The sequence below is a fragment of the Papio anubis genome, chromosome 2 (genome assembly GCF_008728515.1).
Source record: "Papio anubis isolate 15944 chromosome 2, Panubis1.0, whole genome shotgun sequence".
Taxonomy (NCBI): Eukaryota; Metazoa; Chordata; class Mammalia; order Primates; family Cercopithecidae; genus Papio; species Papio anubis.
In genome coordinates this window covers 90,801,061-90,923,618 of record NC_044977.1, presented here as the reverse complement: position 1 = coordinate 90,923,618, position 122,558 = coordinate 90,801,061, and the positions used below count along the sequence as shown (strand labels likewise).

At 49.0% G+C, this 122,558-nt stretch overlaps 5 protein-coding genes across 17 annotated transcripts in view; 2 read left to right on the top strand and 3 right to left on the bottom strand.

The window, feature by feature from the left end:
* Positions 1–1,042: 1,042 nt before the first annotated feature.
* Positions 1,043–41,462, bottom strand: LOC116273654 (ras-like GTP-binding protein O-RHO). 2 transcript variants are annotated; one of them, XM_031662826.1, is made up of 2 exons: positions 4,283–4,307; positions 1,043–1,357 (listed from the first exon to the last, which is right to left on the bottom strand). In XM_031662826.1, exon 2 carries the CDS (start codon positions 1,353–1,355, stop codon positions 1,128–1,130), a length of 228 nt encoding a protein of 75 aa, XP_031518686.1. In that variant the 5' UTR covers positions 1,356–1,357; positions 4,283–4,307; the 3' UTR covers positions 1,043–1,127. The 2 variants fall into 2 exon arrangements, with proteins under 2 accessions (XP_031518686.1, XP_031518685.1); XM_031662825.1 differs by lacking the exon at positions 4,283–4,307 and adding an exon at positions 41,086–41,462 and having other exon boundaries at positions 1,074–1,357.
* An 8-nt stretch (positions 41,463–41,470) lies between these two features.
* TCTA (T cell leukemia translocation altered) lies at positions 41,471–45,742 on the top strand. The gene is made up of 3 exons (XM_003894433.3): positions 41,471–41,914; positions 42,330–42,384; positions 44,084–45,742. Exons 1-3 carry the CDS (start codon positions 41,692–41,694, stop codon positions 44,124–44,126), a joined length of 321 nt encoding a protein of 106 aa, XP_003894482.1. The 5' UTR covers positions 41,471–41,691; the 3' UTR covers positions 44,127–45,742.
* Positions 45,688–51,806, bottom strand: AMT (aminomethyltransferase). 3 transcript variants are annotated; one of them, XR_643749.3, is made up of 11 exons: positions 51,636–51,806; positions 51,379–51,546; positions 50,461–50,541; positions 49,191–49,322; positions 48,684–48,762; positions 48,234–48,379; positions 47,944–48,124; positions 47,088–47,243; positions 46,814–46,988; positions 46,538–46,626; positions 45,688–46,012 (listed from the first exon to the last, which is right to left on the bottom strand). XR_643749.3 is itself a non-coding variant. In XM_009200774.2 (10 exons), the coding sequence occupies exons 1-10, from the start codon at positions 51,723–51,725 to the stop codon at positions 45,925–45,927; spliced, it is 1,296 nt and encodes a 431-aa protein (XP_009199038.1). In that variant the 5' UTR covers positions 51,726–51,806; the 3' UTR covers positions 45,688–45,924. The 3 variants fall into 3 exon arrangements, 2 of the variants coding, with proteins under 2 accessions (XP_009199038.1, XP_009199039.1); XM_009200774.2 differs by lacking the exon at positions 46,538–46,626; XM_009200775.2 differs by lacking the exon at positions 45,688–46,012 and having other exon boundaries at positions 46,043–46,626.
* A 436-nt stretch (positions 51,807–52,242) lies between these two features.
* NICN1 (nicolin 1) lies at positions 52,243–57,874 on the bottom strand. 3 transcript variants are annotated; one of them, XR_002520384.2, is made up of 7 exons: positions 57,652–57,874; positions 55,411–55,587; positions 55,037–55,150; positions 54,521–54,592; positions 54,103–54,207; positions 53,534–54,028; positions 52,243–52,838 (listed from the first exon to the last, which is right to left on the bottom strand). XR_002520384.2 is itself a non-coding variant. In XM_003894428.5 (6 exons), exons 1-6 carry the CDS (start codon positions 57,781–57,783, stop codon positions 53,987–53,989), a joined length of 642 nt encoding a protein of 213 aa, XP_003894477.2. In that variant the 5' UTR covers positions 57,784–57,874; the 3' UTR covers positions 53,468–53,986. The 3 variants fall into 3 exon arrangements, 1 of the variants encoding a protein (XP_003894477.2); XR_643750.4 differs by having other exon boundaries at positions 53,915–54,028; XM_003894428.5 differs by lacking the exon at positions 52,243–52,838 and having other exon boundaries at positions 53,468–54,028.
* Positions 57,875–103,671: 45,797 nt separating this feature from the next.
* The window catches only part of DAG1 (dystroglycan 1), a 500,879-nt gene continuing 481,992 nt past the window's right edge, over positions 103,672–122,558 (top strand). For 2 of the 8 annotated variants that reach the window (XM_003894419.4, XM_009200764.3), the window contains exon 1: positions 104,884–105,199. The gene's annotated coding sequence lies outside the window, so the exon portion shown is untranslated. Of the gene's footprint in view, positions 104,100–104,883; positions 105,826–110,783; positions 111,217–122,558 lie in introns of those variants that run through there. The other 6 variants (XM_009200765.4, XM_021934396.2, XM_021934395.2 and 3 more) reach the window with 5 other exon arrangements.

Below are 122,558 nucleotides of genomic sequence, written 5' to 3'. Positions count from 1 at the left end.
AACCCGGGAGGCGGAGCTTGCAGTGAGCTGAGATCCAGCCACTGCACTCCAGTCTGGGCGACAGAGCGAGACTCCGTCTCAAAAAAAAAAAAAAAAGTCCAACCATACAAAGAGGTTCATCTGAGCACTATCTATATGGCAATGAACTGAACTTCAAATATATGTAAACTTGAAAACAGCACATATGGCTGGGCAAGGTGGCTCATGCCTGTAATCCCAGCACTTTGGGAGGCTGAGGCGTGTGGATCACCTGAGGTCAGGAGTTTGAGACCAGCCTGGCCAACATGGAGAAATTGCATCTTTACAAAATACAAATATCAGCCAGGCATGGTGGCGTGCGCCTGTAATCCCAGCTACTCTACTCTGGAGCCTGAGGCAAAAGAAATTGCTTGAACCCGGGAGGTTGCAGCGAGCCGAGACTGCACCACTGCACTCCAGCCTGGGCAACAGAGCAAGACTCTGTCTCAAAAAACAAAACAACAAAACAAACAAAAAACCAACAACACATAAGCTAAGGATGCCATGTGAAATACATATGAATGTAAACAAAGTCTGCATGAGTAGCAGTTAAAAATGAAAAAACGGCCAGATCACCTGAGGTCAAGAGTTCATGACCAGCCTGGCCAATGTAGTGAAACCCCATTTCTACTAAAAATACAAAAATCAGCCAGGCGTGGTGGCGCATTCCCATAATCCCAGCTATTGGGGAGGCTGAGGCAGGAGAATCCTTTAAACCTGGAGGAAGGCTGAGCACACTGGCTCACTCCTATAATCCCAGCACTTTGGGAGGCTGAGGCGGGTGGATCACCTGAGGTCAGGAGTTTGAGACCAGCCTGGTGAAACCCATCTCTACCAAATACAAAAAATTAGCTGAGCATGGTGGCACATGCCTGTAATCCCTGCTACTTGGGAGGCTGAGGTAGGAGAATCACTTGAACTTGGGAGGCAGAGGTTGCAGTGAGCCAAGATCGAGCCACTGCACTCTAGCCTGGGCGACAGAATGAGACTCCATCTCAAAAAAAAAAAAAAAGGAAAAAAAGAACAAATTTGGACTAAGATGGCAGGATGAGAATGGATTATTCTTTTCAACATTTTTGTTATATAGTATACTGAAGAGGCAAAAAGCTCTAATTCTCTACATGCTTCATAAATATTCTAACGTGGAAAATGGCATCAGTTGTTATGAAAAGTATACTCACCTGTTTTCCATCCACCTCGATATCTGCCACATAGTTCTCAAACACTGTGGGCACATACACCTCTGGGAACTGGTCCTTGCTGAAGACTATGAGCAAGCATGTCTTTCCACAGGCTCCATCACCAACAATCACTAGTTTCTTCCGGATGGCAGCCATTGCTGAAACACAAAACACAGATGTTACCTGCAATGCACAAGAAGCCATAGGTAGCTTACAGGCTATGACACATGCTTTGGTAACCACAGGGCATAAGCCTGTATTAGCATACTCAAATTCAAACTTCTAGTACACTGACTCCACCTGGCACCAAAAGGTTATACATCAAAAACTCATAACTAACTTTATACTTAATGGTAAAACACTGAAAAAAAGTCTGCCTCCTAAGATCAGAAACAAGAAAATAATGTATGTTCTTGCTACTTCTTTTTAGATGCAATCTCACTCTGGCGCCCAACCTGGAGTGCACTGGCCCAATCTTGTCTCACTGTAACCTCCAGCCTCCCGGGTTCAAGTGATTCTCCTGCCTCAGCCTCCCAAGTAGCTGGGATTATAGGCATGCACCACCACATGCAGCTAATTTTTGAATTTTTGGTAGAGACGGGGTTTCACCTTGTTGGCCAGGCTAGTCCTGACCTCAGGCGATCCACCTGCCTCAGCCTCCCAAAGTGCTGGGATTACAGGCATGAGCCACCCCGCCTGCCTTGTTTTTGCCACTTCTATCCAGCACGATATTGGAGGTCCTAGCCAGGGCAATAAGATAAGAAAATGAAATAAAAGACATCCAAATTGGAAAGGAAGAAGTAAAACTATCTCAATTCATACATGAGATGATTTTGTAATGTGGGAAATCCTAAAGAAAACTTTTAGAATAAACAAGTTCAGTAAGGTTGCAGGATACAATATTAACACTGAAAAAATCAATTGAGCCAGGCACAGTGGCTCACGCCTGTAATCCCAGCACTTTGGGAGGCTGAGGTGGGCAGATCACCTGAGGTCGGGAGTTTGAGACCAGCATGACCAACATGGAGAAACCACTGTCTCAGCTAAAATACAAACAGCGAGGCGTGGTGGGGCATGCCATGTGCCAGCTACTTGGGAGCACAAGGCAGGAGATAGCTTGAACCTGGTGGCCCGAGGAGGGTTGTGGTGAGCGAGATCCAGCGCCATTGCACTCCAGCCTGGACAACAAGAGTGAAACTCCATCTCAAAAAAAAAAAAAAAAAAAATCGGCCAGGCCTTGGCTCAAGCCTGTAATCCCAGCACTTTGGGAGGCCGAGATGGGATCAGAGGTCAAGGTCGAGACCATCTGGCTGACACGGTGAAACCCGATCCTACTAAAAATATAAAACTAGCGGGGTGGGGCTGTAGTCCTGACTGCTGGGAGGCTGAGGCAGGAGAATGGCATGAACCTGGGTAGACTTACAGTGAGCTGAGATCGACCCTGCCTCCAACCTGAAGCGGCAGAAGCTGAGACTCGTCTCAAAAAAAAAATCGATGCAGACACAGTGGTTCATGTCTGTAATCCCTGGCAATGTAGTGAGGGTCTTGAGAAAGGAAGGACAGAAGCATAGGGAGGGAGGAGAAAGAAAGCTCTACAAAAGGGCAGTACATGATGGCTCACACCTGTAATCCCAGCACTCTGGGAGGCTGGGATTACAGGTAGAGTGCTTGAGAATCCAGGAGTTCAAGACCAGTCTGAGAAACATAGTGAAACCCTGTCTCTACCAAAAATACAAAAAGATTAGCCAGGAGCGGTGGTGCACGCTAATCACAGCTACTTGGGAGGCTCAGGTGGGATAATCGCCTGAGTCCAGGAGATGGAGGCTGCAGTGAGCTGAGATTGCATCACTACATTCCAGCCTGGGGAACCACAGTTGAGACACGGTCTCTAAAAAAAGAAAGAAAAGAAAAAAAAAATCAGCCAGGTATGGTAGCATGCACCTCTGGTCCCAGCTACCAAAGAGGCTGAGGTGGGAGGACTGCTTGAGCCCAGGAGGTGGAAGATGCTGTGAGCTACGATTGCACCACTGCACTCCAGCCTGGAGTGACAGAGTAAACCTTGTATCTCAAACTCTTATGACTCAACTACAAAAAAGTAGCTTAGGCTGGTGGTCTGGCTCAGGATCTCTTGCAAGGTCGAAGTCATAAAGAATTCTTTTTGGGCCGGGCACGGTAGCTTATGCCTGTAATCCCAGTACTTTGGGAGGCTGAGGTGAGCAGAACACTTGAAGTCAGGAGTTTGAGACCAGCCTGACCAACCCAGCAAAACCCTATTTCTACAAAAAATGCAAAACTTAGCAGGGTCTGGTGGCGGACACTTGTAATCCCAGTTACTTGAGAGACTGAGGCAGAAGAATTGCTTGAACCTGGGAGGCAGAGATTGCAGTGAGCCCAGATTGCACCACTGTACTCCAGTCTGTGCAACAGAGTGAAACTGTGTCTAAAAAACAAACAAACAAACAACAAAAAAAACCAAACTCTTTCCAGCATGAAGTACAGAATGCTATTTATCTATCCATCTTTTTTTTTTTTTTTTTTTTTTCCCCTGAGATGAGGTCTCACTCTGTCACCCAGGCTGGAATGCAGTGGTGTGATCTCAGCTCAATGCAACCTCTGCCTCAGAGGCTCAAGTGATCCTCCCACCTCAGATTCCCCAGGACCAGGACCACAGGCATGCGCCACCATGCTCAGCTAATTTTGTATTTTTGGCAGAGACGGGATTTCGCCATGTTGACCAGGCTGGTCTCCAGCTCCTGAGCTCAAGTGATCTACTCGCCTCGGCCTCTCACAGTGCTGAGGGATTGTAGGCATGAGCCACTGCCCATCTATCTATGCATCTATCCAATCTACGTATATATCTAACCTATCTGTGTATTTATCTATTACGTAGTTATTTTGAGAAAGGGTTTCATTTTGTCACCAAGGCTGGAAAGCAGTGGTGCAATATTGGCTCACTGCAGCCTCTGCCTCTCAGGCTCAACTCAAGTGATCCTCCCACCTCAACCTCCCAAGCAGTAGGGACTACCAGGCTCCTGCCACCACGGGTGACTGATTTTTATACCGATGGGGTTTCACTATATTACCCAGGCTGGTCTCAAACTCCTGGGCTCATGCAGTCCTCCCGATTCAGCCTCCCAAAGTGCTGGGATTACGAGCATAAGCCACTTCACCAGGCCTAAATACAGTATATAGAAAAAATTTAAAAATAAAGAACTTTTACAATTCAATAATAAAAAGACAATCTAATCCAATTCAAAGGATGTGAGTAGGTATGACCCTGCAATTCTATTCCTAGGTATATATCTAAGAGAAACAAAAACATATGTCCACATAACAACTTGTACTTCTACATGAATATTCATAGCAGGATTATTCATAACAGTCAAAAAATGTAAAGAACCCAAATATCCAACAACTGATGTATCAATACAATGGAATGGAACACTGTTCAGCGATAAAGGATAAAGTACTGACATATGCTATAATATGGATGAATCTTGAAAATGTTATATAAGTAGAAGAACCCAGTCATAAAAACCAACATGCATGATTCCATTTACATAAAATTGTCCAGAATAAACACATCCAGAAACAGAAAATAGACTGGTAGTTGCCTAGGGCAGGGACTTGGGGGTAGAGAGAAATGGAAAATGACTAATGGAATAGTGGAGTTTCTCAGGTAACGAGATTTTTCCAAAATTATTGTGGTGATGGCTGCACAACTCTATGAATATACTATAAACTACTTATTATAGTATACATAATTCACACATTTTATTTGAGACAGGGTCTCACTCTGTTGCCCAGGCTGGAGTGTAGTGGTGCGATCTCTGCTCACTGCAACCTTAGCCTCCCCAGGCTCAAGTGATCCTCCTATCTCAGTCTTCCTAGTAGTTGGGACTACAAGTGCATGCCGACACACCTGGCTAATTTTTTGTATTTTTAGTAGTGACCGGGTTTCACCACGTTGCCCCAGCCGCTCTCAAACTCTTGAGGTCAAGCGATCCTCCCGCCTCTGCCTCTCCCCCAGTGTGCTGGGATTACAGGCGTGAGCTACCGCACCCAGCCCACAGTATATATAATTCACACTTTAAATAGGTGAATTGTAAGGTATGTAGATTATATTTCAATAAAGCTGTTACCACCACTCTCGCCCCCAGTGGGGGGAAAAAAAAAGAAATCTACAGATTCCTTCCATCTGGCAGACAGTGATAGTCAACCACCCCAATTCCCACCCTTCCCTCTTAGACCATACTTCAATTTTTAGCTATGTACTTTGTTGTAGACTACACTTCCTAACTTCCCTTGGAGACATGGCCATGTACCATGAGATGTGAATCAGCAGTATGTTGTGGGACTTCCAGAAAGTCTTTCTTAGAAAAAGTGAAGTCACATGCTCTTCTTCATTCTCTTTCTCCTTGCCTACTGCTTACATCTGAAGTAAGGGCTGATTTCTAAGTAGCCATCCTGTTATGTGAGAATGAATGCCATACCACGGGGCTGGAGGAACCAAAAGGTAAAAAGGAGCCTGGATTTCAGGTGATCTTGGGAGCCATCATCTCAGCCCCAAGACAGCCTACCTTCCATGTTGCTTCCGTATGAATGAGAAATAACTGACTCTCTTGTTTAAGATGGTATTTTTCAAGTCTCTGTTACCTGTAGTCAAACTAATCCTAAATAATATATACTTGGCTGGGCATGGTGGTTCACGCCTGAAATCCCAGCACTCTGGGAGGCCGAGGTGAGCAGATCACAAGGTCAGGAGTTTGAGACCAGCCTGGCCAACATAATGAAACCCCATCACTACTAAAAATATAAAAATTAGCTGGGTGTGGTACACGTGCCTGTAGTCCCAGCTACTCAGGAGGGTGAGGCAGGAGAATCGCTTGAACCCTGGAGGTGGAGGCTGCAGTAAGCTGAGATCACCCCACTGCATTCCATCCTGGATGAGAGACTGTCTCAAAAAAAAAAACAAACAAACAGGCCGGGCGTGGTGGCTCACGCCTGTAATCCTGGCACTTCGAGAGGCTGAGGCAGGCGGATCACGAGGTCAGGAGATCAAGACCATCCTGGTTAACACAATGAAACCCCGTCTCCACTAAAGAATACAAAAAATTAGCCAGGTGTGGTGGTGAGCGCCTGTAGTCTCAGCTACTCGGGAGGCTAAGGCAGGAGAATGGCGTGAACCCAGGAGGTGGAGGTTGCAGTGAGCCGAGATCGCGCCACTGCACTCCAGCCTGGGCAACACAGTGAGACTCTGTCTCAAAAAAAAAAAAAAAAAGGCTGAGCGCAGTGGCTCACGCCTGTAATCCCAGCACTTTGGGAGGTTGAGAGTGAGGCCTGTGGATCACGATGTCAGGAGTTCGAGACCAGCCTGATCAACATGGTGAAACCCCATCTCTACTAAAAATACAAAAATTAGCTGGGCATGGTCGCACGCGCCTGTAATCTCAGCTACTCAGGAGGTTGAGGCAGAAGAATCACTTGAATCTGGGAGATGGAGGTTGCAGTGAGCTGAGATCGTGCCATTGCCCTCCAGCCTGGGCAATAAGAGTGAAAATCCGCCTCAAAAAAAAAAAAAAGAGAGAGAGAGAGAAAGTGAAGTTCCCCAGTTAAAGTCAAGTGTGGCAACTCATACCTGTAATCCCATCTACTCAGGAGGCTGAGGTGGAAAGACAGCTAGAGTCCAGAGTTTGAGACCAGCTTGGGCAACATAGCAAGACCCTATCTCATAAAAATAAAAAAACATTGGCCAGGCATGGTGACTCACGCCTGTAATCCCAGCACTTTGGGAGGCTGAAATGGGTGGATCATGAGGTCAGGAGATCAAGACTATCATGGCTAACACAGTGAAACCCCATCTCTATTAAAATACAAAAAATTAGCCAGGCATGGTGGCAGGTGCCTGTGGTCCCAGCTACTCGGGAAGCTGAGGCAGGAGAATGGCGTGAACCCGGGAGGCGGAGCTTGCAGTGAGCTGAGATCGCGCCACTGCACTCCAGCCTGGGTGACAGAGCAAGACTCCATTTGAAAAAAAGTAAATAAATAAAATAAAAATTAAAAAAATAGAGGCTGGGCACAGTGGCTCACACCTGTAATCCCAACACTTTGGGAGGCCGAGGTGGGCAAATCTCTTGAGCCTAGGAGTTGAAGACCATCCTACACACAGTGAAACCCCATCTCTATGCAAAATACAAAAAATTAGCTGGGTGTGGTGGTGCCCATCTGTGGTCACAGCTACTCAGGAGGCTAAGATGGGAGGATCACTTGAGTACAGGAGGCAGAGGTTGCAGTGAGCTGAGATCACACCACTACACTCCAGCCTGAGTGACACAGTAAGACCCTGTCTCACAAAATAAAAAAAATTTAATAAACTTTACATCTCTCATAAGGCCTAATCTGTATGGGTTTTTGCCCAAAGTCAAACCACCTGGACCCTATGGGATGCAAAGAAACGTCAACAGGAATTCCCCAGTTCAAGAAAAGGCTGCCTTGGCCAGGTGTGGTGGTTCATGCCTGCAATCCCAGCACTTTGAGAGGCCGAGGCAGGTGGATCACCTGAGGTCAGGAGTTTGAGACAAGCATGACCAACATGGTGTAACCCAGTCTCTACTAAAAATACAAAACTTAGGTGGGCGTGGTGGTAGGCACCTGTAATCCCAATTACTCGAGATGCTGAGGCAGGAGAATAGCTTGAACACAGGAGGTAAAGGTTGCAGTGAGGCCAGGCGCGGTGGCTCAAGCCTGTAATCCCAGCACTTTGGGAGGCTGAGACAGGCGGATCACGAGGTCAGGATATCGAGACCATCCTGGTGAACACGGTGAAACCCCGTCTCTACTAAAAAGTACAAAAAAACTAGCCAGGCGAGGTGGCGGGCGCCTGTAGTCCCAGCTACTCGGGAGGCTGAGGCAGGAGAATGGCGTGAACCCGGGAGGCGGAGCTTGCGGTGAGCCGAGATCGCGCCACTGCCCTCCAGCCTGGGCGACACAGTGAGACTCTGTCTCAAAAAAAAAAACAAAACAAAAAAACAAGCTATCATTGCTTTGTTTATAGTTCAACATGCCCACAAGATTTGTTCTAGTATTGACTTAAATCTTCTGTTATGGTTTGAAAAGTTTCCTTGGATAGATAGGGAATCACTGCCTGTCCTTGGGCCTTCTCCAGTCCCACCTTCCTCTCTGCACTTTCAGCCTGCACTCCATTCCTTCTGGGTGCTTTGGTGTTTCTGAGATTACCGCTCATGTCTTCTATTCTGTTTGTGCCTTCCCTTCCTAGAATGTCCAGACTCTGTCTCCACCTTTGCTTATAGGGAGGGAATTCACCTTTAAAGACCCCAGTCCGGCCAGGCACAGTGGCTCACGTCCATAATCCCAGCACTTTTGGAGGCCAAGGCGGGCGGATCACTTGAGGTCAGGAGTTCAAGACCAGCCTGGCAAACATGGCGAAACCCCGTCTCTACTGAAAATATAAAAATTAGCTGGGCATGGTGGCATGTGCCTGTAATCCCATTGACATGAGAATCACTTGAACCTGGGAGGCGGAGGTTGCAGTGAGCTGAGATCGCACCACTGCATTACAGCCTGGGCGGCAGAGTGAGACTGTGTCTCAGAAAAAAGAAAGAAAAGAAAAAGAAAAATATTTGATGAAGAACATTTGGCCCAGAAAAAGTATAAAATCATTTAGCCACGAATGGTGACAAAGACAAAAATTACAAGGGATTATCGGATAAAATGAAAGCCTAGGTGATTTCTGGGATGCTGGGAGTGCAGCAATACAAACACAGATGTTGAGAAGGAAAAAGTACAAGCACAGAAAATCAAACTTGCTGTTTTTTCCTTGAAAAATGAAGGAGAAACTTTGCAAAATTATCTTTCCTTTCCACTTTGCTATAATCCAGCGTCTTTACAGGTACATGGTTTGTCAGCTTAAGAAAGGAAATGACGCTTAGCTCTCCCAGATGTGTCACTTTCCAGGCTAGGTTTAGTCTCAGAAATAACTTATAGGAGTTTGGAGTAGAGGTTTATTTATCCAAAAGTCAGTTATATCTAATTAAGTCACCAGTAACAATATAGAAATAACAGTATTTCTTTTACAATTTTTAATTTTTTTGGAGACAGGGTCTCACTGTCACCCCGGCTGCTGGAGTGCGATGGTGTTATCACGGCTTTACCACAAACCCGACCTCCCAGGCTCAGGTAATCCTCCCACTTCAGTCTCCCAAGTAGCTGGGAGTACAGGCACACACACCACGCCCAGCTAATTTTTGTGGGTTTGTAAAGACAGGGTTTCACCATGTTGCCCAGGCTGGTCTTAAACTCCTGGGCTCAAGTGATGCCCCCACTTTCTAAAAATTTAATTATCTTGGCCGGGCGCAGTGGCTCACGCCTATAGTCCTAGTACTTTGGGAGGCTCAGATGGGCGGATCGCTTGAGGTCAGAAGTTCAAAACCAGCCTGGCCAACACGGTGAAACCATTCTCTACTAAGAATACAAAAATTAGCCTAGCATGGTGGCAGGCACCTGTAATCTCAGTTACTTGGGAGGCTGAGGCAGAAGAATTGTTTGAACCTGGGAGGAGGAGGTTGCAGTGAGCCAAGATCGTGCCACTGCACTCCAGTCTGGGTGACAGCAAGACTCTTGTCTCCGGGAAAAAAAAGTTTAATTATCTTTTATGCAGAGAGATGGTCTTGCTATATTGCCCTGGCTGGTCTCAAACTCCTAGCCTCAAGTGATTTTCCTGTGTTGGCTCCCTAAGTATTGGGACTACAGGCATGAGCCACTATGCCTGGCCCATTGCCTTTTTTTTTTTTTTTTTTTTAATTTAAGACAGAGTCTTACTCTGTCACCCAGGCTAGAGTGCAGCGGTGCAATCTTGACTCACTGCAATCTCCGCCTCCCAGGTTCAAGCAATTCTCCTGCCTCAGCCTCCCAAGTAGCAGGGATTACACGCGTTTGCCACCATGCCTGGCTAATTTTTGTATTTTTAGTAGAGATGGGGTTTTACCATGTTGACCAGGCTGGTCTCGAACTCCTGACCTCAGGTGATCCACTTGCCTTGGCCTCCCAAAATGCTAGAATTACAGGAGTGAGCCACCGCGCTCAGACCCCACTGCCTTTTTTTTATTTTATTTTTGAGATGGAGTCTTGTTTCACGCCCAGGGCTGGGAGTGCAGTGGCCGATCTCAGCTCACTGCAAGCTCCACCTCCCGGTTCACGCCTCATTCTCTTGCCTCAGCCTCCCGAGTAGCTGGGACTACAGGCTTCACACCTCAATCAATCAGGTTTTTGCATTTTTAGTAGAGACGGGGTTTCAATTGTTAGCCAGGATGGTCTCATTCTGACCTTTCGCGTGATCCGCCTGCCTCGGGCCTCCCCAAAGTGCTGGGATTACAGGCTTGAGCCACCGCGCCCGGCCCCACTGCCCATTTTTAAACTCAGTTGCTTTTTTACTTTCTTGATGGTGTCTGTTTTTTATTTTGTTGAAGTCAAATTTATCTATTTCTCCCTTTGGTTACTGATGGTTTGGTGGGATATCTAAGATACTACTGCCAAATTCAAGGTCATAAAAAAAAAAAAATGCTTCTTTCTATAGTTTTAAGTCTTACACTTTAGGCCTTTGATTCATTTTGAGTTAATTTTTATACAAGATATGAGGTAGGGGGTCCAACTTCATTCTTTTTCATTTGGAAATCCAGTCACCTCAGCATTATTTACTGAAAAGACTATTCCCCCCTGCCCCCCACTGGATGCTCCTGGCACACTTGAGAAATCAACTGATTATCAACTGAGGGTTTACTTTTAGATTAATTCTATTCCATCGGTCTATATTGTCTACCCTTATACTAGTACCACACAGTCTTGATTACTGTTGCTTTGCAGTAAATTTTTAAATCTGCAGGTGTGAGTCCTCCAGCTTTCTTTTTTTCCAAGATTATTTTGGCTTTTCTGGGTCCTCCGAATTTCCATATGTATTTCAGGAACAGTTTGTCAATTTCTGCTAAAAAGCCAGCTGGAATTTTGATAGGAATTACACTGAATCTATACATCAATTTGGGGAGTATTGCCATCTTTACAATGTTAAGTCTTCTGACATGTACATGGACGTCTTTCCATTTATTTAGGTCATCTTTCATGCTTTTACTTCCTCTTTCCTCCCTTCTGTTTTCTCCTTATACTTAGAACCATAGGCCGGGCGCGGTGGCTCAAGCCTGTAATCCCAGCACTTTGGGAGGCCGAGACGGGCGGATCACGAGGTCAGGAGATCGAGACCATCCTGGCTAACACGGTGAAACCCCGTCTCTACTAAAATACAAAAAAAATTAGCCGGGCGAGGTGGCGGGCGCCTGTACTCCCAGCTACTCGGGAGGCTGAGGCAGGAGAATGGCGTGAACCCGGGAGGCGGGGCTTGCAGTGAGCTGAGATCCGGCCACTGCAATCCAGCCTGGGCAACAGAGCCAGACTCCGTCTCAAAAAAAAAAAAAAAAAAAGAACCATAGACATCAAACTAAAGGTAGGGAAGCCTTGTCTTCCACCACCACTTTGTAGAAGAGAAAAAATGTAAGAAACAGCTAACAAATAATGCAGTTATAAACTTTATATTAACAGACATTCCTCGCAATAGTCCTCCTATAAGGTAAGTTCTAATACTCTCATTTACAGATGAAGAAACTGAGTACGGGAAGGCTAATTTGTTCAATGTCAGTCACACTGCTAGCCAGTGAGAGGCAGAACTGGACACTGAAGTAAATTAAGCAATCTGTTTCACAGTCTGCATTTCTAAACATTCCACTGTCTTACCCTCCTTCCTTCCCCGCGTCAAGATAAGTGATTCTGGCCGGGCGCGGTGGCTCAAGCCTGTAATCCCAGCACTTTGGGAGGCCAGAGACAGGCGGGATCCTGCCGAGGTCAGGAGATCAGAGACCATCCTGGCCGAACAATTGAAACCCCGTCTCTACTAAAAAATACAAAAAAAACTAGCCGGGCGAGGTGGCGGGCGCCTGTAGTCCCAGCTACTCCGGAGGCTGAGGCAGGAGAATGGCGGGAACCCAGGAGGCGGAGATTGAAGTAAGCGAAGACCCGGCCAAACCACCCCGGGGGGGGGGAAAGGGAAGACCCCGTCCCAAAAAAAAAAAAAAAAAAAGATAAGTGATTCTACAGCTTTAGCATATTATTCTGCTTTGCCTACTCAGGCAAACCTTGGTGACACTGTGAAAGACTTGATTAATTAATATGTAACTTAGAGCAATTAACTAGTTTGTATATTTTTCCTTAACTTCACAAACTCGGTCTCTGATGTACTTCATTAAATCTTAACGTTAAGAAATTTTTCACCTATTTTTGTCTATATCCCGTGTGACCATATGGGCTTTTAAAAACTGTTATATGACCAGGTGTGGCAGCTCACGCCTATAATCCCAGCACTTTGGGAGGCTGAGGCAAGTGGATCACCCGAGGTCAGGAATTCGAGACCAGTCTGGTCAACATGGCGAAACCAAGTCTCTGTTAAAAATACAAAAAAAAATTAGCCAGGTGTGGTGGCGGGTGCTTGTAATTCCAGCTACTCAGGAGGATGAGGCAGGATAATTGCTTGGACCTGGGAGGCAGAGGTTGCAGTGAGCTGAGATCATGCCATTGCACTCCAGCCTAGGTAACAGAGTGAGACTCCGTCTCAAAAAAAAAAAAAAAAAAAAAAAAAAGGGCCAGGCGCGGAGGCTCACGCCTGTAATCCCAGCACTTTGGGAGGCTGAGGCAGGCGGATCATGAGGTCAGGAGACAGAGACCGTCTTGGCTAACACGATGAAACCCCGTCTCTACTAAAAATACAAATAAAATTAGTGGGGCGTGGTGGCGGGCACTTGTCGTCCCAGCTACTCCAGAGGCTTAGGAGAATGGCGTGAACCTGGGAGCAGAGGTTGCAGTGAGCCAAGATCGCGCCACTGCACTCCAGCCTGGGGAACAGAGCGAGACTCCGTCTCAAAAGAAAAAAAAAAAACAAAACCCATTATATTTGTTTTTCTACCCTTTTATGTTTTTCCACAATTTCTTTTAGATGTGTGTATCTTTTTTCTGTACACACCAGAGGAAGAAATAACAATGTCATAGATGTTTGAGTCACTCTGAAGTCATTAACTCTTGGTTCTAGCATGTCTTACAACTGTTTATTCTTACTGTTTTATGTCTGTTGACTCATTACAGATGATGTCAAGGAAGGGCATGGCTTTCTTTTTTTTTTTTTTCTGGAGACAAAGTCTCACTCTGTTGCCCAGGCTGGAGTGCAGTGCCATCATCACGACTCACTGCAGCTTCAAACTCCTGGGCTCAGGTGATCCTCCCACCTCAGCCTCCCGAGTAGCTGGGACTACAGGTGTGTGCCACCATTCCCGGCTAAATTTTTTGTATATTTTTTTGTGTTTGTGTGAAGACGGGGTTTTGCCATGTTGCCCAGGCTGGTCTCGAACTCCTGGGCTCAGCGATGAACTCCTGGGCTGAAATGATACACCCGCCTCTGCCTTCCAAAGTAGTGGGATTATAATAGGTGGAGCCACCACACCCAGCCAGCTGTGGCATTCTGAGTTTTAGGGAGCTCTGCTATAGAAAGAATGTAAGTGAAGGTCAGTCCTTTTCACATTTCACAAGTCAATGTGATTTCCTGGGGTAACTGCAGCTCATCTGCACTGCTGCCTGCCTTGCTTATCTGGGTGCCAAGTGTGGGAGTGGTGTGTCCATCATATGTTCTTTAGATGCTACAGTGGCTACTGACTATGCTTCAGTAGGTAAATTACAACCATGCATTAATGAGCAATTCTCTGCATTTCACATAGCACTCTTTGGTAATTTTCTCACGTTTGTGTGACCATGATGCTTACTCACATTTGTGTGGACAACTTCCTGAAGGCCTTCTGGAGCTGTTCAATGGGCCAGCCTACTAATGACTAAGTTAATATCTTACATTTTGAAATCTGGAGCTGTTCAATGGCCAGCCTACTAATATCTCACACTTTGAAATCATTGTTCATTAGCTTTTAATTAACAAAATAATCCTATCTAAGCTACATATCTAACCATGTGGTATAGCCATACAGTGAAGTACTACTCAGCAATAAGGAATGAAGTACACTACTGTACTGAAACATGCTACAACATGGATGAACCCTGAAAATACTATGCTCAGTAAAAAAAAAAAACCAGTCACAAAGAACCACATATTTCATACCATATTTGTATGAAATATCCAGAATAGGTAAATCTACAGAGACAGAAAGTAGCTGCTGGGCGTGGTGGCTCATGTCTGTAATCCCAGCACTTCGGGAGGCCGAGGCAGGTGGAATACCTGAGGTCAGGAGTTCAAGACCAACCTGGCCAACATGGTGAAGCCCCATCTTGACAAAAATACAAAAAAAAAAAAAAAAAAAAAATCAGCCAGGCCTGGTGGCGTCCACCTGTAATCCCAGCTACTCGAGAGGCTGAGGCAAAAGAATCGTTTGACCCCGAGAGGAAGAGATTGAGAAGCAGTGAGTGGAGATTGTGCCATTGCACTCCAGCCTGAGTGACAGAGCGAGACTGTCTCCAAAAAAAGAGCGTAGTGGTTGCTTAAGGATGAGGGTAATGGGGACTCTCCAGGCAGAACCCAAGAAAAATGTATGAGCTTAGTTTGGGGTTCAGCAGCACTTGCTGAGAGGAAGCTGCTATGCTTCTCAGATGCCCTAGGCCCATCTTGGAATGACTTACTCCAGAATAGGTTCTGAGTGGCATATTTGGAGCCACATGTCCTTAATAGACTTCTTCCTCTGCTGAAAAGTCATGACACTTCTTACTTCTTACAGCAGTGAACAGCTTCAGGAACTCTGTTCTGTCCAGAATTCCAACAGCTAACAACTTATAATAAATAAAAGTTACAGAAGCCGGGCACGGTGGCTCACACCTGTAATCCCAGCACTTTGGGAGGCCGAGGCCTGGGAGGAACCATGAGGAGTCAGGAAATCAGAGACCATTCCTAACCGGGTGAAACTCCATCTCACACACACACACACACACACACACACACACACACACACACAATTAGCGGAAGGCGTGGTGGGGTACCTGTAATCCCAGCTTTTTCGGGGAGGCTAAAGGCAGAATGGCATGAACCTGGGAGGCAGGGAGGCAGGTGAGCCAAAGGTCAGCACCACTGCACTCCAACCTGGGCAGTAGGTAGGACTCTGTCTCCAAAAAATAAATAAATAAATAAATAAAGTTACAGGAAAAACAGTAAGACTTGATTAGTAGGCCCAAGTCCACACGCACTGGTTAGAAGACAGAAGCAAATCAGTTCCACAAAGGCTTCCCCTCCTTCATTGGGTAGGTCCATCCATCCTATAGTACCACCAGACTGTGAGGAAGCAAACAGCTTTGTGATACATACCAAGTTTTTTTTTAGATGGAGTCACTCTGTCCCCAGGGCTAGAGTGCGGTGTACCAGAACTCAGCTCACTGCAGCCTCCACCTCCCGGGTTCCAGCTGATTCTCATGCTCTCAGCCTCCCCAAGTGGCTGGGACTACAGGCACCTGGCTTTTTGCGTGCCCAGTTAATTTTTTGTGATTTTATTAGAGACGGGGGGAACTCCTTGGCCCGGAGGCTGGTCTTAAGCTCCCTGGCCGTGTAGTGAAATCCACCTGCCTTGGCCTCTCAAAGTGCTGGGATTACAGGTATGAGCCATGCCTGGCACATATCAGAGATTCAGTGCAGGATGCTAGTCAGTTTGAACCCAGTCAACATGTAAAAGGAAATACAGATGTAACAAAGATGGACTGGAAAACACATGGCCCAATCCTCTGTCTAGGATTACAAGGAGAATTACAAATTTTGACAGTGTGACACTAGGAAACTGAAAAAATCTATTTCAGAAAGAGACAAAAGGAGTCATGGATGAAGATTAAAAGGGGCCAGGTGTGCTGGCTCACAAAACCTGTAATCCCAGCACATTCTGGGAAGCGAAAGAGCAGGCAGATTACCTGAGGTCCAGGATTTTGAGACCAGCCTGGCCAACACAGTGAAACCCCATCTCTACTAAAAATACAAAGGTGGAGAAGCAGGCATGGTGGCTCAGCCTGTAATCCAACACTTGGGAGGCTGGCGTGAGAGGATCATGAGGTCAGGAGATCAAGACCATTCTAGCTAACACAGTGAAACCCGTCTACAAAATACAAAAGCCCAGCCAGGCATGGCCAGCCGCACCTGTAGTCTCAGCTACTGGGGAGGCTGAGAGACAGGAGAATAGCTTGAACCCGGGAAGCAGAGTGAGCCAAGATGCAGCGCCACTGCACTCAGTCTGGGTGACAGAAGCTGACTCTGTCTCAAAAAAAGAAAGAAATACAAAAGTAGCCAGAGCAGTAGTACACACTTGCAGTTCCAGCTACTAGTGGCAAGGAGGCTGAGGTGGGAAGATCAGTTAGACCCAGGAGACAGAGATTTGCAGTGAGCCAAGATAGGTGCGCTGCACTCCAGCTTGAGTGACAGAGTGAGAGTTAAATCCAAAAACAAAAAAGTAAAATCACATATATACTTAGGGAGCAGAGTCACTGCTTCCAGAGTGAACACAACAGACGAGTCTGGATTGCATTCAATCCTGTACCACTGGTAGCGTCATAAAAGCCACTGCCAACATAGTGACCATCAGTCACTTTGCGGCATTTTTTTTAAGGTGAAAAAGTGCTTGTTGCCCAGAATGGAGTGCAATGGCGGTCATCGCAGCCTCTGCCTTCCGGGTTCAAGCGATTCTCCTGCCTCAGCCTCCCAAGTAAGCAGGATTACAGCATGCACCACCATTGGGTAATTTTCTGGCCCTTTTTAAGAGTAGAAGTGAGGTTTCTCCATGTTGGTCAGGCTGGTCTTGGGCTTCCCAACCTCAGGTGATCTACCGCTTCAGCTCGAAAGTGCTGGGGATTGCAGAGCGTGAGCCACCAGCAGGCGGCCTAATTTGTCCTTTTTTTGAGGACGAGTTTTGATCTTGTCCCCAGGCTGGGAGTGTAATGAAGTCACGATCTCAGCTCCTGCAATCCTGCACTCCCAGAGTTCAAACAATTCTGCCTCAGCCCCAAGTAGCTGGGATTGCAGGCACCCACCACTCACGCCCAGCTAATTTTTGTATTTGCTTAGTAGAGGCGGGGTTTTGCCTTCTTGGCCCAGGTTGGTCTCGAACTCCTGACCTCAGGTAATTACACCAGCCTCAGTCCCTGCAAAGCACTGGGATTACAAGCGTGAGCCACACTTTGCATGGCCAATTAATTTATTTTTTTAAAAACAAAAACAAAATAATGCTGGTCAGGCTGATGACTCCGCCTGTAATCCTTGGTATATTTCAGGCTAGGGCACAGTGGCCACCAGGCAATACAGTGAGACCTCATTTCTACAAAAGGCAAAAAGAATTAGCCAGGCGTGTTGCTGAGTATCCTGTAATCCCAGCTACTCCAGGCCCTAGAGACGAGGAAAACTGAGAGGTAGGAGGATGGCAGGCTAGTAAGTCAAGTCTACAGTAAGCCATGATCGCCTACCACTGCACTCCAGCCTGGGTGCCAAGTGAGACCCATATGTCAAAGCAAGAATAACAAAATGTTGTTTAAATTTTAAAAATATTCTTCCTTTTATAAATAAGCAAAAATTTTTAAAGTATTGAATAAAGGCAAGGTCCTGCCATGGCTACCCAGACTGGTCTCAAACTCCTGAGGCTCAAGCCATCCGCCTGCCTCAGCCTTCCAAACTGCTGGATTACAGGCATTGAACCCCTCCACTGCACTAGGCCTAAAATTTTCATTTCAAATTGAGTTCCTTGGTCACACTGACCATATTCAACTCAATGGCCACATGTGGCTGGGGCTATAGTGCTGAATAGTGCAGATATAGAGCATATCCACCATCACAAAGAGACAGTGCTGTTCTAGAGCATATCTCCCACAGCTGCTGGATCTGTCAGAAACATATCCACAATTTAGTGTACAGATTTTTTCCTAGAAATGGTCACCACAGAGCATCAGATATTTTTACAGAGGCCGGACTGTGATGACTCACGTCTGTAATCCTAGCACTTTGGGAGGCCAGAGTGGGGGCAGATCAGCTGAGGTCAGGGTTCAAGACTCCAACCTGAGTCCAACCCCATTGACCCACAACATGGGTCAGAGCCCGTCTCTACTAAAGATACAAAAAATTGCGAGACATGGTGAGTGTGCCTGTAATCCCAGCTACAGGAGGCTGAGGCAGGAGAATGCGCTGGAACCTGGGAGGTGGAGAACACTGGTGAGCCAAGATCATGCAATTGCACTCCAGCCTGGGCAGCAAACCAAGACTCTGTTTCAAAAAAAAAATCAAGGTATTTTAAGATAAATTCTAAGTGCTCCCATCCATCTTTTACATGCTTCCTTCTTAGTCTCTACCACCTACTACTACAGTGTAACAGTGACCTTTTTCCTTCACCAGGCCCAGTGGCCTTGTATCAACTTTATTTTCAGACAGGGGTCTGTCTCTCTGTCCCTTGAGACTGGAGTATGGTAGATTGTGATCACAGCTCACTGCAGCCTCAACCTCCCAAGGCTCAATCCAGTCCTCCCACCTCCGTGCCCTGAGTGGCTGAGACCACAGAAGCGCACCACACTATATTTGGCTAATTGCTGTAAGGATGGGGTTCCATCATATGGGCCAGGCTGGTCTCAAGTGAATCCTACTGCCTTGGCCTCCCAAAGTGCAGGATTATGGGGGTGGAGTACCGCATTTGGCCTTTTTTTTTTTTAAGAGACAGGCTCGAGGCCTCAAGGAACAGTTAAGGACCACAGGTCCCTTGTCTCAATTCTTTGTGTGTGTGTGTATGTGTGTGTGTGTGTGTGTCTTGTGGCGTGTGTGTGAGGAGAGAGGGAATCTCCCACTGTAAGCCAGGCTAGACTGCAGTGGCACAATCACTGCAGCCTCTGCCTCCCAGGTTCAAACCCAGTTCTCCCTGCCCCTCCCAGCCTCCTGAGTAGCTGGGATTACAGGCGTGCACCACCTAAAGCGCTTCTGTATTTTTAGTAGGGGCGGGGTTTCACCATGTTGGTCAGGCTGGTCTTAAAACTCCTGGCTCCGCCCAATCCGTCCATCTCGGCCTCTGGAGTGCTGGGATTACAGGCGTGAAGACCACTCGTCCACACCCCTTGTCCTCAGCTCTTATTACCCCAATCGAGTCTGTACAGAGCCACTTTTTTGTTTTGTTTTTTGAGACAGAGTCTCTCTGCATGCCCGGGCTGGAGTGCAGTGGCGTGATCTCAGCTTACCACACAGCCTCTGCCTCTTAGGGTTCCAGTAGTTCTCACCATCAGCCTCACCAAAAATTAACTAAAAGATTACAGGTGCCCACCACCATGACTAATTTTTTGTAATTTTTTTGAAGTAGAGATGAGGTTTGACCATATTGGCCAGGAGGCTGGTCTCTAACTCCTGACCTCAAGTGATCTACATACCTCGGCCTCCCAAAGATGCTGGGATTTCAGGTGTGAGCCACTCGTCAGCCCCAAACCACTGTCTTCTATGGGTCCTCCTTGTTCTAGGTGCTAGAGATGTGGCTTTTCAGGGGAGAGCAGTACAAGTGTAATTAAGTGCTCTAACAAAAGCTTATCTTCTCTCTGGTGGGAAATGAGGAGAAAGAGTGAATTCTGCCAGAGGGCTTCCAATAGAAGTGATATCGACATGGACAGAAGAATAGGGACAAGTCCCTGGAAAGAGTGGTAATGATAGTTCAGGAGTCTAAGGTTAAGAAACAGCTTGAGCAAATAGCCTCAATGACCTGTAATACAGAATTTGGAAAGAGGAGATTTTTGAAAATAAGGCTGGAAAGATGCGTGGGGTGATGGTTAGACTGGGAGGGATATGTTATGCAGAGCAATTTGCATTCTATTCTATATAAGGAAAGGAAAGCCACTAGACCAGCATGTGATCCAAGGTCTATGATTAACAGAGAAACAAAGAGACTGGCGGTAGCGGGTTATTCACATTATGAAATCCCCAGCCTTTAGGAGACTGAGGGAGGTGGAATCACCTGAGGTCAGGAGTTCAAGCCCAACCTAGCCAATATGGGTGAAATCCATCTCTACTAAAAATACAAAAATTAGCCCAGGCCACAGTGGTAGGAGCCTATAATTTCAGCTACTCAGGAGGCTGAGGCAGGAGGTCTGAACAAGCGGAGGTTGCATGACAAGATCAAGCCACTGCACTCCAACCTGGACAAGGCTGAGACTCTGTCTCCAAACAAAAAAAGAAAAGAGAAGAAAAAGAAACAGGCGAGGAAATGTGGTGGCTCAAGCCTGTAATCCCAGCACTGTGGGAGGCGGGGCCAGAGGCGGATCCACAAGATCAGGAGGTCAGAGACCATCCTGCTAACAGTGTAAACTCCGTCTCTACTAAAAAATACAAAAAACTAGCCGGTGAAGTGGGCGCCTGTAGTCCCAGCTACTTGGGAGGCTGAGGCAGGAAGAATGGCGTGAACCGGCAAAAAGGTGGAGCTGCAGTAGGCTGAGATCAAGCCACTGCAGCACCAGCCCTGGGCTACAGGGAGGCCAGACTCAGTCTCAAAAAAAAAAAAAAAAAAAAAAAAAAGAGAAAGAAAGAAACAGAGTCTTGGCAGGGCACAAAAAGTGACCGAGTGGTTAACTGGATAGGTATGAGAAAACTATGGTGAGGGTCTGAGGGTGCCCAGAAGAACGAACCCTAATGGAAGGGGAGGTGGAATGGGCACAATCTAAGGAGGTGTTTTCTAAACCTTACAAACGTTTCCCCACAGTCAGCTGAAAAATATCACCACCCAGGTAAGCCGTTATTACAGGTAAAAACAGCATAGGCTTCAAGTGTGTGGAATGGAGAGGGGCAATGATCTAGCCAGAGCATGCCAGCAACACAAAGGAAGTGGTGGTCATGAAGGAGCCAGAGATAACTGAAATGCTCAAAAAGGTATGATGATAATGAACACCAAGAAAAAGGAAGAATACATTACAAGGAAGAGTCCAAACTACATGCTTGCAAAAAGAACACAGATCTATGAGGAGGTCTCCAACAAAAGGAGAAAACCTTTTCATATGGCCACAGGGAAGAGTAGATGGCAGTGAACTGAGGAAATGTGGGCACTGAGATATGTGGTAGAAAATGTTCTTTCGGCCGGGCGCGGTGGCTCAAGCCTGTAATCCCAGCACTTTGGGAGGCCGAGACGGGCGGATCACGAGGTCACAAGATCAAGACCATCCTAGCTAACATGGTGAAACCCCGTCTCTACTAAAAAAATACAAAAAACTAGCCGGGCGAGGTGGCGGGCGCCTGTAGTCCCAGCTACTCCAGAGGCTGAGGCAGGAGAATGGCGTGAACCCGGGAGGCGGAGCTTGCAGTGAGCTGAGATCTGGCCACTGCACTCCAGCCTGGGCGACAGAGCAAGACTCCGTCTCAAAAAAAAAAAAAAAAGAAAAGAAAACGTTCTTTCAAGAAGTCAGCCCGGGGTTGGGCCCAGTGGCTCACACCTGTAATCCCAGCACTTTGGAAGCCGAGGTGGGCGGATCACGAGGTCAGGAGTTCGAGACCAGCCTGGCCAATATAGTGAAACCCTACCTCTACCAAAAATACAAAAATTAGCCAGGCATGATGGTGCACGTCTGTAATCCCATCTACTCGGGAGGCTGAGGCAGGAGAATCGCTTGAACCCAGGAGGCAGAGGTTTCAGTGAGCCGAGATTGTACCACTGCACTCCAGACTGGGCAACAAGAGCAAAACTCCATCACGAAAAGAAAAAAAAAAAGAAAAGTCAGCACTCAGGGAGGCTGAGGTGGGAGTATTGCTTAAGCAGGAGTTCAAGATCAGCCTGGGCAACATAATGAGACCACATCTTTATTTAAAAAAAAAAATTTTTTAAGTAGTCAGCTGGGGCTTGGTGGCTCATGCCTATAATCCCAGCACTTTGGGAGGCTGAGGTGAGAGGATCACTTGAGCCCAGGAGTTCAAGACTACCATGGTCAACATAGTGAGAGCTCCTCTCTACAAAAAAATAAAAATATTACCCAGGCGTGGTGGCATACACCTGTGGTCCCACCTACTCAGCAGGCTGAGGTGGCAGGATCGCTTGGGCCCAGGAGGGCAAAGTGGCAGTGAGTAGCAATCAAGACACTGCACTCCAGCCTGGATGACAGAGCAAAATCCTGTCTCACAGAAAAAAAAAAAAAACAACTCAGAAAATAAATGTTACAACATGGATGAACCTTTAAAACATTACATAAGTGAAAGAAGCCAGTCACAAAAGACAATATATTATATGATTCCATTACACGAAATATCCAGAACCGGCAAATCTATAGAGACATAAAGTAGACTAGTGGTTGCCTAAGGCTGGGAGTGGTGATAGGGAGATTGAAGATGACAGTTGAAGAGTACAGGGTTTCTTTTGGGGTGACAATAATGTTCCAACATTGACTGTAGTGATACATGTGTTCTACATGTATCTGTGAATATCTAAAGTCCACTAAACTGTTCATTTTAAATGAATGGTGTGATATATGAATTACATCTCGGTACAACTGTTACCAAAAGAGTTGGCTTTTGTTTTTTTAAAAAAATAAGTGTTGACAGTATGGCAGAGACTGCCTGCTTATCTGCCTCAATAGCTTTCCCCTTCATAGTCACATGGCTGCCAGTTATAAAGACTACATTTCCCAGCATTCACTGCAGCTAGGTGAGGTATTAAGATCTGACCAAGGCCAGGCACGATGGCTCACACCTGTAATCTCAGCACTTTGGGAGGCCGAGGCAGGCGGATCACAAGGTCAGGAGATCGAGACCATCCTGGCTAACACAGTGAAACCCTGTCTCTACTAAAAATACAAAAAATTAGCCGGGCGTGGTGGCGGGCACCTGTAGTCCCAGCTACTCGGGAGGCTGAGGCAGGAGAATGGCATGAACCCAGGGGACGGAGCATGCAGTGAGCAGACGTGGCATCACTGCACTCCAGCCTGGGCTACAGACCGAGACTCCGTCTCAATAAAAAAGAAAAAAATAATAAATAAATCTGACAGACTATATGCAGAAAATGATGCAGGAGAGAAGAGAACTGCTAGAGCAACATTACGAGATTAGAGGGGAAGGAGATTTTGCTCGCAAGTGGAAGGGCTGACCCTAGATAGAACAATGGACTCCCAAGGGACTGATCCACAGACATAGAGGAAGAGGCACGAGAATCGCTTGAACCCAGAAGGCGGAGGTTGCAGTGAGTCTCCACAACAGCCAAATGTAACTAAGTCAGTAGATATAGTGATAGACTTTTATTACTACTTCCATTTTCTCAATTAAGAAAGAAGCAAGAGCATAACAGCTGATAGAGGTAAGGAAAGGGAACAAGAGATTTGAGCCAAACGAGATGGTGCTATATTATCCTAAAAGCAGGAGAATAAATGGACTAAGGAATCTTAGTGGGACTGCTAGGCAGTGCTAAAAGCAGCCACCTTTGAGGTCAAGGGTCCATGAGTTCAAAGAGAGACAAGTCAGTGAATTTTTTCTTTCACTACATTCAGTCATAAGCACAGAATAGGTAAAAAGTAGGATTCAGGCTAGGCGTGGTGGCTCACACCTGTAGTCCCAGCACTTGAGGAGGCCGAGGTGGGCAGATCACTTGAGGTCAGGGGTTCGAGACCACCCCGGCCAGCATGGTGAAACCTCGTCTCTACCTGGCTCTAAATTAGCCAGGTGTGGTGGTATGCTCCTGTGGTCCCGTCTACTCGGGAGGCTGAGACACGAGAATCGCTTGAACCCAGAAGGCGTAGGTTGCAGTGAGTCTCCAGATCGTACCACTGCACTCCACCCTGGGTAACACAGCAAGACTTTGTCTTGGAAAAAAAAAAAAATAAGACTTAAACCAGGGCTGAGATTTTGCCAGGTAAGATAAAATGAGAGACAGAACAGAGAGTGGAGAATACATAAAAGGGGGTAATTACAGTGATAAACTAAAGGTGAGGATTAGTGAAAAGGTAGGCAGTAGGATCAATAGATTTTAAGCCCCAGTGGGGGCTTAAAGAATTTTACTGGCTGGGCCCGGCACGGTGGCTCACACCTGTAATCCCAGCACTTTGGGAGGCCGAGGCAGGCAGATCACGAGGTCAGGAGACCAGACCATCCTGGCTAACCACGGTGGAAACTCCGTCTCTACTAAAATACAAAAGATGCTTGAGGCGTGGTGGCGGGCACCTGTAGTCCCAGCTACTTGCTTGGGAGGCTAGAGGCAGGAGAATGGCAGGCAGGAGGTGCAAGGAGCTACAGTGAGGCTAAGTCGATACCACCTCCAGCCCTGGATGACAGAGCAGAAGTCTCAAAAAAAAAAAAAAAAAAAAAAAAAAAATGTGTTAACAAATGATGCTCTGAGAGACAAGATTATTATTAAATGAAAAGAGTTGGCCGGTAGCGGTGAAACAAGCCTGAAATCCTTTGGGAAGCCGGCGGAGTGGATCACTGAGGTCCAGGAGATTGAGAGACTATCCTGGCTAACATGGTAGAAACCAAATCTCTACTAAAATACAAACAGCCAGGCGTGAAGTGGCGCCCTGCCATTAGCCTACTTGGGAGGCTGAGGCGGGAGAATGGCGTGAACCGAAGGAGGCGGAGCTTGCAGTGAGCGAGATCAGCATGCACTGCACTCCAGCCTGGGAGACACAGTGAGACTCGTCTCAAAAAAAAAAAAGAAAGAGTAGGGAATTTAAGAGTATATCATATGCTATCAGACCATAAGATGCTTAATGGCTTGGGATGCATGGCAGCCTAAAACAGGGCCTGACAGAGGTGCACAATATTCACTGAGGAACAATAAACACTGGCATATGTAGAGACTGTCTCTAGAATAATACACAGGACTTTTTTTTTTTTTTTTCTTCCAGAAAGGGTCTCGCTTTGTCACTGAGGCTGGAGTGCTGGAGCACAGTGGAGTGATCATGACTCATTGCGGCCTAGAACTCCTGGGCTCACCTCAGCTGCCCCAAGTGCTGGGATTTTATGCGCTGGTCCACAAGAAACACAACAGGTACCTTTAGGGGCCATATATCCTTTTGCACTGTTTGAATTTACCATATAAAACTACTATGTTTTCGAACAAGATACATTCTAAAATGTATGAACTTTGAAAGATTTATATAGTAGATTACATCAAGGGGGTAAGAAATAAAGCAACATATACGCAAAAATCCATCTTGGAATCTGATCTCCAGAAACTACAGAAGCATACTGCCTCACTCTCCCCCAACATTTTCCCTAGTCTAACCAAAACTAGCCAACCCCACCTTCTGTTTCTATAAGGAGATAAAACAAGATTATCTGTGTTCAGGCCAAGGGTTGATTCCCACTACTCATAGTATTTCCCCTCTACCTCATTTTAAAGGCCAAGAGTTACACCCTCACTACCAGAGGCCTCCATGGCTCCCTGGCTACTCTACCACAAATTCTTTTTTTTTTTTTTTGAGACGGAGTCTCGCTCTGTGGCCCAGGCTGGAGTGCAGTGGCCGGATCTCAGCTCACTGCAAGCTCCGCCTCCCGGGTTTACGCCATTCTCCTGCCTCAGCCTCCTGAGTAGCTGGGACTACAGGCGCCCGCCACCTCGCCCGGCTAGTTTTTTGTATTTTTTAGTAGAGACGGGGTTTCACCGGGTTAGCCAGGATGGTCTCGATCTCCTGACCTTGTGATCCGCCCGTCTCGGCCTCCCAAAGTGCTGGGATTACAGGCGTGAGCCACCGCGCCCGGCCCTCTACCACAAATTCTTCTTCATCCCTGAACTCCTACAGCACTTTGTCTATTCAGTGCCGTTTCATGCCTATGTGAGCTTGAATCACTTAATACTTTGCTCTGGTATAGAGAAGGCTGTATCAGGACTTGGTGCCATGCATCTGTAATCCTAGCTACTCACGAGGCTGAGGTAGCTGGATCCCCTGAGCCGAGAAGTTCAAGGCTGCAGTGAGCTATGATCATGCCACTGCACTCCAACCTGGGTGACAAGAGTAAGACTGTCGCCAAAAAGGTGAGGTGGGGGGATGGTATGTGAAATAGTTAATTTCCTACCTTTTTGAAAGGAAACTTTAAAAAACCCAAATTACTAATACTAATATTAGACTAACTAGAGCCTTCAAATTTACTTCCTCTAAGTTACTACCCTTCTTTTCTGAATTGGCCTTAGGAAGTTACTTCTTTCCAAACAAGACCTACAAGTAACAATGCATAGTATGTAAAACTCCTGACCAGGTGCGGTGGCTCACACCTGCAATCCCAGCACTTTCAGAAGCAGGAGGACTGCTTGAAGCCAAGGGTTGGAGAACAGTCTGGGCAACATAGTGAGACCTCATCTCTTAAAAAAATATGAAAACGGACAGGCAAGGTAGCTTATGTCTATAATCCCAGCACTTTGGGAGGCTAAGGCGGATGGATCACTGGAGCCTAAGAGTTTGAGACCAGCCTGGGCAACATGGCAAAACCTTGTCTGTATAACATACACAAAACTTAGCCAACCGAGCGTGGTGGCTTGCGCCTGTAGTCCCAGCTACTGGGGACGCTGAGGTTGAATAATCACCTGAGCCCAGGAAGTCAAGGCTGCAGTGAGCTGTGATTGTGCCACTGCACTCCAACCTGGGTGTCAGAGTGAGATCCTGTCTCAAAAACCAAATGAATAGCCGGGTGCAGTAGTGTATACCCGTAGTCCCAATCACTTAGGAGGCTGAAGGGGGAGAATCATTTGAGCCTAAGAGCTGGAGGCTGCTGTGAGCTATGATGGTGCCACTGCACTCCAGGCTGAGTGACAGAGCAAGACCCTGACACTAAAAAAAAAAAAATAATAATAATAATAATTTCTTACAAACCAAATTAGCTGAGTAATTTGGTAACTTGCTTATGCACTACACATTTTACAATACTTATTTTCTTACACTCATAGCAAATCTCCCTCTCTGCACAATTTTCAGCTTACTTTTGGCATATAATAAACCACAAAAGATGTTTTGAGGTGGTGCTAGGTTACAATGAAGACATTATAAACACATTATCAGTCAAACAATCACTATAAGCAAATACAAAACAATTCTCCAGCCAAGAAACAGAAGTAGAAATAATTCAACTGAATAACTATGCTCCTTCTACCAGATCAAGATCTTTACAATATTTTGGAAGGATAATGAATCTCCATGGAGATAAAATAATCATGGCCTTAAAAATTGGCCGGGCGTGGTGGCTCACGCCTGTAATCCCAGCACTTTGGGAGGCCGAGATGGGCGGATCACGAGGTCAGGAGATCGAGACCATCCTGGCTAACATGGTGAAACCCCGTCTCTACTAAAAATACAAAAAATTAGCCGGGCGAGGTGGCGGGCGCCTGTAGTCCCAGCTACTCGGGAGGCTGAGGCAGGAGAATGGCGTGAACCCAGGAGGCGGAGCTTGCAGTGAGCCGAGATGGTGCCACTGCACTCCAGCCTGGTGACAGAGCGAGACTCCGTCTCAAAAAAAAAAAAAAAAAATTACTAATTCGGCTGAGCACGGTGCCTCACACCTGTAATCCCAGCACTCTGGGAGGCTGAGGAGGGCAGATCACCTGAGCTCAGGAGTTCGAGATGAGCCTGACCAACATGGAGTAACCCCGCGTCTACTGAAAATAGAAAATTAGCTGGGCATGGTGGCAAAAGAAAAATAAAAAAATTTAAAAATAAAACCCCAAAACTGTTTCAGTACAATTGGTAGAAACCTGCCCTGTCTATCAACCCCAACTTTACCCACACCCAAGACTGTGCGTAGCACACAAGAAACACCATTAAACTTTTGGGAAATAGAGCCGGGCGCCGTGGTTCATGTCTGTAATCTTAGCACTTTGGGAGGCCGAGGCGGGTGGATTGCCTGAGGTCAGGAGTTCAAGACCATCCTGGCCAACATGGCGAAAACCCATCTCTACTAAAAATACAAAAAAAAATTAGCCAGGCGTGGTGGCACATGCCTGTAATCCCAGCTACTGGGGAGGCACATGCAGGAGAATGGCTTGGGCCTGGGAGGCAAAGGTTGCAGTGAGTGGAGATCAGGCCACTGCACTCCAGCCTGGGTGACAAGAATGAAACTCCGTCTTAAAAAAAAAAAAAAAAAATGGAGAAATAAAGTTGAAAACATAAAGCTGTTTACTTTGTTTACTGACTGCATGCGAAATTCCTGATGAAAGGGCCAAACTACCATCCATCCATCTGTCCATAATGAACTTGAGCCTGGTATAGGTTGAGTACTACTTATCCAAAACGCTTGGGCCCAGAAGTGTTTCAGATTTCAGAATTTCTTCAGATTTTGGACTATCTGCATTATACATACTGGTTCAGTATCCCAAATCCAAAAATTCAAAGTCTGAAATGCACCACTAGACATTTCCTTTGAATTCATGCCAGTGCCCAAAAAGGATCTTGAAGCATTTCAGATGCTCAACCTGTACTGCCATTATTTGGCCATCCTGATCAAGTGGCTGCCAAGCGTTGGTGTTAGTTCAAGAGCTTTCCTCTCTGTAGCAGTCAAGGCACTCAGAGATCAAGAGTAGCAGGCCTAAGACACATGGTGGTAAGCAACGAAGAAAACCTTCAATTTACTGCCAAGTGAAAATCACTTCAAACTCAAGTTCTTTGGGGAAAGACGGGCAAGGAACAATCCCTGAGGTAACACACCTTCAAGTTTCCTAAATAAGAGCATGAAATCATTTATCTCAAAATGTAAATATTGTAAGGTTAACCTTCAATGGATGCACAGAATCAGGATTTGACCTTGTTTGGCCTAATTCCGAACTTACATGGCCTCCAAGACAATACTTATCTAGTAAAACTAACAGAGAAAAATGAACCATTAGGTACCTCCCAGTGAGCTAAGAATTTACATATGCTTATTGTAAACCTTATTGCTGGATTTTACTTTTACCAAGTATATATATTTCTTAAAATAAAAAACTAGGCTGGGTGCAGCGGTTTACGCCTATAATCCCACCACTTTGGGAGGCCTGAGCTTAGGAGTTGGAGACCAGACTGGACAACATGGCAAAACGTCATCTCTATAAAAAATAAATTAACCAGGTATGGTGGTGCTTGCCCGTAGTCCCAGATGCTCGCGAGGCTGAGGCAGAAGCATTACTTGGGCACAAGAGTTAGAGGCTGCAGTAAGCCATGACAGCATCACTGCACTCCAGCCTGGGAAACAGATCAAGACTCTGTCTCAAAAACAAACCAAAACTTCTCATATTCCAGGAAGCCAAGCAAATAAAATGAATGAACAAAAAAATCCGTATAAAAAACTTCAGGCCAGGCACAGTGGCTCATGCCTGTAATTCCAGCACTTTGGGAAGCCAAGGCAGGCAGATTACGAGGTCAGGCCTTCGAGACCAGCCTGGCCAACATGGCGAAACCCCAAATCTACTAAAAACACAAAAAATTAGCTGGGTGTGGTGGCGGGTGCCTGTAGTCCCAGCTACTCGGGAAGCTGAGGCAGGAGAATCACTTGAACCCAAGAGGCAGAGGTTGCAGTGAGCTGAGATCGTACTACTGCACTGCAGCCTGGACAACAGAGTGAGATTCCATCTCAAAAAAACAACAACAACAACAACAAATGCCAGCGCACTAGCTCATGCCTATAATCCCAACACTTTGGGAGACAGAGGCAGACAGACCACAAGATCAGATCAAGACCATCCTGGCTCACACAGTGAAACCCCGTCTCTACTAAAAATACAAAAAATTAGCTGGGTGTGGTGACGCTTGCCTGTAGTCCCAGCTACTTGGGAGGCTGAGGCAGGAGAATCACTTGAACCCGGGAGGCGGAGACTGCAGTGAGCCAAGATTGCGCCATTGCACTCCAGCCTAGACAACAGAATAAGACTCTGTCTCAAAATAAATAAATAAATAACAATTTAAAGCCTTGAGGAAATGCTCTTTAACTCAACTGCATGGCAATTACATGGGTATATATATTTATCAAAATTTATCAAACTGGTGGTTTGTGGTGGCTCGTGCCTACAATCCCAGGGCTTTGTGGGGCTGAGACGAGAGGATCACTTAAGGCCAGGAGTTCAAGACCAGCCTGAGCAATTTAGTGAGACCCCTCTCTCTACAAAAAAATAATTAAAAACTAAAAATGTAGCCAGGCGTGGTGGTGCATACCTGCAACCCTAGCTACTCAAGAGGCTGAAGTGGAGAATTCTTGGGCCTAGGAGGTTGAGGATGCAGTAAGCTATGATTCCGACACTGTACTTCAGCTGGGTGACAGAACAAGACCCTGTGTCTAAAAAAAATATATCAAACTATCATTTAAAGTATATGCATTTTATTGTATGCAAATTATACCTCCATGAAGGTGATTAAAACAAACCTCAGGTGATTCCAACTTGGGGAACTGGATTCCAAGTCTGGAAACAGCCGAGTCTAGGAAACATGTTCTTAAGCACCAGGAACCAAGTAGTAAGCCCTGTTTTATTCCAAGAGATCTTAGGGCGCTACTCCCGCTACCCTTCCCTTGCCCTGCCAAAAAAAGGTACTACAAACTGTAACCTGAATAGTGACAGTTGAAGATAGCTGGACTCAGTGGCTCACGCCCATACTTCCAGCACTTTGGGAGTCTGAGGTGGGAGGATTGTTTGAGCCCAGGAGTCTGAGACCAACCTGGGCAAGACATTGAGATTCCATCTCTACGAAAGGTAAAAATATTAGCTGGGCGCAGTTGCACACACACCTGTAGTCCCAGCTACTCAGGAGGCTGAGGTGGAAGGATACCCTGACACCAAAAGCTGGAGGCCACCATGAGCTAAGATTATGCCACTGCACTCCAGCCTGGATGACAAAACAATACCTTATCCAAAAAAAAAAAAAAAAAAAAAAGGCCAGGCGCTGTGGCTCACACCCATAATCCCAGTACTTCGGGAAGCCGAGGCAAGTGGATCACGAGGTCATGAGTTCGAGACCAGCCTGGCCAACATAGTGAAACTCCGTCTCTAGTGAAAAAACAAACATAAAAACACACCAAAAAATTTAGCTGGGCATGGTAGCGCACGCCTGTAGTCCCAGCTACTTGGGAGGCTGAGGCAGGAGAATCGCTTGCACCGGGTAGGCAGAGGTTGCAGTGAGCCAAGATTGTGCCACTACACTCCAGCTTGGACAACAGAGCAAGCCTCCGTCTCAAAAAAAAAAAAAAAAAAAAAAGGGCCGGGCACGGTGGCTCACGGCTGTAATACTAGCAACTATGGGAGGCCAAGGTAGGCGGACTGCCTGAACACAGGAGATGGAGACCAGCCTGGGCAACATGGTAAAACCCCGTCTCTGCTAAAATACAAAACAAAAATTAGCTGGGCGTGGCAGCATGCACCTGTAGTCTCAGTTTACCTGGGAGGCTAAGACAGCAGAATCGCATGAACCTGGGAGGCGGAGGTTGCAGGCGCCGAGATCATGCCACTGTACTCCGGCCTGGGCGACAGAGCCAGACTCGGTCTCCAAAAAAAAAGTAATAAAAAAAGTAGGCCAGGCGCGGTGGCTCACACCTGTAATTCCACCACTTTGGGAGGTGGAGGCAGGCAGATCACCTGAGGTCAGGAGATTGAAACCATCCTGGCTAACATCGTGAAAACCAGTCTGTGCTAAAAATACAAAAAATTGCAGGGCGCGGTGGCTCAAGCCTGTAATCCCAGCACTTTGGGAGGCCGAGATGGGTGGATCACGAGGTCAGGAGATCGAGACCATCCTGGCTAACACGGTGAAACCCCGTCTCTACTGAAAAATACAAAAAAAAACTAGCCGGGCGAGGTGGCGGGCGCCTGTAGTCCCAGCTACTCCGGAGGCTGAGGCAGGAGAATGGCGTGGACCCGGGAGGCGGAGCTTGCAGTGAGCTGAGATCCGGCCACTGCACAGAGCGAGACTCCGTCTCAAAAAAAATAAAAATAAATAAATAAAAATAAAAATAAAAAGACAAAAAATTAGCCGGGCATGGTGGCACATGCGTGTAATCCCAGCTACTCAGGAGGTTGAGGCAGGAGAATCGCTTGAACCTGGGGGGCAGAGGTTGCAGTGAGTCGAGATAGCTTCACTGCAGTTCAGCCTGGGCAACGAAGCGAGACTCCTTCTCAAAAAAAAGAACACCAGAGGCGGAGCTTGCAGTAAGCCAAGAAGGTGCCACTGCACTCCAGCCTGGGTGACAGAGTGAGACTCCGTCTCAAAAAAAAAAATTAGCTGGGCATGGTGACAGGTGCCTGTAACCCCAACTACTCAGGAGGCTGAGGCAGGAGAATCGCTTGAACCTGAGAGGTGGAGACTGCAGTAAGCTGGGATCGTGCCATTGCACTCCAGCCTGTGCAACAAGAGCAAAACTTCATCTCAAAAAATTAATAAATATAATAAGTTAGCTGAAGGGCTGCTGTCTGGCACTTGAGGTAAGTGCTTCTCTCTCACTGAAATCTCATAGTGCTCGCTTCCCATTCCCTTTCTACAGAAGAAAAAAACTGAATCAAAAAGGAATCATATTACTGTCAAGGGTCTCAAGCCATCAAGTGTCAGAGCTAGTAATTAACTGTCAGCTTCTCTCCAGAATCCATGCTCTTAAATAAGATACTCTACTGCCTTCCTTTTCTTTGTGTTTGCGTTTGAGACAGAGCTGCCCAGGCTGGAGTGCTGTGATCTTGGCGCACTGCAACCTCCACCTCCCAAGTTTGAGCAATTCTCCTCCTTCAGCCTCCTGAGTAGCTGGGATTACAGTAACCCACTAACACACCTGGCTAATTTTTGTAGTTTTAGTAGAGATGGGGTTTCACCATGTTGGTCAGACTGGTTTTGAACTCCTGACCTCAGGTGATCCACCCACCTTGGCCTCCCAAAGTGCTGGAATAAAGGCGTGAGCCACTGTATGCAGCTTGCCTTCCTTTTCTGAACTTAATATCTTCAAAAGATAAACAGCTTCATTATGAATAACTGGAGAAGTTAAACAAGATATTTCATCCAGAAAAGAAATTTTCCACACACACACAAAACACCTCTGAACTGGCCGGGCGCGGTGGCTCAAGCCTGTAATCTCAGCACTTTGGGAGGCCGAGACGGGCGGATCACGAGGTCACAAGATCAAGACTATCCTAGCTAACATGGTGAAACCCCGTCTCTACTAAAAAAATACAAAAAACTAGCCGGGCGAGGTGGCGGGCGCCTGTAGTCCCAGCTACTCTGGAGGCTGAGGCAGGAGAATGGCGTGAACCCGGGAGGCGGAGCTTGCAGTGAGCTGAGATCTGGCCACTGCACTCCAGCTCGGGCGACAGAGCAAGACTCCGTCTCAAAAAAAAAAAAAAAAAAAAAAACACCTCTGAACAAAATTGCTGTATCACATAATAAAATTATCTTGTAGAAAAAAGGATTAACAAAGTGTTACAACATCAATATCTATCCTAAATTTACTTCTTTAACCTCTCAAAGCCTATATCCCAAACAACAAACGGAGTTACAAAAAAATATCCTGGTAATAGAGCATGTGATCTCTAAGTCCAGAGAGTCACAACTCATCTGCAACATACAGAGTAGGATACAATGGTCACAAGAATACAGTAAAATAAAAATGTATACATAACAAAAGTTAGAATGTTCAACCATATACCTAAATTCAAAATAAGCAACTTTTTAAAATTATGGAACTGAATTCTTGTGATTTAGAGCAGCTATAAGCTTCAGAAGTTAAAAATCTTGGCCAGGGTAGCTCACGCCCATAATTCCAGCAGGAAGCTGAGGTGGGTGGATTGCCTGAGGTCAGGAATTTGAGACCAGCCTGGCCGACATGGTATAATTCTTGTCTCTACTAAAATACAAAATACAAAAATTAGCCGGGGGTGGTGGGCAGGTGGTGGTTGGCACCTGTAATCGAGCTACTGGGGAGGCTGAGGCACGAGAATTGCTTGACTCACACCTGTAATCCTAGCACTTTGGGAGGCTGAGACAGGAGGACCACTTGAGCCCAGGAGTACAAGATCAGTCTGGGCAACATAGCAAGACCCCATCTCTAATACAAAAAAAGAAGAAAAAAATAAAGCAAAAAAGAATTTTTTTTTTTTTAGACGGAGTCTCGCTCTGTCGCCCAGGCTGGGGTGCAATGGCCTGATCTCAGCTCACTGCAAGCTCCACTTCCCGGGTTTACGCCATTCTCCTGCCTCAGCCTCCCAAGTAGCTGGGACTACAGACGCCCGCCACCTCGCCTGGCTAGTTTTTTGTATTTTTTAGTAGAAACAGGGTTTCACCGTATTAGCCAGCCAGGATGGTCTTGATCCCCTGACCTCGTGATCCACCCGTCTCGGCCTCCCAAAGTGCTGGGATTACAGGCTTGAGCCACCGCGCCCGGCCAGCAAAAAAAATTTTAACACAAATCCTTGGTGGCTCACGCCTGTAATCCCAACACCTTGGGAGGCCGAGGCGGGAGGATCACGGGGTCACAAGGTCAATAAGTCGAGGCCATCCTGGCCAACATGGTGAAACCTCGTCTCTACTAAAAACACAAAAATTAGCTGGGTGTGGTGGTGGCGCGTGCCTGTAGTCCTAGCTACTCTGGAGGCTGAGGCAAGAGAATTGGTTGAACCAGGTGGGCAGAGGTTGCAGTGAGCCGAGATCGCGCCAAGGCTGTACTTCAACCTGGCGACAGAGAGACTCCATCTTAAAAAAAAAAAAAAGAACCTAGTTTCAGCTTTATGATTTTTCTTATCTAGCAAATATTTTGCTGGGTACAGTGGCTCATGCCTGTAATCCCAGCACTTTGGGAGGGTGAGGCAGGAGGACTGCTTGAGCCCAGCAGTTTGAGGCCAGCCTGGGCAACATAGTGAGACCCTGTCTCTAAAAATAAATAAATAAATATAGGCCTGGTATGATGGCTCACACCTGTAATCCCAACACTTTGTGAGGCCAAGACGGGTGGATCACTTGAGGCCAGGAGTTTGAGACTTTGGGCGGCCAAGGCAGGCAGATCACTTGAGGCTGGGAGTTCAAGACTGGCCTGAGTGACACAGCGAAACCCAGTCTCTGCAAAAAAAACATAAAAATTAGCCAGGTGTGGTGACTCGCACCTATAATCCAAGCTTTGGGAGGCTGAGGTAAAAGCATCACCTGAACCAGGAGGTTGAGGTTGCAATGAGCCAAGATCATGCCACTGCACTGCAGCCTGGATGACAGAGTGAGACTGTCTCAAAAAAAGAAAAAAAAAAAAACTTAGGCCGGGCGCAGTAGTTCACACCTGTAATCCCAGCACTTTGGGAGGCCGAGGCGTGTGGATCATGAGGTCAGGAGTTCAAGACCAGCCTGGCCAACGTGGTGAAACCTGGTCTCTTCTCAAAATACAAAAATTAGCCAGGAGTGGTAGCAGGTGCCTGTGAATCCCAGCTACTCAGGAAGCTGAGGCAGAAGAACTGCTTCAACCCAGGAGGTGGAGGTTGCAGTGAGTCCAGATCGTGCCACTGTATTCCAGCCTGGGAGACAGCGCAAGACTCTATACTAAAAGGGAAAAAAAAATAAAATTTTTTTACAGTATACACCTGTACCCCACCATCTAGACTACAGTGAACTTTTTTTTTTTTTTGAGACGGAGTCTTGCTCTGTCACCCAGGCTGGAGTGCAGTGGCCGGATCTCAGCTCACTGCAAGCTCCGCCTCCCGGGTTCACGCCATTCTCCTGCCTCAGCCTCCCGAGTAGCTGGGACTACAGACGCCCGCCACCACGCCCGGCTAATTTTTTTTTTGTATTTTCAGTAGAGACGGGGTTTCACCGTGTTAGCCAGGATGGTCTCGATCTCCTGACCTCGTGATCCGCCCGTCTCGGCCTCCCAAAGTGCTGGGATTACAGGCTTGAGCCACCGCGCCCGGCCTACAGTGAACATTTTAACGACTTGCTTCATCAAATTCCATCTCCTTTTTAACACAAGCATTACAAAGAGAGAAATTACAGGCTGAAAGGCAAGTGTCAGAAAATCAATGGTTTGGCTAAGCATGGTGGCTCACACCTATACTCCCAGCACTTGGGAGGCTAAGGCATGTGCATCACCTGAGGTCGGAGTTCGAGACCAGCCTGGCCAACATGGTGAAACACCATCTACTAAAAATACAAAAATTAGTCGGGCGTGGTCACACACACCTGTAGTCCCAGCTACTCTAGAGGTGAGGCACGAGAATCGCTTGAACCTGGGAAACAGAGGTTGAAGTGAACTGAGATGACTCACTGCACTCCAGCCTGGGTGACACAGTGAGACCCTGTCTGGGGTGGGGTAGGGTGGGGTGGGATGCGGAGGGGAGGGATGACTTCAAATAAAACAGGCTGAAGTCATTAAGTCAAGGAAATTAATATTAGGAAATCTTTTCCTTTTTTTTTTTTTTGAGACAGAGTCTTGCACCATCTCCCGGGCTGGAGTGCAATGGCGCGATCTCAGCTCACAGCAACCTCCGCCTCCCAGGTTAAGGTGATTCTCCTGTCTCAGCCTCCTGAATAGCTGGGATTATAGGCGCCTACTGCCACGCCCAGGTAATTTTTTGTATTTTTAGTAGAAATGGGGTTTCACCATGTTGGCCAGGCTGGCCTCAAACTCCTGACCTCAAGTGATCCACTTGCCTCAGCCTCCCAAAGTGCTGGGATTACAGGCGTGAGCCACCGCTCCCGGCCAGGAAATCCTTTCTCATATTTGTACAATTACCATATTAGTTTACTATTTGGTCAGAATGGAATTAGATCTACTCCTGCTCACGGTGATTCTAGTTGTTTTTTTGTTTCTGTTTTTTTTAATATGAGATCATGTCATCCCCTTTCTAAAGAATATCTAAATGACTTCTAATCTCAGAACAAATCCAAAGAATTTCCCATGTCCTTAAGGCCCTATATGATCTGGCCCCTGCCCACCTCTCGAACCTCTTTTTACCTCCAACTTTTCCTTTCACTCCACTTCGAACTTACTTCATTGGCTGTGTATGTTTTCCTCTTTCTCTTCACTTAAATTTAAGATACTATCATAAATATGCTTAAATGTGGCCAAGCGCAGTAGTGGCTCTCACCTGTAATCTCAACAATTTCAGAGGGGGGCAGATCACCTGAGGTCAAGAGTTCCAGGCCGGGCGCGGTGGCTCACGCCTGTAATCCCAGCACTTTGGGAGGCCGAGGCAGGAGGATCACGAGGTCAGATCAAGACCATCCTGGTCAACACAGTGAAACCCCATCTCTACTAAAAATACAAAAAATTAGCCAGGCGTGGTGGGGGGCGCCTGTAGTCCCAGCTACTCAGGAGGCTGAGGCAGGAGAATGGCGTGAACCTGGGAGGCGGAGCTTGCAGTGAGCTGAGATTGCGCCACTGCACTCCAGCCTGGGTGACAGAGCGAGACTCCATATCAGAAAAAAAAAAAAAAGAGGTCGAGACCAGCCTGGCCAACATGGTGAAACCCCGTCTCTACTAAAAATACAAAAATTAGCCAAGTATAGAGGTGCATGCCGATAATCCCAACTACTCCAGAGACTGAGGCGTGAGAATCACTTCAACTGGGAAGCGGTGGTTGCAGTGAGCCAAGATCACGCTACTGCACTCCAGCCTGGACAATACAGTGAGACTCCATCTCGAAAGAGAAAAAAAATATATATATACACACATATATATATATGTACACACACACACACTTATATATTTACTCATCCTCTTAAAAAATGAAATCAAGCTCAGTTTGGCATAAACTGCATACTGATTGCAATTCAGCAAGTGTATTTGATGTTTTTCAGTATTATTAGCTACAAAAATGTATTTGGCGGAAGTACCAATAAACTGAGACCAACACCCAGAATGAGCAGCTTCAGTGCCTGATTTTCAGTCACATGACTACCGTAATTATGAACATACCGAGGCCTTCACTTAATACTATAGCTCCACAGATTAAAGATGAAGGATTTTATAGTAATTACCAACTTCAAAATGTCTTGGAAATTTTAATCCCACAAATACTTAACAATGACATGTCCCCAAAGAGCCCCAAGTATAGCAAGACATGTAACATTAACAAGTCCAAAATTTAGTTATATTAATGTGTAGTTACAAGCAAACAGTTACACTGGACAGGTAAATAAAGGAATAAACGAAATGGTAGAGTCGGACAAAATACTTAGGATCCTTTTAAAACTACAAATATGGGTGGGCGTGTGGGCTCACGCCTGTAATCCCAGCACTTTGGGAGGCCGAAGTGGGTGATCACCTGAGGTCACGAGTTCAAGACCAGCCTGGCCAACATGGTGAAACCCCGTCTCTACTAAAAATACAAAAATTAGCCAGGAACGGTGGCTGGTGCCCATAGTCCCAGCTACTCCAGGGGCTGAGGCAGGAGAATCGCTTGAACCCAGGAGGCAGACGATGCAGTGAGCTAAGATCGCGCCACTGCACTCCAGCCTAGGCAACAGAGTGACACTCCATTTCAAAAATAAAAATAAAAGTATATGGCCAATTTTAAAATCCAGTGACTATGTACTATTTATCATAATCACTAGTAACCATAATGCAATTAAACCCAAGGTGCTGTCTACAGCACGCTCAAATTAGCTCTCTTAGAAGCTGAACTATCAGTCTTTCAGAGTTAACATAAATCTCTCAGCGCTCTAAGACAATTAAGAAGACGCAAACTAGCACCTTCTCCCGTCACTGCAGGGTTCCACCCCATGGACAAGAAACACTTGAAGAGCTACCTCTTTTTAACTCTCCTAATAACTTACACCCCCATATGACCAGAATAAACTTTTAAAAAGGAGTTAACTGACAAATGGGAAGAAATCAAGACTACAAAAATACTCCACCACCACTACCACATACATGTGCACAGGGAATTGTTTACTTGACACATGCAGTACCCCAAATTAATAGTCAAAAGTGCCCACAGTTACCTAAAAATATGTTAGCCTGACCTAAATATCTTGGTTTTGAAGCAGTAAAAGTGTAGGCCTTGCTCTAGAAGTTGGACCCTTAAAAAAAAAAAAAATCCGAACACTTAAAGCCATGATTAGGTCAGCCAGGGACCCTTGTACATTCATCTAGCTCCCTCAATTGAAGGCAGGACCATCCAGTTAACAAGGGGAGAGTGCTATGTAAGCTAATGAACTGAATTTTTTTTGGCAAATGAATTTTTCGGATTCTCCCAAACTATTCACCATCAACAAGGTTTAAAAGAAGAAACAATGGAATAAGCTGGAAGTCCTGAATTTTAGCTGACTCTAGAGGTCAAATGTTTGGGAGTAAATGGAGAATACCTTAACAGAGCAGACAGTTCTGGTCTGCTCCTGACTAGATAGATAATCCCGGGAAATTTACTTAAGTCTCTGGGACTCAGTTTGCTCATCTGCAAATGGGGTTAGACAACCACACCTGAAAGATTCCTCTTAGATCTAAAATTCAAGAACTATACATTATTCCTACTCTCTTCTTCCCTGCAACGCAGATTTTTACAACAGAGAGAATAAATCTAGCATTAGACTTTAACTCAAACCAAGGTGCACCTTATATATTTAATGTCCCCAAGAGCCATCAGTGCTCCACAAAATTAGATGGAACCAATTAAGACAAGTTATCCAGAGATCCTTCAATAAGTCATCCTTTACAATTAAAAACTAGTCTTTTTTCAGTCCAATGTCACTTGTGCCAAAAGCTCAAAACAGTATCTCCGCCTATTTAGCCACATCTCAAGGTGACAATCATCCACATGGTACATACACACTACACATCCGGGTGATACTAAGTGGCTGAAAAATTCTCATCACACACACATTTTAAATTATGGAAGTTTTTCAGTTTTTCTGTTTTTCTCCTTCAGGAAGGCAGAGTGAAATATAATCTACTTACACACCTGCAAGAAACGTTTATTTTAAAAGACTTTCTTCAAGACAAAAAGAACCAAACAAGTCAACAGAGGTAAAAATTTAAAATCAAAACTATTAAAAAACACAAGTGGAACCAACTTTGAGGTAAAAAAGATTCCAGTTTTCCACCGTAAACTACTAAACAAGGTTTGTGAACAAATCAACTTGGACGCAAATAGCGCTATTCAATGAAGACGATCTGTAACTGTAGATCCAATCAGTAACTAAGGTACAGATGCTTAGGTGATTCCTAATCAATACAGCGACTTAGACTAACCAATATTGCATCTGTTTTCATGCAACATCGCTTAAATCATTTACAGTTTTGTGGTTTTGTTTTTTTTTTTCAACTGGAAAATACCCCTTTTCCACTCAATACAGACCCCAAAGCTTTCAGACGAGTTAGGGCGCGTTCGGGGTGGTATGGCCGTAGATCATACCTCTAAGCTTTCAATACAATCTTTTACTTACTTACACAGTCTCCAACAAATCTGCATTAAAAGAAAACCTACCCAAAGTGTAACTGGACTTTAATCAATATAAAACAGTGATTCACGTTTCTCGGTAAACGTAAAAAGCAAAATGGAGTTGTAAAGAGTTTCTTTCCCATTTCAACTCCCACAGCCACGCGCGCTTTCAGCAGCCGGCCACACTGCGCGGTCGGGGGCCCGGCCCAAAGCCCCCGCCCTGCCCGGCGCTGCCGGGAGAGGAAGCGCCGAGGACCGAGGGCAGGCAGGCGGGCAGCTTGGGCTCCACCAGGCCCGGCCGGGCGGGGGAAGGGGCACTGGAGACTACGGGGCGCGCTTCCGGGGACTGCGCGGGCGGGGTCGCCGCTTTGGGGCGCGGGGCCTGAGCCGGGAGTCAGGTCAAAGGTCAGGGGCGGCTCGGCCAGGGGCGGCTCGGCCACGAGCAGCCGGTGGGGCGCGGCCGCTGCGGGGCGGCGGCCTGCCGGCCGGAAGACTGCCGGGCGGGCGGGAGGGCCTGGGGCCCCGCGGCGCCTGGAGGGAACCCTTCCGCTCACCTCAGGCAACGAATCCGAGTCCAGCCTCTTCGCGCCGGGGACGCCGGTCCGCGAGTCGCAAGCTCGGAGACGAAGACGGGTAGCTGAAGACCAGACCGCGGACTAACGAGAGAACCGACGGAGGACCACGGGCGGCGGGAGGGGAGCGCGAGAGAGCGAGGGCGGGCGGCGGCGGGAGGGCGGAGAACGACGTGCGCGCCCCCGAGTGCCCAGCGGGCTCGAGCCGACCCAGGTCGCGGCCCCGCCACGCGCGCGCACTCACAGCTCATCCACTATTGCTCAGGAGCGCGGCCACGCCCTAAAAGCAAAACCCTTAACCAATCATTGCAGCCGCGTGGGGCATCACGGGAACTCCGGGGCTATAAAAGACCTGGTTGCTATTTTGTACTCCCGGAGTCACTCATCCCTTAAGCAAGCAGGGTGGGGCTAGGTGCGCGTGCGCGGTTTTAATACTCCTCCCCAAACTGCCAACACTTCACTCAAGCGAAGTAGGCCCCGCCCTGCCTAGATTTACGCGTGCGCACTAACGGGCCTGGCCCCGGAAGATCACACGCGTGCGTGGTAAGGACTACGGTGACAGTACCCCGGGTGGGGCGAGGGCCAGTCATGGCGGAGCCCTGGTCTGGGCAGGCCTTGCAGGCTCTACCGGCCACGGTACTGGATGCGCTGGGCGCGCTGGGCAGCGAATTCTTGAGGGAGTGGGAGGCGCAGGACATGCGCGTGACCCTTTTCAAGCTGTTGCTGCTGTGGTTGGTGTTAAGTCTCCTGGGCATCCAGCTGGCCTGGGGGTTCTACGGGAATACAGTGACCGGGTTGTATCACCGTCCAGGTGAGGCTTCCTACGAACTTCCGTGGGCTGGCCGCCCCCGCCCCCACCCTCTCCCGACTGTATCACTGGGTTCCCCAACTATCCTGCAAGAGGCTCATCAGAACTTAACATTGGTTCACGGCCTTACCACCCTGAACGCATCTGACCACGAAGCTAAGCCGGGTACTTGGATGAGAGAAGTTAACGTTGTAGCCTGACTCATGCCACCATACCATTTTACGCCATAATCTCCACCAGTCCACCCATCACATTGTATCTGTTCTTCAGAACTCTCACCTGGCAATACGATTAGTCCCTTAGGACCCTTACTAGATTTCACCAAACAATACCAGTGGTCTCTAACCTGACCTGGGCTGATGCCTGCTCAGATCCCCACCCCAGCCTGCTGCAGCTCTGGATGTGTTTTTGCCTCCAGGTCTGGGTGGTCAGAATGGATCCACGCCTGATGGCTCCACGCATTTCCCTTCGTGGTGAGTAAATCTGTCCATACCGCAACCCCATGCTTGGCATTCCAAGGACACTCCTGTGCTGGTGACAGAGAAGGGAGTTCTCAGACGATAAGCCCACCAGCTTAATAGCCTTTGCAGCAAGCTTCAAGTCTGCACGTAGAGTTCAGGCTTTGAGTTAGGATGACATCAAGGTCTGGGCAGTCCATCAGCATGTTGTTCAGCAGCCTGTAGGACAGGTGGTGGTATTGTCATAATTTCAGAGAGATGAAATGACATGTTTGTTGGATTCCACTCCGCACAATCCCCTCAGTTGGAAAGGCAGTAATCTCTGTCCTTAGCACATTGACCTCATCAGGGTCAGCCTCCTCTTCTGCAAAACATGCACTCACTAATTAGGGCATTCATTCAGATAATCTCTGGGCCCCTATCACATGATAGGGACCACACGAGGCCCAGAGAACAAAGAAAACCTGGGCCCTGCTCATGGGGAGCCAGGGATTTATTAGGGGTGCATGGGGCAGGGGTGGTCAGGGAAGGCATCTCCCAAGAAAGACACCTAAGCCGAGATCAAAGGCCACAGGGTGACAAAATGTACCTGGCAAAGGGAATGGATAGAGCAAGGCTAAGAGGGAAGGATAAGGGTGACATATTAGAATAGGTAAGACTGCGATGCTGGAGCTTGAACGTGAGAGCTTGTTGGACCCTGGGAGCCATTGAAAGACTAACTCAGCAAGGCTGTGATCTGATCTAATTTGCCTTTATAAATGCCTACTTCATGGCAAGTAGATAAAGGGGTCCAAGAGTTAGGGCTAGAGGTTAGAAAGGCTGCCACTGCCCAGATTTCTGTCTTGGAGAAGAGGCCAGGCCCCCTGGCTCATGCCTGTAATCCCAGCACTTTGGGAGGCCGAGATGGGCGGATCACTTGAGGTCAGGAGTTTGAGACCAGCCTGGTCAACATAGCAAAACCCCATATTTACTAAAAATAGAAAAAAGTAGCTGGCATTGTGGTGTACACCTGTAATCCCAGCTACTCGGGAGGCTGAGGCATGAGAGTCACTTGAACCCAGGAGGCAGAGGTTGCAGTGAGCCCAGATCACGCCACTGCACTCCAGCCTGGGCATCAGAGTGAGACTCTATCTCAAAAAAAATAATAGGCCGGGCACGGTGGCTCACGCCTGTTCCTAGAACTTTGGGAGACAGAGGAAGGTAAATCGCCTGAAGCCAGGAGTTTGAGACCAGCCTGGCCAACATGGCAAAACCCCATCTCTACTAAAAATACAAAAATTAGCTGGGTGTGGTGACGTGCGCCTGTAATCCCAGCTACTTGGGAGGCTGAGGCAGGAGAATTGCTTGAACCCAGGAGGTAGAGGCTGCAGTGAGCTGAGATCTTACCATTGCACTCCAGCCTGGGCAACAAGATTGAAACCCCTTCTGAAAAAAAGAAAAATAGTAACAATAATAATAAATAAAAAGAATAATTAAAAAAAGAGAAGGATGGCAATGCCATACTAACATGGAGAACCAGGAAGAAGAATGGGTCTGCAGGGAGAAGGTGCTGGGCCCAGGGTGGGCTGTGGGAGATCAGCAGAGAGGTCTAGATTGTTATGTGACCTTACTGAGCCTAGCTCAAACCTCAAGAAGGAGCTTGGGAGAGCCAATTTCATCAACTGTTCTGCCCATGGAATAACCCCTCTCTCTTCTCTCTCTCCATCACTTTCAGGGAAATGGCAGCAAACGAACCTCTCAAAACCCACAGAGAATAAGGGAAGGCAGCAGAGGGTCTCCAAGGGCATCACTGGGTCTGCTGGCTTCTACACTGGGTTCTGCTACTCCCCAGACCTCAGGGACAACTGCCGGGGGTTCAGGGTTGGTAGCAGGGTACCCAGTGCCTGCAGGGCTGGGCCTGTTCTGCCTCTTGGCCCTACGCCCTCATCCAGGCACTGGGCAAGGGAAGAGTTTGCCTGTACCCTTATCTGGGTGCCTTAAGGAGAGAGATTGTGTTCCTCCTCTCTCAGGGGTGATAACTCAGGAAGCCTCTGGGTTGGGAAGGCCATCAGTTCTTTTGTCTTAGGTTTCTTTTCCTGTCCCTCTTCCCATCCCCGAGATATGATCCCATAAAAATATTTCCTGAGTTGGCCAGATGCGATGGCTCACGCCTGTAATCCCAACACTTTGGGAGGCTGAGGCAGGCGGATCACGAGGTCAGGAGTTCGAGACCAGCCTGACCAACACGGTGAAAACCCCATCTCTACTAAAAATACAAAAATTGGCCGGGTGTAGTGGCGCACACCTGTAATCCCAGCTACTCAGGGGGCTAAGGCAGGAGATTCGCTTGAACCTGGGAGGCAGAGGTTGCAGTGAGCTATGATTGCGCCGTTGTACTCCAACCTGGGTAACAGAGCGAGACTCCATTTCAAAAAAAAAATTTTTTCCTGAGAGGAAGCCTGAGGTTGACCAGCTCTGGGATTTGTAAGGCAGATCTGTTTTCTCCTAAGCCCTGAGTTTTCTGAATCCCTGGTTTTGCTTTATTGGCAAGGAGTCAGGGAGTCCTGACCTGAGCCAGACCTTAAGCTCTATGGTTATTTAGCTGGCCATTCAGGTATAAGGCAGGGTGGTGTCCCTGCTGGCACCATCCAGATCGAGGCACCAAACACCCACATCCCTGGCCCAATCAGATTTCTCCTGTGAGCCAGGCAAAGGAAATTGTCATCTGCCAACTGTCCTACTCATATTCCTCTCAGTCCTTCTTGGGGGTAAGCTGAGTACCTGAAGGAGCACAGCTGAACCGCTGGGGTAGCCTCCTACCCCCCACTGCTTAAGTGCCTATGGGAATGCGGGTCTGTACCTTGTCCCCTCATAGGATGGTAACAAGCATTTAGTGCACAGTGGCCCCGTCATAGCCTGTAGCCTCATCATTACCCATCTGGACCTGGTACAAATGCATGTCACAGCCTCAGCTCCTCCCCACTAGCATCTTCTCTGCCTTCAAGAACCAGGCAGCCCTGCCATGTCACAATAGGCCAGAGGAGTTTCCAAAGGCGTGGGTGGCAAATGCCCCTATAGAAACACCAGTACCTGAAAGCACTGTAGCCCTGGACCTGCCTCCTTCCCTCATGGCCATACTTCTGCTTCCATCCGCTGGGCCACCAGCCACTTTAGTGACCCCTGCCTACTTCCTCCCTGTTGGATGTCACACTTCCATCTGGTTGCCTTTGCCTAAGCCATCTTTGTGGTAGAGGGGCACTGGAATTGCAGCTGTACTGAGGATGATGGTCTTCACAGCCCCAGGCCCACCCACTGATACTACTGCACAGAGTCAGGATCTCACATTTCACCCCAGGCTCAACTGAGGATGTGGCTTATTAAACACGGAAGTGCATCGGTTGTTGTGGTTATTCAGACAGAACAAGGGTATGCATGCATAGGGGCAGTGAGAGAGGGAACATCCTGGAAGCTGCTGCCCCTTGGGACCCAGATGCAACAACTTGCAGGGAGGGGAGAGGTGATGCCAGCTCCCTGGAGGAGCAGGGATGGGGTGCCCAACAGGCAATATCTCCATTCTTATAGACTGGCCCCTTTCAAGGAGAACCTATTCCAAGCTTGTCTTGGAGGCCAGGAAGGCAGGCACTGGGTTGGCATTTCAGGAACCCTGTGAACAAAGAACAATGAAGCTAGAGACTGGCAAGTAAGAAGGAAGTTTAATTTTTTTTTCAGGATTCAGTGGAGTCCATTAATGCATACCAGGGGCAAAGGTCAGCCCAGGGTAAGGCAAGTCTGGGAAGAAGCCCACCCTGCCCTACAACAGCCCTGGAGCTCAGAATAGGTGGTGAGCCTGCCATGGTTTGCTACTGGGCAGCACACTAGACCAACTTGGGAATGTGGAAGAGTAAGTCTCTGTTCCCTCAGCCATTCCCAAGTTTACACACAGGCATAGCAGCCCTACTATGAGTCAGCAATCATTCCTGACTTGCAGTAGGGACAATTTGCATTTATGGAATGCAAACTGGAGGGGGTGGCCTAAGTCTACACCGCCCATGTTATTACCCTTTGCAATGTGAAAAACCGTTGTGAGGTAGGTTGGGCAGGTTTTATCCTCCCCACAAAGGTGAGCCTTTGCTCCACAGCCAGCACCTGGCAGAGTGGGAGAGATGGCAGAACCAAAGTTTCTCATTACCCTCCAGCAGGCAAGAGTGGGTCAGTGGGATCATGGACTCAAGACTGTGTGAGCTGGTCCGTCACTCAGAAGCAGGGTCCTGAAGGAAGCTGGAGTGGCATGAGTTAGGTGGGGGGAATAGGTGGTATGACCCCTCAACCAGATAATTGGAATCAGCCTCCACCTTAGCTGCCCACCCCCAGTGAGTTCTGCCTCAGCTGATTGACTAACCCCTTGTAGGATGCCCTCCAAGGCAAGACTCCTGGAGGGGACAGCCCCACCCTGAGCCATCCTCACTTGAGGGTATAGTAGTTTGTGGACACAAAGGGCATCTTGCTGACCACAGCCATCTGCTGCTTCCGCCGCACCTCTACCAGCAGCATTGTCCCTGGACGACTGTACTCGCAGGGCACATAACCCATTGCCACATTCTTCTTCAGAGAGGGCGAGGGGCAGCCACTAGTCACAGTACCTGTCAAGCAAGCATAAGCCATGCATTAGCACCACCTTGCAGTGCCCCCACCCTCCTGGGGAAGAGACAAGGGCTTCCCAGCTTCCCTGGTCCACCTACCAATCTTGGTACCCTCCATGTTCAGGATGGGACTGTGTGCCCGCATCGGGGCCCCCTCACACATCAACCCCACACGCCTCCGCTGCACCTTGCCCTTCAGCTGGGGAACAATGACCTTGGCTCCAGGGAAATCCATAGCAGCTCGGCGGCGCTTCCCTGGAGAATGACACATGAGACATAAGCCACAGCCCATAGAAGCCCTGGCCACAGGAGGTCCTTATGGAAGTCCTCAGGTAACACCCATCTAGCATCAAGGCCCCTTTGCTTGGGCTACTCCAGGTTCTATTCCTCCCCTCACTGCCATCAGCCAAAAAACCACCTCCTACCCCCTAGAGGCCATGCTGCCCACCTGCTGAGCATCTTCAGTTTCTCTTTTCTTTTTTTTTTTTTTTTTTTTTTTGAGATGGAGTCACTCTGTCGCCCAGGCCTAGAGTGCAGTGGCACGATCTCGGCTCACTGCGAACTCTGCCTCCCGGGTTCAAGCAGTTCACCTGCCTCAGTCTCCCAAGTAGCTGGGATTACAGGCATCCGCCGCCATGCCTGGCTAATTTTCATATTTTTAGTAGAGACGGGGTTTCACCATGGTGGCCAAGCTGTTCTTGAATTCCTGTCCTCATGATCCACCCGCCTCGGCCTCCCAAAGTGCTGGGATTACAGGTGTGAGCCACCACACCCAGCAGCATCTTCAGTTTCTAATAGGCAAAGCCACAGTGGCACCTTCAGGAAACGGAGGCTCAGGAAGGCTGAGTCACTTGCTCCAGGCTACATAACCTTTGGAGGAGTCATGGGCTGGTTAGTCTTAATAAGGGTCACCCCAACCTCCAGGACCCCATCCTTGAGTGCTGGCCCAGCTCACCCAGTGTCCAGCTGAGGCTGCCCTCCACAGGTGTAGTGTGTTCATCAATGTCATTCCCGTACAGGCAGAGGCCTGCCTCCAGGCGCAGACTATCCCTGGCTGCCAGCCCTGCCAGCTTCACCTCTGGGTTTTTCAGAAGAGCTGTTGCCAGGTGAACTGCCTCCGCTGCCGGCACCGAGATCTGTATGAAACACCAGAGGGCAGATGGGAAGCTCCCTGTGCCACACACCTTCCACCCCTCATGTGCATCTTGTGCCCTGTACTGCCCCTTACACCACTTCTTGACACACCTCCACACCGTCTTCTCCTGTGTAGCCACAGCGGGTCACGCGGCAGCCAGACACGCCAAACACCTCCATCACAGCACTAGTCATGAAGGGCAGTTTCTTCAGGTCATCTGCCACGCTGGCCTGTAGTACTTGGGCTGCAGTGGGGCCTGAGCCCAGGAAGCCAGTGACCAAGAATTCAGGTCCCAGCACCCCTCAAAGCTGGACTAAAGCCTTATTCAGGGACCAGAACAAGCCCTGAGCAAGTCTTACTCTGCAAGTGGGAGAAGATGCCCTTGTCCCTAGCCCATGGAGCCTTGTAGTAGGTAGGAGGAGGGCAAGATACCAAACTTAAAATTATGGCACACAAATACCACACCTTCCACACCTTCTTCTTGGTATAGTCTCTGTGCTAAGCAGTCAATGAAGCCAGTAAGGCAAAGATTGGCTCCAACCCCAGCCCAGCCCTCTCACCTTGCAGAGCTAGCAGGGCATTATCCAACACCTCCAGGCCCACATCTCTGCCCTGGTTCTGAAGCTCCCTGACCTTGTCCTAAAAGACAGAAACACCACAAGAGCATCTGGGGCCACTTACTGAGCACCTACCATGGGCTGGACACTGCAGAGCTGGACAGTAGTAAGACAGTGAGGAGGAGGAGGAGGGAGGAAAAAAAAAAAGGTAGTAGGCTGGTTCCCATCTTACAAGGTCACATAGCTACTAAGTGATAAGAGATGACCCAACCCCAGGTCTGCCACCTCACACCCTCACCAGAGGGGCCAAGCCCCCCTCCCCATGCCTAATCCCCCACCACCAAACCCTGGCATGCTCCAGAGTGGGCCCGCTCTTGAGTCTTATAGCTGTTCCTTCACTCAAAGAGCCACTGTCCGGGTCCCTTGTCTGAGCCAACCCTATCCTGGACAACAAGGATGCTGCTCTATGAACAAGGAAGACAAGGTGCCTAGAACACAGAGGGGGTGTACCTGCATGAGGGCCAAATCTTTCTCCCAGCAGCCAGCGTTGGACACCACATACAGGTGCCCCTCAGAAGTATTGGTTACAATCAAGTCATCTAAGATGCCTCCAGCCTCGTTGGTAAACAGCGACAATGTCCCCTAGGACAAAAGTGGAGGGCAAGGCCAAGGGTGAGCCAGACACACCCCTGAACCCACTTAGCTACCAAAAGGTTATGAACCCTAATGTGAAGGACTCAGGGTGTGAAGGTGCAAGTCTGGGCCCAAGTCCAAGGTCTTTGGTCCTCATGCACCAAGTAAGTTTTCATCCCCTCCCTACCTTGGGGTGCTTCCCTGATCTGGTGAGACCTCTGCACCCCTCCCCACTCTGTACTGAGAGCCCCATCTGATGCTTCATCTCTGACACCTAGGACCTGCTGCTTCACCTATCCAAACCTGGGATGACTCAACCCATGTTTTGCCAACCCACAGGACAAAAGCTTCAAAGGTCATCTTGATGATCCTAGGCTCTTCTAAGCACTCCATAGCAATGCCCCCAAAAAACTTCCTTAGCCTCCTCACTGATGGACAAAAAGCCTGAGGTTGAGGGGGTCACATGAATCACCTGGGGATCTTGTTAAAATGAAGGTTCCGATTCAGCAGGTCTGGGGCAGTGCCTGAGAGTATATTCCTAACAAGCTCGAAGGATGCTGGTTTACAGACCACACTTTGTTGTGTTTGTTTTGTTTTGTTTTGTTTTTAGACTGAGTCTTGCTCCATTGCCCAGGCCAGAGTGCAGTGGTGTGATCTCAGCTCACTGCAACCTCAGCCTCCCGAGTAGCTGGGACTACAGGTGCGCACCACCACACCCAGCTAATTTTTGTGTTTTTAGTAGAAATGAGGTTTTGCCATGTTGGTCAGGCTGGTCTCAAACGCCTGACCTCAGGTGATCCACCCACCTTGGCCTCCCAAAGTGCTGGGATTACAGGTGTTTGAGTCACGGCACCTGGCCAGGGACCACACTTTGAATAGAGAGGGGTTAAACAGAAGGGATGGCCAGAGAGCAGCATATTAACCTTGGTTTCTGGCCTCCTAGCCTGATGTAGTAAGGCTGGGATATTCCCCTCTCTACAAATGTCTGGGTCTCTGGAAATGACTCAGGGATTCCGTCCCCCAAGACTGCAAGCCCTGAGAGGCTGTGTTTGACTCATCTCTGTGCTCCTAAGCCTGAGGTAGGGACTAAGCCCATTTGCTGGCTCATGACTAAGAAAACTCATAGAGCAGAAATAAAAGGGCCCACCTGGTTTGGTCTTAGCTCTGCAATGTCTCCAACCACTAGACTCTCCATCAGCTTCACCCGGTCACTACCAAATATCTTGGTCTGGGGAAGAGATTGAAAGCCTCAGGCCATTGCAACAGCTACAACCCAAAAGGCCACTAATCTAGGATGCATCCTCCCTGCCATCCACAGTGCAGTCCAGCCCACCCAAAGTGACTAACCAGTTTTTTGGTTCTACACGTGGTAAAGGACCACTTTCTGATTTCCTGACCTCCCCCAGTCACTCTGTGCTGGGGGACTGCCAGGGATGGACAGGACCTAGCACCTTTCTGAAATAACCCCTTTTCCTTTTTTTTTTTTTTTTTGAGACAGAGTCTCACTCTGTTGCCCAGGCTGGAGTGCAGTGGCGCGATCTCAGCTCACTGCAAGCTCCGCCTCCTGGGTTCACGCCATTCTCCTGCCTCAGCCTCTGAGTAGCTGGGACTACAGGCGCGCACCACCACGCCCGGCTAATTTTTTGTAGTTTTAGTAGAGACGGGGTTTCACCGTGTTAGCCAGGATGGTGTCGATCTCCTGACCTTGTGATCCGCCCGCCTCGGCCTCCCAAAGTGCTACGATTACAGGCGTGAGCCACCGGAAATAACCCCTTTTCAAACCAACACCCAGCCCAATACGTGAGAGTGGGTGTCAGCCCTGGAAAACCTGGGACATTAAGGCACACCACTTAGTAGGGGCAGACTAGAAGGATGAGATGATGATGAGACCCTCTGAGCTTATTTCCTTGGGGCCACTGACCTATCCATGACACCCCCATGACCTCTAGCTCTTCTGGGAGGGCTGTCCTTGGAATCCAGTTCACAGCAAACAAAGCCAAGGAGTGCACCACTGTAAACAGGGAGGAAGGCCTGATCAGGCGGCCAGCGTGCTCCCCTGGCTCACCTGCAGCATATGAGACACGTCAAAGAGCGAGCAGTGCTGGCGTGTGTGCAGGTGCGAGTCAGTGTGACTGTCCCGGTACTGCACTGGCAGACTCCAACCCGCAAACGCCACCATTTTCCCGCCGTGGGCCAGGTGGAAGTCATAGAGCGGTGTCCTGCGGAGCACGTCCTGCGGGCGGCTGGGCTTAGTGCCACCACGGCCCTAGCCCCCAGCCGCTTCCCTCCCCCACCCTCCAAGATCAACACCCTCTATCCCACCTGTGCGCAACTGAGTGGACGACACAAGGCCGGGGGCAATGCCTGCAAGCGAAAGCCCAGATGGGCCACCACACTTACAACCCTCTGCATCGTCGCCTGCAACGAGCACAGATGGCGCACAGAGGACACCACACTGCCAGGCACGCCGGGAGATGTAGTCCAGGCCTCTGCTCGGACAGGTCTCTCTCCGGAGCAAAGGATCTGAAGGGGGCGTGGGCAGCCCCAAGGGCAGGCTGGGATTTACAGCAGAGAATGCAGGAACTCCCAACCACAGGGAAACAGCCTCCGGCTCTTTCGGCTGGCTTTTCAGGGCAGCTTGGGCAATCCAGAGCTGATTGGGCTGCCCAGAAGAGAGCTAGGGGCTAGACTGCCCCCTGCAGAACTGCCCTGTCTCCAAAAAGTCAAAGTTCCAGAAAGGGCGGAAAGGTCTGAATCATACCTTTAGGACCTCAAGGGAGTAAGGTCAAGTAGGGGTGGGGAAGGTGAAGAGGTCACAGCAGGGTGGAGCCAGCCTGGCAGGTAGGCAGCACCACAGTAGTCTGGCCTCATGTGGATCTCTAGGTCCACAGCTCTCCCACCAGGCAGACACAGGCAGCCAGCAGAGTCATGCATTCCACAAGTATGTATTGATCTTACTGCATACCAGGCCCTCGGATGGGGACACAGCCACAAATGAAGCATGGTCCCTGCTACCACAAGGTCCTCTTCACTCACACACACATTGAGGACTACTGCTCCATCATGCTTTCCAAAGCAGCTGAGTGGGGCTATGTAAGTGACCTTGCAGGTAAAGTCGCCACCTGCAAGAACTCATAGGTGAGAGCAGAGGGTGGCCACCAAAAGGTCACTGAATTCCCAGAAAACTGTTGAGCCGCACACATGTCCAACTTTCCAGGTCCAAGACATACTGCAGTACTGCTTCATAATAGCCACCAGGTGCAAAGCCAGGAAGAACCAGAGGGAAACAGGTTTTTCTCACATGAAGGAAGAGCAGCCTGCATCACTTAATGGTTGGCCTGAGTTAATGGAGGACCTAGGCCTCTTAAAAGGCAACAATGCAAACCCTTACTTGGACCCACTCCCTACCATGGCTGATCTCTCATCATGCTGAGCATCTCTCTTGGAAAGGGGCAGGCCAGGCGTGGTGGCACATGCCTGTAATCCCAGCTACTCGGGAGGCTGAGGCAGAAGAATCGCTTGAACCTGGGAAGTGGAGGTTGCAGTGAGCCGAGATTGCACCATTGCACTCCAGCCTGGGCAACAAGAGCAGAACTCCATCTCAAAAAAAAAAAAAAAAAAGGAGTGGGATAACTGGGAGAAAGGATAGGGATGTGCTTTGGACTATGTCAGATGGCAGAAGGGTCCCAGTTCTTTTTTTTTTTTTTTAAGATGGAGTTTCACTCTTGTTGCCCAGGCTGGAATGGAATGGCATGATCTCAGCCCCACAACCTTCACTTCCCAGATTAAAGAGATTCTCCTGCCTCAGCCTCCCGAGTAGCTGGGATTACAGGCACCCACCACCACACCCAGCTAATTTTTTGTATTTTTAGTAGAGATGGGGTTTCTCCATGTTGTTCAGGCTGGTCTCGAACTCCCGACCTCAGGTGATCCACCTGCCTCAGCCTCCCAAAGTGCTGGGATTACAGGTGTGAGCCACTGCACCCGGGCTAGAAGGGTTCCAGTTCTTATTCTCAGGCCCTGGCTTTGCTAGAGACACCTGCCCAGGCCCTATGGGCACACCCACTTGAACATATATTCAGGAGCCAGCTCAGAAACTGAGAGACTCAGGCTGCCCAAATCTTCAGGTTTCCTTCCTAGGCAGGTAGCAGAAGAGTTTAGACAATAAATTTATTTCTGTGGCATAATACAACTGGAAAGAAAACCACTAGGGGACTCACAGGAAGAAATAAGGTTTCTGTTTCTTCCTCAAGTGTCCCAAGTGCCATGGCAGCAATGGCCTTCCAGGTTCATACATGGAGCAGGTTCTAGTAGGTCAGCCCAGCCCAACTGCACTGAGGTGAGGGAGCAGGCAGAAGACAGGAATGTGCATGTTGGCAGGATGGGCAGAGGGCACTCAGGGATTCTCAGTAAGTACAACTGACTGGAGTGTTTTTGGGTAGAAGGAAGAATTGAGTTGCAGCCAGGCGAAGACAGAGCACCCCCCCTGCCAGGAGCTCATGCTGAAGTAACACAGTGAGCCCCCGAGAATCTTGAATCTGTGAACGTGGCCCAGACAGAATAGGCATGCAGGCAACATTCGGAATACACAGGAAACCCACTTCAGCCTCTGGTGGCCCAAACCAAGTCTGGGTGGGCACGGAAAGGCCAACATCTTGGGTAGGAGCCACCATTCAAGTGTAGGAGAGCAAGTTCAGGTCATAACAGCCATCCACCTGAAATACAAAAGACCATGAGGTCTGATCTGCTCAGGGCAAAGCAAGCCAAGCAGAGGGAAGCGATTACTTACATCAAAACGGCCGATCCTCGTGGAGGTGTGACTGGCCCGGATCATCTCTGTCAGTGCCCACATCTGCTGCACCTCGGAGGATACCCTGCTGGGGTCTGGGAGACCCTGCTCCAGAAGGAGGGGTCAGTGGCCATGGGTCTCTCCCCAGCAGTGCCCTTAGGGCTCTAGAGAGGCCAACCTGGGCTAGGAGCCCTCCAGCTGAGACCAACAACATTCTCAGATGGCTCATGAAATGTGAGGTTAGGGCCTGATGTAGCCCCACAACAGAGATGCCTCAAATCCCAAAGAATACCCAAGAGGAAGGTAACACCCAAGGGCCTTGGGCCTAGCCCCAGAATTTTACAGGAAGGGGTCCACCTGGCCTGTGCTGGACACTAGAGCCATTCATACGTGGTTCTTACCTAGGGTGAGGGCTTACCTCACAGAGGAGTGCAGGTTGCTCACAGGGCACTGGGTGGGAGAGCCACTTGGGGAAGGTCATGGAGGGGCTCTGCAAAGCAAAGATGTACTGCCCTGAGTGAGACAAAGTGGACAGCTCTGGGACCAGATTCCAAGGTCCTAGGAGCAGAGAGAAAGGCCCCTGAGCCTCAGACACTGGGAAAACCCTGTTTAGGGAGCCCACAGAGACCTAAAGGGGCAGTCAGACTACCTAAGTTCTCCTGCTGTGCAGACAGAGTCCTCAGAAACACAAGCTCAAAAGTGTCTCCCAAAACCTAAAGGCTCCAGCTCTGAAAGAAGCAGGTGGTCCCAAAGGTGAGGGGATATGGGGACATGGCCTCATCTCTCATTGTAAGCTTCCAGCATTCACACCCAGCTAACCTCCATGAAGGCCCCATTCACAATCTTTACCCATTACCCACCCCACCACCCAGCTTTCCCAGTCATAGGTGCTTTCTGGGGAAAGGGCCAGCCAGCAGCTCAGCTAGTCACTTACCTTTGGTCCCTGCTGATAGATCTGCAGCTCCTCCACTGTGAAAGACAGCCACAGTGGTGATGGCTGCCGCAGAATCAGGCGTAGCTCCAATACTCTGGCCATGTCACACAGCATCTGACACACACACATAAGGAAGGACCCAGCGAGGACCCAGCTCACTGCCCAGAAGCCTCCCAACCAGCAATGAGCCAGAATGCTGCCCACCCCGCAGGCCTTTGGGAAGGAAGGAACAATAGTCCCTCCAAGGCACTTCCCTGAAAGCCACAGTCCAGGCCAGACTGGCTCCCTCTTCCCTCTTGGTATATTGACCCAATCCCCCCACTTCTGGTAAGTCCTCATCTGGGCTGCCCTGGCCATCCTGAGGCCCAGCTGACCTGATGCTTGAACAGCGATACATACTCCTGGGCTCCCTCCTCACTGTGTGGGTCGGGCATTAGACAGTAGTCCCGCAGGCAGGTCACCCACTTGGCAGGTGTGTGTGCAGAGGTGTGCTGACGGACACGGATGCTCAAAAAAGCTGTGTAGTAATTCTTAAATGTGATCTCCTGCAACTAGAGCACATACAACCCATTACAGCAAGTCAGACCCAGGCCCAGGGCCCGAAAAGCTCAAAGGTCAAAGACGCTACCTCTTCCTTCCCTTTTTTTTTTTTTTTTTTTTTTTTTTTTGAGAGGAAGTCTCGCTGTCGCCCAGGCTGGAGTGCAGTAGCATGATCTCAGCTCACTGCAACCTCCATCTCCCAGGTTCAAGCCATTCTCCTGCTTCAGCCTCCCAAGTAGCCGAGACTACAGGCATGTGCCACCACACCCGGCTAATCTTGTTGTGTTTTTAGTAGAGACAGAATTTCACCATGTTGGCCAGGGTGCTCTCAAATTCCTGACCTCAGGTGATCCACCTGCCTCTTCCCCTTTGAATGTACTCGTCTACCAAACTAACAATTTCAACAAGTATCACTGGCGCCCAAAGACAATTCTGCCTTCCTAAAGGTGCTCAAAGTCTAAATGAGTAGGTCATGGAAACAAATCATGACTGCAGATCTTGCCGCATGTCCAAGATGCTCCTAGAGAGCAGAGCTCTAACCCTGGAAGAGGCAGAAAATATACATATGAGGCCGGAAGGAGGAAGAGTTCACCAAGTGGACTAAGAAATGTAGAAAATGTGGACTGCGCACTGTGGCTAGTACTTTGGGAGGCTGGGGTGGGCGGATCATTTGAGTTCAGGAGTTCGAGACCAGCCTGACCAACATAGTGAAACCCAATCTCTACTAAAAATACAAAAAATTAGCTGAGCATGGTGGCGTATGCCTGTAGTCCCAGCTACGAGGGAGGCTGAGGCAGGAGAATTACTTGAACCCAAGAGGTGGAGGTTGCAGTGAGTCAAGATCAAGCCACTGTACTCCAGCCTGGGCGATAAAACGACACTCCCTCTTAGAAAAAAGAAGAAGAAGAAGAAATGTAGATAATGTAAAAGTATCATGTACAAAGAATTACCAAAGGGTGAGAGAAGCTGGTGTAGCACTGGAACAGCCAGTGATTCAGCTTGGCTACTGCAGTAGATCTTGTCATTGGATACTCATCAGAATTACCCAAGAAAATGTGTTACCAAATAAATTGTCCAGGCTCCACCTTAGTCTACTAAGTCAGGATTTCCAAGGTTGGGCTCTTTAATTAAGTTTCCCAGTTGACGGTAAGGAACAGCTTGGGGAAGAACCACACACCACAGCACAAATCTCCTGAGGCAGAGAGATGGGGCTGGGCGCGGTGGCTCACGCCTGTAATCCCAACAGTTTGGGAAGCGCAGGCGGGTGGATCACCTAACATCAGGAGTTCGAGACCAGCCTGTCCCACATGGTGAAACTCTGTTTCCACTAAAAATACAAAAATTTAGCTGGGCGTGGTGGTGGGTGCCTGTAATCCCAACTACTTGGGAGGCTGAAGCAGGAGAATTGCTTTAACCCAGGAGGCAGAGGTTACAGTGAGGCAAGATCGCGCCACTGCACTCCAGCCTGGACAACAAGAGTGAAACTCCGTCTCAAAAAAAGAAAAAAAAAAGAGACAGAAACAGGTGGGGCACAGACACAGAGGGCTCTCAATGCCAGGCCATTGGAGATAGGTTTTGCCCTCTTTATTGAGTCATGCAGTGTCCAGTCACTCTATCAACTGATGTGGAAGTGCAACTGGAGATTGGCAACTCGAGTCATTGGGGGGATGGTGGTGAAGTAAGGGACCTCTGGCAGGGACTATAAGAATGGGGAGGAGGCAGGTTTTGGGGTAAATCATTGCTTAGCGATCTCCAACTGTGGCCAGGGACAAAATGACCCCTAACTTCTATTTTGGTTCACTATTTGGTATTTCCAGCAAAACCTAGCTCCCTCTCGCCACCTGCATGCCAGCGCTGTCCTGGATGTGGGCAAGAGACATAGCAGAGAACAAGACAGGAAGCTCAATTCTAGGTAAAATGTGTTAACTGAAGGACTAAATAAATGAATGATTAATTTGCAAGGGCAAGGAAGACGGCAGAAGCTTTCCTGTAAAAGATTAAATGCCTAGGAAACGACCGAGATTCCAGGTCGGCCCCGCCCAGGAGCCTCGGTCGCGCCCACCAGGCTTGCTCACCTCGAAGGGAGCGACGCTGGGGAAGGTGACATCGATGACCAGCACGCCAGGCCGGCCTTGGGAGGTCCGCACGTCGCCCACCTGGAGGGCTACGGTGCCTTTCACATGGCAAGGCACCAAAATGCGGGACATGATGACAGCCGCCACAACTAAGCGCAACCACCGCTCCAGGCCCCCGACCACCAGCCCTTCCCGGCATCCTCAGCTGAGCCGCTATAACTACAACTCCCGGGAGGCCCCGCGTACGGCCAGCCCAGCCAATCACCGAAGCTCAGGATGGGCCAGGAGTCGGAAGTGCCTGCGGAAGTTTTTTACTTTTTTTCTTTTTTAACAGGGAATCTCGCTCTGTCGCCCCAGCTGGAGTGCAGTGGCGCGATCTGGACTCACTGCAACCTCCGTCCCAGGGGTTCAAGCGATTGTACTGCCTCAGCCTCCCTAGGAGCTGGGATTACAGGTGCCCGCCACCATGCCCGGCTAATTTTTTTTTTTAATTTTTAGTAGAGACAGGGTTTCACCATATTGTCCAGGCTGGTCTCGAACGTCTGCCCTCAAGTGATTCCCCCCCTCCCCCGCCTTGGCCTCCGAAAGTACCGGAATTACAGGCGTGGGTTACCGCACCCCTCCACGGAAGTTCTTCTTCAGCCAATCACTGCGTGAGGCTTAGAGCCTACTCGCGGGCCGCGCCCAGCAACTGCCCAGCCTTTCTGTATGCAAGCCTTTCCGCTCCCTTTGGGTTCCTTTCAGTGCTTAGGGCGGTAGTCTGTTAAAGCCGTATAAACACATAAACACAAATCAGCAGTGATTTGTGTTTCAAAATACTCAAAAATACGTATTAGCCATTGGAAAAAAAAAAAAAAAGGATTTGAACACGCGCTATGCAAAAGTAGATAAATAGCCCAAAAAAACCATGAAAAGATTCTTAATATTTATAAAGGAAATACAAATTAGAACCTCCACACAGTCATTAGGCTAAAAGTAAAGACTGACAAAGATGTGAAGTGCTTGGAATCTTCATCTTTTGCTGATTTCCAACCTGGGGTTTTCTGTTTGTTTTAGAAACAGAGCCTCATTCGGTTACCCGGGCTGGCGTGCAGTGCCGCGATCACGGTTCACAGCAGCCTCGACTTCGCAGTGATCCCACCTCAGCCTCCAGAAAAGCTGGGACTATACGCACACGCCACTGCGTCCTGCTAGTTTTGTCTATTTTATTTTTTATTTTTTTTATTTTTGTTTTTTTTTGAGACAGAGTCTCGCTCTGTGGCGCCCAGGCTGGAGTGCAGTGGCATGATCTCGGCTCACTGCAAGCTCCGCCTCCTAGGTTCAAGCGATACTCCTGCCTCAGCCTCCCAAGTAGCTAGGATTACAGGCGTCCGCCACCTCACCCGGCTATTTTTATTTTTTTTTTTTATTGGTTTATTTTTTTTGAGACAGAGTCTCGCTCTATCACCCAGGCTGGAGTGCAGTGGTGTAACTTGGCTCACTGCAACCTCTGCCTCCCGGGTTCAAGCAATTCTCCTGCCTCAGCCTCCCGAGTAGCTGAGATTACAGGCATGCGCCACCACACCTGGTTAAATTTTTTGTATTTTTAGTAGAGACAGAGTTTCACCATATTGGTCAGACTGGTCTCGAACTCCTGACCTCGCGATCCATCCGCCTCGGCCTCCCAAACTGCTGGGATTACAGACGTGAGCCACTGAGCCAGGTTAATTTTTTGTACTTTTAGTAGAGACAGTGTTTCACCATATTGGTCATGCTGGTCTTCAACCCCTGACCTCAGGTAATCTGCCCGCCTTGGCCTCCCAAAGTGCTGGGATTACAGGCGTGAGACACCGAGCCCAGCGTTTTTATTTTTTTAATTTTTGAGACAGAGTTTTGTTCTTTTTGCCCAGGTTGGAGTGCAGTGGCATGATCTCAACTCACTGCAACCTCCGCCTCCCGAGTCCCAGGGTTCAAGGGATTCTCCTGCCTCATCCTCCTAAGTACCTGGGGCTACAGGTGCACGCTGCCACACTCTGCTAATTTTTTGTATTTTAAGTAGAGATGGGGTTTCAGCCTGTTGCCCAGGCTGGTCTCGAACTCCTGAGCTCAGGCAATCTGCCCACCTCGGCCTCCCGAAGTACTAGGATTACAGGCCTGAGCCACCGCGCCCAGCCTAGTTTTGTTTATTTTTCCCTATGTTGCCCAAGCTGGTCTCAAACTCTTGGGTTCTAATAATCCTCCTGCCTCCCACACCCGGCCTCCAACCACTTTGAAAAACAGGGTCTTTCTTAATTTATACCTACAATATGATCTAGCCATTGCATTCATAAGTATTTACCCAAGATAAATGGAAGCATAACAAAACCAAAGTCCTTTATTCATGATAACCAAAATTTGAAAACAATCCAAATGTCCAACAGATGAACAGATAAACCCATTGTGCTATATCAATACAATGGAATACTACTCATCAATATGAAGAAATGCATAGGCCAGGCAGAGTGGCTCAGGCCTGTAATCCCATCACCCTGGGAGGATCACTTGAGTTTAAGAGTTTGAGGCCAGGCGAGGTGGCTCATGCCTGTAATCCCAGCACTTTGGGAAGCCAAGGCGGGCGGATCACGAGGTCAGGAGATTGAGATCATCCTGGCAAACAAGGTGAAACCCCGTCTCTACTAAAAATACAAAAAAAAAATTAGCCGGGCGTGGTGGCGGGCGCCTGTAGTCCCAGCTTCTTGGGAGGCTGAGGCAGGAGAATGGTGTGAACCCGGGAGGTGGCAGAGCTCGCAGTGAGCAGAGATCGCACCACTGCACTCCAGCCTGGATGACAGAGCGAGACTCTGTCTCAAAAAAAAAAAAAAAAGAGTTTGAGACCAGCCTGGATAACAAAGTGAGACTTCTTCTCTAAAAAAACAAACTGAATACTTATGATTTGCTCATTTTATTGTATCTAAATTATACCTCAGTAAACATGATCTTAAAAGTGAGAAGGAGCCAAGCGTGGTGGCACATACCTGTAATCCTAGCACTTTGGGAGGCCAAGGCAGGCAGATCATGAGGTCAGGAGATTGAGAACAGTCTGGCTAACACGGTGAAACTCCATCTCTACTAAAAATACAAATATTAGCCAGGCGTGGTGGCACGCGCCTGTAGTCCCAGCTACTTGCAAGGCTGAGGCAGGAGAATCGCTCGAACCCAGGAAGCAGAGGTTGCAGTGAGCTGAGATCATGCCACTACACTCCAGACTCCAGCTTGGGCAACAGAACAAGACTCTGTCTCAAAAAAAAAAAAAAAAAAAGCGAGAAGGGGATGGGGGAGGGAGTGGTTATGGAGGGAAAAAAGGGAAAGGTAAAGCAAAAAAATAAATATTGACCGGGCACGGTGGCTCATGCCTGTAATCCTAGCACTTTAGGAGGCCGAGGCAGGTGGATAGCTTGAGCTCAGGAGTTCAAGATCAGCCTGGGCAACATGGTGAAACTATATCTCTACAAAAAATACAAAAACTAACCAGGTAGGGGGGTGTGTGCCTGTAGTCCCAGCTACTTGGGAGGCTGAGGTGGGAGGATCACTTGAGCCTGGAAGGTCGAGGCTGCAGTGAGCCTTGAAATTGCATCACTGCACTCCAGCCTGGGTGACAAAGTGAGACCCTGTCTCAAAAACAAAACAAAAACCACTTACACAATTTAACCATCATATTTATTGTCACCATTCTTCCAGATACTTGTGGAAAAAATGTCCCAGAGATTTTCAGTTAAGCCTGTTTTATAGATGACAAAGCTTAGACCAAAGAGGTCCAGTGATTTTCCCAAACCAGGAAAGCAGTGCAGAGTAAAGTTGGAACCCTGGCCTCCCTTTGGCTCCCATCTCACAGGTCAGAACCCCCAAGGTAATGATCAGCTTCAGTTAACCTGTGTCTACCCTATATTGAGGGGCCCCAGAGACAGATGCTGCACAGCCCATGGGGCTCTCGTGGTATGAGGTCAAACAAGCCCAGGCACATGATTCCAGGCCAGCCCAGGGAATGGCCTAGATGAGCTGTGCCTTCCCACTCCAGGCCTGGTGACCTTAAGTAACAGAAAACATTCCCTGCCTCCTCCTTCGCTGTTGTCAGGGGAAGACAATTTCTAATGTTGGACTCCTGGACTGACCATTGCCATCTCCATTTTGACCCAGGCTAATGATTCACTGAGTAGCTCCCTCCATGTTCCTGAGATTTTTCCCCTATAGGAAGCCTGCCCGTTCTGAAGCAGAGGGCTTCCTAAACCCCATAGATTACCATATGGACCCCCTGGGCATCAGGAGGATACAGACAAGCTCTGGCTTTAGGTCCCATCGCTGTGAGCACAGCCACCAGCAGACACAGAACTGTATGGCCCCTCATTACAGATAAGTTTCACTTCTTAGCTTGCTGGTAAACAGCCACTTTCACTCCAGCTCCTTCAATACATTGCCCAACTGTGGCAGGCAGGTTTTTCAATGTGAAATCCTCGTTGAATCTCTGTTTTACAGCCATGTCCAATAGCTCTCAATAAGGCCAGGCACAGAGCCTCACACCTATAATCACAACACGTAGGAAGGCCAAGGTGAAAGGATTGCTTGAGCACAGGAGTTCAAGACCACCCTGGGCAATATAGTGAGAGATACATCTCTATAAAACAAAACAGATGATGGGCATGGTGGTTCACGCCCATAATCCCAGCAATTTGGGAGGCTGAGGAGGGCAGATCACCAGGTCAAGAGATCCAGACCATCCTGGCCAACATGGTGAAACCCCGTCTCTACTAAAAATACAAAAATTAGCTGAGGGTGTGGTGGCGCGTGCCTGTAGTCCCAGTTACTAGGGAGGCTGAGGCAGGAGAATAGCTTGAACCCAGGAGGTAGAGGTTTCAGTGAGCCTAAATCATGCCACTGTGCTCCAGCCTAGGCCACAGGGCAAAACTCCATCTGTCTCAAAAAAAAAAAAAAAAAAAAAAAAAGATAAAGGTCTTACTTTGTTGCCAACTGGTCTCAAACTCCTGAGTTTAAGCAATCCCCCTACCTCTGCCTCCCTAATTGCTGAGGTTTGAGCCCAGAGCCACCATGCCCATATTGTTTGGTGTTAGGAACTTCCACTTAAAACCAAGATGGAGGCCGGGGTGGTGGCTCATACCTGTAATCCCAGTACTTTGGGAGGCTGACGTGGGCGGATCACAAGGTCAGGAGTTCGAGATCAGCCTGGTCAACATAGTGAAACCCTGTCACTACTGAAAATACAAAAATTAGCCGGGCATGGTGGCACACACCTGTAGTCCCAGCTACTTGAGAGGCTAAAGCAGGAGAATCACTTGAACCCGGGAGGTGGAGGTAGCAGTGAGCAACAATCACACCTCTGCACTCCAACCTGGCAATCGAGCAAGACGCCGTCTCAAAAATGTAGCCGGGCACGGTGGCTCACGCCTGTAATCCCAGCACTTTGGGAGGCAAAGGCGAGTGGATCACGAGGTCAGGAGATGGAGACCATCCTGGCTAACACTGTGAAACCCTGCCTCTACTAAAAATACAGAAAATTGGATGAGCATGGTGGCACGCACCTGCAGTCCCAGCTACTTGGGAGGCTGAGGCAGGAGAATTGCTTGAACCCAGGAGGTGGAGGTTACAGTGATCCAAGATCGTGCCACTGCACTCCAGCCTGGGTGACAGAGTGAGACTCCGTCTCAAAGAAAAAAAGAAAAAAGAAAAAAGAACCAGATAGGCAAGCATGGTGGGTCATGCCTATAATCCTAGCACTTTAGGAGGCTGATGCTGGAGGATCACTTGAGCCTGAAAGTTATGGCTGTATCACACCACCTCAATCCAACCTAGGTGACAGAGTGAGAATCTGTCTCAAAAAAAAAAAAAAAAAAAGGAAAAAGAAAAAAGGCTGAGCACAGTGGTTTATGCCTGTAATCCCAGCACTTTGGGAGGCTGAGGCAAGATGATCACCTGAGCCCAGGAGTTTGAGGTCAGCCATGGCAAAACTCCATCTCTATGAAAAATACAAAAAGTAGCTAAGCATGGTGGCCCATGCCAGTAGTCCCAGCTAGTCAGGAGGCTGACACTGGAGAATCACCGAGGCCAGGAGTTTGAGGCTGCAGTGAGCCAAGATCACAAAAAATAAAAATATAAAAAGGACAATAGGCCGGGCAAGGGGGCTCACACCTGTAATCCCAGAGGATCCTCCCTTCTTTGGGAGGCCAAGGCGGGTGGATCATGAGATCAAGAGATCGAGATCATCCTGGCCAACATGGTGAAATCCCGTATCTACTAAAAATACAAAAAAAGTAGCCAGGCATAGTGGCACACGCCTGTAGTCCCAGCTACTTGCCCGGGAAGCTGAGGCAGGAGAATCTCTTGAACCCGGGGGCTGAGGAGAAGGTTACCGGTGACGAGATCACTTAACAGCCCTGCACTCCAGCCTGGTAACAGAAATGAGAATTCTGTCTCAAAACAAAACAAAACAAAAACAACAAAACAAAAAAAAACAGGACAATAGCACAGTAGGAACTCTGTCTCAAAAAGAGTTTAGTGCGTGGTGGCTCCGCATCCTGTAATCCCAGCACTGGGAGGCTGGCCAGGATGCAGGGTCAAGGGAGATGGGGTCCACAGTGAAACCTGCGTCTCTACTGAATACAAAAAAAAAAATTAGCAGGAAGGCTGGCGGTTGACGCCTGTAGTCCCAGCTACTCGGGGAGGCTGAGGCAGGAGAATGGGTGGGGAACCAGGAGGCAGTGAGCTGAGATCAAGCCACTGCACTCCCAGCCTGAAGTGACAAACAAGACTCCGATAAAAAAAAAAAAAAAAAAAAAAAAAAAAAAGTTAAATTAAAAATTGGGCCAGAAGCGTGGTGGCTCATGCCTATGAAATCAGCACTGGGAGGCCGGGGTGGATCAGCAGAGGTCAAGGAGAGATTGAGACCATCCTGGCTAACATGATGAAACCAAATCTCTGCCTGTCTAAAAAAAAATTAGCCGGGCGTGGTGGCGGGCACCTGTAGTCCCAGCTACTCGGGAGGCTGAGGCAGGAGAATGGCGTGAACCCAGAAGGTGGAGCTTGCAGTGAGCCGAGATCACGCCACTGCACTCCAGCCTGGGCAACAGAGCAAGATTCCATCTCAAAAAAAAAAAAAAAAAATTGGGCTGGCACAGGCCGGGCATGGTGGCTCAAGCCTGTAATCCCAGCACTTTGGGAGGCTGAGGCAGGCAGACCATCTGAGGTCAGGAGCTTGAGACCAGCCTGGTCAACATAGTGAAACTACATCTATCCTAAAAATACAAAAATTAGCCGGGTGTGGTGGCACATGCCTGTAATACCAGCTACTCGGCAGGCTGAGGCAGGAGAATTGCTTGAACCTGGGAGGCAGAGGTTGCAATGAGCTGAGATCGAGCCAGTGCACTCCAGCCTGGGCGAGGAAGAGAAATTAGGTCTCAAAAAAAAAAAAAAAAGCCAGGCGCGATGGCTCACACTTGTAATCCCAGCACTTTGGGAGGCCGAGGTGGGTGGATCACGAGGTAAGGAGATCGAGACCATCCTGGCTAACAAGATGAAACCCTGTCTCTACTAAAATACAAAAATTAGCTGGGTGTGGTGGCGGGTGCCTGTAGTCCCAACTACTCAGGAGGCTGAGGCAGGATAATGGCATGAACCCGGGAGGCGGAGTTTGCAGTGAGCTGAGATTGCGCCACTGCACTCCAGCCTGAGCGACAGAGTGAGACTCTTTCTCAAAAAAAAAAAAAAAAAAGGGCCAAGTGAGGTGGCTCACGCCTGTAATCCCAGCACTTTGGGAGGCCAAGGCAGGCGGATTATTTGAGGTCAGGAGTTCAAGATCAGCCTGGCCTACATGGCAAAACACCATCTCTACTAGAAATACAAAAAAAAAAAAAAAATTAGTCCAGTGTGGTGGCACGTGCCTGTAATCCTAGGTACTTGGGAGGCTGAGGCAGGAGAAATTGCTTGAACCTGTAAGGTGGAGGTTGCAGTAAGCTGAGATCATGCTATTGCACTCCAGCCTGGGCAACAAGAGTGAAACTCCATCTTGAAAAAAGTAATAATAGGCCAGGCGCGGTGGCTCAAGCCTGTAATCCCAGCACTTTGGGAGGCCCAGACGGGTGGATCACGAGGTCAGGAGATCGAGACCATCCTGGCTAACACGGTGAAACCTCGTCTCTGCTAAAAAATACAAAAAACTAGCCGGGCGATGTGGTGGGCGCCTGTAGTCCCAGCTACTCGGGAGGCTGAGGCAGGAGAATGGCGTGAACCCGGGAGGCGGATCTTGCAGTGAGCTGAGATCCGGCCACTGCACTCCAGCCTGGGCGACAGAGCGAGACTCCATCTCAAAAAAAAAAAAAAAAAGTAATAATAATACAAAAATTAGCTGGGCGTGGTGGCACACACCTGTAGTCCCAGCTACTTGGGAGGCTGAGGCAGGAGAATCTCTTGAACCTGGGAGGCAGAGGTTGCAGTGAGCTGAGATCACGCCACTGCACTCCAAAGAGAGAAACAAAGTGGCAATTTGGAAAGGCAAAATGGTTAGAGATCAGAGAGGCAAAAATGGTTAGAGATTAGAGAGGACAGAACTCCACAGAGAGATGACAAGCGATTTCCAGGGCAGTTCCTTTGTAACAGGACGAACCGCAGACAAAACTCCTCAGACACCGGATTAAAGAAGGAAGAGGTTTTTTATTCAGCCAGGAGCGTCGGCAGAGGATTAAAGAAGGAAGAGGTTTTTTATTCAGCCGGAAGCGTTGGCAAACTCGCATCTTAAGAGCCGAGCTCCCCGAGAAATAAATTCTTGGCCTTTTTAAAGACTTACAACTATGGCCGGGCGCGGTGGCTCAAGCCTGTAATCCCAGCACTTTGGGAGGCCGAGACGGGCGGATCACGAGGTCAGGAGATCGAGACCATCCTGGCTAACACGGTGAAACCCTCTCTCTACTAAAAAATACAAAAAACTAGCCGGGCGAAGTGGCGGGCGCCTGTAGCCCCAGCTACTCGGGAGTCTGAGGCAGGAGAATGACGTAAACCCGGGAGGCGGAGCTTGCAGTGAGCTGAGATCCAGCCACTGCACTCCAGCCTGGGCCACAGAGCGAGACTCCGTCTCAAAAAAAAAAAAAAAAAAAAACAGACTTACAACTTTGAGGGGTCCACATGAAAGGGTCGTGATAAATCGAGCAAGCGTGGGAAGCATGACTACATGCATCAGCTAACAGAACAAAAAGTTTTACAATGCTTTTTTCATACAGTGTCTGGAATTTACAGATAACACAAGTAGTTTAGGTCAGTGGTTGATGTTATTATTATTACTTTTTTTTAACTCCTAGGGCTGGGTGGTGGTGCCAAGGTTATCTGGCTATTTATCTTACTTTTGTTTCTTTCTAACTTTGTGCTTTCTCTCCTCCTGTCTTGTGAACTAGGCAAGGTCGGGGGAGGAGGGCAGCAGGAGTAGTAGTGTTCGCCTTCCTTACCTTGAGGCTTCAGCTGAGTGATATTCAGCACAAGTTTATGAGGAAACTACCCAACCCCAGGGAAAGAATTACCCAAAAAGAGTAAGATAACTAGGCCAGGTGTGGTGGCTTATGCCTGTAATCCCAGCACTTTGGGAGGCCAAGGCTGGCAGATCACGAAGTCAAGAGATCAAGACCCCATCTCCACTAAAAATACAAAAAATTAGCCGGATGTCGTGGCAGGCACCTGTAATCCCAGCTACTTGGGAGGCTGAGGCAGGAGAATCGCTTGAACCTGGGAGGCGGAGGTTGCAGTGAGCCGAGATCGTGCCATTGCACTCTAGCCTGGGCAAAAAGAGAGAAATTCCATCTCAAGAAAAAACAAACAAACGAAAAAACAAGAATAGGATAACTATCACCAAATCTTACAAGTATGTGAGGAAATACCCAAGCCAGTGAAATAATTACCGAAAAAGAGTAAAATAACAATCACCAACTCTTAGTCTGAGCCAGAAATTGTGTTTCCACCAGCCATAGCTAAAGCCCTCCTAATTCATGGGGCATTGTGTAGCATGTTTAAACAGGTATTGCTGGGCTGGGTGTGGTGGCTCATGCCTGTAATCCCAGCACTTTGGAAGGCTAATGGGGCAGATCATGAGAGCAGGAGTTCAAGACCAGCCTGGCTAATATGATGAAACCTCGTCTCTACTAAAAATATAAAAAATTGGCCGGGCGCGGTGGCTCAAGCCTGTAATCCCAGCACTTTGGGAGGCCGAGGCGGGTGGATCACGAGGTCAGGAGATCGAGACCATCCTGGCTAACATGGTGAAACCCTGTCTCTACTAAAAATACAAAAAACTAGCTGGGCGCGGTGGCGGGCGCCTGTAGTCCCAGCTACTCGGAGGCTGAGGCGGGAGAATGGCGTGAACCCGGGAGGCGGAGCTTGCAGTGAGCAGAGATCGCGCCACTGCACTCCAGCCTGGGTGACAGAGTGAGACTCCGTCTCAAAAAAATAAAATAAAATAAATAAAAATAAAAAAAACAAAAAATTAGCCGGATGTGGTGATGCACGCCTGCAGTCCCAACTACTCAGGAGGCTGAGGCAGGAGAATCACTTCAACCCGGTAGGCAGAGGTTGCAGTGAGCCAAGATTGCACCACTGCACTCCATCCCAGGCAACAGAGTGAGACTCCACCTAAAAAAAAAAAAAAAAAAAAGTCGGGTGCGGTGGCTCATGCCTGTAACCCGGCACTTTGGGATGCCGACGTGTGCAGATCACCTGAGGTTGGGAGTTCGAGACCAGCCTGTCCAACACGGAGAAACCCCATCTCTACTAAAAATACAAAATTAGCTGGGCATGGTGGTGCATGCCTGTAATTCCAGCTACTTGGGAGGCTGAGGCAGGAGAATCGCTTGAACCTGGGAGGCAGAGGTTGTGGTGAGCCAAGATCACGCCATTGCAGTCCAGCCTAGGCAACAAGAGCAAAACTCCTTCTCAAAAAAAAGTTATTGGTGGCCAGCACTTTGGGAGGCCGATGCAGGTGGATTACTTGAGGCTAGGCATTTGAAACCAGCCTGATCAACATAAGGAAACCCCATGTCTACTAAAAATACAAAAATTAGCCGGGTGTATTGTTGACGCACACCTGTAAACCCAGCTACCTGGAAAGCTGAGACATAAGAACTGCTTGAACATGGGAGGCAGAGGTTGCAGTGACCCAAGAACACGACAGGGCACTCCAGCCTGGGCGACAGATGGATACTCTGTCTCAAAAAAAAAAAAAAAAAAAAAAAGGGTATTGCTATACATTATGGATGAAATTTTGTGTGAGGCTAAAATCTACTCTGATCTTACCTAACAAAGATTAAAATTAAAATCAAGCCTCAAAATAATCAAATGTTGGTCGAGTGCAGTGGCTCACGCCTGTAATCCCAGGACTTTGGGAGGCCGAGGCAGGCGGATCACGAGGTCAGGAGATCGAGACCATCCTGGCTAACATGGTGAAACCCCGTCTCTACTAAAAATACAAAAAATTAGCCAGGCGTGGTGGCAGGCGCCTGTAGTCCCAGCTACTCGGGAGGCTGAGACAGGAGAATGGCGTGAACCTGGGAGGCGGAGTTTGCAGTGAGCCGAGATCGCGCCACTGCACTCCAGCCTGGACGACAGAGAGAAAACCCAACTTCAAAAAAAAAAAAAAAAAAAAAAAATCAAAATCAAATGTTTAAATGTATTAAAGAACAATCCTCAAAAATATCTATAGGAATACAATACTATCCAGCATTTGAAAAGGTAAAATTTACAATGTTTGGCATTCATTTCAAAATTACCAGTCAGCCAAATGAGATTGGACATACCTGATCACAGCTGTGAATAGCCACTGCTCTCCAGCCTGGGCAACATAGCCAGACCCTGACTCTCCAAAAACAAATTGTTTATATACATATAACTACCACTGCCCTTTTTTTTTTCTTGGACGGAGTTTTGCTCTTGTTGCCCAGGCTGGAGTGCAATGGCACGATCTTAGCTCACTGCAACCTCTGCCTCCTGAGGTCAAGCAATTCTCCTGCCTCGGCCTCCCGAGTAGCTGGGATTACAGGCATGCGCCACCACGCCCAGCTAATTTTGTATTTTTAGTAGAGACAGGGATTCTCCATGTTGGTCAGGATGGTCTCAAACACCCGACCTCAGGTGATCCACCTGCCTCGGCCTCCCAAAGTGCTGGGATTACAGGTGTGAGCCACTGTGCCCGGCCTACCCTGTCCTTTTTATAGTTTTATTTTTTATTTTTAGAGATGGAGTCTCGCTGTGTCGCCCAGGCTGGAGTGCAGTTGCACAATCTCAGCTCACTGCAACCTCCTCCTCCCAGGTTTGAGAGATTCTGCTGCCTTAGTCTCCTGAGTAGCTGGGATTACAGGTGTACGCCACCACACCTGACTAATTTTTGCATTTTTAGTAGAGACAGGGTTTCGCCATGTTGGCCAGGCTGGTCTCAAACTCCTGACCTCAAGTGATCCGTTCACCTCAGCCTCCCAAAGTGCTGGGATTACAGGTGTGAGCCACTGCACCTGGCCTTTTATTTTTATTTATGTATTTCTTTTCTTTTTTTTTTTTTTTTTTGAGACGGAGTCTCACTCTGTCGCCCAGGCTGGAGTGCAGTGGCCAGATCTCGGCTCACTGCAAGCTCCGCCTCCCAGGTTCACGCCATTCTCCTGCCTCAGCCTCCCGAGTAGCTGGGACTACAGGCGCCCACCACCTCGCCCGGCTAGTTTTTTGTGTTTTTTTAGTAGAGACGGGGTTTCACTGTGTTAGCCAGGATGGTCTCGATCTCCTGACCTCGTGATCCGCCCGTCTCGGCCTCCCAAAGTGCTGGGATTACAGGCTTGAGCCACCGCGCCTGGCCTATTTTCTTTGTTTCAGTTGGAGTTTCACTCTTGTTGCTCAGGCTGGAGTACAGTGGCGTGATCTTGGCTCACTACAACCTCTGCCTTCCAGGTTCAAGCAATTCTCCTGCCTCAGCCTCACAAGTAACTGGCATTGCAGGCGCGTACCACCACGCCTGGCTAATTTTTGTATTTGTAGTAGAGACAGGGTTTCATCATGTTGGCAAGACTGGTCTCAAACTCCTGACCCAAAGTGATCCACCCACCTCGGCCTCCCAACGTGCTGGGATTACAGGCGTGGGCCACTGTGCTCGGCCTTATTTATGTATTTATTTATTTTTGAGATGGAGTCTTACTCTGTCACCCAGGCTGGAGTGCAGTGGCACAATCTCGGCTCACTGCAACCTCCGCCTCCCAGGTTCAAGCTATTCTCCTGCCTCAACCTCCTGAGTACCTGGTATTACAGGCACCTGCACTACACCCAGCTAATTTTTGTATTTTTAGTAGAGATGGGGCTGCACCATCTTGGCCAGGCTGGTCTTGAACTCCTGACCTCATGATCCACCCTGCTTGGCTTCCCAAAGTGTTAGGATTACAGGCATGAGTCACAAGGCCCGGCCTACTTATTTATTTATATTTATATGTTTTTTGAGATGGAGTTTCGCTGTTTTTACTCAGGCTGGAGTGCAATGGCGCATTCTCGGCTCACTGCAACCTCTGCCTCCCGGGTTCAAGCGATTCTCATGCCTCAGCCTCCCAAGTAGCTGGGATTACAGACATGTACCACCATGCCCTGCTAATTTTGTATTTTTAAGTGGAGACAGGGTTACTCCATGTTGGTCAGGCTGGTCTCGGACTCCTGACCTCAGGTGATCTGCCTGCCTCGGCCTCCCAAAGGGCTGGGATTACAGGCGTGAGCCACTGCACCTGGCATGGGCCTATTTATTATTTCATTTTATTTTATTTTTGAGATGGAATCTAGCTCTGTTGCCCAGGCTGGAGTGCAGTGGCACGATCTCGGCTCACTGCAAGCTCCGCCTCCCGGGTTCGTGCCATTCTCCTGCCTCAGCCTCCCGAGTAGCTGGGACTACAGGTGCCCACCACTATGCCTGGCTAATTTTTTGTATTTTTAGTAGAGGAGGGTTTTCACTGTGTTAGCCAGGATGGTCTCGATCTCCTGACCTCGTGATCTGCCCGCCTTGGCTTCCCAAAGTGCTGGGATTACAGGCATGAGAAACTGTGCCCAGCCACTTGAGCCTATTTTTTTTTTTTTATTTTGAGACAGAGTCTTGCTCTGTCCTTAGGCTAGAGTGCAGTGGCATGATCTCAGCCCACTGCAACCTCTGTCTCCTGGGTTCAAGCGTTTCTTCTGCCTCAACCTCCCAAGTAGCTGGGACTACAGGCACACGCCACCACAGCCAGCTAATTTTTGACGGGGTATCACCATGTTGGCCAGGATGGTCTTGATCTCCTGACCTCATGATCCACCTGTCTAGGCCTCCCAAAGTGCTGGGAGTAGAGGCGTGAGCCACCATGCCCAGCCAATTTTTTTTTTTTTTTTTTTTTTTTGAGACAGAGTTTGCTCTGTTGCCCAGGCTGGAGTGCAGTGGCAAGATTTCGGCTCCCTGCAATCTCTGCCTCCTGGGTTCAAGCAATTCACCTGCCTTAGTCTCCCGAGTAGCTGGCACTACAGGAGCGTGCCATCACGCCCAGCTTTTGTTTTGTTTTGTTTTGTTTTTGAGACAGAGTTTCGCTCTTGTTGTCCAGGCTGGAGTTCAATGGTACGGTCTTGGCTCACCGCAACCTCCGCCTCCCAGATTCAAGTGATTCTTCTGCCTCAGCTTCCCGGGTAGCTGGGATTACAGGCATGCGCTACCACACCCAGCTAATTTGGTAATTTTAGTAGAGATGGGGTTTCACCGTGTTGGTCAGGCTGGTCTCTAACTCCCGACCTCAGGTGATCTGCTCATGTCCGTCTCCCAAAGTGCTGAGATTACAGATGTGAGCCACTGTGCCCGGCTCTTTCTTTTCTTTTATTTTTTTCTTTTTGACAGTCCTACTCTGTCACCCAGGCTGGAGTGTAGTGGCACAATCTCGGCTCACTACAACCTCTGGGGAGGCCCGATTTCTACAAAAAGTATAAAAAATTGGCCGGGCAAGGTGGCTCATGCCTGTAATCCCAGCACTTTGAGAGACCGAGGCAGGCGGATAACCTGAGGTCAGGAGTGGGAGACCAGCCTGACCAACATGTAGAAATCCTGTCTCTACTAAAAAAAAACAAATACAAAATTAGCCAGGTGTGGTGGCAGGCCCCTGTAATCCCAGCTACTCAGGAGGCTGAGGCAGGAGAATCACCTGAACCCAGGAGGCGGAGGTTGCAGTGAGCCAAGATCACACCATTGCCCTCCAGCCTGGGCAACAAGAGCAAAGCTCTGTCTCAAAAAAAAAAAAAAAAAAAAATTACCTGAGTGTGGTGGTCCATGTCTATACTCCCAGCTACTCAGAATAAGGTTGGAGGATCACTTGAACCTGGGAGTTGGAGGGTGCAGAGAGCTGTATTCATGTCACTGCACTCCATCCTGGGTGACCTATCTTGAAAAAATATGCATGTGTGTCTGTGTGTGTCTGTCCAGATATATAAGGACACATATATAATGTCTTTGTTTGCCTCTTGTAACCTGATTTGAATCTATTTTCACTTACAATAATATAGCCACTCCAGCTCTCTTTTGGTTATTATTTGCATGGAATATAGTTTTCCGCCCTTTTCTTATATAAAGCTAAAAAGAGGAAGCTGAGGCAAAATCAATATAAGTAGAGAGTTTAGTTGGGCCAAGCTTGAGGATTGCTATCCAAGAACACAGATTAATATTCTGCCCAAGAGCATATTACTATGTTGTCCTTAATATTATACACTGGGCCAGGCGCAGTGGCTCACACCTGTAATCCCAGCACATTGGGAGGCCGAGGCGAGCAGATCACGAGGTCAGGAGTTCGAGACCAGCCTGGCCAACATGGTGAAACCCCTGTCTCTACTAAAAAAAATACAAAAAATTAGCCAGGCCTAGTGGTGGGCACCTATAATTTCAGCTACTTGGAAAGCTGAGGCAGGAGAATCGCTTGAACCCAAGAGGCAGAGGTTGCAGTGAGCCAAGATCTCGCCACTGCACTCCATCCCGGGTGACACAGTGAGACTCTGTCTCAAAAAAAAAACCCAAATAATAATGATAATAACTACACACTGATGGCCAGGTGCAGTGGCTCATGCCTGTAATCCCAGCACTTTGGAAGGCTGAGGTGGGTGGGTCACCTGAGGTCAGGAGTTCGAGAGCAGCCTGGTCAACATGATGAAATCCCGTCTCTACTAAAAATAGAAAAATTAGCCGGGTGTGATGGTGGGCACCTGTAATCCCAGCTACTTGGAAGGCTTAGTTAGGATAATCGCTTGAACCCAGGAGGTGGAGGTTGCAGTGAGTTGAGATCATGCCACTGCACTCCAGCCTGGGCAATAGAGTCTCAAAAAAATATATCTATATATCTATATATCTATATATATATCTATATACACATGCTGATTAGCAGCAAGTACAGGTGGATTTTTTTTGTTTTTTGAGACAGAGTCTCGCCCTGTCACCAAGGCTGGAGTGCAATGGCGTGATCTTGGCTCACTGCAACCTCCACCTCCCGGATTCAAGTGATTCTCCTGCCTCAGCCTCTCGAGTATCTGGGATTACAGGCGCCTGCCACCACGCCTGGCTAATTTTTGTATTTTCAGTAGAGATGGGGTTTCACCTTGTTGGCCAAGCTAGTGTCGAACTCCAGACCTCAGGTAATCCGCCCACCTCAGCCTCCCAAAGTGCTGGGATCACAGGCGTGAGCCACCACACGTGGCCGAGATGGAGTCTTGCTGTGTCACCAGGCTGGAGTGCAGTGGTGTGATCTTGGCTCACTGCAACCTCCACCTCCTGGGTTCAAGTGATTCTCATGCCTCAGCCTGCTGAGTAGCTGGGATTACAGGCACGCACCACTACACCCAGCTAATTTTGTATTTTTAGTAGAGATGGGGTTTCACCATGTTGGCCAGGATGGTCTCGATCCCCTTCAGCCTCCCAAAGTGCGGGGATTACAGGTGTGAGACACGGTGCCCGGCTCTTTTTTGTTGTTGTTGTTTTGTTTCGTTTTGTTTTGTTTTTGAGACTGAGTCTCACTCTGTCGCCCAGGCTGGAGTGTGGTGGCACAATCTCATCTCACTGCAAACTCCGCCTCCCGGGTTTAAGCAATTCTCTGCCTCAGCCTCCCGAGTAGCTGGGATTACAGGTGCCTGCCATCATACCTGGCTAATTTTTGTATTTTTAGTAGATATTGGGTTTCACCATCTTGGCAAGGCTGGTCTTGAATTCCTGACCTCGTCATCCACCCGCCTCAGCCTCCCAAAGTGCTGGGATTACAGGCGTTAGCCACTGAGCCCAGCCCAGCCTTTTTTTTTTTTTTTTTTTTTTTTTTTTTTTGAGATGAAGTTTCATTCTTGTTGCCCAGGCTGGAGTGCAATGGTGAGATCTCAGCTCACCGTGTCCTCTGCCTCCCAGCTTCAAGCGATTCTTCTGCCTCAGCCTCTGGAATAGCTGGGATTATAGGCATGTGCCACCACACCCAGCTAATTTTGTATTTTTAGTAGAGATGGGGTTTCTCCATTTTGGTTAGACTGGTCTCGAACTCCCGACCTCAGGTGATCAGCCTGCCTCGGCCTCCTAAAGTGCTGGGATTATAGGCATGAGCCACCATGCTAGCTGTACAGGTGGATTTTTAAAGGAAAGAAGAAGCAATTCCTGAATTGTTACCAATAACTTATATTAAAATAACATAAGCCATTGATTGCTTATACATTGTTTCTCTTTTCTTTTCTTTTTTAATTGAGTCAGGGTGTCACTATGTTCCCCACACTGGTCTCCTGGACTCAAGCAATCCTCCTGTCTCAGTCTCCCAAAGTGCTGGGATTACAAGTATGAGCCACCCTGCCCAGACCCCATTGTTTCTTTGTATCACAAATTCCAGGAACATGAAGATAATGGGTGAGGTAGTCAAGAACAAAATGACTTTTTTTTCAAGACAAGGTGTTGCTTCTGTCACCTAGGCTAGAGTGCAGTGGTGTAATCATAGCTCACTGCAGCCTCAAACTCCTGGGCTCAAGCACTCCTCTTGGGACTAGCACTAGGACTACAGGCTCAGGCTACAGCAAAAATATTTTTCTTTACTTTTTTTTGTAAAGACAGGATCTCACTATGTTGTTCAGGCTGGTCTCAAACTCCTGGCCTCAAGTGATCCTCCTGCCTCTGCCTCCCAAAGCTCTGGAATTACAGGCATGAGTCACTGTGCCCAACCCAAAATAACCTTAAGCAACTGCTGCCAAGCATGGGCTTGAGGGAGGGAGCATGACTGAAGTTTCATACTGGAAGTCTCTCTGTGCCTGCACACCACACATAACCCAGATTGCTCTGAACTATTTTTTTCTTACAATTTCTTTTTTCTTTTTTCTTTTTTTTTTGAGATGGAGTCTCACTCTGTTCCCCAGGCTGGAGTGCAGTGGCGCGATCTCGGCTCACTGCAACCTCCACCTCCTGGGTTCAAGCAATTCTCCTGCCTCAGCCTCCAAGTAGCTGGGATCACAGGCACCCACTACCATGCCCGGCTAATTTTTTGTATTTTTAGTAGAGTTAGGGTTTCACTATGTTGTCCAGGCTGGTCTCAAACTCCTGACCTCAAGTGATCTGCCCGCCTCGGCCTCCCAAAGTGCTGGGATTACAGACGTGAGCCACTGGGCCCAGCCATTTCTTACAATTTCTTTGTGTTCATTTGTTCATTTATTTATTTATTTATTGTCTTTTTTTTTTTTTTTTTTTGGTGGAGAACGAGGTCTCGCTATATTGCCCAGGCAGGTCTCGAACTCCTGGGCTCAAGCTAGTCTCCTGCCTCTGCTTCCCTAAGAGCTGCGATTACAGGTGTGAGCCACCGCGCCTGGCCATTTATTTATTTATTCATTCATTCATTCATTCATTGAGACAAGGTCTGGCTCTGTTGCCCAGGCTGGAGTGCAGTGGCCTATCTTAGCCATCCTCCCACCTCAGCCTCCCAAATAGCTGGGACTACAAGCATAGGCCAGCCCACCTGGCTAATTTTTGTATTTTTTGTAGAGACTGGGTTTCATGGTGTTGCCAAGGCTGGTCTTGAAATCCTGAGCTCAAGCAATCTGCCCACCTCAACTTTCCAAAGTGTCCTTATATTTAAAGTAAGTCTCTTGGGGGCAGCATATAGCTGGATCTTGTCTCTTTTAATCCAGTCTTCCAATCTTGTCAAAAATAAAATCACAACAAACTTGGTTTAAGGATTTTTTTTTTTTTTTTTGAGAAGGAATTTTGCTCTTGTTGCCCAGATTGGAGTGGAATGGCACGATCTCGGCTCACTGCAACCTCTGCCTCCCAGGCTCAAGCAATTCTCTTGCTGCAGCCTCCCAGGTAGCTGGGATTACAGGCACCTGCCACCACGCCTGGCTAATTTTTGTATTTTTAGTAGAATCAGGGTTTCACCATCTTGGCCACGCTGGTCTCAAACTCCTGACCTCAGGTGACCCACCTGCCTTGACCTCCCAAAGTGCTTGGATTACAGGTGTGAGTCACTGTGCCCAGCAAGGATCTCTTTTTTTGTTTTTCTTTTCTTTTTTTTTTTTTTTTGTTGAGATATAATCTCTGTTGCTCAGGCTGGAATGCAGTGGAGTGGCTCACTGAAGCCTCGAACTCCTGGGCTCAGGTGACTCTCCCATCTCAGCTTTCTGAGTAGCTGAGACTACAGGTGCACACCACTGCACCCAGCTAGTTTAAAGATCTTAACTGGCTTTTATTTATGATTCCACAATCAGGCAACACTTCATTCTATAAAATAGAATGAGGCTAGGTGTGGTGGCTCACGCCTGTAATCTCAACACTTTGGGAGGCCAAGACAGGTGGATCTCTTGAGGCCAGGAGTTCAAGACCAGCCTGGCCAACATGGTGAAACCCCAACTCTACTAAAAAATGCAAAAATTGGCTGGGTGTGGTGGCTCACGCCTGTAATCCCAACACTTTGGGAGGCCGAGGCGGGCGGATCACAAGGTCAGGAGATCAAGACCATCCTGGCTAACACGGTGAAACCTCGTCTCTACTAAAAATACAAAAAATTAGGCCGGGCGTGGTGGCTCAAGCTTGTAATCCCAGCACTTTGGGAGGCCGAGGCGGGCGGATCACAAGGTCAGGAGATCGAGACCATCCTGACTAACACGGTGAAACCCCGTCTCTACTAAAAAATACAAAAAATTAGCCAGGCGAGGTGGCAGGCGCCTGTAGTCCCAGCTACTTGGGAGGCTGAGGCAGGAGAATGGCATGAACCCGGGAGGCGGAGCTTGCAGTGAGCTGAGATCCGGCCACTGCATTCCAGCCTGGGTGACAGAGCGAGACTCTACCTCAAAAAAAAACAAAAACAAAAACAAAAAATTAGCCGGGCATGGTGGCAGGCACCTGTAAGCTGGGCGTGAACCAGGGAGGCAGAGCTTGCAGTGAGCTGAGATCGCGCCACTGCACTCCAGCCTGGGCAACAGCATGAGGCTCTGTCTCAAAAAAATAAAAATAAAATAAAATAGACTGAGTGTTCTGATGAACTGAGCAGAACAGTTTGGCTGTGTAGGCAGAAAAGGGTTGAGGAAAGCAGAAACAGTGAACAAAAGTGGATTGGTTCTTTCAAAAGTATGTTCTTTGTAGAGGTTAAAGTAGAGGGAATTTCTGTATCGCATTGTCTAAAATTGACTTGTTTGGAGATTTGGCTATTATCTCTCTCTCTCTCCTGATTTCTTTTCTTTTTCTTTTTTTTTTTTTTAATTTGAGACGGAGTCTCATTCTGTTGCTCACGCTGAAGTGCAGTGGCCGGATCTCAGCTCACTGCAAGCTCCGCCTCCCGGGTTCACACCATTCTCCTGCCTCAGCCTCCTGAGTAGCTGGGACTACAGGCGCCCGCCACCTCGCCCAGCTAGTTTTTTGTATTTTTTTTTTAGTAGAGACGGGGTTTCACCGTGTTAGCCAGGATGGTCTCGATCTCCTGACCTCGTGATCCGCCCACCTCGGCCTCCCAAAGTGCTGGGATTATAGGCTTGAGCCACCGCGCCCGGCCTTCTTTTTCTTTCTTTCTTTTTTTTGAGATAGAGTTTTGCTCTTGTTGCCCAGGCTGGAGTGCAATGGCATGATCTCACTCACTGCAACCTCTGCCTCTTGGGTTCAAGTGATTCTCCTGCCTCAGCCTCCCAAGTAGCTGGGATTACAGGTATGTGCCACCAGGCAGGGCTAATTTTGTATTTTTAGTAGAGACAGGGTTTCTTCATGTTGGTAAGGCTGGTCTTGAACTTCTGACCTCTAGTGATCCTCCTGCCTCAGCCTCACAAAGTGCTGGGATTACAGGCGTGAGCCACCGTACCTGGCCTCTCTAAATAATTTAGTTTCAGCTTCGTGGAATGGCACTTCAGCACAAGTAACTCAATTTTGGTTTGGTCTTTTGGGCCTAGTACAGGAGTTCTACCCAAACCAATTGCCTGCTATGAATATGATTTAATACTCAGGTAACGCACCTGGCCTATTGTTTATAGGCAAATAGTAGCCGGGTACTGTGGCTCACACCTGTAATCCCAAAACTTTGGGAGGCCAAGGCAAGCAGGTCACTTGAGATCAGGAGTTAGAGAATAGCCTGGGCAACATGGCAAAACCCCATCTCCACAAAAAATGCAAACAAACAAACAAACAAACAAAAAAATTAACTGGGTGTGGTTGCACACACCTGTAGTCCCAGCTACTCAGGAGGTGGAGGCAGGAGAATCGCTTGAGCCCAGAAGGTCAAGGCTATAGTGACATGTGATCTCAGCATTGCACTCAAGCCTGGGTGACAGAGTGAGACCCTGTCTCAATAAAAAGCAAACAAGGCCGGGCACGGTGGCTCAAGCCTGCTATCCCAGCACTTTGGGAGGCTGAGACGGGCAAATCACGAGGTCAGGAGATCGAGACCATCCTGGCTAACAAGGTGAAACCCCGTCTCTACTAAAAAAAATACAAAAAGAGGCCGGGCGCGGTGGCTCAAGCCTGTAATCCTAGCACTTTGGGAGGCCGAGACGGGCGGATCACAAGGTCAGGAGATCGAGACCATCCTGGCTAACACGGTGAAACCCCGTCTCTACTAAAAAGTACAAAAAACTAGCCGGGCGAGGTGGCGGGCGCCTGTAGTCCCAGCTACTTCGGAGGCTGAGGCAGGAGAATGGCGTAAACCCGGGAGGCGGAGCTTGCAGTGAGCTGAGATCCGGCCACTGCACTCCAGCCTGGGCGACAGAGCGAGACTCCGTCTCAAAAAAAAAAAAAAAAAAAAAAGCAAACAAACAAAACAAAAAGAAATAGTTTAAAGTTTTCTCAGTTTTAATTTCTAATATCATAAACACACATAAGATACAACTCATAATTAAAGTCTCTCTTAGGCCAAGTGAGGTGGCTCACAACTGTAATCCAAGGACTTTGGGAGGCCAATCAGGAGGATCACTTGCACCCAGAAGTTTAAGACCAGCCTTGGCAACAGAGGGAAACCCCATCCCTACTACACACACACACACACACACACACACACACACACACACAAAAGTTGGGCATGGTGGTACATACCATTAGTCAGGATTGCTTGAGCTGGAGAGTTTGAGCCTGCAGTTAGCTATGATTATACTACTGTGCTCTAGCCTGGGCAACAGAGCAAGACCCTATCTCAAAATAACTAACTAAATAAAAAGTCTCAGCTGGGCATGGTGGCCCACGCCTGTAATCCCAGCACTTTGGGAGGCCAAGGCAGGTGGATCACTTGAGGCCGGGAGTTCAAGACCAGCCTCGCCAACATAGAGAAACCCTGTCTCTACTAAAAATACAAAAAATTAGCCAGGCGTGGTGGTGGACGCCTGTAGTCCTAGCTACTCAGGAGGCCAAGGTAGGAGAATGACGTGAATCTGGGAGGCGGAGCTTGCAGTGAGCCGAGATCGCACCACTGCACTCCATCCAGCCTGAGCGACAGAACGAGACTCCGTCTCAAAAATATATATATATATTATCCAGGTGTGGTGGTATTTGCCTGTAAATCCCAGCTACTCGGGAAGGCTGAGACATGAGAATCGATTGAACCTGGGAGGTGGAGGCTGCAGTGTGCCGTGATCATGCCACTAAACTCTAACCTCGGCGATGTAGTGAGGCCGGACACGGTGGCTCACTCCTGTAATCCCAGCACTTTGGAAGGCCGAGGCAGGTGAATCATCTGAGGTCAGATCAAGACCAGCCTGACCAACATGGTGAAACCCTGTCTCCACTAAAAATACAAAAATTAACTGGGCGTGGTGGTGGGCACCTGTAATTCCAGCTACTTGGGAGGCTGAAGCAGAAGAATCACTTGAACCCAGGAAGCAGAGGTTGCAATGAGCCAAAATCATGCCATTGCACTCCAGCCTGGGTAGCAGAGCAAGACTCCGTCTCAAAAAAAAAAGAAAAAAGAAAGAAAGAAAGAAAGAAATAGGTTAAATTTATTTTAATAGGATATTTCACTTGTATATAAAAGATGATCATTTCAACATAAAAATTAATGTTTAAAATATTAGTGTTGGCCGGGCGCGGTGGCTCAAGCCTGTAATCCCAGCACTTTGGGAGGCCGAGATGGGTGGATCACGAGGTCAGGAGATCGAGACCATCCTGGCTAACACGGTGAAACCCCGTCTCTACTAAAAATACAAAAAACTAGCCAGGCGAGGTGGCGGGCGCCTGTAGTCCCAGATACTCTGGAGGCTGAGGCAGGAGAATGGCATAAACCCGGGAGGTGGAGCTTGCAGTGAGCTGAGATCCGGCCACTGCACTCCAGCCTGGGTGACAGAGTGAGACTCTGTCTCAAAAAAAAATAAAATAAAATAAAATAAAATATTAGTGTTATTTTTTCCATACGAAATCTTTGACATTGGTGTATATTTTACACTTACAGCACATCTCAATTTGAACTAGCCAAATTTCTTTCTTTTTTTTTTTTAGATGGAATCTTGCTCTGTCGCCCAGGCTGGAGTGCAGTGGCAGGATCTCGGCTCACTGCAACCTCTGCCTTCTGGGTTCAAGCGATTCTCCAGCTTAGCCTCCCAAGTAGCTGGGACTACAGGCGCACGCCGCCATGGCTGGCGAATTTTTTGTATTTTAGTAGAGACGGGGTTTTGCCGTGTTGCCCACGCTGGTCGCGAATTCCTGAGTGCAGGCAATCCGCCCGCCTTGTTGGCCTCACAAAGTGCTGGGATTACAGGTGTGAGCCAACGCGCCCGGCCCCCCTTTTTTTTTTTTTTTTTTTTGAGACGGAATCTGGCTCTGTCTCCCAGGCTGGAGTGCAGCGGCCTGATCTCGGCTCAGGGCAACCTCTGCCTCCCAGGTTCAAGCGATTCTCCTGCCTCCGCCTCCCGAGTAGCTGGGATTACAGGCACCCACCGCCACGCCCGGCTAATTTTTGTATTTTTAGTAGAGACGGGGTTTCACCATGTTGGTCAGGCTGGTCTTGAACTCCTGACCTCGTATTCGGCCCACCTTGGCCTCCCAAAATGCTAGGATTACAGGCATGAGCCACCGCGCCCCGCGGACTAGCCACATTTCAAGTGCTCTGTAGCCATGTGTAAGCTGGGGACTATCATATTTGACAACCCATCTCTAAAAAGCACCCCTTGTAAAAGTAGGACTTTGTCTTGTTCATGGTCAAATTCTCAGCGCCTAGAATAGGCCTTGGCACATAGGCATTTAGTTGGTGTTTGTTTAATTAGTGAATGAACGACCTTCCGTTCCTTGGCACCATTTCCTGCGACCAGTCCCTATCTGGTCTCTGAGAACAGTCTAAGCTGGCAGCCCTCACATATAATAAGGACAGTTAGCGCCATCTGCTGGAGGATGGAGCATCACCTGCCTCTGAGAATCAAGCTCCTGTATCCAAGGCTGATGGGGCCTGGAATGATATTCCTTACCTTAGCCTTGAATCCCCAACTTTCCAAAGATTTTTCTCAGCTCTTATGTCCTAGTATTATCAAGGCAATGAAAAACAACAACACTGTGCCAGGCTTCTTTTTGTATGGTCCACACCTGAATTCTGGAAATGGCTGGCTGAAAGAGTATTTTGCAAGCCCATTGATTCTCTGCCCAGTCCTTTTCTTTCTTTCTTTCTCTCTCTCTCTTCCTTTCTTCCCTCCTTCTCTCCTTCTCTCCTTCCCTCTCTCCCTCCCTCCCTCCCTTTCTTCTTTCCTTCCTTCCTTCCTACCTTCCTTCCTTCCCTTCTTCCTTCTTTCCTTCCTTCCTTCCTTCTCTCTCTTTCTTTCCAGAGACCCATAAAGACTGCCCACAGCCTTCAAGGTAAGAACTCCTGCCCTCAGAGGAAGTATGCATAAACTTGTAGTAAAAGGGCCAGGCGCGGCAGCTTACATTTGTAATCCCAGGACTTTGGGAGGCTGAGGCAGGCAGACCACAAGGTCAGGGGTTCGAGACCAGCCTGGCCAACATGGGTAAACGCCGTCTCTCTTTTTTTTTTTTTTTTTTTTTTTTGAGACAGAGTCTCGCTTTGTTGCCAGGCTGCAGCACAGTGATACGATCTTGGCTCACTGCAACCTTCACTCCCAGGTTCAAGCGATTCTCTTGTCTTAGCCTCCTGAGTAGCTGGGATTACAGTTGCCTGCCACCACCCCCAGCTAATTTTTATATTTTTAGTAGAGAAGGGGTTTACCATGTTGGCCAGGATGGTCTTGATCTCTTGACGTCATGATCTGCCCACCTTGGCCTCCCAAAGTGCTGGGATTTACAGGCGTGAGCCACTGCGCCCAGCCAGGTGAAACCCTGTCTCTACTAAAAATACAAAAAGTAGCCGGGCGTGGTGGTGTGCGCCTATAATCCCAGCTTCTCGGGAGGCTGAGGCAGGAGAATCCCTTGAACCCAGGAGGTGGAGGTTGCAGTGAGCCAAGATCGTGCACTCCAGCCTGGGCGACAAGAGCAAGACTCCGTCTCAAAAAAAAAAAAGAAAAGAAAAAAGAAACTGGGTGGAAAGGTAAGAAAACTGAATGTAAAAATTGAAAGATTGAATAACTTGCTCAAAGCCACACAGCTGATGAGTGGTCATAGAATCCTTCTGCAAAATTGTATATAGAATATAGTTTCAGCTGGCCAGGTGTAGTGGCTCACGCCTGTAATCCCAGCACTTTGGGAGGCCAAGGCTGATGGATCATGAGCTCAAGAGATCGAGACCATCTGGCCAACGTGGTGAAACCCCGTCTCTACTGAAAATACAAAAATCAGCTGGGTGTGGTGGCACGTGCCTGTAGTCCCAGCTACTCAGGAGGCTGAGGCAAGAGAATTGGTTGAACCAGGTAGGCGGAGGTTGCAGTGAGCTGAGATTGCGCCACTGTACTTCAGCCTGGCAACAGAGAGAGACTCCATCTCAAAAAAAAAGAATCTAGTTTCAGCTTTATGATTTTTCTTATTTAACAAATGTTTTGCTGGGTACAGTGGCTCATCCCAGCACTTTGGGAGGGTGAGGCAGGAGGATTGCTTAAACCCAGGAGTTTGAGGCCAGCCTGGGCAACATAGTGAGACCCTGTCTCTATCTCTAAAAAAAAAAATAAATACAGGCCTGGCACAGTGGCTCACACTTGTAATCCCAACGCTTTGTGAGGCCAAGGCGGGTGGATCACTTGAGGCCAGGAGTTTGAGACCAGCCTAGTCAACATTGTGAAACCCGTCTTTCCTAAAAATACAGAAGTTAGCAGGGTGTGATGACCTGTAGTCCCAGCTACTCGGGAGGCTGAGGCAGGAGAATCGCTTGAACCCAGGAGGCAGAGGCTGTAGTGAGCCAAGATCGCACCACAGCACTCCAACCTGGGCACCACAGAGCAAGACTCTGTCTCAAAAGGACAAACAAACCAATACACACACACACACACACACACATATAAACTATTGTTTACTGAACACTTTTCTCACAGAAACATACAGCAAAGGTTCTGCTCTCATAGAGTTTTTGTTTGTTTGTTCTTTTGAGCACCATTTTGGGAGGCTGAGGTGGGTGGATCACCTGAGGTTAGGAGTTCAAGACCAGCCTGGCCAACATGGTGAAACCTCATCTCTACTAAAAACACACACAAAAAAATTAGTTGGGCGTTATGGTGGGTGCCTGTAATCCCAGCTACTCAAGAGGCTGAGGCAGGAGAATTGTTTGAACCCGGGAGGCAGAGGTTTTGGTGAGCGGAAATCACGCCATTGCACTCCAGCCTGGGCCACAGAGCAAGACTGTGTCTCAAAAAAATAAATAAATACATAAATAAAAACGAAATAAAATAGGCCAGGCATGTTGGCTCACGCCTGTAATCCCAGCACTTTGGGAGGCCAAGGTGGGTGGATCACCTGAGGTCAGGAGTTCAAGACCAGCCTCAACATGCAGAAACCCCGTCTCTACTAAAAATACAAAGTTAGCTGGGCATCATGGTGCATGCTTGTAATCCCAGCTACTTGGGAGGCTGAGGCAGGAGAATTGCTCGAACCTGGGAGGCGGAAGTTGCAATGAGCCGAGATTGCACCATTGCACTCCAGCCTGGGCCGCAAGAGCGAAACTCCATCTCAAAAAATATAAAATAAAATAAAGGCCGGGCGCGGTGGCTCAAGCCTGTAATCCCAGCATTTTGAGAGGCCGAGACAGGCGGATCACAAGGTCAGGAGATCGAGACCATCCTGGCTAACACGGTAAAACCCCGTCTCTACTAAAAAAATAAATAAATAAATAAATAATTTTAAAAATACAAAAAAATAAATAAATAAAATAGTACTTTGGGAGGCTGAGGTGGGAAGATTGCTTGAGCACAGGAGTTCAAGACTGCAGTGGGCCATGATCGCACCACTGTACTCCAGCTTGGGCTAAAAAGCAAGATCTGTCAGAAAAAAAAAAAAAAGCCAGGCGTGGTGGCTCACGCCTGTAATCACAGCACATTGGGAGGCCGAGGTGTGCAGATCACCTGAGGTCAGGAGTTCAAGACCAGTCTGGCCATCATAGGGAAACCCTGTCTCTACTAAAAATACAAAAAATTGGCTAGGCGTGGTGGCTCACGCCTGTAATTCCAGCACTTTGGAAGGCCGAGGCGGGCGAATCACCTGAGGTTGTGAATTCAAGACCAGCCAGGCCAACATGGTGAAACCCCATCTCTATTAAAAATACAAAAATTAGCTGGGTGTGGTGGTGCATGCCTGTAATCCCAGCTACTCGGGAGGCTGAGGTGGGATAATTACTTGAACCCAGGAGGTTGCAGCGAGCTGAGATCGCGCCACGAGACTACAGCCTGGGCGATAGAGTGAGATTCCGTCTCAAAGAAAAAAAAAAATTAGCTGGATGCGGTGGCTTGTACCTGTAATCTCAGCTACTAGGGAGGCTGAGGCAGGAGAGTCACTTGAAACCAGGAGGCGGAGGTTGCAGTGAGCTGAAATCACGCCACTGCCCTGCAGTCCGGACGACAGAGTGAGACTCTGTCTCAAAAAGAAGTATATATATATACACACACATATATACACACACACATACACATATACAAACACACGTACACACACACACACATATACAAATGTGGTCAGTGGCTGATACTGCCAATAAATGAAAGGAAAAACAGAAGGGTTGGTGATGGGTGTGTGTGTTTGTGGATGAGAGCTCAGAGCCTCAAAAGCCTCCAGGAGTCCACAAGCTCAACAGCTAGACCCATCTGGATGGGCAGAAGGTAAGGAAGCAATGTTGATGGTCTGGGCAAATCTATTGTGCACAGACAGCTCTGTACTCACAAGTCCAGGCCTAGCTTCTCAACTGAGTTTGGAACTACCCTTTCTTTTTCTTTTTTCTTTTTCCTTTTCTTTTCTTTTCTTTCTTTCTTTTTTTTTTTTTTTTTAAGAAACAGGGTTGGCCAGGCACGGTGGCTCACGGCTGTAATCCCAGCATTTTGGGAGGCCAATGCAGGTGGATTACCTGAGGTTAGGAGTTCGAGACCGTCCTGGCCAACATGGAGAAACCCCGTCCCTACTAAAAATACAGAAATTAACTGGGCACGGTATGGGGGTGTGGCACCTGTAATCCCAGCTACTGGGGAGGCTGAGGCGGGAGAATTGCTTGAAGTCAGGACACGGAGGTTGCGGTGAGCCGAGATCATGTCACTGCACTCCAGCCTGGGTGACAAGAGCAAGACTCTGTCTCAAAAAAAAAAAAAAAGAAAAAAAAGAAAGAGCTGGGTGTGGTGGCTCATGCCTGTAATCCCAGCACTTTGGGAGGCTGAGGCGGGTGGATCTCAAGGTCAGGAGTTCAAGATCAGCCTGGCCAAGATGGTGAAACCCTCTTTCTACTAAAAATACCAAAAAATTAGCCTGGCGCAGTGGCAGGAGCCTGTAATACCAGCTACTCAGGAGACTGAAGCAGGAGAATCGCTTGAACCTGGTGGGGCGGAGGTTGCAGTGAGCCAAGATCATACCACTGCACTCCAGCCTGGGCAACAGAATGAGACTCCATCTCGAAAAAAAAGAAGGAAAGAAAGAAAGGAAGGAAGGAAGGAAGGAAGAAACGAAGAAACAAGGTCTTGGCCAGGCAAGATGACTCACGCATGAAATCCCAACACTTTGGGAGGCCAAGGCGGGCAGATTGCCTGAGCTTAGGAGTTAGAAACCAGCCTGGGCAACATAGCAAAACCCTATCTCTATAAAAATTACAAAAATTAGCAAGGGGAGTTTTGGAGTCTACTCTGGCTCAGGAGGCTGCCTGTAAAAAAACAAAACAAACAAACAAAAAAATTAGCCGAGCATGGTGGCATGTGCCTATAGTTCTAGCTGCTTGGGAGGGTAAGGTAGGAGGATTGCATAAACCTGGGAGGTTGAGGCTACAGTGAGCCGTGATCGAGCCACTGCACTTCAGCCTAGGTGACAGAGTGAGACTCTGTCTCAAAAATAAATAAATATATAAATAAGAAACTCAGTCTCTGTCACCCAGGCTTGAGTGTAGTGGCATGTTCACAGCTCACAGCAGCCTTGACCTCTTGGGCTCAAAGGGTCCTCTCAGCTAAGCCTCTTGAGTAGCTGGGACTACAGATGCATGCCACCATATCTGGCTAATTTTTTCTTTTTTCTTTCTTTTTTTTTTTTTTTTTTTTTTTTAGAGATAAGGTCTTGCTATGTTGCCCTGGCTGGTCCTGAACTCCTGGCTTCAAGCAAAACAATTCTCCCGCCTAGATCTCCCCAAGCGCTGGAATTACTGGTGCAAGGCACCACACCCGGCCAAAAGCTGCCATTTCTTTTCCACTGTCTTTTGTAGGATGATTTGAAGTAGCTCTAAGTAGGTGGCAGAGCAGGTGAGTCTCTCAAGGCTTTCCTAGCCCAACCCCTCAGGCTCTAGAGGGCAGTGCAAGTCAGGGTGGCCAAAGGTGGGCCCAGGGCTCACAGCCAGTTGAGACAGAACCACACTGAAATTTCTCTGACCTTAAGCACCCTGCAAGGGCTCCTAGTACTGCAGAACTTTCAGGGACTCTTTTAAATTACAACAAGATTGTGTGTGTACAGGGTGTGTTTCTGGAAAAATTGTCTATAGCTTTTCCAGATAATGGAGATAAGGAAGGTTAGAGACCCTACCGTAAGGTATGAAATCCAAGGTATCTCCTTCCCAGGCTTGGTCTCAAGACAGGCTCCGCACTGCCTTCCTAAATGTAGTCTGGCAGCCCATGATCTCCCTGGGGCATGCCATGGAGTACTCAGCTGCCCCCATCCAGGACTCTGTGTGTCCAATTAGGGGGGATGGCAGGAAACAAGATTTTCTCTGATCCTTGGGGGCTGCTGGGAGAGCCGGCAGCTTGGAGCAGCTTCCTGCAGCTGTTGGGAACAGGGAGCCAAGGAATGCTTGTGCTTCCCTGGATTTCCTGGGACCCATCTCCTGCTGCTGAAGTCACTAGGCCCCACCAGGTCCTACCATGTCCCACCATGGGCCTCACTATGGGCACATTTTATTCCATTATGAAAGGAATCAGGAATGAGATGACTTTTGTGTGGGGCAATGCAAGGCCCAGCAGGAGGCTGCCCAGCTGCCTCTCTTGTCAGTTCCCCTATCTTGTTCCCTGTGCTACCCCTGCTTGACCCCTACTCCAGATAATTCTGCTCAGAGTCAGGCAAGTTCCAGCAAAGTCTAGGATGCCTGGTCAAGGCCTGCTGGGGCAATCACCTCTGTACCGTTCTTGTCCATCTGGCCAGGCTTGGACATGTCCTGCTACTGCTGAACTCTTCCTGGGAGTTAACCAAGCTAGCAGGAAATTCAGCTGCTCCCCTCTCCAAAAACTCCACTACAGTGACTCCTCCTCCATGTGGCCTTCTCAGACCAGGCCCTCACACCTCCTTGTTTGCTGGGTGCAGTTTTTGCTACCCAAGAGCAGAAACACATGCTTCTCAGCTGCCCTGCCTATGACTTCTATTTCTCTGCTTTTTGCCTCTTGAATGTCTAGTAATGGAGTAGGTGCCCAGTAAAGGGCTTTATGATTTAATTTGGCTACTTCCCTGCCCTCCTCCCAATTCCTTACCCTGATTACAAATAACGACAGAAGTAGGCTTAGATTAAATCCCAGAATTGCAGAAGACCCTATAATCAGGCCACCCTGAGAATATCTTTGTTCATCCAATGGCCTCTAGGCCTTTTTGCTGCTTTTTCTTTTTTTTTTTTTTCTTTTTCTTTTTTTTTTTTTTGAGGAAGTCTCACTCTGTTTGTTGCCCAGGCTGGAATGCAGTGGTGCTATTTTGGCTCACTGCAACCTCCACCTCCCGGGTTCAAGCGATTCTCCTGTCTCATCCTCCCGAGTAGCTGGGGTCACAGGTGCACGCCACCACACCCGGCTAATTTTTGTATTTTTAGTAGAGACGGGGTTTCACCATGTTGCCCAGGCTGGTCTTGAATGCCTAACCTCAGGTGATCCAGCTGCCTCGGCATCCCAAAGTGCTGGGATTACAGGCATCAGCCACTGCACCCAGCCTTTTTGCTGCTTTTCTAAGGGGGTGAGCCAACCGGGAGGCCTCTGCCTTTTCTTCCTTACTGAGGTTGCCCTGCAGCCTCTTATCTCTGTCTCTGGATCCTGACTACTATCACAATTCAACAATGTCAAGACTCCACCAAGGTAAGTTCAAAGTAGCTGCTGGCCATGTGCCCAAGGTGGGAGAGGGACAGAAACCTAGCTTTGTTCCTCCAGGACTGGCCTGAAAGCTCCTTACATGGCTCCAAGGCCTCTGTGTCCTGGGCCCCAGGGTTGAGTAGGTCCTGGTACCTGCAGTTTTGATGGAATTGTATCCATTCATTGACTCATTCAGCAAGCATTAGTGGAATTCCTATTCTGGGCCAGGCCCAGTAAAGGTTACAAAGATAAGCACAGATCCATAGCTTGGCCACTTACTGGCTATGCGACTTTTAGTAAGTGACTTAACCTTTGGGCCTCAGTTTTCTCATCTGTAATGTGGGGCCAATAATAACTATGACAGAGGGTTGTTGGAAGTCATGGTGAGATATTGTGTGCCAAGGATATAGGACAGCTCTCAGTGATGGTAACTTATTATCAAGGGCAATCGTTGCCCTCTAGAAGCTTGAGGTTTCCTAGACAATGAGGAGTCAGATGTCAGGAAGGCTTGGGGGTATTGTTCTTGAGTGGAGTGGGCAAAACTTGGGTAGGTGGAAGAAGAGGAACCCTCACAAGTGAGAGTATCTACAGGGGGTTGAAGAAAGAGGAGGAGACTGGTAAGTCTTGACCAGCTCCTCCTCCATGTGGCCTTCTCACATGGAGGTCTCTGTTGTTTAGGGTGAAGGTGGGGCTTAATTTATTCTGCAGGTGGCTGGGCATCCTTGAACGTCCTTGAAAGTGTGTGGGTTTGTGGAATTTGGGCTCAAAAATGCCAATGTGGAAGATCTCTCCAGAAGGCTACAGGTCTCCAGCACAGACTAAAAGATCCAAGAGGCCTATTTTTCTTCTTCTTTTTTTTTTTTTTTTTTGAGACAGAGTTTCGCTCTTATTGCCTATCCTGGAGTGCAATGGCGCAATCTTGGCTCACTGCAACCTCCGTCCCCCGGGGCCAAGCAATCCTACTCCCTCAGCCTATGGAGTAGCTGGGATTACAGGCACGTGCCACCATGCCTGGCTGATGTTTTGTATTTTTAATTAATTACTTGTTTTTTGAGACAAAGTTTTGCTCTTGTTGCCCAGGCTGGAGTGCAATGGCGAGATCTCAGCTCACTGCAACCTCTGCCTCCCGGATTCAAGCGATTCTTCTGCCTTAGCCTCTCGAGTAGCTGGGATTACAGACATGTGCCACCACGCCCGGGTAATTTTGTATTTTTCAGTAGAGACAAGGTTTCTCCATGTTGGTCACACTGATCTCGAACTCCCAACCTCAGGTGATCCACCAGCCTTGGCTTCCCAAAGTGCTGGGATTACAGGTGTGAGCCACCACACTTGGCCAATTTTTTGTATTTTTAGTAGATATGGTACTTCACCATGTTGGCCAGGTTGGTGTCGAACTCCTGACCTCAGGTGATCCACGCACCTCAGCCTCCCAAAGTGTTTGGGTTACAGGGACGAGCCACCATGCCCGGCAATAGGCCTAATATTCTTTTTTTTTCCTTTTCTTTTCTTTCTTTTTTTTTTTTTTTTGGGGGGGGCTTTTTATCACCTAGGCTGGAGTGCAGTGGTGTGATCTCAGCTCACTGCAACATCCACCTCCCAGGTTCAAGTGATTCTCCTGCCTCAGCCTCCTGAGTAGCTGGGACTACAGGTGCCCGTCACCATGCCTGGCTAATTTTTGCATTTTCAGTAGAGATGGGGTTTCACCTTGTTGGTCAGGCTGGTCTCAAACTACTGACCTCAGGTGACCCAGCCCATCCACTGGGGCCTCCCAAAGTCATGGGGATGCAGGTTTAAGCCACAGCGACTGGCTAGAGCCTAATTTTCTTTCTTTTTTTTTTTTTTTGAGGCCCGGTCTGCGCTGTGTCGCCAGGCTGGAGTGCAGTGGCGGATCTCAGCTCATTGCAAGCTCCGCCTCGGGTTTTCGCCATTCTCCTGCCTCAGCCTCGGTAGCAGCTGGGACTACGAGCCACCACCTCGCCCAGCTAGTTTTTTGTATTTTTAGTATTAGAGGCGGGGTTTCACCATGTTATGGGATGGTCTCGAACTCCTGACCTCGTGATCCGCCCATCTCGGCCTCCCAAAGTGCTGGGATTACAGGCTTGAGCCACCGCACCGGCCGAGGCCTAATTTTCTTTTTTTTTTTTTTTTTTTTTGAGGTGAGGTCTGGCTGTATCACCAGGCTGGAGTGCGGTGGCGCGATCTCGGCTCCTGCAAGCTCCACCTCCCGGGTTCGCCATTCTCCTGCCTCAGCCCCTCCGGTAGCTGGGACTACAGGCGCCCGCCACCACGCCCGGCCCAGTTTTTTGTATTTTTAGTAGAGAGCGGGGTTTCACCATGTTAGCCAGGATGGTCTCGATCTCCTGACCTGGTGATCCACCAGCCTCGGCCTCCCAAAGAGATGCTGGGATTACAGGGGTTGAGCCACAGCCCGGCCTGAGGCCTAATTTTTCAATCAATTTCATTCCTTGGCTAAGGCACAGTGGCTCACGCCTGTAATCCCAGCTTTGGGAGCGGCAGCCATCCCAGGTCAGGATTTGAGACCAGCCTGGCCAATATGACGAAACCCCGTCTCTACTAAAAATACAAAAATTAATTGGGCGTGGTGGCGGGTGCCTATAGTCGCAGCTACTTGGGGAGCTGAGGCGGAGAACTGCTTGAACCTGGGAGGCGGATGCAGTTAGCCAAGATTGTGTCACTGCACTCCAGCCTGGGCGACATAGCGAGACTCCGTTTCAAAAAAAAAAAAAAGAAAGATGTGGAAGTGGAGAGGCATGGGGAGAAGTGGAGTGTGAAGAAGCAGGGGGAGGTGAGGTAAAGTGGAGAGGATAGGACCAGGAGGCTGGTCGGGGGGGAAGTGAGGGATCCTTGTCCTCCAGCAGCTGGAAGATAGGAAGAATGCTAAGCAGGGCAGGATCACAGGTAGATCACAGGCTGCTGCCACAGTGGACTGGATTAGCAGTGTGCTGCACGCAGAGTCTCCAGCTGAGGACAGGGCCCTGTAGCCCCTCCTTCTGCAGGCCATTGTTCTTAGGAGGGAGAAGATATTCAGATGACCAAGGCCCAAGAAGATGAGATGGGTGCAGGGAGAGGCTGGCACCTCAGGCCTTGGCCCTAGAAGAGCCTGGGAACAGCAGCAGCTGCTGCTGCTGGCAAGGCAAGCGGGTAGGCAGCCCACGTCTGTGGTGGCCAGTGGGTGCCAGGGTCTCCAGGATTTGAGGCCAAGGACATCTGAAAGGGTGGTCAGCAAAGCCATCAAAACAGGGGAGGAGGAGGTTCTGGCAGGTCAGCCAGGGACAGTGTCCCACCCTCATCCAGCTGTCTGGGAACAGCTGCAGGAAGAGGGAGGGAGGAGGCCTGGCAGTAGCAGGTGAGGAAGCTCTCTAGTTGCCTGGGCATGGGAAAGGAGAGCTGGTGTGGGTGGGAGGGAATTGAGGGAGAGTACCCAGGAAACGCACGGAAGCCTGTCCACGCCAAAGGGACTGCCTTGTTCTCATGCATGCAAATGCGGCTGGAATTCTTCAGGGAAAGAATGTGTGGGGGTGGGGGATTGGGAGTAGGGAGGGAACCAAGTGCTCTCCTCTTCCTTCCAGAGGTTCCCCCAAAGGCTATCCTCCTAGGCTGCTCTGCCCCACCTCAGGACTCCTCCCCTCTCCTCACTACTTGGTTGAATTTTCCTCTTTCCCCACCCTCCTCTTTCCTTATCCACTCCTGTGGCTTGATCCTATCCCTAGGAAGAAAAGCAAACAGAAGGCCGGACGCAGTGGCTCACGCCTGTAATCCCAGCACTTTGGGAGGCCGAGGTAGGCAGATCACCTGAGGTCAGGAGTTCGAGACCATCCTGTCCAACATGGCGAAAACCCCGTCCCTACACACCTGTAATCCCAGATTCTCGGGAGGCTGAGGGAGGAGAACTGCTTGAACCCAGGAGGTGGAGGTTGCAGTGAGCCGAGATTGCGCCGTTGCACTCCAACCTGGGCGACAGAGCGAGACTCCATCTAAAAAAAAGCAAACAGAACCTAGGATTCCTAAGGGCCCTTTGGAAAGCTCTGGTCCACAAGAGTCAGAGGTGGAAAGGATACAGAGAGAAATCTTTGCCCAAGGCCCCAGTCAGTCAGAGGCAGGGACCAGGGCACCTGCTTGTGCATACCCAGCCCTTGGGGCCTTGACCCTAGGTAAGACCTTGACTGTGACAGCAAGTGGGCCTGGGCACCCCTGAGCTCTGCCTCCTGTGAGCTGAGGGGGGCTTACTAGAAACAGGTCTGTTCCCAGTGGTTGTAGGTGTCCTCAGGAGGCCTGAGATTTCCCACTTCTCTACTGGCCAAGGCCTCAGTGCTGCTGACCTTGAACAAATCGCTGAGAGCCCCAGGCAGCAGAGTGAGTATAGGGGGGTTTTGGGCAGAGGGAGAGTAGGGGGTCAGCTGAGGCCAGGCTTTCTCCCTGGGATTTCCCCAAGGTAGGAGGAGCAGCTGCTGGACCCTGGAGCAACCTTCCTCACACCTACATGTCCTCACCTTTATATTGTATCAGCTGCTACATTCTTTTAAGTATCCCAGGGTACAGAGATGATGAAATATTTCTTTTAACCTTTTATAGAAAAACCCTCCACACACCATGAACGGGTTTTTGTATGGCATTCGGGACATGTCAGTGCCTCTGCAGAGAGCCATGCTATAGCCAGTCATGCCCACCCCTGAAGGCCCACAGGCTAGACTTCAAGCTGGGGTCTCTCTCTTTCTTACCTTAGAGGCCAGTTCTGAGCTCAGCCCCTAATACTTCCCACTCCAGGCCTTCCTAGTCCCTGGGGTCCCCTGCCAGGTCCAGCACAGTTAACTCATCTGATGGGCATAGACCTTTTCCTGAGGGTCACACATATTCGTGGGCGACCCCAGCCAGGACTTCTGTCCAGCTTGGTTAAGTGACAGCTGCTGGGAGGGACATTTGAGGGTCACTGGCCCAGAGCATCCCAGAGATGGATGGGACAGCTGGCCGGGGCTTTGTGCCTACCAGGTGACCCTGCACCTGTCCTGAGGGCCTCCAGCATGCTTGTGTCAAGCAGTATCTCTGGGAGAGGTAGATGGGGGATTGCCCTGGAATCCATCTTAAGGCAGGACCTTCCCCAACTGCTCCCTGCTCGCCAGCTGCCCTCTCCTCTCCACTCTCTCCTTTCTCCCACATCTGCCATTGGCCCAGTCCATGGGTTTCCTTTCCCCAGGCAGTTGACACTGGGCCCTCTCTGATGGGCCATGCTGGGTCTCCCCTGAAGTCCTTACATACAGAGTATAACAGGAGTTATCCAGCCCCAAGGTAGCCTTTCCTCCACCATGTCCCTTCCCCTTCCACCTTTCTCTCCTGGGGCTGGAAGGAGGGAAGTGGCCTCTCTGCATTCCAGGGAAGGTGGCGGCAGGAAAAGTGAGAAATTTTCTCTCTAAATGCTTGTTCTGACTTGACTTTCCCGGCGCCTGTTGTCCCTCGTCCACATGACCCCCATCTCTGCCTCCACTCTGCCTGCTCTCTCCTCCCCGACCCCTCCTCTGTGCTCCCACTTTTCTTTCCCCACCTAAAAGGGAAGGAAGGGCTGCAGGCCTGCAGCTCAGCTGCTGTCCCCTCAACCCTCACCCAACTGCATTCCTTCCTGGAGGCCTGAGGGCACTGCCTGCCCTGGCCCTCCCACCCTCCTTCTCCTCCTCCTCCTCCTTGCTCCCATCTTTCAGATTCCATGCCCCTTGCTCTTGGGATCCTACCTTTCTGGCAAAGTCCAGCCTAGTTAAATCTAGCGCTGGTGTCTGCTCTCCCATTTGTTGCTTTCTCTCCTTTATCACCACTTCATTCGCTGCTCAGGCCTTGGGGATTTCCAAGGTCTTTCAGGCCTGCCCTGACCACTTTCTCCTAAGCCTTCACTGTGGCCTTTCTCCATTCATTCTCCAGAAAACTGCAGGCTTTCCTCCTTCACCTCCTACAGGCTCTGCCTTCAGAGTGGATTTCCCTGATGTTCTGCACCACACAGTACACCCCGATTCCCCGCTTCCCTCTCATCCCCTACCTGATTATTACATTTGTATCTACTTATTTTATTTACTGTCTTGTTTGTCTGGAATTTGGGCTCCACAAGGGAAGGGCTTATCCTTTTTATTTCTTGCAGTGTTCCTAGCATACAATAGACTCAGTAAATATCTGTGGATTCAACAAGGCATGGATGGATGTTTCACCCCTGGCCCTGACTCAGTCACATAATCTGGTCTTCTGTCACATTTAGTGAGCAGACAGGGCCACAGCCCACATATGAAGTCACTTGATGATGAGGTGACCAAGGGGCTTAGAGAGGGCAAGCAGCTTTGCAAAGTCATACAGTGAACTTGGCTCTGAGTCTCATCAGGGGCTTATTCTTTATTCTCTTTTTTTTTTTTTTTTTTGAGTTCGAGTTTCACTTTTGTTGCCCAGGCTGGAGTGCAGTGGCACGAACTCGGTTCACTGAAACCTCTGCCTCCTGGGTTCAAGCGATTCTCCTGCCTCAGTCATCCAAGTAGCTGGGATTACAGGGATAGGCCACCACTCCCGGCTAATTTTGTATTTTCAGTAGAGATGGGGTTTCTCCATGTTGGTCAGGCTGGTGTCTAACTCCTGACCTCAGGTGATCCGCCCGCCTCGGCCTCCCAAAGTTCTGGGATTACAGGCGTGAGCCACCACACCCAGCCAAGAAACACCTTCCCCGTGGGTGGACATACATGTCCAATGCCCCCTCCCTTAGCTGCATTCCGCTCCCTGCTGGCTCTGGGATAAGATAATCCCCCAAGGCTGACTTTGCATGCCTATTCCCAAAACACTGTATCTGTGGCCTTGAGCACTGGACTAAACACTAGATTAGGTTTAGTCTAGCCAGGCAGTCAGTGGAAGCAAGCAAAACTGGGGGGTCTGTTTGTTCATTCTCTTCAGTTACTGACCAGCTAGCCCCTAAATCCAGAGTCGTGGGGGACACCACCCATATTTGTCCAGTTTAGCAGAATTGTTCTGTTCTCCATCACATGTCAGTCCAAATCTGGCTCAGGGGTCAGCTGGGGCTTTTCTACGGCAGAAACACCTCTTCCTTTCAGAGATGGCCAGATCTTATTTGGGCCTATCCTTCTCATTGGCCTGGGCACCCCTCAGTGGCCCTTTAGTCAGAGACATTGATGGGCTACCAAGCAAACACTGACTCTGACCCTGCTGTCATGGCTGATGAGTATGCTCCGGAAACACTGGAAAGTGTTGGATCCAGGTGAAAAGATAGCTTTTGCTTCTAGGCTGAGTGCTGACAGAGACAGGAAAGGCCTCTGAGAGCCCTACCTCTAATGTAGGGAATCCTCGACATTTCTGGGATGAGAGTGGTCCTGTGGCCATCTTGAGGTGAACTAATAAAAGAATAAAAGGTGAATGTTAGCTAATCAGTCACGTTTCCCAGTGTGTCCATGTAAAGAATAAGCCCCTGCTGAGGCCAGGTGCAGTGGCTCACGCCTGTAATCCCAGCACTTTGGGAGGCCAAGGTGGACAGATCACTTGAGGTCAGGAGTTCAAGACCAGCCTGGCCAACACAGTGAAACCCCATCTCTAGTAACAATACAAAAATTAGAAGCTGGGTGCAGTGGATTACGCCTGTAATCCCAGCACCTTGGGAGGCTGAGACGGGCAGATCACAAGGTCAGGAGATTGAGACCATCCTGGCTAACATGGTGAAACCCTGTCTCTACTAAAAATACAAAAAAAAAAGAAAAATTAGCCAGGCGTAGTGGCAGGCGCCTGTAGTCCCAGCTACTCATGAGGCTGAGGCAGGAGAATGGCATGAACCTGGGAGACGGAGCTTGCAGTGAGCCGAGATCACACCACTGCACTCCAGTCTGGGCGACTGAGCGAGACTCCGTCTCCAAAAAACAAACAAAAAAATAAATAAATAAAATAAAAATAAAAATTAGCTGGGAGTGGTGGCGGGCACCTGTAATCCCAGCTACTCAGAAGGCTGAAGCAGGAGAATTGCTTGAGCCGGGGAGGTGGAGGTTGCAGTGAACAGAGATGGAGCCACTGAACTCCAGCCTGTATGACAGAGTGAGATTTCGTCTTAAAAAAAAAAAAAAAAAAGATGGCCAGGCGTGGTGGCAGGCGCCGTGTCTGTATTTGAGAGCAGCCTGACCAACATGGTGAAACCCTGTCCCAACTAAAAATACAAAAATTAGCTGGGCATGGCGGCAGGTGCCTGTAATCCTAGCTACTCTGGGGGCCGAGGCAGGAGAATTGCTTGAACCCGGGAGGCGGAGGTTGCAGTGAGCCAAGATAGCACCATTACAAACCAGCCTGGGAGACAAGAGCGAGACTTCGTCTCAAAAAAAAAAAAAAAAAAAAATAGGCCGGGCGCGGTGGCTCACGCCTGCAATCCCAGCATCTTGGGAGGCTGAGGCGGGCGGATCACCTGAGGTTGGGAGTTCACAACAACAGCGAAACTCCATAAAGAAAGAAAGGTGTCTTTTATTTATTCAACCAACACTCCCTCTTGCTATGGGGTTCCTGCCCCATAGGACTTTTATGTTTCTAGAGGGACAGGTGTGGAAGCTGTGGCCCAGTTGACTGGAGGAATGCTCTTTGCCAGTCATATGTGGAGGGGTTTGGTGGAAGTGCTGGAGTGGAAGGCCCTGCAAGGGGAGAAACTGGCTTCTGGGAAGACCGGTGGTGACCCACAAACACGCCTACTGGCAGTTTCTCTGGGATGAACTTATCAGTCCTTTCTTTCTGCCAGAGCTGCCAAACAATCTGCCTTCTGTTAAATCCAGACAAAAGGGACTCCTCCCTTGCCGTGATTTGGCTGGCCCTGCTAGCTAGCCCTCTGCCTCAGGCAGGCCTGTGGGCCTGGCTTTTGGGTCAGGAGCCTCCACCCTTGACCAGCACCAGCCCCTGGCCCTTTCTGTCAGGCCTGGAGAGAGGAATCAGCAGCAGAGGCCTCCCTCCCCTGGGAAAAATTTGAGGATGAGCACTGGTCCTTGACCCTCAGCTTCTCAGAAACATGCCAAGGTAAAAAGCCCTGGAATCCTAGGACCATAGGAAAGTTTGGTCCAGGTAATGTCCCTTGGATTTGTTCTAATTAGAATCGAGGTCTTAGTTTAAGTCACATGAGCCCCTAGCAAATACTAGGACATTTGCCTTGGGCCTTGCACAGGGCATGGACCCTTGGAGATAACTGTTGACCAGGAGGTTAAGCAGGTAGCAACTTGCTTCCTTCCTTCCCAAACCAAAATTGAGCCTCTGCTGTATGCCACTTTCTGTTAAGTGGTGGTTGCTATGTGGGGCCAAGCAAATTGGTCTCTGGCATCAAGGGCTCATACTTCAGTGGAGGAGACAAACCTTAATCAGATAATATTCCTGAATCCTCAGGCTGAGGGTCTATGTGGAGGAAACACTGGGGGCTGAAGGCCCAAGAGAGTTGGGAACTGACAGTCAGGCCGGAAGATCCTCATTCTTTGCCTCCTGATCAGTCCTCCCCAGTCCATACCACATGAATCCTTTGAGTAGCTGCTCCTGGGAGTAATCCAGACCTCTTTTTTTTTTTCTTTCTGTCTTTTTTTTTTTTTTTTTGTGGAGACGGAGTCTCGCTCTGTCGCCCAGGCTGGAGTGCAGTGGGCAGATCTCAGCTCACTGCAAGCTCCGCCTCCCGGGTTCACGCCATTCTCCTGCCTCAGCCTCCCGAGTAGCTGGGACTACAGATGCCCGCCACCTTGCCCGGCTAGTTTTTTGTATTTTTTAGTAGAGACGGGGTTTCACCGTGTTAGCCAGGATGGTCTCGATCTCCTGACCTCATGATCCACCCGTCTCGGCCTCCCAAAGTGCTGGGATTACAGGCTTGAGCCACCGCGCCCGGCTGTCTTTTTTTTTTTGAGATAGATTCTCACTCTGTCGCCTAGACTGGAGTGAAGTGGCGCGATCTTGGCTAACTACAACCTCTGCCTCCGGGGTTCAAGTGATTCTCCTGCCTCAGCCTCCTGAGTAGTTGGGATTACAGGTGTGCACCACCACGCCTGGTTAATTTTCGTATTTTTAGTAGAGACGGGATTTCACCATATTGCTCAGGCTGGTCTGGAACTCCTGACCTCATGTTCCACCCACCTCGGCCTCCCAAAGTGTTGGGATTACAGGCGTGAACCACCACGCCCAGCTTTTTTTTTTTTTTTTTGAGATAGAGTCTTGCTCTGTCACCTGGCTGGAGTGCAGTGGCATGATTGCAGCTCACTGCAACCTCCACCTCCCAGGCTCAAGAGATCCACCTCAGCCTCCTGAGTATCGGGACCACAGGTGGGTGCCATCATGCCTTGCTAACTTTTTACTTTTTTGTAGAGATGGGGGTCTTGCCAACATGTTGCTCAGTCTGGTCTCAAACTTCTCCCATCCAAGTACTAACCAGGCCCGACCCTGCTTAGCTTCTGAGATCAGACGAGCTTGGGTATATTCAGGGTGGTATGGCCATGGACAGCTCTTGAACTTCTGAGCTCAAACGATGGCATGGCCATGGACAGCTCTAGAACTTCTGAGCTCAAATGATCCACCTGCCTTGGTCTCCCAAAGTGCTGGGATTACAGGTATGAGCCACCGAGCCTGGCCCAGACCTCACTTTTGGTTCTGCCCTCCAACTGATTGTGAGCACCAAGCCTGGCTTGGAGTGGCCTAGGCTCTGTTGGGGTTTGGAAGATGAGTTACTGAGGACCTTGTGCTGAGCTCTAGAGTGGGCTGTCAGTTCCCACTGAGGGTAAAGGCTTTGACTCTTAGAACTAAAGGGATTGGCCAGGCGCGGTGGCTCAAGCCTGTAATCCCAGCACTTTGGGAGGCCGAGACGGGCGGATCACGAGGTCAGGAGATCGAGACCATCCTGGCTAACGTGGTGAAACCCCGTCTCTACCAAAAAAATACAAAAAATTAGCCGGGCAAGGTAGCGGGCACCTGTAGTCCCAGCTACTTGGGAGGCTGAGGCAGGAGAATGGCCTAAATCCGGGCGGCAGAGCTTGCAATGAGCTGAGATCCGGCCACTGCACTCCAGCCTGGGCGACAGAGCGAGACTCCGTCTCAAAAAACAAAAAAACAAAAAACTAGCTGGGCGAGGTGGCAGGCGCCTGTAGTCCCAGCTACTCGGGAGGCTGAGGCAAGAGAATGGCACGAACCCGAAAGGCGGAGCTTGCAGTGAGCTGAGATCCGGCCACTGCACTCCAGCCTGGGCCACAGAGCAAGACTCCGTCTCAAAAAAAAAAAAAAAAAAGAACTAAAGGGAGTAACGAGGCCTTAACTTTAAAGCCCCAAGCCAGGCTAGGGGACCATGAAGACAGCTATTTCTGTGTCAGCTTTGGTATGGACTCCAGTAGGGGCGGGTTGGGTTCTGGTGGGGGGTGGTTAGGCCCCCTAAGTGGCTTGTTCAGGTCTGGTCAGCCAAGCTTCCTGACTTTTTTTTTTTGGGACAGAGTTTCCCTCTTGTTGCTCAGGCTGGAGTGCAGTGGTGTGATCTCGGCTCACTGCAACCTCTGCCTCCCTGGTTCAAGCGATTCTTCCGCCTCAGCCTCCCGAGTAGCTGGGATTACAGGCATATGACACAATGCCCGGCTAATTTTGTATTTTTAGTAGACACGGGGTTTCTCCATGTTGGACAGGCTGGTCTTGAACTCCCGACCTCAGGTGATCCGCCCTCCTCATCCTCCCAAAGTGCTGGGATTACAGGCGTGAGCCATCGCGCTCAGCCTAAGCCTCCTGACTTTTAAGGCCTAAAGAAAGAGTGGGTTGGGGGAACCCTTACTCCGAACAAAAAGGAAGAAAGGGCGCAGTGGCTCATGCCTGTAGTCCCAGCACTTTGGGAGGCTGAGGCAGGCGGATCACAAGGTCAAAAGATCAAGACCATCCTGGCTAACATGGTGAAGCCCTGTCTCTACTAAAAACACAAAAAAATTGGCCGGCGGTGGCTCACGCCTGTAATCTCAGCACTTTGGGAGGCCGAGGTGGGCGGATCACGAGGTCAGGAGATCGAGACCATCCTAGCTAACATGGTGAAACCCCGTCTCTACCAAAAATACAAAAAATTAGCCGGGCGTGGTGGCGGGCTCCTGTAGTCCCAGCTACTCGGGAGGCTGAGGCAGGAGAATGGCGTGAACCCGGGAGGCGGAGCTTGCAGTGAGCTGAGATCGCGCCACTGCACTCCAGCCTGGGCGACAGAATGAGACTCTGTCTCAAAAAAAAGGAAGAAAGACAGCCCAGAGTTTTGGCTATTCTGGCCTGGGATCTGCCAAGGTTAGAGGGCTGGAGAAGAGGGAGGAGGAAAGCATTCCAGTCAGCCTGGGGCCTCAGCACCCTTAATTGAACCCCAAACCTAGGAAGGCAAGGACTGGAAAGGATTTGGCTATAAGGGCTTTAGGCAAGCTCTGGTTCTTTCTCTCTGCCCATAGTACTAGCAAGGGCCTATCCTATCCTTGAGCACCAGATAATTAAAGTGGAGCCCCTCTCTCCAGTGGGGGCTCTGGGGGTGGTTGGGCATGAGTGCTGGGACCCTGCAGGCCACCATAATCAGTCCTTATATTTCATAGCAAGAGCAACCCCCAAAAAAGGAAGATGGGGAGATGAGGAGCTACTCTGGCATCTGTGAATGATCAGTGAGGTCTGAAGAGTGATGCTGCTTCTTTGTTTTTTTTTTTTTTTTTTTTTTTGAGACGCATTCTCGCTCTGTCGTTGCCCAGGCTGGAGTGCAGTGGCTTGATCTCGGCTCACTGTAAGCTCTGCTTCCCGGGTTCACGCCATTCTCCTGCCTCAGCCTCCTGAGTAGCTGGGACTACAGGCGCCTGCCACCATTCCTGGCTAATTTGTTTTTGTATTTTTAGTAGAGACGGGGTTTGACCGTGTTAGCCAGGATGGTCTCGATTTTCTGACCTTGTGATCCGCCCGCCTTGGCCTCCCAAAGTGCTGGGATTACAGGCGTGAGCCATCGCACCTGGCCTGTTTCTTTTTTTTTTTTTTGGAGACAGGGTCTCAGTCTGTTGCCCACGCTGGAGTGCAGTGGTGTGATCATGGCTCACTGTAGTCTTAACCTTCAAAGCTCAAGCACCTGGCTAATTTAAAAAATTTTTTTTGGAGAGATGGTTTCTCACTATACAGTCTAGACTGGTCTTGAATCATGGGCTCAAGAGATCTACCCACCTTGGCCTCCCAAAGTGCTGGAATTACAGGCCTGAGATATATAACTATATAGTCAGACACAAAAATATGCAGCAGAATGTATGGCTGCAAAGCAGTGCACAGTGGTGGGGTGGGTGGTACACTCTCTGAGCCAAAGGAGTGAATGAGAGAATATAATACATTTTGCTTAGAAACCCAAATAAATAATTTTCTGCATGGTTAGCCCCCCCCCCCCGACTTTTTTTGGAGACAGGGTCTCCCTCTATTGCAAAGGCTGGAGTGCAGTGGTGTGAACACCCGCTCACTGCAGCCTCAACCTCCTGAGCTCAAGCAATCCTCCCACCTCAGCCTCCCAGGTAGCTGGGAGCACAGATCATGTGCCACCCCACTTGACTAATTTAATTTTTAATTTTAATTTTTTGAGACAGAGCCTTGCTCTGTTGCCCAGGTGAAGTTCAGTGGCAAGATCTCGGCTCACTACAACGTCTGCCTCCCGGTTTAAGCGACTCTCCTGTCTCAGCCTCCTGAGTAGCTGGGACTACAGGCGTCTGCCACCATGCCTGGCTAATTTTTGTATTTTTAGTAGAGATAGGGACGGGGTTTCACCTTGTTAGTCAGGCTGGTTTCAAACTCCTGACCTCAGGTGATCCACCCGCCTTGGCCTCCCAAAGTGCTGGCATTACACGTGTGAGCCACCGCGGCTGGTCAAATTCCTTTTTTTTTCTTTTTCTTTTTTTTTTTTGTATTTTTTGTAGAGGCGGGGTTTCGCCACGTTGCCCAGGCTGGTCTTGAACTCCCGAGCATAAGCTATCCATTCACCTGCCTCGGCCTCCCATAGTGCTGGGACTACAGGCAGGAGCACAGCACCTAGCCCCTTCCTTTTCTTGTCTCTGTGAATGAGGTTTGGAGCCTAGACACTGAAGTATAGAGAATTGCAAAAAGGTATGTTTTTGGGAGATGGGGCATTCCTTTCTTCTCTCTGTAACTTTCTTCTTCCAGACACTCCTGAGGATGGAGCGAAAGCAAGGGAGCCCCAGAGCTCTCTGGGATCTAGGGAGGAGCCCATGGCTGGTGGCAGCCAGTTCTGTGTTCAGTATGTGCTTGCTGTCAAGAGTGCAGGCCTGGAATTCCAGGCTGGCCACAGGCCAAGGAGGTAATGGACCCATCCTGCCCATGGTGTGGGGATGAGAAGAAGCAGAGTCCACCACAGGTCTCATTCCCAGACCCATCCGGTAACTGTCAGGTTCAGTAACTGTAAAGTCTGGGGTTTTGGGGGTGGGGGGCTGCAGGTAAGTCCTGGGGAGAGCGAAAGCTACATTAGGACCCTCCCCTTGAATGTTCCAGGCAGCAACCCCCGTCTCTTATTTCTTCCCCCACCCAAAGAATGCCGGCCACTAGGAGTGAGTGACCAGCGCCTGCGGGTTAGAGCTATTTTGGGCAGGAGAGCAGGCGTCGGATTCCAGCGTTCCAGGCAGGGGGAGGGGACGAGGGTTAGGCCTGAGGCGCTTTCCGACTCCCCAGCCTGCTGTGGGCGAGGCTCTAGGAGGTGAGCTAGCTTCCCGCCCCTCCTATCCCTGGCCTCAGTCTCCCATCCGTGTAAGGGCCGGGCAGCAAGGCTTTCATCTTTTGCAATTGAGAGAACTGAGAGAACGCTTCCTGATTGTTCTCATGGCTTAGAAATACCCCTTGATTTGCATTCGAAGGAAATTAGGAGCGCTGAACGCAGTCGACGGGTGGCCAGTTGCCGGGCCAGTTCGCAGTCCTAACTATCCCTTGACTAGTCTTAGAGGGCTAAAGGCCTGAGGTTGGGCGGGGCACCCCTCCCCCATACTCCTGGTCCTGAAGGCTCCAGACCACCGGGACCGGCCGCTGGGGTGTGTCCTGGAACGGACTTGCCTGGCCGCGGGGGAGAGGCTTCCATGATGGGGCGTGACTTTTAGGGTGGGGGCGTGGTTAGCCAATGAACAGAGAGGTGCGGGCCGGGGCGGGGCTTGCGCGCGGGTGCGGCGCGCTGCGGCGCGGCCGACGCAGGCAAAAGCGGGCGGTGCGCGGAGCTGGCCGCTGGATTGGCTGGAACACTCGCGTGTCAGGCGGTTGCTAGGCTCCGGCCGTGCGCCCCGCCCTCGCGCTCAGCGCCCTCTCACCGCCCGGTACGTGCTCGCGCGGAGGCTGCAGCGCGGCGCGGGGCTTTCGCTCCTTAGGCTTGGAGGCGGCAGCGGCGGCAGCGGCGGCAGAGGCGGCAGCTTTGCGCCGAGTCCCCGGGGAGCGGCGGTGGCGGCGTCCTGGGGCCGGGAGGAGCGAACACCTGCCGCGGTCCTTCCGCCGGCGCTGGGTGAGTGCACTGCCCGCCCCAAGCCGCTGTGCCTGACTGCTCGGGCCCCCATCCCTGCTGCTGGCTGAGCCTTCCGCGGAACACCTGCTGCTGCGCGCTGTTCGGCCCGGGGCGGGGACACGGCCGCGGACGTCCTTGTGGGTGAGGAGGCGGAGCCGCCCCTTTGCGCTCGGTCCCGCAGGCAAAGGCTCGGAGCGTTCGGCTGCAAGGCCCGGGCCGCGCGCCGCGGCGGTGGGCCAGGCCTTAGCTCGGCCCGCGCTCCCAGGAACGCGGAGCCTGCGCTTTGGCCGCGGTCGTGAGCCGCCTGCGGGCCGCCTCCCGGGCTTCCAATAGGGGTTGTGGCCCATTTGGGCCGGATTCCGACTGTGGGCGTCGAGCCCCGCCAGAGGCAGGGAAGGGCACCGCTGCCACCACTGCTCGGTCAGAGCTGCTCAGAGCCTTGGTGGGTTCCCTCACCCTTACTTGAGCTCCTTTGGAAGCCTACTTACTTACTACCTTTTCATTTTGTATTTGGCAGACCAGGTTCTCCTGGGAGTGTATTTGGATAGTGTCTCCATAGCAAATGTCATCTCGACTTGGAATCTTTTTGCCATAAATTCCAAGTTAATTTCCAACAGACTCATCTGGTAACTTAAAATGCATCCTTTAATCTCTATAACTTGAAAAGTTATTATTTTTGTAAATCGAGTTACTTCAGAATTAGTTTTAATGGTGACGATGAAGTTTTGACTGATTGGGGCAAGAGCCTGGGACAGCACCTTCGTAGCGCAGAGTTCTAACTTAAGATTCCATCCTGCTGCTTCCCTAAATAAGCGAGTAGAAGTGACTCCTGGCATAGAAGCCAGACTTCGTGAAGGGAGGGTGGTGTTTATAGGACATAATTCCAGATAAAGAGTTGGATGTGCTTTCAGGTGTTTTGGAAAGTCTGGTCTAGATCGGGTATTGTAATTTTACCAGGTTCTATGCTTAGTGTTCAGAGACATTTTGGAATGTTCCTGTTCTAAAAAAGAATTTCACCTTACTACATTTTGGAGGCATAAAAATCCATAGTTTGAGTATGGAGAAGTTTAGTTGAACTTCTGTGCGTTTTTTTTTGGCTGTGAACTAAGGAAGAAGAGCTCATGGCCTGTGTGCTTCAAAGAGGCTGAGGAGCTGTATTTTGGAGAAATCAGATTCAGTAGGGAGTTGGATCCATCATGTAAAGATCCTATGGGATATAAAAACTTGTGTTGATGTGTGCCTTTGGTAAAAGAAGCACAGTGCAAATCGTCACTGTTCTTAAAAATTGATTTGGCAAAAGCATTTATTCATTTTAACAAGTATTTTGATTCACTACCTGCCAAATTCTGTGGTAGATCGTAGGAACCCATGTAAAAGAGTCTGCTTCTGCCCTTAAGGAATTCAGTTTAGGGGGCAGTGGGGACCGGGGAACCCATGATTAATAGTGTCTGCCCACTAAGCGTGCTCGCATAGTAGCCTGAGTGGAGAGGGAATTCCTGAGCTGTGGCTTTCAGGGCCAGCAGGAATTAGTGGGGGACATCAAGGCCTGGACACAGGGAACCTCATGTACATGAGCACCTAAAATAGTGCTTGGGAGTCCTCCAGCTTGGCAGGTGGGAGCTCTGGGCCTGCCTTGTTTACAGGAGTTCCAACTTTGTATGCGGGGTGCAGGAGTCTAGGGAGCCTTTTAATTAGTAGAGTGGTGTGACCCAGACTTGTGTTTAGAAAGATATTGCTGGTGGAGTGTCAGGGAGAGGGAGGGGGCCAGGACCTCTGGCAGTTAAGTCAGCCAACAGGGGAGAGATGGGGAGGGAGAAGGGGCCATCAGAAAGGAGAGACTGAAAAGATAGTACAGAGGGGATGTCCTGCCCTGATAGGGGAGGAGCTACGTTCTGGAATGCCTGGGCCAGAAGACCAAGCATAACCAAGGATTTAAATTCCTTCTTGACTACCTGGTATAGTGGCCCACAGAGTTGCTTGTGTCTGGTTACTGTTGAGGATGGTGGGATTTGGAGGGACCACTTAGACTGCAGTCGATTCATGGGAAAGGAGGCCTGGCATTTGATCATTAAAAACTTTATCGCTGGGTGCGGTGGCTCACGCCTGTAATCCCAGCACTTTGGGAGGCTGAGGTGGGCAGATCACAGGGTCAGGAGATGGAGACCATATTGGCTAACACAGTGAAACCCCGTCCCTACTAAAAATAAAAAAATTAGCCAGGTGTAGTGGTGGGCGCCTGTAGTCCCAGCTACTCGGGAGGCTGAGGCTGAGAATGGCGTGAACCCGGCAGGTGGAACTTGCAGCGAGCTGAGATTGCGCCTCTGCACTCCGGCCTGGGTGACAGAGCGAGACTCCTTGTCTCAAAAACAAAAAACAAAAAACTTTATCTCCAGGCCGGGCGTGGTGGCTCATGCCTGTAATCCCAGCACTTTGGGAGTCCGAGGCAGGTGGATTACCTGAGGTAAGGCGTTCAGGACCAGCCTGGCCAACATGTTGAAACCCCATCTCTACTAAAAAATATAAAAATTAGCCAGGCATGGTGGTGGGCTCCTGTAATCGCAGCTACTTGGGAGGCTGAGACAGGAGAATCGCTTGAACCCGGCAGGCGGAGGTTGCAGTGAGCCGAAAGCCTGAATGACAAGAGCGAAACTCGGTCTCAAGAAATAAAAATTAAAGAAAACCCAACTTTATCTCCTACTTGAACCTGGGGTATTGCATTTCCTCTTGGGCATAGCAGGCATCTTAACCCATGAGAGTCAATGTGTGTTCATGCTTGTGGAGGCAGATGAGAGCGTACTTGATTTCTTTTCTTTCTTTTTTTTTTTTTTTGATACGGAGTCTTGCTCTGTCGCCCAGGCTGGAGTTCAGTGGTGTGATCTCGGCTCACTGCAACCTCTGCCCCCTGGGTTCAAGTGATTCGCCTGCCTCAGCCTCCCAAGTGGGATTACAGGCATGTACCACCACGCCTGGCTAATTTTTGTATTTTTAGTAGAGAGGGGGTTTCGCCATGTTGGCCAGGCTGGTTTCAAACTCTTGACCTCAGGTGATCCACTCTCCTCGGCCTCCCAAAATGCTAGGATTACAGGCATGAGCCACTGCTCCCCGCCCTAATTTTTGTATTTTTTGTAGAGATGGGGTTGAACTTCTGAGCTCAAGTGATCTGCCTTCCTCAGCCTCCGAAAGTGCTGGGATTACAAGCGTGCTCTGTCGCCCAGGCTGGATGGAGTGCAGTGGCGCGATCTCAGCTCACTGTAAGCTCCGCTTCCCGGGTTCATGCCATTTTCCTGCCTCAACCTCCCAAGTAGCTGGGACTACAGGCGCCCGCCACCACGCCCGACTAATTTTTTTGTATTTTTAGTAGAGATGGGGTTTCACCGTGTTAACCAGGATGGTCTCAATCTCCTGACCTTGTGATCTGCCCGCCTCGGCCTCCCAAAGTGCCAGGATTAAAGGTGTGAGCCACCGCGTCTGGCTTTTCTTTTTTTTTGAGACGGAGTCTCGCTCTGTCGTCCGGGCTGGAGTGCAGTGGCCGGATCTCAGCTCACTGCAAGCTCCGCCTCCCGGGTTCACGCCATTCTCTGGCCTCAGCCTCCCGAGTAGCTGGGACTACAGACGCCCGCCACCTCGCCCGGCTAGTTTTTTGTATTTCTTAATAGAGACGGGGTTTCACCATGTTAGCCAGGATGGTCTCGATCTCCTGACCTCGTGATCCGCCCGTCTCGGCCTCCCAAAGTGCTGGGATTACAGGCTTGAGCCACCGCGCCCGGCCCTGGCTTTTCTTTTTTTTTTTTAGGATGGAGTTTCGCTCTTGTTGCCCAGATTGGCGTGCAATGGTGCGATATTGGTTCACCACAACCTTCGCCTCCCAGGTTCAAGCAATTCTCCTGTCTCAGCCTCCCGAGTAGCTGGGATTACAGATATGCATCACCACGCCTGGCTAATTTTGTATTTTTAGTAGAGACAGGGTTTCTCCATGTTGGTCAAGCTGGTCTCAAACTCCTGACCTCAGGTGATCCGCCTGCCTCGGCCTTCCAAAGTGCTGGGATTACAGGCGTGAGCCACCTTGCCCAGCCAGCTACTTTTTTTTTTTTTTTTTTTTTTTGAGATGGAGTCTCGCTCTTTCGCCCAGGCTGGAGTACACTGGCGCGATCTTGGCTCACTGCAACCTCCACCTCCCGGGTTCAAGCGATTCTCCTGCTTCAGCCTCCCAAGTAGCTAGGATTACAGACATGTGCCACCACGCCCAGCTAATTTTTGTATTTTTAGTAAAGACGGGGTTTTACCATGTTGGTCAGGCTGGTCTTGAACTCCTGACCTTGTGATCTGCCTGCCTCGGCCTCCCAAAGTGTTGGGATTACAGGCGTGAGCCACCGCACCCAGCCAGCAATTTCTATATATAGGAATTTAGAGTAGCTTACAAAATTATACCAACCAGAAGGCTTAATTTAGCCTTAATGAATAGGGTTCTCTATTTTCCAATTTTTTAGGTTTGATAGCTAAGCATTTTCTCCGCCCCCCCCCCCCCTTTTTTTTTTTTTGAGTCTCGCTCAGTCACCCAGGCTGGAGTGCATTGGTGCAATCTTGGCTCACTGCAAGCTCTGCCTCCCGGGTTCATGCCATTCTCCTGCTTCAGGCTCCCGAGCAGCTGGGACTACAGGCACCCACCACCATGCCTGGCTAATTTTTTTTTTTTTGTATATTTAGTAGAGATGGGGTTTCACCGTGTTAGGATGGTCTTGATCTCCTGACCTCATGATCTGCCCACCTCGGCCTCCCAAAGTGCTGGGATTACAGGTGTGAGCCACCGCGCCTGGCCATAGCTGAGCGTTTTCTTGGTTTTACGCAGGATCCAGGGTAGGAAGGTGGATGAGATGCATTAGTAGAGGATCATAAACCGAGGGTGTCGGTTTATGATTGGTGAAGCTGGTCTGTGTTCTGTGTTGGAGTGATTAAATCTGAACAAACTTTAGCAGTATGTTGACTTAATTTATATTTATGTTTTAAAAGCAGGCTTCTACTGGGAACAATCAGCTGCATATTTAAAAAATTACTTTTATGACCAAATGTCTTTATCTTGCTTGCCATGAGACACATTTAACGGTGTTGAGATTTTGGGCCGGGCGCAGTGGCTCACACCTGTAATCCCAGCACTTTGGGCCGGGCACGGTGGCTCAAGCCTGTAATCCCAGCACTTTGGGAGGCCGAGGCGGGCAGATCACGAGGTCAGGAGATCGAGACCATCCTGGCTAACATGGTGAAACCCCGTCTCTACTAAAAATACAAAAAACTAGCCGGGCGTGGTGGCGGGCGCCTGTAGTCCCAGCTACTCGGAGGCTGAGGCAGGAGAATGGCCTGAACCTGGGAGGCGGAGCTTGCAGTGAGCCGAGATCGCACCACTGCACTCCAGCCTGGGTGACACAGCGCGAGACTCCGTCTCAAAAAAAAAAAAAAAAAAAAAAAATCCCAGCACTTTGGGAGGCAGAGCCGGTTGGATCACCTGAGCTCAGGAGTTCGAGACCAACCTGTCCGACATGGTGAAACCCCTTCTCTACTAAAAAAATAAAAAAATTAGCTGGGCGTGGTGGCATGCACCTGTAATCCCAGCTACTTGGTAGGCAAATTGACTGAACCCAACAAGTGGAGGTTGCAGTGAGCCAAGTTTGAGGTTTTGCAGTGTTGAGGTTTTGCTTCTCAGTTATACCTTTTTGAGCTAATCGTTTTAAAAAAACCCACTGTCTAAAATACGCTGAAATTAATTTTATTATTTATAATTTTTGGTTCTGGATTGACTGTACAGAAAATGTTTCATTTTCTTACTGTGACCTTTGACAAAGAAGGGTGACTAATTGGTGGTGTGGGCAGGAGACTCAGTGACATTCCCCACTTCCTCTGGAGTTGGTCGGTGTGGTATAATTCTATTTCAGTTGTGGGCATTCACCAATATTGTTTCCTCCTTTTCCTGCAGGGCCTCTGCTCTCCAGGAAGATAAGGCTTTTAAAGCAGCCTAGCACTAGAAGGTGAGGTAAGGTACTTGAAAAGAGACATTTCTGGCCGGGCGCAGTGGCTCATGCCTGTAATCCCAGCACTTTGGGAGGCCGAGACCGGCAGATCACGAGGTCAGGAGATTAAGACCATCCCGGCTAACACAGTGAAACCCCGTCACTACTACAAATATAAAAAAATTAGCTGGGCGTGGTGGCAGGTGCCTGTAGTCCCAGCTACTCGGGAGGCTGAGGCAGGAGAATGGCGTGAACCCGGGAGGCGGAGCTTGCAGTGAGCTGAGATCAAGCCACTGCACTCCGAGACAGAGCGAGACTCCATCGCAAAAAGAAAACAAAAAAAGAAAAGAGACATTTCTGCAAAAGAAAGTTGAGGGATGATCACATACTGGCCAAAATGATAACCACAGAATTATATTTATTTATTTTTTTGAGACAGAGTCTCGCTCTGTTGCCCAGGCTGGAGTGCAGTGGCGTGATCTTGTCTTACGGCACCCTCTGCCTCCTGGGTTCAAGCAATTCTCCTGCCTCAGCCTCCCAAGTAGCTGGGATTACAGGCATGCGCCATCACACCCAGCTAATTTTGTATTTTTTAGTAGAGGCGGGGTTTCTCCATGTTGGTCAGGCTGGTTTTGAACTCCCGACCTCAGGTGATCCGCCCATCTTGGCCTCCCAAAGTGCTGGGATTACAAGCATGAGACACTGTGCCCAGCTTATTTATTTGTTTTTGAGACAGGATCTCCGTCTGTCACCCATGCTGGAGTGCAGTGGCATGATTACAGCTCACTACAGACCTCGACTTCCTAGGCTCAAGCTATCCTCCCACCTTGGCCTCTCAAGTAGCTGGGACTACAGGGGCATGTCACCATGCCTGGCTAATTTTTTTAACTTTTTGTGGAGATGGGATCTCACTATGTTGTCCAGGCTGATCTCAAACCCCTGGGCTCAAACGATCCTCCCACCTCAGCCTCTCAAAAAGTGCTGGGATTAATAGACATGAGCCACCGCACCTGACTTAGAATTTTAAAACTTTAATAGCGGTGGAAAAGCTCTATTGGATAATACGTATATTTAAGTAGTGTGGAAGATAAAAGTGGAAAGAGGCCGGGTGCGGTGGCTCATGCCTATAATCCCAGCACTTTGGGAGGCAGATGTGCACGGATCAACTGAGGTCAGGAATTTGGACCAGCCTGACCAACACAGCGAAACCCTGTCTCTACTAAAAATACAAAAATTAGCTGGGTGTGATGACAGGTACCTGTAATCCCAGCTACTTGGGAGGCTGAGAAAGGAGAATCACTTGAACCTGGGAGGTGGAGGTTGCAGTGAGCCGAGATCCCACCATCCCACTACAGCCTGGGCAACAAGAGTGAAACTCCATCTCAAGAAAAAAGTGGAAAGAAAAGGGCTGGGCGCAGTGGCTCACACCTGTACTCCCAGCACTTTGGGAGGCCGAGGTGGGTACATCATTTGAGGTCAGGAGTTCGAGAGCAGCCTGGCCAACATGGTAAAACCCCGTCTCTACTAAAAATACAAAAAGTAGCCAGGCGTGGTAGTGTGCACCTGTAATCCCAGCTACTTGGGAGGCTGAGGCAGGAGAATTGCTTGAATCTTGAATCTGGGAGGCAGAGGTTGCAGTGAGCCGAGATCGTGCTGCTGCACTCCATCGCCCAGGATGGAGTGCAGCAGAAGGCGATCCACAAAAAAAAAAAAAAAAAAAAATGGTGGAAAGAAAAAAGAAAAGGAGGCCGATCTCATGCCTATAATCCCAGCACTTTGGGAGGCCATGGTGGGAGGATTACTTGAATTCAGGAGTTTGAGACCAACTTGGGCAACAGAGAGAGACCCTGTCTCTACAAAAAATAAAATTAGTTGAGTGTGGTGGCACGCGCCTGTAGTCCTAGCTACTCGGGAAGCTGAGGTGGGGGGATCTTTTGAGCCCAAGAGTTTTTATTTTTATCTTTATTATTTTTTAAAATTTTTTGTAGAGGCCGGGCGCGGTGGCTCAAGCCTGTAATCCCAGCACTTTGGGAGGCCGAGACGGGCGGATCACGAGGTCAGGAGATCGAGACCATCCTGGCTAACATGGTGAAACCCCGTCTCTACTAAAAAATACAAAAAACTAGCCGGGCGAGGTGGCGGGTGCCTGTAGTCCCAGCTACTCGGGAGGCTGAGGCAGGAGAATGGCATGAACCCGGGAGGCGGAGCTTGCAGTGAGCTGAGATCCGGCCACTGCACTCCAGCCGGGGCGACAGAGCGAGACTCCGTCTCAAAAAAAAAAAAAAAAAATTTTTTTTTGTAGAGACAGGATTTTGCCATGTTGCCCAGGCTAATCCGGAACTGCTGAGCTTAAGCGATCCACCTACCTCAGCCTCACAAACTGCTGGATTACAGATGTGAGCCAGTGGGCCTTAGCCTAGGAGTTTGAGGCCGCAGTGAGCTTTCGTCACAGCAAATCACGCCACTGCACTCCAGCATCGGTGACAAAGTGAGACCCTGGCTCAAAAAGAAAAAAAAAAAGAAAAAGGAAAAATCCCTTGTTCCCCTTCCCCTTTTTTTTTTTTTTTTTTTGAAATGGAATCTCGCACTGTTGCCTAGGCTGGAGTGCAATGGCGTAATCTCAGCTCATTGCAACCTCTGCCTCCTGGGATCAAGCGATTCTCCTGCATCAGCCTATTTGAGTAGCTGGGATTACAGGTGCCCGCCACCACACTGAGCTAAGTTTTTGTGTTTTCAGTAGAGATGGGGTTTCACTGTGTTAGCCAGGCTGATCTCCTGACCTCGTGATCCTCCCATCTTGACCTCCCAAAGTGCTGGGATTACAGGTGTGAGGCACTGCGCCCAGCCCCCATCCTGTTTTATTTTTTCTGTAAATAGGGAATACAACACATGGTACAAACTTAATTAAAAGTTCAAAAGGATTATACAAAGGAGGGAAAGAAACCTTCCTTCCATCTATCCCCTTAGCCTGTGGTTCGCCTTTCCAGAGGCATTTGTGATTCCCCCGATTCCTGGGTCTCCTCCAAAGATGGCCCTTGGCAATGTTTTTACCAAGTTTGAGTATAGATTTTTTTTTTTTTTTTTTGAGACAGAGTCTCTCTCTGTTGCCCAGACTGGAGTGCAGTAGCTTGATCTCTGCTCACTGCAGCCTTCACCTGCTGGATTCAAGTGATTCTCCTATCTCAGCCTCCTGAATAGCTGGAACTACAAGCGCGTGCTACCACACCCAGCTAATTTTTTTATATTCAGTAGAGACTAGGTTTCACCATGTTGGCCAGGCTGGCCTCGAACTCCTGAACTCAGGTGATCCCACCCATCTTGGTCTCCCGAAGTGCTGGGATTACAGGCGTGAGCCCCCATGCTGGCCTGAATATAACATTTTTTTTTTGTTTGAGATGGAGTTTTGCTCTTGTTGCCCAGGCTGGAGTGCAATGGTGCAATCTCAGCTTACTGCAACCTCTGCCTCCTGGGTTCAAGCGTTTCTCCTGCCTCAGCCTCCCGAGTAGCTGGGATTACAGGCGTGTGCCATCACACCTGGCTAATTTTGTATTTTTAGTAGAGACGGGGTTTCTCCATGTTGGTCAGGCTGGTCTCGAACTCCTGACTTCACGTGATCTGCCCACCTCAGCCTCCCAAAGTGCTGGGATTACAGGTGTGAGCCACCACGCCCAGCCCTGAATATAACATTTTTTTCTTTTTCTTTTTTTTTTTTTTGAGACGGAGTCTCGCTCTGTTGCCCAGGCCAGAGTACAGTCGCGTGATCTTGGCTCACTGCAAGCTCCACCTCCCAGGTTCATGCTATTCTCTTGCCTCAGCCTCCTGAGTAGCTAGGACTACAGGCGCCCGCCACCACGCCCGGCTAATTTTTTGTATTTTTAGTAGAGATGGGGTTTCACCATGTAAGCCAGGATGGTCTCGATCTCCTGACCTTGTGGTCCATCTGCCTTGGCCTCCCAAAGTGCTGGGGTTACAGGCGTGAGCCACTGTGCTCAGCGAATATAACATTTCTAATGGTTAGTCTGTCCCTAGTTCTTAGACAGTTTGGTTCTTCTTTTGTTATTTTTTTTCTTATTATTTGTTTTAGCTATCTCCTACAGGAAAGAGGTTATTTCTTACTTTGGTTGTAATAGATAATGTTGCAATTAACATCTCTGCATAAAGTTTTTTAAAAGAGGTTTTGGTATCATAAGAAGTGACTTGTGATTTACAATTTTGTAGAAGCACATTTATCAATGTCAAGGCAGATTTGTAATGATTTTTATTTTTAAGTATTGTGCACGTTTTCTATAGTCCTTTTTCTGTGACTTGCATGGATGTGCGATATTTATAGCCACGTAGAGACCTAGTCTCAGTGTTCCCTGCCCTTGGGGGCATCAGCAGCCACAGATTCATTCTTGCTGAGGCAGTCACGGCCCTTGGATACCCTAAGTATAGGGGAGTGTGCCAGTTGTGGGGAGCTCAAGGATGAATGAAGCACTTGGAAGGATATGTCGTATTCAGGGAAACAGTAGCCAGTGCCCAGCTTGGTTCTGTGTTTTGGCATTTACTCTTCATTTCTGTGGATGTTGTTTTTGTATATTAAGTATGAGAATCTACAAACAAGCACCTCTTACAGAGTTCTTTCTCCTAATCGGTACACAGTTTTCTGTATCTGTGGGTTCCACATCTGTGGATTCATCCAATTGTGGATTGAAAATATTTGGGAAAGGGCCGGGCGCGGTGGCTCAAGCCTGTAATCCCAGCACTTTGGGAGGCCGAGACGGGCGGATCACGAGGTCAGGAGATTGAGACCATCCTGGCTAACACGGTGAAACCCCGTCTCTACTAAAAAAATACAAAAAACTAGCCGGGCGAGGTGGCGGGCGCCTGTAGTCCCAGCTACTCGGGAGGCTGAGGCAGGAGAATGGCGTAAATCCGGGAGGCGGAGCTTGCAGTGAGCTGAGATCCGGCCACTGCACTCCAGCCTGGGCGACAGAGCGAGACTCCGTCTCAACAAAAAAAAAAAGAAAATATTTGGGAAAAAAGGATGGCTGCATCTGTGTGAAACATGAATAAACTTTTTCCTTGTCATCATTTCCTTAAACGTTATAACAAGTATTTTCATACCATTTAAATTAGATGTTCGTACATTATTTGCAAATATTACACCATTTTATATAAGGGACTTGAGCATCTGTGGATTTTGGTATCCTGGAACCAATGCCTCATGGATACCGAGGGAAGAGTTTGTAAATGTATTAAAACAAAGTAGCGGAATTGGAATTAAATTCTTTTGATTTTGCAGGTATCTCTGTTTAGCCTCTTCACTGTTCTGGGAACATTTTCCCGCAGGCATCCTAGGGGTTGATGGGAAATTTACTTAAGATTCCCAAGGCTGTCTATGGCAGAAGTGAACCAGTTCTGCCTTGGTTGTCATAAACACCTCTGTTAATTAGCTCAGTTGTTCTCCAGGGGTGGATTGATTCTCTACCCAGCTTTTGCCAAGAAAAATGATGTAGTCAATAATGGAATTCCAAATAAGATTTCCTTTTTATTTGGCTATTAATCAGAACCTGGGTACCATCCATTTTCTGGGCCCTAATTTTACTATGGAATGTTTCCATAAAACATGCATCTGATTACTGTAAATGTCCTGTAAACACTCCTGCTTGGGCTGGTGGGTCATCTTTTTTTTTTTTTTTTTTCTTTTGAGACAGAGTTTCAGTCTTGTTGCCCAGGCTGGAGTGCAATAGTGTGATCTCAGCTCACAGTAACCTTCCCCTCCTGGGTTCAAGTGATTCTCCTGCCACGGCCTCCCAAGTAACTGGAACGATACACCATGCGCCACCACGCCTGGCTAATTTTTATATTTTTAGTAGAGATGGGGTTTCTTCATGTTGGTCAGGCTGGTCTCGAACTGCTGACCTCAGGTGATCTGCCCTCCTTGGCCTTCTAAAGTGCTGGGATTACAGGCGTGAGCCACTGCACCCGGCCTGTAGGTCATCTTTATGTCCAATCTGCCCTGACCTCTGGGGAGGTCAAGGATACCTTGCCTTCTAGGATTTTTTATATTGGAGACCAGTCTGATGAGTAGCCCTTGAGCAGGGGGTGGATTCTAAGTCTTGGAGAAAATGAGGAAGTTCTACCTCTTATGTGAGGTATGATTGAAGAAATTGTGTTTTCTTTGTTTTTTGACAGGCAAGGTCTTGCCCTGTTGCCTAGGTTGGAATGTGGTGGCATAATCATAGCTCACTGCAGTCTTGACCTCCTGGGGTCAAGCAATCCTCCCACTTCAGCCTCCTGAGTAGCTGGGACTACTAGCATGTGCCACTATGCCCAGCTAATTTTTTAATTTTTTTGTAGCGATGAGGTCTTGGCTATGTTGCCCAGGCTGGATCCTCCTGCCTCAGCCTCCTAAAGTGTTGGAATTATAGGTGTGAGCCACTACGCCCAGCCCAGAAGTGTCTTATATTTTTAGACTTTTGAGCAGTGTTGGAATGATTGAATCGCCTGAGTGGAGAAATTTGGTAGGAAGAGACTAGAAGAGAGGCTCTTTATTAAAGACCTAAAAATAGAATTCATTAAAGTCACAAATAGATAACAGTAGGATTCCTGTCTCACTCTCTCCTGCTTTGGGTTTGTGCTACCAGCTGTTGCATCTGCTTACCTAGAAAATAGAATAATATTTTGTCAGAAGGGTCAGCAGTATAGTCCTAAAACATTGTAAGTCTGAGGATGTGCTTTTTCCAGTTTTAAAAGTAGTTTAGAAACTGACCAGATTCTTTCATGTAGGGAGGAAATCTTAGCAGGAGACGTTGGTTCTTCTGCTCATAGTGCCAGTCCTAACCTGACAGGTCCTGTGGGGTCCCCCGTCTCTTCAGAGCCCTGAGCCTTTTTCCCTTCTAGTTGAACGTTGCTGACTAGGGAGGGATCTCCTATGTAGGTCATCTGATTACCTGATTTGATCATATGGTACTTCTGTTATTTTGGAGGAGAGGGTCTCCTTTTGATTCTAATAGCTGGAGATGAAAATGGCTCCGTATGCTTTCTTCCTATGGAGGGCTCTGCTACCCTGAGCTGCATGTGCCCTTTACATCTGTGTGAGGGGGTGGAGGAATGTCCTGGCCTCCCCGCTTCCATCCTGCTATGGGCTTCCAGGGAGAATGGGACCCATTGTGGGCTGTGCCCAAAGGCACAGTCCTCTGCCTCAGTGTCAGGCTTACTGTGGTCTCTGTGTCCAGTTTGCTGTGATCACTGGGTGCCAAGGGGCTGGGAGCTCAGGAAGCCATTGCTACTTTTTTTTTTTTTTTTTTTGAGATGGAGTCTTGCTCTTGTCACCCAGGCTGTAGTGCAATGGCACAATCTCTGCTCACTGCAACCTCCGCCTCCCAGATTCAAGCAATTCTCCTGCCTCAGCCCCCGGAGTAGCTGGGACTACAGGCACCCGCCACCACGCCTGGCTAATTTTTTTTTTTTTTTTTTGAGACAGAGTCTCGCTCTGTCGCCCAGGCTGGAGTGCGGTGGCTGGATCTCGGCTCACTGCAAGCTCCGCCTCCTGGGTTCATGCCATTCTCCTGCCTCAGTCTCCCGAGTAGCTGGGACTACAGGCGCCCGCCACCTCGCTCGGCTAGTTTTTTGTATTTTTTAGTAGAGACGGGGTTTCACCGTGTTAGCCAGGATGGTCTCGATCTCCTGACCTCGTGATCCGCCTGTCTTGGCCTCCCAAAGTGCTGGGATTACAGGCTTGAGCCTCCGCGCCCGGCCAAAATTTTTTTTTTGAGACAGAGTTTCACTCTTGTCACCCAGGCAGGAGTACAGTGGCACAATCTCAGCTCACTACAACCTCTGCCTCCTGGGTTCAAGCAATTCTCCTGCCTCAGCCTCCTGAGTAGCTGGGCTTGCAGATGCCTGCCACCATGCCCAGCTAATTTTTGTAGTAGAGACGGGGTTTCACCATGTTGGCCAGGCTGGTCTCAAACTCCTGACCTCAGGTGATCCACCTGTCTCGGCCTCCCAGAGTTCTGGGATTACAGGTGTGAGCCACTGTGCCTGGCCTATTTTATTTTGATCTTATTTATTTATTTATATATTTTTGAGACGGAGTTTTGGTCTTGTTGCACAGGCTGTTGTGCAATGGCACAATCTTAGCTCTCTGCAACCTGTGCCTCCCAGGTTCAAATGATTCTCCTTCCTCAGCCTCCCGAGTAACTGGAATTATAGGCACCCGCCACCACGTCCAGCTAATTTTTAAATTTTTAGTAGCGACAGAGTTTCACCATGTTGGCCAGGCTGGTCTCGAACTCCTGACTTCAAGTGATCTGCCTGCCTCAGCCTCTCAAAGAGCTGGGATTACAGGCGTGAGCCACCGTACCCAGCCCCACTCTTGATTTTTAAATGGTTGCCTCAAACTCTGTCCTATGATTTTTCGGTTTAAAAACTTTTTCTGTGTTTGAATGCTATTTTAAAGCAGTTCCTTGTTTCTCCCTGTAGGGCATAGCCCAGAAATTGAGAAGTTAGCACAGCTGGAATTGAGTCTTTTTCATATCTATGTTATCAAGCCGGGTGGGCTGAGGTGAATATGGAAGGCTCTGTGGGCTGTGGTCGTGGCCTCACCTGCTGGTCTCAAGCTCTGGGTACAGAGACTTGCCTTACAGGATAGGATGTGTGTTCACTGCTAGTGCTGCTGCTATGCTGGCAGGTGGCTGAAGTTTTGAGCACTTGGAGGGGCAGAATGTTGATTAATTGTAGGGTGGTCTCAGACTCCATGCCCAGGAACTTGTCAGCTGGTCTTGTCTTTCTTGTGTGCAGACCCTACTCCAGCTTACCCTGAAATTTGGTAGGCAGCCCAAGCCTGTGTCTTTTGTGAGGGTAACTCGGTGCTCACCTGAGAGACAGAGCCACTGCGTGATTGGCTGGCGCTATGAGAACGGAGTCTTGTTCTGTCGCCCAGGCTGGAGTGCAGTGGTGCGATCTCAGCTCACTGCAACCTTTTGAAGACAAAAGGCCATGGTCGTGTCTGACCTTTATCTTTGTTGTAACGACCCTGAAACCGTGGCCTGAGTCTTTGAGGTGGAATTTGCCCCAAGAGAAAGTGTCATGTAGTATACCAGAATTTATCAAGCCTTTCCCTAGTACTAGGACACTTAACATGTGCCTGCAGTATTTTTGTTCGTTTTGCTATTATTTCACATTTAATTTCATTTTTGTAAATACTTAAATAATTTTGAAGCCAAATTCAGATTTTTTCATCTTTATGTCCACTTAGGTTGCTTAGACCTCAGGTGGTAGACCAGGTTTTGTTTTCTTTTTCTTTTTTTTTTTTTTTTTGAGACAAAATCTCACTCTTGTCCCCCAGGCTGGAGTGCAGTGGCATGATCATGGCTTAGTGCAGCCTGAATTCCTGGGCTTAAGCAATCCTCCTGCCTCAGCCTTCTGCAAAGCTGGAACTACAGACGTGTGCCACCATGCCAGCCTATTTTTTTTCTTTCTCTTTTGTAGAGACAGGGTCTTGTTATGTTGCCCAGGCTAGTCTCAAACTCCTAGCCTCAAGTGATCCTCTCGCCTCAGCCTTCCAAAGTGGTGGGATTACAGGTGTGAACCACCATGCCCAGTCTATTTTCTTGTTTTGAATTCAAGCTTTCTGAGGGTTGTCCTTTAGGAAGAGAATGTAAGGAATTCCAGAGTCAGGGAGGCATGGGCTGTGTTCTGGGAGAGGCCTAGGGAGGCACTGCTCTGGAACCGCCTGTAGGAGTGGGTGGGTGTCAGACTGCCAGCAGAAGCCAGGGTGGTGAGGGGAGGGATGAGTGTTCTGCAAGGGAGATTTATACCACTGTATTTTTTTTTCTTTTTTTTGAGACAGAGTCTCATTGTGGAGTGTAGTAGAATGATCTCGGCTCACTGCAACATCCACCTCCTGGGTTCAAGTGATTCTCCTAACTCAGCCTCCCAGGTAGCTGGGATTACAGATGTGCATTACCATGCCTGGCTAATTTTTATATTTTTAGTAGAGACAGTTTCACCCTGTTGGCCAGGCTGGTCTCGAACTCCTGACCTCAGGTGATCTGCCCACCTCGGCCTCCCAAAGTGTTGGGTTTATAGGTGTGAGCCACTGCGCTCAGCTGGATATGAATATTCTTGACAGTGTCTTCTGGGTATATACCTAAGAGTGAACTGTTAGATATATAGTATTTGATATATATATATATACACGCGTGCGCGCACACACACACACACACACACATATATATATATATATTTTTTGGAGATTCAGTCTCACTCTGTCACCCAGGCTGGAGTGCAGTGGTGTGATCTTGGCTCTTGGCTCACTGGATCCTCTGCCTCCCGGGTTCAAGTGATTCTCCTGTCTCAGCTTAACCGTTAGCTGGGATTACAGGCGCATGCCACGACGCCTGGCTAATTTTTGTATTTTTAGTAATAATGGGGTTTCTCTGTGTTGCTCAGACTGGTCTCAAACTCCTGGATTGCTCAAGCCATCCACCTGCCTTGGCCTCCCAAAGTGCTGGGATTTACAGGTGTGAGCCACCGTGCCTGGCCTGATGTTTTAATTATTGAGAATTTTGTATTTTTTGTAGAGATGGGGTTCTTCCTCTCTGCCTAGGCACATGACTATGACTGTCTATCCCAGATGGTGGCACTGGCCTAGGACAGACGGTTCTACCCCTAGTACACCAAGGCCCTGGAGGGTGCAACCTATAGAACAGCTGGCCTCCTGTCTTCAGTAGTAGGACAAGTAACAAACTTAGACCCTGTCTTCAGTAGTAGGACAAGTAACAAACTTAGATTTGGCAATATAAATTTAGAAAAGATTAATGTTTTCCAGAACAGTGAAACTACAGTATAAAGGTTAGACTTGAGAACCCAAAATTACTCCCTAGCTTCCGTTTCCTGCCCTTCGTGTGCTCAGCACTTGTATCTGTGTTCTCACTACCCTGAGCCCTGAGTTCTTTTGGGGTTGGCCCAGGAGTTGCCTTGGTCCAGAGAGATACCTGGGAGGAAACCACATGGAAGCAACAACAGTACTACGTATATGTTATTATTTGGAGTAATTAGCCCATAATTTTTTTTTTTTTTTTTTTTTTTTTTTTGAGATGGAGTCTCAGTCTGTCGCCCAGGCTGGAGTGCAGTGGCGTGATCTCGGCTCACTGCAACCTCCGCCTCCCGGGTTCAAGCAAATCTCCTGACCTCTTGATCTGCCCACCTCGGCCTCCCAAAGTGCTGGGATTACAGATGTGACCCTGCCTGGCCAGTCCATAAAATTACTTTTTTTTTTTTTTTTTTCTTTTTGAGGCGGTCGCTCTGTGCCAGGCTGGGTGATGGCGGGATCTCATGTAAACTCCGCCTCCGGGTTTCACCCATTCTCC

Excerpts from the sequence above, each read along its gene's own strand:
- TCTA (XM_003894433.3), top strand. The coding sequence starts at position 41,692 with ATGGCGGAGCCCTGGTCTGGGCAGGCCTTGCAGGCTCTACCGGCCACG. Across the intron at positions 41,915-42,329 it reads CGGGTTGTATCACCGTCCAG|GTCTGGGTGGTCAGAATGGA; the intron begins GTGAGGCTTCCT and ends TTTTGCCTCCAG. Across the intron at positions 42,385-44,083 it reads TCCACGCATTTCCCTTCGTG|GGAAATGGCAGCAAACGAAC; the intron begins GTGAGTAAATCT and ends CATCACTTTCAG.
- LOC116273654 (XM_031662825.1), bottom strand. The coding sequence starts at position 1,355 with ATGGCTGCCATCCGGAAGAAACTAGTGATTGTTGGTGATGGAGCCTGT.
- NICN1 (XM_003894428.5), bottom strand. The coding sequence starts at position 57,783 with ATGTCCCGCATTTTGGTGCCTTGCCATGTGAAAGGCACCGTAGCCCTC. Across the intron at positions 55,151-55,410 it reads TATCGCTGTTCAAGCATCAG|ATGCTGTGTGACATGGCCAG; the intron begins GTCAGCTGGGCC and ends TGTGTGTGTCAG. Across the intron at positions 54,029-54,102 it reads CGAGGATCGGCCGTTTTGAT|GTGGATGGCTGTTATGACCT; the intron begins GTAAGTAATCGC and ends TTTGTATTTCAG.
- AMT (XM_009200774.2), bottom strand. The coding sequence starts at position 51,725 with ATGCAGAGGGTTGTAAGTGTGGTGGCCCATCTGGGCTTTCGCTTGCAG. Across the intron at positions 48,125-48,233 it reads CAGGAGAAGACGGTGTGGAG|ATCTCGGTGCCGGCAGCGGA; the intron begins GTGTGTCAAGAA and ends TGTTTCATACAG. Across the intron at positions 47,244-47,943 it reads CAGCCTCAGCTGGACACTGG|GGAAGCGCCGCCGAGCTGCT; the intron begins GTGAGCTGGGCC and ends GTCATTCTCCAG.